General features: G+C 34.1%; 11 protein-coding genes, 2 long non-coding RNA genes and 1 pseudogene across 19 annotated transcripts; 4 read left to right on the forward strand and 10 right to left on the reverse strand.

Moving 5' to 3' along the window:
* The first annotated feature begins 1,075 nt into the window (after positions 1-1,075).
* Positions 1,076-6,126, forward strand: LOC129885979 (cinnamoyl-CoA reductase 1). 2 transcript variants are annotated; one of them, XM_055960478.1, is made up of 4 exons: positions 1,076-1,174; positions 1,337-1,824; positions 3,400-3,749; positions 5,851-6,126. In XM_055960478.1, exons 2-4 carry the CDS (start codon positions 1,339-1,341, stop codon positions 5,993-5,995), a joined length of 981 nt encoding a protein of 326 aa, XP_055816453.1. In that variant the 5' UTR covers positions 1,076-1,174; positions 1,337-1,338; the 3' UTR covers positions 5,996-6,126. The 2 variants fall into 2 exon arrangements, with proteins under 2 accessions (XP_055816453.1, XP_055816454.1); XM_055960479.1 differs by lacking the exon at positions 1,076-1,174 and having other exon boundaries at positions 1,243-1,824.
* Positions 6,127-7,214: 1,088 nt separating this feature from the next.
* On the forward strand, positions 7,215-9,614 carry LOC129884620 (uncharacterized). 2 transcript variants are annotated; one of them, XM_055958901.1, is made up of 5 exons: positions 7,215-7,403; positions 8,144-8,390; positions 8,530-8,688; positions 8,782-8,928; positions 9,197-9,614. In XM_055958901.1, exons 1-5 carry the CDS (start codon positions 7,303-7,305, stop codon positions 9,320-9,322), a joined length of 780 nt encoding a protein of 259 aa, XP_055814876.1. In that variant the 5' UTR covers positions 7,215-7,302; the 3' UTR covers positions 9,323-9,614. The 2 variants fall into 2 exon arrangements, with proteins under 2 accessions (XP_055814876.1, XP_055814877.1); XM_055958902.1 differs by lacking the exon at positions 7,215-7,403 and adding an exon at positions 7,619-7,979.
* A 1,914-nt stretch (positions 9,615-11,528) lies between these two features.
* Positions 11,529-21,910, reverse strand: LOC129885982 (leucine-rich repeat receptor protein kinase HPCA1-like). Its single transcript, XM_055960481.1, has 19 exons — positions 21,647-21,910; positions 21,312-21,432; positions 19,882-19,953; positions 18,873-18,947; positions 18,719-18,790; positions 17,801-17,962; positions 17,645-17,719; positions 16,615-16,686; positions 16,434-16,505; positions 16,269-16,337; positions 16,038-16,112; positions 15,283-15,354; positions 14,981-15,112; positions 14,370-14,845; positions 13,984-14,139; positions 13,768-13,904; positions 12,935-13,154; positions 12,611-12,846; positions 11,529-12,243 (listed from the first exon to the last, which is right to left on the reverse strand). The coding sequence occupies exons 1-19, from the start codon at positions 21,744-21,746 to the stop codon at positions 11,785-11,787; spliced, it is 2,853 nt and encodes a 950-aa protein (XP_055816456.1). The 5' UTR covers positions 21,747-21,910; the 3' UTR covers positions 11,529-11,784.
* A 1,688-nt stretch (positions 21,911-23,598) lies between these two features.
* Positions 23,599-35,598, reverse strand: LOC129885983 (leucine-rich repeat receptor protein kinase HPCA1-like; annotated as a pseudogene).
* A 2,451-nt stretch (positions 35,599-38,049) lies between these two features.
* Positions 38,050-45,710, reverse strand: LOC129885980 (leucine-rich repeat receptor protein kinase HPCA1-like). The gene is made up of 19 exons (XM_055960480.1): positions 45,366-45,710; positions 44,827-44,947; positions 44,671-44,742; positions 44,487-44,561; positions 44,326-44,397; positions 43,622-43,783; positions 43,472-43,546; positions 43,278-43,349; positions 43,100-43,171; positions 42,946-43,014; positions 42,703-42,777; positions 42,434-42,505; positions 42,169-42,303; positions 41,543-42,024; positions 40,802-40,957; positions 40,583-40,719; positions 40,189-40,408; positions 39,051-39,286; positions 38,050-38,761 (listed from the first exon to the last, which is right to left on the reverse strand). Exons 1-19 carry the CDS (start codon positions 45,463-45,465, stop codon positions 38,288-38,290), a joined length of 2,877 nt encoding a protein of 958 aa, XP_055816455.1. The 5' UTR covers positions 45,466-45,710; the 3' UTR covers positions 38,050-38,287.
* A 5,555-nt stretch (positions 45,711-51,265) lies between these two features.
* Positions 51,266-54,823, reverse strand: LOC129885984 (pentatricopeptide repeat-containing protein At3g49710). The gene is made up of 2 exons (XM_055960482.1): positions 51,885-54,823; positions 51,266-51,751 (listed from the first exon to the last, which is right to left on the reverse strand). The coding sequence occupies exon 1, from the start codon at positions 54,651-54,653 to the stop codon at positions 52,491-52,493; it is 2,163 nt and encodes a 720-aa protein (XP_055816457.1). The 5' UTR covers positions 54,654-54,823; the 3' UTR covers positions 51,266-51,751; positions 51,885-52,490.
* Positions 54,824-60,524: 5,701 nt separating this feature from the next.
* On the reverse strand, positions 60,525-71,217 carry LOC129885985 (leucine-rich repeat receptor protein kinase HPCA1-like). Its single transcript, XM_055960484.1, has 20 exons — positions 70,645-71,217; positions 70,435-70,540; positions 69,249-69,369; positions 69,089-69,160; positions 68,559-68,633; positions 68,401-68,472; positions 67,541-67,702; positions 67,376-67,450; positions 66,665-66,736; positions 66,501-66,572; positions 66,321-66,389; positions 66,049-66,123; positions 65,109-65,180; positions 64,836-64,967; positions 64,278-64,750; positions 64,005-64,157; positions 63,765-63,898; positions 62,108-62,327; positions 61,622-61,857; positions 60,525-61,311 (listed from the first exon to the last, which is right to left on the reverse strand). The coding sequence occupies exons 1-20, from the start codon at positions 70,822-70,824 to the stop codon at positions 60,835-60,837; spliced, it is 3,048 nt and encodes a 1,015-aa protein (XP_055816459.1). The 5' UTR covers positions 70,825-71,217; the 3' UTR covers positions 60,525-60,834.
* Positions 71,218-74,628: 3,411 nt separating this feature from the next.
* LOC129885986 (probable 2-oxoglutarate-dependent dioxygenase AOP1) lies at positions 74,629-78,516 on the reverse strand. Its single transcript, XM_055960485.1, has 3 exons — positions 78,067-78,516; positions 76,172-76,505; positions 74,629-75,241 (listed from the first exon to the last, which is right to left on the reverse strand). The coding sequence occupies exons 1-3, from the start codon at positions 78,441-78,443 to the stop codon at positions 74,987-74,989; spliced, it is 966 nt and encodes a 321-aa protein (XP_055816460.1). The 5' UTR covers positions 78,444-78,516; the 3' UTR covers positions 74,629-74,986.
* An 11,128-nt stretch (positions 78,517-89,644) lies between these two features.
* LOC129885987 (uncharacterized) lies at positions 89,645-91,963 on the forward strand. The gene is made up of 5 exons (XM_055960486.1): positions 89,645-90,013; positions 90,114-90,277; positions 90,566-91,283; positions 91,422-91,513; positions 91,604-91,963. Exons 1-5 carry the CDS (start codon positions 89,675-89,677, stop codon positions 91,758-91,760), a joined length of 1,470 nt encoding a protein of 489 aa, XP_055816461.1. The 5' UTR covers positions 89,645-89,674; the 3' UTR covers positions 91,761-91,963.
* A 355-nt stretch (positions 91,964-92,318) lies between these two features.
* On the reverse strand, positions 92,319-97,646 carry LOC129885988 (glutathione S-transferase zeta class-like). Its single transcript, XM_055960487.1, has 10 exons — positions 97,475-97,646; positions 97,314-97,407; positions 97,184-97,240; positions 96,451-96,536; positions 96,297-96,368; positions 95,383-95,436; positions 95,203-95,278; positions 94,107-94,168; positions 93,329-93,388; positions 92,319-92,724 (listed from the first exon to the last, which is right to left on the reverse strand). Exons 1-10 carry the CDS (start codon positions 97,475-97,477, stop codon positions 92,626-92,628), a joined length of 663 nt encoding a protein of 220 aa, XP_055816462.1. The 5' UTR covers positions 97,478-97,646; the 3' UTR covers positions 92,319-92,625.
* A 1,147-nt stretch (positions 97,647-98,793) lies between these two features.
* On the reverse strand, positions 98,794-101,495 carry LOC129888025 (uncharacterized). Its single transcript, XM_055963281.1, has 3 exons — positions 101,279-101,495; positions 99,221-100,888; positions 98,794-99,121 (listed from the first exon to the last, which is right to left on the reverse strand). The coding sequence occupies exons 1-3, from the start codon at positions 101,493-101,495 to the stop codon at positions 98,961-98,963; spliced, it is 2,046 nt and encodes a 681-aa protein (XP_055819256.1). The 3' UTR covers positions 98,794-98,960.
* Positions 101,496-103,962: 2,467 nt separating this feature from the next.
* Positions 103,963-104,435, reverse strand: LOC129885989 (uncharacterized). Its single transcript, XR_008766161.1, has 3 exons — positions 104,258-104,435; positions 104,097-104,190; positions 103,963-104,023 (listed from the first exon to the last, which is right to left on the reverse strand). It is a non-coding gene; the product is annotated as an uncharacterized LOC129885989 (long non-coding RNA).
* Positions 104,436-114,685: 10,250 nt separating this feature from the next.
* On the forward strand, positions 114,686-117,017 carry LOC129884621 (uncharacterized). Its single transcript, XR_008765971.1, has 3 exons — positions 114,686-114,867; positions 115,732-115,773; positions 116,610-117,017. It is a non-coding gene; the product is annotated as an uncharacterized LOC129884621 (long non-coding RNA).
* Positions 117,018-126,480: 9,463 nt separating this feature from the next.
* On the reverse strand, positions 126,481-137,641 carry LOC129885990 (glutathione S-transferase zeta class-like). 5 transcript variants are annotated; one of them, XM_055960489.1, is made up of 10 exons: positions 137,609-137,641; positions 137,378-137,471; positions 137,245-137,301; positions 136,557-136,642; positions 136,403-136,474; positions 135,709-135,762; positions 135,529-135,604; positions 134,407-134,468; positions 131,498-131,557; positions 126,481-126,928 (listed from the first exon to the last, which is right to left on the reverse strand). In XM_055960489.1, the coding sequence occupies exons 1-10, from the start codon at positions 137,624-137,626 to the stop codon at positions 126,830-126,832; spliced, it is 678 nt and encodes a 225-aa protein (XP_055816464.1). In that variant the 5' UTR covers positions 137,627-137,641; the 3' UTR covers positions 126,481-126,829. The 5 variants fall into 5 exon arrangements, with proteins under 5 accessions (XP_055816464.1, XP_055816463.1, XP_055816466.1 ...); XM_055960488.1 differs by having other exon boundaries at positions 137,594-137,641; XM_055960491.1 differs by having other exon boundaries at positions 137,539-137,624.
* Between the last annotated feature and the right edge of the window lie 5,869 nt (positions 137,642-143,510).

A 143,510-nucleotide genomic window follows, 5' to 3' on the forward strand; every position in this document is an offset into this window, starting at 1 on the left:
ATAAATATATTATCCATGAATAAAACTTATATTATATGAGTTTTATAAATTATTATCGCTAATATGTATTAAAATTGTATTATAATTGTATTATAAGTGTTCAGTAAAAAAAATATTATTGCTATAAATGATAAATATTTTCTTAATGTAGTATGTTTATGTAAATTTCCCATATGTTATTGTAGTTGTTATGACTAATGGGCCAGCCCAAGTGCAGACCCGAAGGAAACGACCAATTGAATTTTGTAGCCCTCTTGGATCTCTTCTTCCAGTTTCAACCGATTGTTAGTCTTAAAATGATTTCAATATTGTATCTCATCTATGATTAAAGGTGTTAAATAAGTTAATTGAATTGAATTTTAGCAGTTCAATATATTGAATTAATAAATGAGTGAATTATTGATTAGTTCAAATTTTTTGGGTTGAAATAAGCTAAAATATGCATCTAAACTCAATCAACACAATTATTATTAAGTTTTAATTATTTTATTTGTTCTTTATAAAAATTTTGTACCTAATAAAATATTTTTTTTTTATTATAGTATATAAAACAAATCAAATAAAAAAAAGTCATTATAAAAATAGTTTAACAAGATTTCTCATGAGTCAATTTGAGCTACATATCAACCTCAATTTTTAATGAGTTGAAATGAGTTAGGCTAGCAAACGAGTGCGCCAATAACCCACCCAACTTGAATGGATTTGACTTGATTTTGCCACCCCTAGACTATGATTCTTTGTCATAGTTGTCAAATGTAAATCATACTAGGTATTTACACCATAGGTATTTGCTATTGTGAAAATGATCCTAGCCTTGAAAACTTACATCGTTTGAGCTAAAGAGTGAGTAGGACACAATTTATATGAAATATCATTTGTGAAACTTGTTTTCTTTACTTTTATTAGAAAAAAAAATACTTTTTCTCATTTTTAAAAAAATGATTTTTTCAAAAATAAAATAAAATATTTTCTGCCATATCGAACCAGCCTAAATATAAGCCAATTATGATGTTGCTATCCAAAGATAATAAAGAGTATAGATATTGTTGTTTATCTAAAAGCATATAGTCCTTTCATTCTTGATATAGAAACGATAATTATAATATCGAACCAACGTGTAATGAAAAATCATGACTCTAATGGATTAAATCAAAGTGGGATTAGAAGGATAAAAGTTTGTTATCTTAACTCTTAACACAAACCCAATTCGTATTTAAATTAATTATTCACTAACTAATTTTTATTTCATTTTACTAAGGACATCGCCATCATTATCTTTTTTTTTTTTGGCCTACTGAACAGTTCAACAATTAATTGATTTGTTACGCAATTCCAGCAATGTCTAACGAAAAACCACCGGTTTGCGTCACCGGAGCCAACGGATTCATCGGTTCATGGGTGGTTCAGACGCTCCTCAATCGTGGCTACACCACCATCCACGTCGCTATCTTCCCCGGTTCCGATCCTTCTCACCTCTACTCTCTCGACGGCGCGTCTAACCCTGGCGTGAGAATTTTGGTGCACGAAGTCAACATCCTTGACGCCGATGCGGTCTCCAGAGCAATTGAAGGATGCGGCGGTGGGGGAGTTTTCCACGTGGCGTCTCCGTGTACGCTGGAGGACCCTGTGGACCCGCAGAAGGAGCTGGTGGAGCCGGCCGTACAGGGTACGATCAATGTGCTCACAGCAGCGAAGAAGTTTAATGTTCGGCGCGTGGTGCTCACTTCCTCCATTTCCGCCATGGTTCCTAATCCTGGTTGGCCCAAAAATAAGGTCTTCGATGAGTCGTCGTGGACTGATGTTGACTACTGCAAGTCTCGACAGGTGTCATTCTCTCACCTATACACGTGCACGTCACGTGATATCTAAATTTATTTATTTTTCTAATTTTCTTAAGCCCACTTAAATGAAATGATCTCCCTAACGAACATCTTATGATCACTTAGAAATCAAATAGAATAAAATGATATTTTTAAAATTTGTTAGGTGTAAAAATGAAATTATTATAGATAAGTTGGTATTGTAAATTGTAATTAGTTCTATTAATAACAAATAACACGTTGATGTTGAAGAATCAGCGGATGAGTTGTGGTTAGGGGTGAAATGCCACTCGAATCCAGAGCTAGCTGGTTCTCCCCGAAATGCGTTGAGGCGTGCTTTGGAAGAAGCGATCTGTTACCGAGTCGTCTTATTGGGAATAACAAGAGCATCTCTCAATACTCAAAGTTAGCTTACCCAATGATGTTGATGGGTTAAGTGAAGAGAAAAAATTCCGCATATTTTGACCAATTCAAGGTGAAAAATGGGGTTGCTCCCTCGGTGGGATAAAGTTCCGAAATCCTGGAGATCCAATTTCATCTTGGGTTGACGTATAGTGCGACTTGTCAGATATATTGGGTCATATGGTATTTCCCCGTTCTCTCCCCCGATCGAGATATCCCCCGTTTCGCCCAAGAAAGCCACTGCACTAGATGGGCATGTAGTCGTAGTAGTCGGCCCAGAATGCCTCTCTTCTTTACTAAAATACTATTTCGGATGAATGGGGAATTACGTCGCTCTTTGATCTGCAGAATAAGGGCTGGAAGCTAAGCAAAGTCACGAAGCTGGCTGACTACGCTCGAGCAGAGCCCAGACCCGGAGGTGATGACTTAGTTGGTTTGGATAGAAATTGGTTCCTCTTAAAGCCTTCTGAGTCGAATTTGTGGCATAGGACTTGCCTAGTACGATTTATATTTCTGTGTGGTTTGATTGCTATTATACAGCGGGGTGTGCACAAACTGATCGGCCGCATATTATCCGGTTTTCCTAAAAAAAAACAAAACACAAATAACATCTTTGACTTTAAATTAAGTTGATGTTTTGTTAAACAAACATCAAGAGGAGATTGGGCAAAAGTAATTGACATTTCAATAGAGGACCATCCTTCGGTTTAGGGGGTCAGTACTCCTTTGATTCGTAGAAATGAGAATTTGACTCCACGAGATATTGAACAAAAGACTGTTGAATAAGCCTATTTCTTGCATATACCAATTGAAGCATTTTGGGTAATTGAGAATCAAAACGTTAAAACTTCTTATTGCAGAGCTTTTGGCGTATATATCGATTACTGCTCGCATAAACCACTGCTCTAATAATTTAGTATACTCCAATATTGTTGAGGGTGATCTACTCAATTATTTGCCATGTCCTAATATATGGACGCTTTCTATTTGATTTCCTTAAACTTCTAAGTTTATTTTTATTTTAAACTAAGTTGTAAAGATTCAAAACTTACAGTTCTTGATTCCCCCATTAACATATAGTATGATGTAATTACCTCTCATGCATGCCACTTCAATTTTGTCATCACATGATGAAGAGTTCTTAAACACTATAAATCATAATCGAGTTCAATGACAGAAATGGTACCCAGTCTCAAAGACACTTGCTGAGAAGGCTGCATGGGAATTTGCTGAGAAGAATGGAGTGGATGTGGTAGCAATTAATCCAGCTACATGTCTTGGACAACTTCTCCAACCTGGTCTGAATGCAAGCTGCGCTGTTTTGCAACAACTGCTTCAGGGATATACAGATACCCAAGAGCATCATTGGTTAGGGGCTGTGCACGTCAAAGATGTGGCAGCGGCACAGATTTTGTTATTTGAGAGCCCTCATGCTTCTGGGAGATACCTATGTACCAATGGCATTTACCAGTTTGGTGATTTCGCTGACAGAGTCTCAAAACTTTCCCCTGAATTCCCTGTCCACAGGTTTGCCTCTCTCTCTCTCTCTGTCGTAACTATTTTCCTTTAAGTTCTCTCTATGGTAACTATCCTCAAGTTTAATCTTCTGTTATTGGCAAAACTAGCACATATATCGATTCTGTTTCAGTCCTTTGAAAAGATTCGAGTTAATCAGATGGAAAGGGATGTATTCACATCTGTTAATCCCGTCTTGTCTTCTTCTCAATTAATAACATTTTAAGCTTTATCAACACTGGATTTGACATAGCCAACTAGTTATTTATTCACCACTGTTGCTCAAAAGTGTAGAATTCAACTATGCTTTCTTTAACTGGATGATGATAAACTTAAATTTTGATGTTGTTTTACAATTCAACAGTATGAAATGAGCAGGTTGAGTCGGTGAGACCTGATCTCCACCTGGAGAATCTTCAGGCATAACACATAGGCAATCACTTTTATCACTACCTTAATAGTTTAATACACCCCAATCCCTCATTGGAAAACTCTTACTTTTGTTTTGGTCTTTACCTAGTAAATGTTGACCTTTTCCTTTAAATTGTTAACTTTTTCCGCTCACCAACTCCTCAACTGAAAAATTAATAGTTTTATGTTATTTCAAAAAATGAAACAGCATTTCAACTAATTACTCCTTTATTTTTTAAACATTTAAAGCTAATTCCTCTACATCCCCTCAAACAACCACTTTGGACTCTCCAAATATTAGTAAACTGTTTGAATGGGATTTTATACTGCATATGGTAAAAAAATGTTTACAACATTAAGTTTAATTGTGAACAGATGACGTTTAGGAGGGAGATTAATATTCTATACTCAATAGAAAAATCTAGTGCAAAGTAAGTGATATTATGAAGTGATTGCTATGAATGATGTATGGTTTATAGTAGTGGGGTGGCGGGAGCTGCCATTCTACACTTAGATATGTAGGGTAGCTTAGTGCACAAAGCATCTCGTGTTAGAAGGGTCCAGGGAAGGGCTGCACCCCAAGGGGTGTGATGTAGATAGCCTTCCACTTCTTCGGTATGAAAACTAACATGTGCAGTAGATACCTAACTTGTAGGAGTATAGATACAAATTGCTCTCACCTGACCCCACCTCAAGTATTAGCTTCAAAGGAATTTTAATTGCACAACACACATTCAGAAGTCACAACTGTCAAGAATCAAGACCACCTTTATGTTATCCTGGCCTTTAACAACCCCACTCTAAAACTGTTAGGCTACCCAAAGAAACCCCACTATGAAGTGCTAGCTACATCTATAGCATTCCAAGTCCCACTGATCTCCTTCCATGTTACCCACTCAGCTTATCCTTCCTTTTAGAGATTCTATTCTTGTTATCCTGAATAGTTTTACGACTGAGACATATTGCTGAAGTTCCGACTCATCATCTTTTAGTAATGTAAATCTAGTTAACATGTTGTTTTAAGTAATTTGTAATTCAAGTTCGACGTTTCATAATTTGTATCAGGGTCTCTGCATAATCAGCTTAACTTTATTTGATAACTTCAAATGTATACTGAGGTTGGTACTGTACGAATTTTATTTCAGTACAATCCACTTTGTCTGGTTGTGCTGGAGTTATCAACCATCCGTTTGCTCCTAACTACCATGTGCCTCTATTGAAATGTTTCCTCAGTGCATTTATTTAGCCACGATTATAACCAGGTTGACTCTAGACTTCATTTTTATGAGCATTCAATGTGCTTTTCTACAAGTTCATGTGCAAAATCCGTGTCCTTTTTACTAACAAGTTTCCTATATTCTACTTTTAATCAAATTGGAAGTTCCTCACTTCTGTTATTTCTTTTCGCGAACTGCTTTGATAAATTTGTTTTTGAGCTGGCAATTTGTCAGAAACAACCTCTCTACCTTCCAAAATAGGAAAGTCTGTGTACACACTACCTATCTCCCCAGACTCCACATGTGGGATTACACTGGATATGTTGCATCAGAAAATAATTTTTTTTATTGCCCCTTTGAGAATTTCTCTCATGTCTTAGTTTCAATTGCATAATTTACCATTTTTTTTAATAAGATAAAAGGAGTCTTTTTTGTATGATTGGTCTGGTCTTGTCTCAAATAATAGTGGATAATTTTGAATACAGGTTCACAGGGGAGACCCAGCCAGGCTTGGTGGCTTGCAAAGATGCTGCAAAAAAATTGATTGATTTGGGACTAATTCTCACACCAGTTGAAGATGCTATTAAGGATACAGTGGATAGCCTTGAAGCCAAAGGCTTCCTCAATTAATTATCTTGATCCCACTTGCTTTTGGAAATTCACATGATCCTCTTTTTGCTTACATGGATTCATAATAAACCATTAAATGAATAATTTATTAGTATCTGTCTTTTTGGGTAATTTAATTCATTTATTAGAAACCCTGTGGAGATAATTATTATACCTGCTATCGTGTTACTTTAGATTTCCAATGAGATTAAATGGATCATGACCCTTTTTTGTTTTTAATTCACAATGATGATTAAAACCATAGATTACCCTTGATAACGGACACTTATTTAAAAATTTATGATTTTTTAAAATTTATCTATCTATTAGGGATCCTGAGCTGATTATTATCTATCTCTTTTCCGTTTTACATAGAACAAAAGAAATCATTGTTAATTTTGTTTTTTCATCGATCGGTCAATATTGTTATAATTCTTCAACTTTTTTATTTTATGCTGTTTCTTTTGCTTCAATTATCGTATTATTTATGGTTGTTACTGTTTTTCATTACTGTATTTTTTTTGATACTTGATTTGATATGTTTTACTTAGGTCGAGGATTCATCGAAAACAACCTCTCTATCTTCACAAGTAGACATAAGGCTGTGTACACGCTATCTTCTTCCTAATTAATTTGTTGGATTAGAGCGAGCATGTTTGTTGATGAAATCCAAAATGGTGCATAGTGTTTGCTTTTTCTTTTGAAAAGATTGATTTTTGATGCTTTCTTGAATTCCTTACCACTCCATGCTCTGTCAATGTGTGAGAATCAGAATTCAGAAGAATAGCTCCAAAACTTATTATTTTTTTTCCGATCACCGAAAGATAAGTTATAAAATAACATCAAAGTAATAAGTGAAATTGTCTTACTTAATAAGTACAAAGAACTGATTTGGCTGGTTTTAGCAGGTACTACATGATACTGCAGAATTATTCTACTACTTTGAATGGATTCAGATTTATTACTGTTTTTAAAAGGAGAGGAAAAAAATTGAATAACAAATTCCTACACTAGTAGAAAAAAAGTAATTTAAGTTTTGTCTATTAGGGTATTTTGTTTGTGTTACATTTTTTGTGAGTTAGCTAAGTGGCACGTGATTGAGGGGACCAAAGTTAAAAGATGGAACCTTTGGGGTATGTTGTTGTCACCCATAGCCAAAGCAAGTTTAGGTAGAAAAATAAATGAATTGTGAACAATATTAGTCTGGCTTTAGTTGTTAGTCCTTTTCTTCATCTCTATTCTTTTCTAGACTTTTAACAAACAAAAAAATGATTCTTTAATTTTATTCGAAAAAAGAGGTACAAAGGGCTAAGGGAGTGGGGAAGACGATGCACATGGTATGTTTGGTAGCCTCTTTTATATTAGAACATCAACAACAACATAACAACATAGCTAGAGCACCACGAATTGGTTCCGGTGAGGATAGAAGGTACGCAGATTTTATCATTATCTTGTAAAAGTAGAAAGACTATTTTCAAAAGACTATTGGCTCAAGTGCGATAACTTATGTATAAAGAAGAAGAAAACAATGATGAAAACTAATAAGAGAAGTAGTGTACAACTTAAAAGAAAGAATACAAACAACAACAAAATAGTGTAGTAACCGAAATCGAGTAATTTTTTTTTTAAAAAATATTAGAAGAGAACAAAAAATAGGAGAGAAAAATTGAAAGAAGAGTGGAGATAATGACTAGCAATTTTAATCATGGAGTTTTCTCTGGCATTCCATGTGCAACAATCACCTCTTCCCACTTATTATTTAACATTACACATATATATTATATAACCAATTCCCCTTCTTTTCTTTCAAAACAATCTAACATTGTACTTTGATTTAACAACCCCCCACCCCCTCTCAACCATATATATCCTTAAATTCATCTATCTTTTCCCTGAATTTGAGGAACAAAACTGAAAAACTCCCTTCTAAAACTTTCTCATATATCCTTTTAGTATTCAAGATGAGTAATCTTACTTCTAGTCCTGCACCTTGTAGTAGATCATGGTAAGTTATACTGCTACCTTTTTTGTTTATGTCACGCGTACGTCTATATGTTCAATTAAGTTTTATATATATATATATATATATAGTATAAATTGTCGTTCTATTTTTTAGATTATCATATCAGACTTGCTATAAAAAATTATATGTTTGGAATACTTGTATAGGTCAATTAGTGAGGATTCATTGAGAAGATATGTGTTCTATGCAAGTGAAAATTGCATCCAAGAATTGTTATCAGCTTCAGATTCAAAAAGTTATAACGATGGCTGGAAAATACTAGGCGTAGATAACGGCGTCGAGATATCTAAACGCCGTTCAGGTTCACTTCACACTTTTCGTAGCCGTTGGTTGCTTAAATCTGTCTCTCCTCAACAATTCATCACTGTAGCTAACGCCATCGATGCTGCACGGGTGAGTTTAAAAAAGAAGAAGTAAATTATCGCTTTATTTTCTAAAATGACAAGTATTATAGATGAAATTTTTTGGATCGAAACGAGTTTAATTTTATCTTCTTTTTTTTTTTGATTAATGGACGAAATTAAAATGACAGCAATGGGATGGGGACCTAGTAGAAGCAAGATATATAAAGGATTTGGAAGATAATTTGAGTATTATACGCCTTAGATTTGGGGAAAACTCAAAGCCACTCTTCAGAAACAGAGAATTTATTGTCTATGAACGTCGTGAAACTATGGATGATGGTACCCTGGTACGTATAATTAAATTGCAAGTTGATACCAAATGCACGTATGATTGTATATAATTATTTTTATTTTTAAAATATTGATTATTAATGGTGTAGGTAGTAGCAGTAGCTTCTCTTCCAAAAGAGATAGCAGCAGGTTTGCACCCAAAGCAAAACAATGCAATACGAGGTCTACTGTTGCAATCTGGATGGGTTGTTGAGAAAATTGACCATGATTCTTGCATGGTCACTTACGTTGTTCAGGTAATATTCAAGGTCAACTTACGCATATCTTCTTGACTACTTCAATTTTTGAATATCATGACTTCTCAAAAGCATAAGTATACACCGTGTGATTCTGTTCACCGATATTTGGACAGATAAGGGAAATTATATAATGGAGTATTTTTTTTTGTCCGATGAAATGTCAATTATAGTTTTCAGTGACCGGTAGTGTATGTAAATATATTTTATAATTTCATACACAAATTGAAACTAATTCTTTTTTTTTTTTGGATGAAAATTTTTGCAGTTGGATCCAGCAGGATGGTTACCAAAATGCTTCGTGAATCGTTTGAACACAAAGTTGGTCATGATCATTGACAACCTTAAAAAGCAAGTGCTCTCTAGCCCTACCAATAGTGATGATAGTACTTGATTAATTACTACTTTGTACAAAAACCCCTCCCCCCTCCCCCCCCAAAAAAAAAGAGAAGCATAAAGATGAGAAGAGAAGTGAGTAATTTTTTTATTATATAGTTTTGAATATATAAATATTAACTTCTTTGATCATAAGTAAAAGCCACTACCAAAATATTATTATTTTTGCATTGAAATTTCCCATTGAAAAATATTATGTGGCTATTTTCATAAAGATTTTAATTGTATTAGTGAGGAAAAAAATATTTAGTGACTATTTAGAGTATTTCAATGGAACCTGATTTTCACCATGCGCTTTTTCATTGAGTTAGTTTTAGAAAATTTTGTTTTATATCATAAATTTTCATTAATTTGCAATGAAAAAAAACTTGTGTTTCTAATAGTGATCCCTCGTAATCCCTACCCCATCCTTCAGTACCAAATGATGAAAAGGAAAAGGAAAAGGAAATTATTAACCTTTTGTACCTTTAATTAAATGGGAGGGGAGGACCATGGCATATTCGTTTAGCAATAGGAGATGTTTTGAATTTTGAATCATTACCTTAGTAAATAACCATTGATAGCTATAAAGCAGGAATTAGAGTTTCCAATGTCATAATGAGGATATTGTTAAAAGTTGAAGAGACAATATGATAACAGGAGCATCTTTATAATAGTATGGATCCACTTATTAATTAATTTCGTAAGTGGTTGCTATGATTATAAAGTTCTAGTTTCCAACTAGCATGATTAATTGGGCATTGACATTTTGGTTCAATCAGATTCTTCAAATTTTGATAATTATAGATAATTGTCCATAATTTATGATCAGTAAATTAAAAAATAAATAGATAACCTGTTAAATTGTATTAATAATTTTGTAATTTCATTAACAACTTCAAACATAGATTTAAACTTTATCATTATATACAAGTTAAATTCTTTTTATCATATTTGAAACTGTTAGTGACAAGTGCACCATTCAATTAACCTTTTTTTTAGTTAATTGGTAATATAACTTGGATAACTCAGGTGCACCATTCAATATTTTTAGAGCATACGCAAAAAGACCATAAATTCCCGTGTATTATACTTTGCATAGTAAATATACCCCTGCCTCTGTCCAAATTAATTATCATATTTTGCTTTTCAAGAGTTAAATTGTGCCCACTTTGATCAACATTTGAAAAGTTATACTCCCTCTATTCCAAAATAATTGAATTGTTAAAGTATTTTTTAGTGTTCAAAATAATTGAATTGTTCATTGTTCAAGATATATGTTGAAATTTTTCCCAATTTTACCCTTCATTAATTAAATTTCAAGGTTAAGTTCCAAGAATGAATTAAATGAGTATTGAGAGTTAACATGTAGTTTGAAAATGGCAAAAATGAGAAAACATGACTAATTTATGTCTTTATTTTTTTTCTCTTAAAATGTGTGCATATTTCAATAATTCAATTATTTTGAAATGGAGAGAGTAAGTTTTTCATCAAATTGAACTAAAAAAAAGTTATAACTTGTTGCATAAATTTTAATTATATTGTAAAATATATGGGAACTTTAAAAATTGATCGAATTGACTTAAAGAAGATAGTAGTACGTTTTAGAAAAATATATGTCCCGTCATAATTAAGGTTTTTATGAGATGGGGTCAGTCATTTACCTGTATTCTCTTTAGCAAGTCTAGTGATTAATTAAATTGGTATGACCTATTCTAATTAGACTTTTCAAATGAAAATCAATGAAAAAGATGCCACAATTCTAATTGAAGTGACACGAATTACAATTCTACGCACTTCTCTTTTGCTTTACCAATACATGAAATAAGAGATTTTATCATTTTGATGATAAAAAATAAAATAAAATAAAAATAGAGAGAGAGATCAATACGTATACTCTTGACCTCGTATAAATTTAACTGTATCGTTTTTTGGGTAAACAGATTGGTTAAAGTCGTACAGATTTATATGTTGCACCTTACCTAATTGGAGCAAATCGACTGGCTGTGATCAACACATGGTGACATAAGGGCCTTGCCAGTTGCCAAATTCATCTAAAATTCAAATTTCTCTACGAATTTGAAGGTAGCAGCAAAATTTTAAAGATTAGACAAGTTTCAACAAAACCTACTAACATTTTTCCTGATATGGGGTGTGGTTCTGTGTAGGTTCAATTGAAGCATTACTTTTTGGTTCGTATGCAATGTACGTAGGTAAAAAAAAGATCAAATAAAAATGTATACATACAATAAAATCATTCATTTTGAACCCACCCACTCTAGCTCAGGATTATCATAAGCAAACAGTTGAAACATATAAGGCTATTTATAAACATCCTTAGATGGACTTTTGAATCATTTCTAGTATAAGGCTATTTACGCTGCACACAGAATGTACACAACTAACACAAGGACAACAGTTGTTTGAATCACTTTCCAATTCTGTAACATGTACCTGGCTCCAGTAGAAGAGTTGGTATGTTTAGCGCGAATTGGTGCCCCCAGTGTAATGAATTAGGCTTTCATCACTGTAAGGATGGTCAAAGGTTGCGCTGGTTCCTTCGTGGCTCGCAGAAGTTGATCTTGATTCAGCACAAGTGTTCATTCCATCTATTTCCATGATATTCTCAATCTCTTTCACTACCTCACCCATTGTTGGCCTATTAGCTCCTGCTTCTTCGAGGCACGTGAAAGCTAGATCCACAAACTTCCTGAAGCTTATAGGTGTCATGTTTGAGTGGATAGCGGGATCAACAAACTCATCAATGTTGTACATGTCTTTAGACTTGTCTATCGCTTGCTTCAATTCCTTCACAATGTATTTTCCTCTCACAATAGGACTCCTTGCTGTTATAAGCTCCAGTAGCAGAACTCCGAAGCTATAGACATCACTTTTCTCAGTCAACTGTTGTGTTGTGTAGTATTCTGGATCCATGTAGCCCTAAGCCAATAAATGTACAAAGAAGCTTGTATTAATTAAATGTTCAGTTACTCAACAATGTCGAGATCAAGTGTTCAGGTTTCAAGCTTCCTAAGTTCTCTACCTATGCGAAAGTCACAAATCAACTGTTGTTTGTCTTTTTAAGCAGTTTAACCAATGCACTCCTTTCATTGTATATAAACTTACTTACATAAGTTCAGCACAATGTATAATTGATCAGGACACGACTCCAGTGTTAACTTTTAGGAATTGAACCAAGACAATCACCAGTCTATAACTATTAAAGGACAAGATTTTCCAGTGACTTGAGAAATATAGAAACTGAGAAATGCTACCATATGATAACATTTATAAAGTCTGGACTTACCATTGTTCCTTTAACCTGAGTGCTGACATAACCCTTTTCGGGCTCACACATCGTCTTGGAGAGACCAAAATCAGCAACTTTGGCATTCAAGCGCTCATCCAGTAAGATGTTATTTGATTTGATATCTCTGTGGATGATAGGAGGGTCAACATGATCATGAAGATATTGCAAACCTCTGGCTGCTCCAAGGGCTATCTGAAGTCTCCTCTTCCAATGTAACTTAATCCCGGACTTTCCTGCAGAAGTTGACACAACTTATTAATGCCAAACATTCCAAACTACAGCTGATTTTCAAAAAACAACCATCAATGAGAGTTCAAATACCTGAAAGACTCTCTTTCAAGGATCTATTTGGTATATATTCATAGACCAGCATCTGTTCACCTTGCCTGAAACAAAAGCCTACAAGGCTGACAACATTTTTGTGATGAAACCTAGAAAGAATCTCAATCTCAGTTTTAAACTCGAGGGCGCCCTGCTTAGATGCTTGCTCTGCTCTTTTAATTGCAACAAGTTTTCCATCTGGAAGTGTGCCTTTGTATACCTGTAATTTTGCGAGAAGTTCTAAGTGATCAACTAACTTTAGTTTGCCAAAAGATTGTGCAGATAGTATGGATAGAATATGTTCAAGCTAGTATTCACAATGCTTCTTGCTCTCTACATTAATTCCTCTAACTAATTCAAGTGTCAGGTGGTTATGTTACACATAAAATTGAACTCATCATCGGTGGAAATACTACAGTTCTCAATCTTCAACATTCAACATTAGATTTACTATACAGCGCCAATCCTCAACATAAAAAGCAAAAGGTTTAAGACCTGTTTTATGACAGACCCGGAATGTAGATGCAAGCAGTGATAATTCTATTGGTCCCTAACTCTATTCCCGCTCTCAGTCTAAAAGTAGGCAATACTGAGAGAAAGAGGCAAGATGCTGTTTTAAACCTGGCAACAAACCTATGCCAATATACTACAGAGGTATTAGTCTACGCGTGTCTTATGAATTGAATATTATTGCGCAAAATGGTTATTACTCCCAAGCAAGGAGCAATTATGTGAGTGTTGGCAAGTAGTCTTCACAACTAAACTATAACAATAGATTTTTAATCAGTCATCATGATATAACATAGTATTATCAAAAGTCAATAGAAACCAACCTTCCCATAACCACCAGATCCGATGTAATTGCTTTCTGAAAAATTATTGGTGTATTTTTTCAGCTCTTCAAATGTGTAACATTGTACACCTTTTAACTGTGGAACACCACCGCTATCTTTCATAGATTCCCATGTAGCTGGATAGATAAAAAAGATGGTAACCATCAGCAAAATAAAAAGTTAGAAGCAACAGTAAAGAACAGTAACAGAACTCACCAAAAGGGTCACTCTTTCTAACAGCTTCTTGAGCTCTTTTCTTTTGGCAAACTAAAACTCCTATTATTATTGATAAAATTAGAAGGATAGCACCAGCAGCAGCTGCTCCAATTATAATTTCTTTAGTGATTGACTTGTCAGATGCTCCTGATCCAACTGTAAAGCACAATACCTGTACAGTCAGATCTCTAGTAACAGGTATAAAATAAATTTACTTATCACCCATTAACTGCATTCAGCACCCAAGCATGATCCTCAACAAGCTAATAATAACCAAACTCAAAGGAAAAGAAGCTACAAAAGTAATACCACGACAAATAGTACGGCTAATAGATGAAACTTGTTCATAAGAAATATATTTACATATCAATGAAATGATCTATCACCTTCGAAGTGTTTGTAGCTTTCACCATTGAAAAAGAATGTTCCGAAACTTGGTGGGGGTTTGAAAGTCTGGTTGCTAAGTGCAAAGCCAATTGTGGCAATCCCTGTACGGTTGAAATGATCTTGGCCAAATGGAAAAACTTGCAGGTGTATCACAACGTACGACTCTGAATTCTTTTCCGGATTACTCAAGGAAACAGAATCTACTAGCACCTGATATTGGCTAAAAGAAGATATCATAGACTTTCGAAGTGACTCATAAATGCTTATGTTTGTCAAGTCAGAAAAGGAAGGAGCTCTGAAAAATAGGTCGCCTGTGTACGGATAAGCACATTTGCAGGTAGGGCTAAGAATTTGATCAGAACTGCATTGAGTTTTAAGGCAATTATCTTGTGGAGTTGAATATCCAACGTTCGTTGGGGTAATGCCACAATAGTCTTCTGATCCTTCTTCATAACAAACTGGATTAAGCATAAGCCTGCCAAGTGAACAAGTAGAAAACTGAAATTGTTAAACGATTAAATAGTATTCAGAAGAATCAAATGTCCTAACAGGAATGATCCTATCTCTTTTCTCATTGCTAAAGTGGAGAAAAAGTGTCTCGAGGACTTACATTATTTGAAAAGGATATCTAAGTACTGGATGTGATTCAATGGAATTGTTCTGCAAATCAATCAGTTTTAATTGACTGCTATAGTTGGATGCAATATTCAGGGTTCCATTGATCTTGTTTCCCCTCAACTGGCTGCCATAAATAACCACCTTATTGTCATAAAATTGAAATGCAAAACATAGAATCATATACTAGGTCACTTTGTACTACCTTTCAAACTTTGTTACAAGACTAGCACATAGAGAAAAAAGGAGAATAGTTGCATGACATGCACCGTGACCTAAAAGTAAGAGAATACTCACACAGTCTGCAACTGAAAAAGACTGAAGAGGGTTGGCGGAATTTCACCTTGAAGTTGAGTGTTCTCCATTACCCTGTGAGCAGAATAATTGATGAGGTGCATACCAAATTTTATGAACCACTTCATTAGGATAACATATTCTCTCAGATGCATGTGAGTTCTGCTGAGGCGCGTTAACTCAGAGACACATACAGATATGCATGCTTAAGAGAGAAAGAGAAAGAGTGTTAGAATGTACGCTTCCACAAACCTTATGGGACCAGGTCCCTTATCAAAAATCAGTGCAGAAAACTAAAGAACAGAAATGTACAATCAGACACAAGATTTTACGTGCAAACTCCTTGCTCAAGGGAGAAAAACCACGCCTGTCCCACAGGATTTCAGCTCAAAACTTCACCAAACAACTAAGCCAAGATTTAAATTACAAGCTCTTGCAATCTAGGAATTGCACTCACAATCCCTTCCCTCTCCTTGTAACAACTCTGTTACACGCAGATCTGAAGCAATAACTCTACTGCTTCCTAAATCACTAGACTCCTAGCTGACTTAGACTTCAAGTAGTCTCCATAACTAACTCTGAACAAAAACGAAACAATGAACAAATCTAATTTCCTTTATAGATTAGGAATAGACCTTACAAGATTAAGACCGAGAAATTACAACTCTAAAACAAGAACAACGTGATCTTAAGAGAGAAAAAGACAGATACAGATATGCATGCTTAAGAGAGAAAGAGAGAGAGAGAGAGATGAGTACAGAGTTGTCAATGACTGCAAAGTTGAAAACCACTGCGGAAAATCAGCTGAGCTGAATGTATTATTGCTCATATCTCTGCAAAACATGACCATAGGACACAAAAGCAAATTAAAGTAATCTAAAGACATAGTCTGTAATATCACAACATCAAGATTGTTGCATTTTCTTAGCAGAATAGAGTTCCAATCAGAAAATCAGTATCCCAAAGGCATTGTATGTCAAGGAACTTACAAGTAGTTGAGGGCATTCATGCCAGCGAGATTGGGAAACGGGCCAGTGAATTTATTGTTTGATAAGAAGCTGCAAGTGATATGGAAAATTTATAGATGGTCTGATACACTCGTATAAAAAAGAGATCATACCAAGGTTATATTAACATTATGCTTGTCTACTCACAGTTCACTCATACGTGTGAGATTTTTGAGGGTTGATGGAATCGATCCATCTAATGAATTCCTGTCAAGACGACTACAGTATACATGGGTATCTAGTTAATAAAATTTCAGAGGTAATCAAAGCAAGAAAGATGGAACATTTATTACAATTCTTTAACATGATGGATTTTGGAAATACTTACACCACCTCCAGAGTCTGCACAAGTCCTAATGAAGGGGGTATTTTTCCAGTAAGCTGGTTTTTCTCAAGCAGCCTGTGCAATTACAAGACCCAAACAGAAGAAACCATTAGCCAACTGGAGTAGTTAGAGAAACACTAAGAGGGGAATGAAAAATGAAAATATTTAGAATAAAATGATAAAGTGTGTTCAATAGAGAGGAATGAAAAACAAAACAGAGAAAAATCAATGTCCACAAAAATACACGAAATCAATATGAAAAGACAGATGAGGAGATCAAAGAAAGTACATCTTACAGGCTTGATTGGTGCAAGAATTTCAAGACAAGAATATGTAAGTATTTAAACATTATCACACGTCAGAGCATGCGTGATAAGTTGTGTTTACATTACATTAAGGTTTTTATTGCCTTCAATAATGTTGGATAATAAGTTATTAGATCATACCTAATACTGAGACAGATTTCTACGCCATGAATTTAGAATTGATACAACATTTTCCATCACTAGAATCGACCAAACGATCTCCATCTACAGACCATGTGAAACTCTAACACCCCCTCACTCCAGTGTTTGGACAACTTGAGCATGGATAACATAATATAGGAGCCCAACATAAGGTTATGCAACAACAAAGATGAGTCCAGCTCTGAGACTATGAGAGGAAAATAGACATTGGGCCTAACTCAATTTCTAAGCTAGTTCGAGATATGAGAATTATCCAAGACCGTATAAGGCGACAACAGCACATACACTCGACCAATGTGTAACCTGAAATATATTTGTGTATCTTTACTAATTTCACTGCAGAGAAATCTGTCTCCAGCACCAGGACATATCTATGCTATCTCACCAGATAACCAAAGACATAAATGCATACTCTCTATCCACTTGCCTTCTTCTAAGAAGAAAGAAAATAGGTCAACGAGAAGGTTCAGACATTGTTTCATCAGTCAACACGTGTGTGGCTACACTATTGTTGATCCATCAAATAATTCTCATAATATATACACTTCCAGTTCAGTGGAACTTACAAATGTTTGAGAGTCATATTTGAGCTGAATAGCTGATCTGGAATCTCACCTGAGAACTGATTTCTCCCCAGGTGACTGCAAGGTAAGGGGTATATCAGATGAAAATGAGAGACGAAGATGTTACTCAAGGAACGGACAGTAATCAGTATTACTCACAAATGCTTTGTGTGAACAAGCATGTCTAGACCAGGTGTGCTTCCATGGGAGATTGGAAGGGGTCCACTGAGCATATTATCAGCTAAGTCCAGCCAATGTAGCTTTGATAAATTACCAATAGAAGCTGGTATCGGTCCGATAAAGTTGTTAAGATTCAAAGATCTGCATGATTCACATAGCGTTTCAGAAATGTAGCCCAGAAGAAGAAACAGGAAAAGATTTCAATCTAGTATAACATATCTAGAAGACCTGAAGCTCTAATAGTTCACAGTTTGACAATGCAAAGGGATACAAGAATTACTACAACAACAAAAAGAACTAAGCGTCAGTCCCAAACAAGTTGGGGTCATCTATATGAATCTTCACTGACCAAGTTACTCCATTCAACTCATCAATTTATTTCAAAATGTACAACCAGGGTAACAGAAATGTGGCAGTTCCCAAAAGTACAATGCTCGCTCTTAATACCATCAGAATTTGACCAGTAGAGGAGATAACTATTAAATTGTAAGAATCCAAAACTGCATTAGGTAGCTGATCTGAATCACAAATTGTCCCTTGTACTGAAATGTCGGCATATTCTAACTTTAACAACAAATACTGCTTATTCTCAACATCTTGAATTCACTAAGCATAGTGCTCATTGACCTATGTGATAAGCAAGTTTATGCCATGAAGATCACACAAATGACCAATTTGTGAGAATAAAACAATCCAAACCATGTAATCAACTCTGACATAGTTTTTGAATCCATCTTTATACCAGTAGGAACATGGATGTTAATACACCAGCATTATAATACATTTTTTTTCTCAATTCAAACAAGTCAAATAACCACGGAAATAAGACTTATACACACTGGTAACATGCCACATAGCAGGTAAAAAGTTTCAAATAGAAGAAATTGATATCCTTACAGAAATTCCAGCTGGCTAAGGGATCCGATTGTGTTTGGTATCAGTCCAGAAAACCCACAACCAACAAGGATCCTGCGAGGCAGCTCGGAGCAATGACTCTAAGGAAATCAGCAGGTGAATTAACAACATTTAAGCAATATCATAATTCACTTACAGAATCGATAAACTCTTCAAACTTCCAATTGATTGAGGGAGGGAACCTGTCAAGCCTTTGTTGTATGATAGATCCCTATTAAGGAAACAGATAATCAGAACAGAATTTTAAAACTTTCAACAGTGAAGAATATTTGTGCATGATCACAAGCAAAATGGTGCTTCAAGAACATGATTAATCTCACATATGGTCACTCAACTTTCATTTTATTGCGCCAAATTAAATCATTAACCTATTTCTTGTAATGGATCCTTCGGAAGACATTGCTTAGCACAAAAAAAAAATGTTCATATTAACCCGTGTTGGATTTTAGACTAGACGCAGCAAGTTCGATAGAACCCATTACGTCTGGCTAGAACACATATATGGAAGATTAGCTGAGAGTGAACTCATCGACTATAAATCTTAGAATTAACCATCAATAAGCAAGAGGTACAAAATAAATTGAGACAGAAAGAAGTAACATTTCAAATTTCTCTCATCAAATTACGTGCTTCATTGAAATAATGATAACCAAATAAATCTATTAAGTAAGATATTTAAAACTTAAATTAGTCGAATAAAATTCACATGTGAGAAGGGGGATTTCTTTTTAAATACAATAAAAATTTAAATTTAAATTAATTTTTGCACTCCCTTAGATGACGAAAAGGGTATATTTGAGCTATTTGTGTGACGAAAAGGTATATTTAGCTTATTTGTGTAATAATATAGGTATATGTGAACCATTTTTATAACGAGCGTACATCGGCTCTAAAGAACAAAGTTGACAGTATATCATGCCATTTTCCCTTGATTTAATATTACAAGATTTAAAAGTTTTATTTACTTTGTTAAAGTCTTAACCTTGTGTCAGGTAAAAATCAGACAAGCAAATTGAAATAGAGGGAGTATTAATTCATAGAAAGAAGAAATTGATTTTTACCTATTATCTCATTAATAGCAAGTAAACGTACTTATGATTCTTTTAGATTTTAACACTCTCAATTATAATGAGTAGAAGACATACAGTATCTGCAATTCAGACAAGCCTTCGATATCTCCAGATAGCTCCCCCTTCAGATTCATGCTTGATAATTTTCTGAAATTCACAATAAGCAATGGTATTTAATAAAATAAAGGGAAAACGGGTTCATATGCCCTCGACTTTGTCATTATTCAGAGGTATATAACCCGGTTATAAAAATGGTTCATATATATTTTCATTGTCCTTTTTCTTGGAAGTAAAAAAATTAATTTTAAATTAATTTTTTAAAGTTTTTTATTGAAAAAATAATCCATTTTGGGGTATATTTCATCTTTCTCACACATAATTTTTTTTATGACTTTTCAATTCAATGCCTAATTTAAATTTATTATTTTGATGGTCAAATTTATTTTTTTGCTACTTTTCTTGAAAAAATTATTATACATGCCCCAATTTTTTTTATAGATACAAAAACTAAATTACAATATAGTAACAAAAAATTAGTTTCAAATTATAATAAAGCCGCAAAAAAAAATAGTTTTAAACTTTTTTCTTTTTTTTTCTATTCACACTTCTTTCTTTTATTTCTCTTAATTTTACACCAAAAAATGAAAGAAAAAAGTGAAATAAGAATAAGAAACTAAAACAATGATAATCAAAGAAGTAAAAAAATAATTCATGTGTAAAAAAATTTTCTAAACTTTGCTAGAAAAAAAATCTATGTATGGATATATTTTATTTTATTACTCTCAAAAAAAAAAAAAAAACTCCTACATGAATATTTTTGTAAATCAAAAATCAAAAAAATTAATTTTTTCACTTTCTTAAGATGAAAAGGATATATGCGAGACATTTTTATAATGTTGGAATATATATGAGCGACTTTTGTTACTGTGGAGGTATATGAAACCTATTTATGCAATAATAAAGAAATATATAAGCCACTTTCATGATAAGAGGTATTTCAATTTTAAATGACAAATTTGAAGGGTTTATGAGGACCTTTAGTTTCATTAGATAATAAGCATTTATCTATTACACATGAACTGACCAAAATGGAAGAGCAAATAAAGTGACAGTTACATATTTTATGCTTTTCTTACGAAGTTAATTTTTTTTTTTTGTAAAAAATTATATATTTTGCTGATTTTTTTGGAAATAATTCTGTTATTTATTCTAGTGTAATAAAAAATTGAAGATTTTCTTTTTTATAAAAAATTATATTCGAAAGTTATTATTTAGCTGGCACAAATGAGGTGGGTGGACATTGAATTAAACATGTGACGTTGTCTAGCCAAGGAAAAATGGAATTCTTGACGAGTGCACTAATTTTCATTTCTTAATTTCAACATTTTATTCATAAATTTAGAATAATTTATTATATTGTTTTTATTTTTTATTTAAAAAACTCGATTAATATGATTCTTATTTTAACAATTTTCATTTAATCACAAAAAAAAAAAAAAACTTACATAGAAATAAGACGTGAATTTTTGCAGTCGATGCCTTCCCATGGATCAGTACAAGGATCAGAGCCACCCCAAGTTGGAGGTACGTTTTCCCACTCTTCCTTGAGTGACTCTAGAACAACATCTGCACCAATCATTTTTATACATACACAAGCATGAAACCTCTGTTTTGATTTCATAATTTACGTCATCTAAAAAATAATAATTATAAGTAACTATTTATTTGGAATAAAAGTGATCAATCAAAATATAGCTTACTTCGCGGTGTGTATATAAGTTAAATTCATGATTACAGAGTAGAAAAAACCAACTAAAGAGATGTATTAAGTAGGACTTACAGTCACCAGAATTTGTTGAAGCTTCCAGTTGCACCAAAATTTGCATAGAAATAATTAGCAGATAAAAGATGATCAGTTGGATTGTTCTTGTTTGGGCCATTGTTTAAATTCACCACCATGCAGCCTCAAGCTTCTTATTCCTTTCTAAAAGATCAATTTTTTCCTTTCTTTTAAAAGAAGAGGAAAAAGAGACTAATGGGAAGTTTGAGGACTAAACTCTCTTAAACAGCAAGAGGATAATATCTCTGTAGTCAAGTCTTCTCACACATACTCAAATCATTATAAATACTACTGTAGTAAGTACTGAACATTCCAAGTCCACAAAAACAGACACACCCTGCTAAGGGCTAGAAACACACACACTTCCCTTTATCTAACGTAATGTTTCAACTTATATAGGCGTGGTCAAAATTTTAACTTAATGGATTCTGAATTTTAGAAATATTATTGGATTCTCAATAAATTTGTTACATTACAACAACAACAACAACCCAGTGAAATCCCACAACGTGGGGTCTGAGGAGGGTAGAGTGTACGCAGACCTTACTCCTACCAAGGTAGGACGGCTGTTTCCGAGAGACCCTCGGCTCAAAAAAGGCATAAAAGGGGGTCAGATAAGGTTAAGAAATTCAAAGCGCTATAGAAAAATAAATAACGAAGGCATCACAGATAAAATTGAGTAATCAAAAGTACTGAAAGTAATAAATAGTAACAGAAATAGCAGAAATGAGAGCACAAGGAATTGTAATGTGCTAGTGCGCCTATGAATAGGAAAGAATAACGAGACTATGTACTAGCCTTCTTACATCAATGCTTGAACCCTATTTTTGAAGAATTCAAACAGCATAGGACAGGGCAAATTTAATATCTTAAGGGATATTATATTATGGTACCAAAACTAACTAGAAACTGTTTTAAGGCTTTTCACTCGACTCTAAACCAAATTAAAAACACTCGGCTATAGAATGACAATCCTTCACTCCGGAAGGGTAGGTTCCATACCGACAAGACCTCTTATCCTAGAATCCGTTCATGTGTTTTGATGTTTTATCATTTCAGTTTATCGAACTCAAGGACGACGGTGTGTACGTTGTATCATTTACCCACCTAAACAACCGCACATCAAAATAAGCATATATATATATGCTTATATTGTATATTAATGTATAATACACATTTTTGATGCAAAATACTTCCTCCGCCTACTTTTACTTGTCGATTATATATGTTCATTTTTACTTGTCTGATTTAAAAAATCAAAATAAATGGTACAGAATATATATATTTTTATATATCTGATTTGCGAATGTATTTTTTATTTTTTTTTGTCTGAGCAGCCAAATATGTAACTTGTCTATCATTTATTATGACTTAAATATTGGTTTTTTTATGATCATCCAAAACAAGGGCTGGGGTCCATTCTCTTGACTAACGCAGATTGAGGTGGCTTCACTCACTACTCATTATTGGTTGTCCAAGGAAAGGGCATTTGGCAAGTAGACTTATCTAAGACTAAGAGTATAAATTTTTAATTGATATTTTGAAAAGAAATTATTGAGAAAAAGACATCAACACATTTCTCTTCTTTTATTTTTCACTCTTTTTATATTTATATATAGGTAAAACTGATCGCCGTATAATTAGAAGCTTACAAATTTCAGTCATGAAAACAATCTCGTGCAAAAGCTTACTAAAGGCTTTCCTAACAGTCATCAAAAGTTTAGAGAGGAATAGATTAAACAAGATGAGAACTCTTTATTAGTGAGTTCATAAAGGAAAAACATAGATACGTTATTCCGAGTTTTATTCATATTACTTTATTCAGAAAATGTTTTTCATTGATGTTTATTGGTCAAAAAATTCGGAAAATATTTTCTCTAAAAAAAAAAGTTTTTGAAAATGACTTTCCTAGTAGAAGTAGGAAAAGAAGTGACATTCCACATTGAATATAATTTCGGGTATAGATTCAATAAAATTTACATATTTAAAAACTATACGAAAAGTATTACAAGTCAACATAGCTAATGACTCTAAACATCTTTTTAAAAAAATCAGAAAATTGTTGTAAAATAAAATATTTGACTCCCCAAACAGTAACACATTTACATAAAATGAGACGAACGCATGAAGTTAAATTATGGATCAGGTTATGGCAACAAGACGTCAGGGCACAATCCGAATTAGAGGTTTGCTGCTAGGATGAAGAAAAGGAATGTAACCATTGTAACAGCTTCCATGAATTTGGACTTCATTGCATCCAGGGGATTGATATCAATGCACGTTGGCGTCTCCCAGAGGCTTCCTTTCTTCAAGAATACTCTGGATATCGTGCACTCTATTCATATCCTGAAAATTGGATTCCGGATACCATGCTTGAGTTCACTCTGTATGACATATACAGAGTTCTTAAGCCTGGAGGACTCTTCTGCCTGTGATCACAGTTAAATGCTACTTATGTTCCTATGCTGGAGCTGAGGTTGAATGCTGGAATGAAGCTTGATCGAGGGATCGATAAGAATTAGTGGTAAAGTACTTAGTTACTGAATCTTTGGACTGTTCCTAAAATGATGGCAATTTTACTTCTAATTCAAGTACAAGTGACCAACCCTATACTGACTATTTCCCCTTCTTTTTTTTTTTCTTTTTTTTTTTGTAATGCAATTGAAAGAATACAAGATGAGAGAATTATGCTTCACTATATACAAAGAGACTTTCAGTATAAGGATGGTTCAAGCCTTTGTTTGCTCCTTCATAGGTTGCTGAAGTAGATGCAGAGTCTGCATCGGGGTTCACTCCTTCGATCTCCATAATATTTTCAATCTGTTTCACCACTTCACTCATTTTAGGTCGATTGACTCCTTCTTCTTCAACACACTTGAGTGCTAGATCCACAAACTTCTCTAAGCTTCTAAGAGTTGCACCCGAACAAACTGCAGGATCCAAAATTTCATGAAGGTTATACAAATCTTTTGTCTTGTCCATTGCATCCTTCACTTCCTTGACAATATATCTTCCTTTATCAATAGGATTTTTTCCTGTGACTATCTCAAGCAGCACCACTCCAAAGCTAAAAACGTCACTCTTCTCTGTCAACTGGTTTGTCATGTACTATTCAGGATCCATGTATCCCTAATAAATAAAAGGCAACCATCAAAAGGACATAGATTATGAGGTAAATACTGACACATTTTTCTGCAACATCTCAACTTGTTCCTTTCATACATGGCAAGATCACATTATATGAACGTTAAAAAGCTTCTATCTGCTTGTAGCTTCTATATGGGCGATTACTCATTCTTTTCCTAATTAAGGTAGTATTTCTCCCTGAATTTGGTGTTTTGAAGCATCATTATCTACAAGTCCCGTACCTTAAGAGAATATGAAAAAAAAAAACACGTTTTCGTATTTTCCTGTTCCTACTTATTTATTTACTCATTTTTAGTGGAAGGATGGGTGGTCGATCAGAGAGGAGGAGCTTGAGGGTTCTTATTAGGCAATGAAATAGTGTTTGCAATGGTTATTACTGGACTAGAAATTATTGACATATTAGATTTCTGAACTTTCTGGACATTAGAAATTTGAGGGCATACGAGCATACAGTATTATAAAACCAAACGAGTTCAGGCAGATGTTAATAGAATCTTTTCTCACCATTGTTCCTTTGACTTGAGTGGTAATGTGACCCCTTTCACCTAGAAGCTTGGACAGGCCAAAATCAGCAACTTTTGCGTTTAGGCGATCATCCAGCAAAATATTGTTGGACTTGATGTCCCTGTGTATGATGGGAGGCTTGACAAGGTCATGCAAATACTGCAAACCTCTGGCTGCTCCAATGGCTATCCTCAGTCTCTTCATCCAATCTAACCTGATCCCAGTCTTACCTACAAGTACAAATTTCATTACATTTCCATTTCGGTCAAGTTAAAAGGAGCTAGTTTCAGTGAATCAATAAGAAGGGATCAACATATACCTGAAAGACCATCTTTTAAGGTGCCATTAGGAATATACTCGTACACCAGCATCTGTTCATCTTGATCGAAACAAAAGCCAGCAAGGTCAACGACATTCTTGTGATGAACCCTTGAGAGAAGCTCTATCTCAGTTTTGAACTCATGTGCACCCTGCATAGACCCTTGTAGAGCTCTTTTAATTGCAACCAATTCTCCATTCGGAAGAGTTCCTCTGTAAACCTGTAGAGCCACACTTCTACAGTTTCAAAACTCAACACAGTTCCAATTGTAGTCAAGAAATTTTCTTTTCAGTGGAGAGAAGCTGATACAAAAAAGATAAAAAATTTACATACTGGATCTTATTAATCAAACAGATTAGCTATTGTATTACATCCAAAACCAAAATATGTAATTATCTTGGGTGGAAGAGTCAAGATTTCTCCATCTACATATACAATCAGTTCATTATTGTCTGTAAACAGCCTGACACTTCGACAAAGAGAAGGGGAGTACTAAGACAAAGATGATTAAGATCAGAGCAAAAGAAGGCTGCAATACTGCTAACAAACACATGCTTAATGTATAAGAGCAGCCTCCATGATTGTGGGATGAAACTTCAACAAACTTCTTGATATATTGATATTTTTAGTTATGATGATGGTGGAGGGGAAAGCCGGGGGGAGGGGGGGGGGATAGCACAGGTTCAATAAAAGCTAACCTTTCCATAACCACCACAACCAATATCATTGGTTTCTGAAAAATTATTGGTCCATTTTTTGAGCTCCTCAAATGAGAAAAATCTAGCTCCTGTCAGCTGTGGAACAGCACCACTATGTTTATTTGAGTCCCAGGATGCTGCATTAAGAAGAAAGATAGCAACAATCACCGTAAGATGAAGTAATAGGTAAATGGCCTAATAGATAGTTCCAACTCTTACCAAAAGGATCGCTCCTCTTTGCAGCATCTTCAGCCCTTTTCTTTTGCCGGAAAGCATAAATACCAATGATTAGTGCTAAAATTGCAAGGACAGAACCACCAACTGTGGCTCCAATAATAATGCCTGTACTACTTGATTTTTTTGATCCGGTGGATGCACCTGAAAAACAGCATACACAGACTCAGACTTCAAATATATATTGTTTCTTCAGTCACAAACTTTCTGCAATATGTAAGAGATGAGAAATGAGTGACAAAAAGTAAAGGAAATATTTCTATTACCGTGCAAGTATTTATAGCCTTCACTAATGAAGATATAAGGTCCAAAGGAAGATGGGGGCTTAAAAATCTGATTACTAAGCACAAAACCTATTCCGGAAACTCCAGTTGCATCGAAAGAATCTTGGCTAGAAGGAAAAACTTGCAGGTGTATTACAAGGTAGTCATCTGAATCTTTTGTTGGGTTACGGAGGGAAACTGATTCCACAGGCAGTTGACGTTCTTTGAAGACAAGCATCAAAGACTTTTGGAGAGTCTCATAAGTAGTTCTATTTCCCAAGTTTGAAAAGGAAGGAGCTCTGAAGATTAGGTTGCCTACATATGGAAAAGCACATTTACAGGTAGGACTAGAAACTTGATTAGAGCTGCAATCAGTTGGCAAGCAATTCTCTAGTGGGGTTGAATATGTCTCAGTTTGTTGAGTTTCGATACAGTATGTTTTTGTCCCTTTTCCTCTTTCCTTGCAGAAAGGATTGCCTGCAAGCCTGCATAGGAAAAAGTAAAGAAATGAATTAATAAAAATTATATTAAAGTTTAGCATAGAATAATCATATGTCACAATAAGCTAGGCCAAAGAACTGAAAAACGTATGGTGTTTCTTGTCAACTTGGAGATTTTATGGCTTGAAGAATCATGAAATAGAGCTTACATTATCTGAAAGGGATACCCTGGTCTTTGAGTAAATGATTCGATAAGATTATTTTGCACATCAATGAGCTGCAACTGGTTGCTATATGTGGTTCCGATTTCAAGTGAACTGTTGAGTTTGTTATTCCTCAAGATGCTGTAATCAATGAGCATGTTGTCAACAAATATCAGCATAATACAGAGTTAGGAAATTTCAGTTAAGATAAATTCAACATTCAACTTCAGATAATCTATAGTTTATACAAAAACGACACAAAGTAAAAGGGACACTAACACTGTCTGCAACTGGTGTAGGCTGAAAAGGTTAACTGGAACTGATCCCTGAAGTCCTGTGTCTTCCATTACCCTGACAATACAAGGCCATTCATTAGGTTAAAAAGAACTTCTAGGAATTGAATCCATAAGAATGAGAAAAAAAAAGGAGGAGGAAATCTGTCCACATTCAAATGGATGCAGGCATATACTCTAGCACAGTATACGCATGCACTTGTGCACCTGCTCATGGTCGTGCATACACAAACACATGTACAAACAAAAAAAATGAGAGAGAGAGCATACAATGTTGTTAATGATTGCAGGCTTGGGATCCATGATGGGAAATCTGATGCATTAAATGTATTTCTGCTCATGTCCCTGCAAAAGTAAGTGCCCATGATTGGGGAGAAATATATGTAGTACTATGTTCAGCAATAATGGATTATCAACTCAAAGGGACAAAGGCACAAAAATTAGGATAAGCAACTTACAAATAGTTGAGGACATTCATGCCTGTGAGATTCGGCAAAAGACCATTCAAATTGTTGTCTGATATGTGGCTGTAATACATGGTCAAAATATACTACATCATGAAATCATGAGCACCTACAGTAGGTTCAGACAATTGTTTCATTTTCTACTTACAGTTCATTGACATGTGTGAGATTGTTGAGATTTTGTGGAACAGATCCACTGAATGCATTCCTGTCAAGACGACTGTTGCAATACCAGTAGCTTAGTTCACAAATGATTCATAAGGTATAGAGAGAGCAAGAAACTTTACTAGATTGTAAAGGGAAATCACAAGATAACAATACTTACAGCACTTTCATCGTCTGGACAAGTCCTAATGTATCTGGGATTTTCCCGGTAAACCTGTTGTTCTCAACTAGCCTACAAGTTGGAATATACAAGCATGAGGAAACCGTAATGGAAAGTTGTTTGTGATATAATTAACAAGCTTCTTTCACATGACTACTCTCAGAAGCAAAAATATGCACTAACAAGAATATCAAAAGGCGAGCTCAACTACTAGTGAATTCTCAAATATTTACGGACATAATAATTCATTCACCTCTATTCTCCAATTCAATGGAACTTACAGATGTGTCAGAGTCATATTAGAATGGAAAAGATGAGCTGGAATTTCACCGGATAGCTGATTCTTCCCAAATTGACTGAAGAAATGTAAATAATCTTAGAAAATGCAGTTGAGAGACAAAACAACATCAAGAAAAAGGAGAAGCGTGCAAGCGTTTAGCGTTAACAAGCATATCAAGACCAGGTTTGCTCCCACTAGAGACTGGAATTTTTCCTTCAATCTGATTATCGGATAAATCCAGCCAATAAAGCTCAGTCAGATAGCCAATGGTAGCAGGTATTCCTCCAGTAAATTTATTAGAGTTCAAAGATCTGCATAATACAGAATGGGGCTGTTTTAGAGCGTATACCAGAAAAAGGATTGAAAGAAATCATATACAGATAGATATGATAAAAAACACAACAATTCAGATTTAAAAGATGTATAGAACATAAGAATAGCAGTATGGATTAAACTCCTCATGAACTGATTTCTCTGTTTAGAAGTGCATTGCCTGTCCTAGAGATGGACCAAAATTTGAGTACAACCAGTGTTATCAAAGGTGAAAAGCGCAAAAAAGCTCTAAGGTCCATTGGGGCTTTAAGCGTAGAGCGCAAATAAAGTGTGGGCTTTAATGAAAAACAGCACAGAGGAGAAAAAGATACAAAATATATATGTTTAGTCCAAGACCAATAATTATAAACATGAATGACAAATATATAACCAAAGAATTTGAAAAAAAAGTATGATAAAGTGAAATATCAATTGTTTAGTGTCGCTTCTTCAAAAGAGGCTCATTGGCAAGGAAAAGTCTGCCTCAGATCCTTGATGACCACATTGAAGCGCACATAAAGCGAGGCGAAGCGCTAAACACGTTTTGAGCCTCGCTTCAAGGCTTAAGCGCGCCTTTGACAACACTGAGTACAGCTAGCACCATATGCACGCATTACGCTAGCCATTTTAAGCAGCTCATATATGTTAGAAAATGAGATTTTCTAGATAGTTTTTTAGTCTAATAGTGTTCTCTTTTAAATATTATGTTTGGTTTGTAAAGGAAGGGTAATCCTTGTTTTATGGAATTTGTTTTGTAAGTGGTTGGATAGGTATAGACTCTACTTACTTTTTGAAAAAGCTTATATAGCTATATGTATTCAAGCCTTATGTAAGATGTCATATGAATGTAAAATCTGTTGCTAAACCTTATTTTTTCTTATCTGTTTAAAAATCTAACAGTGGTATCAAGAGCCCTTCTTCTTGAGGGATCTGTGAAGGCAAGAAAGCCAAGGTTTTCTCCAGTTCTTCTAAGGTGAGCTGAGCAGTGAGCAGCAGTAACATGGCATCCAACAGCTTCTTGGGTGCAGGCCCTCCTATGTTTACAGGAGAAAATTATCACATATGGGTGATAAAGATGAAGGCTTATTTCAAAGCTCTTAGTCTATGGGAAACAATTGAAAGAGAAGATGATCCTCCTCCACTTGGACCAAATCCAACAGTTGCACAAATGAAGATTTATGAAGATGCGAAGTCAAGGAAACCAAAGGCTCTCACATGTCTTCATTCAGCACTTTCAGATGTGATTTTCACAAGAATAATGACTTGTGAAACACCTAAAGAAGCATGGGATAAGCTAAAAGAGGAGTTCGATGGAAGTGATAGAGTGAAGGCTGTCAAACTCTTAACTCTCAAAAGAGAATTTGAGATGTTAAGGATGAAAGAAGGAGATACTGTGAAAGAGTATTCTGCCAAACTTGTGGAAGTTGTAAACAAAATAAGGTTGTTTGGTGAAATCTTTCCAGATTCAAAGGTGGTGGAGAAGATGATGATAAGCTTACCAGCAAGGTTCGAGTCCAAGATTTCAGCAATAGAGGAATCTTGTGATTTAAAGACTTTATCAGTTGCAGAACTGATCAGCAAGTTGCAAGCCCAAGAACAAAGATCAAGCATAAGAGATGGAGAAGTAGCAGAAATGGCATTTCAGGCACAACATAAAGGCAAGCAGCTTGTGAAGGACAATAGAAGGATGGAAGGAGATAAAGTAGCAAAGGGAAAACCATGGAAGGAATCTTCAAAGAAAGGGAAGTTTCCACCTTGCAGCCACTGTAAAAGAACCAATCATCAAGAAAAAGACTGCTGGTTCAAAGGAAAGCCATCCATTCAATGTAGATTCTGTAAAAAGATGGGTCATATTGAGAAAAATTGCAGGGTTAAGCAGAATCAGCCACAACAACATCATGCGCAGCAGGCAAATTTTGTTGAAGAGTCGGAAAAGGAAGAAGAAAGCTTGTTTATGGCTTCTCACGAAGAAAACACAAGCAACAAATCCTCATGGTTCATAGACAGTGGATGTACGAGTCATATGTCACACAATGAGCTCTTGTTTCACACACTTGACAAGTCGTTCAAAGCTAAAGTTAGGATGGGAAATGGTGAAACAGTCGATGCACATGGAAAGGGTTCAGTTGCCTTTCAAACTACACAAGGTACAAAGTTTATACATGATGTGTTGTATGTTCCTTGTTTAGCATGTAACTTGTTAAGTGTGGCTCAAATGATGTCGAAAGGTTGTTCCTTAATTTTTAAGGGCAAACATTGTTTGGTTTTTGACTCAAAAGATAGTTTGATTGTTAAAGTAGAAATGGTGGATAAATCTTTTCCTTTAGATGGGAAGTTTGATAATGCAAATTTTGCAAGTATGGATGAGTCATGGTTGTGGCACAAAAGATATGGGCATTTTAACTATGCTACTTTAAAGTCTATGTATGAGAAAGACTTGACTAAAGAGTTACCTGAGATCTCACTGTCTAAAGAAGTCTGTGAGGCATGTCAGATGGGTAAGGTACACAGAAAATCATTTCCTAAAAGTGCTACCTGGAGGGCAACTGAAAAACTTGAATTAGTTCATACTGATGTGTGTGGACCTATGCAGACATCATCTTTAGGACAAAATAAATATTTTGTTCTCTTTATTGATGACTTAACAAGGATGACTTGGGTGTATTTTTTGAGTAACAAGTCCCAAGTATTTTCAGTTTTTAAGAAATTTAAAGCTTTTGTTGAAAGACAAAGTGGTTGTAAGCTGAAGTCTTTGAGATCGGACAATGGTGGTGAATACACTTCAAATGAGTTCAATAAGTATTGTGAAGATATGGGGATTGATCACAAGTTGACAGTAAGTTATTCACCCGAACAAAATGGAGTCTCGGAGAGGAAAAACAGGACTGTTGTTGAAATGGCTAGATGTTTGTTGCTTGAAAAGAAACTACCGCAAAGCTTTTGGGCAGAAGCTGTTTATACTTCAGTATATCTTTTAAATAGGTTGGCAACTAAAGCTGTGGATAAGAAAACTCCTATTGAGGCTTGGAGTGGAATAAAACCATCTGCCAAGCACTTAAAAATCTTTGGTTCGATTTGCTATTCTCATGTTCCTTCAGTCAAAAGAAGCAAACTTGAACTGAAAGGTGAATTGGGGATCTTTATTGGTTATTCATCGCAATCCAAAGGTTATAGAGTTTTCAGCTTGCAAACAAAAAGTATTTCCATCAGAAGAGATGTTGTAGTAGATGAGCATGCTTTTTGGAACTGGATAAGGAGCAAATTGAGAAAGATAATGCAGATTTTCAGAACTTGCGTCCGCTGCCTGAAATCCAATCATTTGGCTCTGAAAATTTGGAAAAAGATGAAGAATCAGATGGGGAATCCTCACTTGATTCGCCCATTTTGAAAACAAAGTCCCTTTCTGAGATATATGAAAGATGTAATGTTGCAATCTCAGAGCCAAATAGCTATCAAGAAGCATCAAGACATGAAGTTTGGATTGAAGCTATGAAGGAGGAGATTGGTATGATAGAGAAGAATGATACTTGGAAGCTGGTTGATAAACCAAAAGACAGAAATGTAATAGGGGTGAAATGGGTTTATCGAACCAAACTTAATCCAGATGGTTCAGTTTATAAATACAAGGCAAGGCTTGTTGTGAAAGGTTATGCGCAAGTTGCAGGTCTGGATTATGGAGACACATTTGCACCAGTTGCACGACATGATACAATAAGGCTTCTATTTGCTTTGGCAGCTCAATCAAATTGGAAATTGTATCATTTGGATGTGAAATCAGCATTCTTAAATGGACAGCTGCAGGAGGAGATTTATATCGACCAACCAGAAGGATTTCAAGTTGCAGGAATGGAGGATAAAATCTACAAGCTACATAAGGCATTGTATGGATTAAAGCAGGCTCCTCGAGCCTGGTACAGTAAGATTGATTCTCATCTTATTTATTGTGGCTTCAAGAGAAGTGAAAATGAAGCCACTTTATATGTGAAGAAGGCTAAAAGAGGAGATGTGCTTTTGGTGTCACTCTATGTTGATGATCTTCTGTTAACAGGAAGCAATGAAGCTATGATAAATCAATTCAAGCAAGAAATGGAGACCAAGTTTGAAATGTCTGATTTGGGTGAAATGAATTACTTTCTGGGAATGGAGATTCGTCAAGCTACAAATGGAATCTTCATTTCACAGAGAAAATATGCATGGGATATTCTTAAAAGATTCAAGATGGAGAGATGCAAGCCTGTATCGACCCCACTAGTTCGCAATGAAAAGATTTCGAAGTTTGAAGGAGGTGATAGGGCTGATCCTGCAGTTTATAGAAGTTTAATAGGTAGTTTGCTGTATTTGACAGCAACAAGACCTGATCTCATGTTCGCAGCAAGTCTTCTGTCGAGATTTATGCATGCTCCGAGTCAAGTTCATCTTGGCGTCGCTAAGCGAACGTTGAGGTATATCAAGGGAACTGCTGATTTTGGTATTTGGTTTAAAAAGGAAGAGCAAGGGAAATTGATGGGTTATTCAGATAGTGATTGGGCAGGAAGCATTGATGATATGAAAAGTACTTCTGGATATGCTTTTACACTTGGTTCAGGCATGTTCTCATGGAATTCAAAGAAGCAAGAGGTGGTAGCTCAATCTTCTGCAGAAGCTGAATACATCGCCGCTGCTGGTGCAACTAATCAAGCTCTATGGTTAAGAAAGATTCTATGTGATCTGGAGCAAAATGACATTGAAGCTACTGTCATTAAGGTTGACAACAAGTCAGCAATATCTATGGCCAAAAATCCAGTGCAACATGGTCGTAGCAAGCATATAAATGTGAAGTTTCACGCTATCAGACAAGCAGAGAAGGATGGCGAAGTTAAACTTGTTCATTGCAGCTCAGATCAGCAGATTGCAGACATCATGACCAAGGCTCTTCCTAAGGGGAAATTTGAAGTTCTAAGGGCTAAGCTGGGAGTATCCAAGAAAAATCTCAAGGAGGAGTGTTAGAAAATGAGATTTTCTAGATAGTTTTTTAGTCTAATAGTGTTCTCTTTTAAATATTATGTTTGGTTTGTAAAGGAAGGGTAATCCTTGTTTTATGGAATTTGTTTTGTAAGTGGTTGGATAGGTATAGACTCTACTTACTTTTTGAAAAAGCTTATATAGCTATATGTATTCAAGCCTTATGTAAGATGTCATATGAATGTAAAATCTGTTGCTAAACCTTATTTTTTCTTATCTGTTTAAAAATCTAACAATATATGACCTCCACGTTCTGGTAAAATATGTCACATACTGGTCGCGCGTTCAAAGTATAAAGAGTGCCACAGAATGCTTACAGAAAAACCAGCTGCGTCAGAGATCCTATGGTGTCTGGTATTGGTCCAGAAAATGCACAACCAACAAGGATCCTGTCATGAAATTAATAAAAGATCATTAGTATAGTATCATGAGATTAGCTGGTAAATGAATGCGTGATGTTTATTCACATTCACTTACAAATTTGATAGCTTTGTCAATTTTCTAATAGACTGAGGAAGACCTCCTGTCAAATCTTTGTTATATGATAGATCCCTATAAGACAGTCAATAACTAGAATTGACAAATTATCCCAACGTATTGCTCAGTCATAAGAAAAAAGGGCGTCCAGGAGAAAACATGAAATGTAAAAGGAAAACCTACAAAGTCTCCAATTCAGATAAACCTTGGATGTCTCCAGATAGCTGACCATTCAAACTCATACTTGACAATCTTCTGAAATTGAGAAAGATGGCAACAACCATATGACTTCTGTAATTTTAAGCAGTTGACAAAGGGATACACGTCGAATTCTTACATAAAAATCACTCGTGAATTTCTGCATCCAACTCCTTCCCAAGTACTCCCGCAGGGATCTGCTCCAGTCCAATTGGAAGGACCATACCAATAATCCCTGAGAGACTTTAAAGCAGCAGCTGTATAAAATATTGAATCAGTTCTTCTCTACTAGAACACTTAACTGACCATATCTAGAAGAGAGCAGGAAATATATAATGTTCCCTCAAGATTATTGAATATTTTCCATAATCTCTGGATTATTTATTACTTGTGTAATTAAGAGACAAGTTCTTCATATAATTACAAAAAGGAAAACTAAGATTTGAACACTAGTATTCACAGACAATCAAATATCTCTGTACACTGGTTAAGAAACATTTGATAGAGAAGAACAGAACAAAATCAACTTACTATCAACAGGATTAGTCCATGCTGCTATTGCAAGAACATGGATCAAAACAACCAGAAAACAGACGAGAATTCGAGGTGTCATTGCCGGAGAAACTACCATGTGATCAACTTCACAAGTTAAAATCAAGAAGAAAACTTTAATCACTTTTCAAGTTCTGCCTATCAATGACAGGCACAGCTATCTGATACATTTACTAGGAGTTGAATAAGAGATTGTTCCATTTAGCCAAGTAACTCTCTAAATTTTCAAAATAGAGATAGAGAAATCTTATTAGTAGGAATGACAATTGGGGCACGACAATGCTTAAATGAGGTAGGGTAGGGCAGGTCAAAGTACATTTTAGAAAAATAAATGGGTTTGTCCTTCAGATCATAAATTGTGTCACAGTGATACAACAGTATGTACTCCTAGCATAGTAGCATGCACATTATAGTTTCTTTCTAAATTTTTTCATTGTCATGTTCACATCTAACATTACCTTATTTTCCTCTGGTAACTTTTGAGCATATCAACCTGTTAATTTTTTGTATACATAATAGATCCTTTACTAAAGAGATAACTGAAGCTACAGATATAAAACATAAAACTCGTAAGCTCCTGACAGAGAGAACATATAAAAAGTTCCTAGTGGTTTATAGAAAATTCCTAAAATAAGCATGACTTGTTTTTTTTTAGAGACGACATTGCTAATTATAACATGGATAAATCACAGTCACAAACTTTTTCTAAAAAAGAGCTAAACAGGGAGGGGGTGGTGTGGGGCGGGGCTAAATATGGCGGGTCAGGGAAAAGAAAAACTGTTAAAGCGGGGTAGGGCAGGTTGAATCTGTGACAGCCTGGCAGGGCAAGGATTCACCTGCTCCGGCCCACACTATTGTTATCCCTACTTACTTGAACTTTCGAGTTTGATTTCCACCTTGTAATTTCTTTTTTATGCCTAATCCAAAAAAAATAAGAAATATCATCGCAGGGTATGATATGTATATCAACATATGAAGTGTAATTCCGTAGATGGTATTCAGAGGGGTGGTGTGTAACTAAATCTTACTCTTATCTCTTGAAGATTGGAGAAGTTGTTTCCAATAAATGTTCAAGTAAAATATTTTAAATGAGGTATGAAAATTTTATTGAAAAGCTTTGGACCAATGAAAAAAATAGAATCACTTCTTATGGACTATGTTGAGAACGAATTGATTTAGTTTTTCTTGAAGGGAATTGCTTTTGCTTTCCTCGTGTAATTAAATTTTATTTTATATGAATTTTTCACAAATATTCAATTGAACCCCATCCCTCTATACTAGTGGGAGAATTAGATTTTTAGGCTACTTACAATATTTTTTTAGTTTTGTGTCCTTTGATTGATATATTCATTTTTACTTCTATTCAATTTGTAAGTGACAAAAATATCTCATTTTCTCCTTACTAGCTCCGTGCCTACTTAGTAGAATGGACCAATTACGGAGGGGGGAAATTGAAACCGATCGGTGGCCTCTTAAAGTTGGCACTAACTTTCACTTAGACACCTCAACTAGGTTTTGTTCATTTTAGACACCTCAAGTAAGATTTTGATGTGTCTTTTTGAACATCACCCAACTCACCGATGACGTATCAAAGTGACAAATTAAACGAAGACACGTGACATATATATATCAAAAACAATTCTCAAATAATTACTTTTTAGTAAAAAAAAAAATGGCCAATAACTTGATGACATGTGACATTTTTATTCAAATAATATTTTTTTAAAAAAAGAAAAATAAACAATTTCTGTTAAACCCCCCCCCCCCCTCCACACACACACCCCCCCCCCTCCATTCGTCTCTCCAGCCCCACTCACCTCTCCCGTCACCTTCTCCAACCCCTCCCCCACCCCACCGATCTTCATCTACACCCCCACCCACCCCAACCCTACCCATATCATCCTCAAAAACACTTTAAAAAGAATTTAATTATATTTAAAAATTTTATTTTATAAAAGCACAATTTTTTCTTCTACGTGAAGAATGATTTGTGGATCTATAAGTTACTGAATCTACTAAAAAAATTGATTATATGAAGATAACTTTAAAATGATTTGGAGAATTTAAAAAAAAATTGTCGATGTTTTTCAAATTATTTCGAGGAGGAAGAAGGCAACAAAACAAGAAAAGGTGTTTAAGCTTGAGGAAATCTCGTGGCATTCGAATTCACTTTATATTTGGCATCATCAAATCTATTTCACCATGGATGAAAAATGGTAGCTAGAAAATGGAGAACAAGAAAAAAAAATCAAAAAAAAACCGCTCTTCACACGCTCAAAATGGGTGCAGCACACGCAATGTGTCAAGTCAGCACAAAGTGTCAAAATGACATATCGGGACCTTACTTGAGATGTCTAAAATGAACAAAGCCTAGTTGAGGTGTCTAAGTGAAAGTTGGTGCCAATTTTAGGATGCCGATGGGTTCTACCATTTTTTTTCTTATCTGTTATGTGTAAAAGTAAATACTTCTTATGTATTTAAATAAAGATTTCTAGGACATAAAACTAAATAAAAAAGATTGTAAAGAGTTTAGAAACATTTCTCCCGCAATTAGGTGAAAGGCTGTTATAAAAAGATAACAATGTAAAATTGATCTCAGGTCAACTTTTCACAAGTAGTTGCAGAAACTTTGGCATTGCTGCAAACATGGAATGCACAATTTTTATTAGGATGAAAATATGTGAATTCTCATATAGAAATGATCATCCTAATTGATATCAGAAAAAAGTTAAACACTTTTTACAGAAGGAAAAAATAAATGTTTCCAAAAAAATTACAGTATCTTCTCTGTTGTACAATAATTTACTCCAAAAGACAAAATTAGTTGAATCATTCTGCATTCTCTCAAATTTGTACACACATAACAGGCCAAAGCATAGTATGTGTCATCTTAATTCCACAAGTTTGGGAAAATCCACAAAAACATTGATCTTACTTGGGCTCTACCTTTGAAGCAGGATATGCTCCACTATAGACGAAAAGACTTTCATCGGTATAAGGATGGTTCATGCCTTTGTTTGGTCCTTCATAAGTTGCTGAAGATGATGCAGAGTCTGCATTTGGGTTCAGTCCCGTGATCTCCATAATATTTTCTATCTCTTTCACCACTTCACTCATAGAAGGTCGATTGGCTCCTTCCTCTTCGACACATTTGAGTGCTAGATCCACAAACTTCTCTAAGCTTCTAGGAGTTGCACCGGAGCGAACTGCAGGATCCAAAATTTCTTGAAGGTTATACATGTCTTTTGATCTGTCCATTGCATTCTTCACTTCCCTGACAATATATCTTCCTTTCTCAATAGGAACTTTTCCTGTAATTATCTCAAGCAGCACCACTCCAAAGCTATAAACATCACTCTTCTCAGTCAGCTGGTTTGTCATGTAATATTCAGGATCCATGTATCCCTGATAAATAAAAGGCATCCATCAAAAGGACATAGATTATGAGGTAAATACTGTACCTGTTTATTTATTTACTCATTGCTTAGTAGAGGGACGGGTGGTCGATGAGAAAGGAGGAGTTTCAGTGTTCTTATTAGACAATGAAATTGTGTTTGTAATGGTTATTACTGGACTAGAAATTATTGACATTAAATTTCTGAACTTTCTGGACATCAGAAATTTGAGGGATACAATCATACAATGTTCTAAAATGAAACAAGTTCAGGCAGGCGTTAATAGAATCAGTACTCACCATTGTTCCTTTGACTTGAGTGGTAATGTGACCCCTATCAGAGTCACCTAGAAGCTTGGACAGGCCAAAATCAGCAACTCTTGCGTTTAGGCGATCATCCAGCAAAATATTGTTGGATTTGATATCCCTGTGTATGATGGGAGGATTGACGAGGTCATGCAAATACTGCAAACCTCTGGCTGCTCCAACGGCTATCCTCAGTCTCCTCATCCAATCTAACCTGATCCCAGTCTTACCTGCAAGTACAAATTTCATTACATTTCCATTTTGGTCAAGTTAAAAGGAGCTAGTTGCAATCATATCATCATCATCATATATTATTAAAAGCGGGAAGCTCCAAAGTGCAAAGTTGGATTATCATTTTGCCCTTCCTTTTGATTAAAATGATTAAATATATAATTAAATACTAATATTTTAATTATATAATAAAATAATTTGAATTCCAAGAGTTGCACTTTTATTCTTTAGTTATGACATTACTAATTTCTTTTGTTATTAATATATGTTAGTAAACTCACTAACAAAAACAAAAGGGCTAAATGCTTTGTTTACCATATTAACTACAAGAAGGCAAATACATTGTATAGCTTCCATCGATTTGTCCCCTTTTTTTAATTAATGTTATTTTCTACTTCTTTTTAGCTTCCATCAGTTAAAAGAACTTTTCATATTCTTTTATCTTCTATCAGATCAATAGCTTTAGCCGTTAGTCCATTGTCAAAATATTATATACTTTCTTCTTCAAAATAGTCAATATTTTAGTGTATTCTTAGCACTTTCTGCAACAAAGGTATATTTTTTTTATATTAGTTTTTTCAATTAATTTCCCTTTAAATTAAGTACATATAACCAACTTTGTTTAAGTTGTGTAGACCTTTGTTTTGCTCTTGATAATTTTTGTTCTCTTTTGCTCTTTGTTATTTATTGCTTACGTTTTCAATCTTCAGACTTTTTTTAATATTAAAATTAAATCTTCGGACTTATTTTGTTTGATCATCTTTTTAAATTCTCGCATCTGCTCAATCTTTTCATTTTTTTTTTCTATTATTTTACGAAATTTGTACTAATTAGCATAGGATACACGTGCAACGCATGTGTTCGAGAACTAGTGAATCAATAAGAAGGGATCAACATATACCTGAAAGACCGTCTTTTAAAGTACCATTAGGAATATACTCGTACACCAGCATCTGTTCAGCTTGATCGAAACAAAAGCCAGCAAGGCCAACGACATTCTTGTGATGAACCCTTGAGAGAAGCTCTATCTCAGTTTTGAACTCATGTGCACCTTGCATAGACCCTTGCAGAGCTCTTTTAATTGCAACCAGTTCTCCATTCGGAAGAGTTCCTCTGTAAACCTGTAGAGCCACACTTATACAGTTTAAAAACTTAATACAGTTCCAATTGTAGCCAAGAAATTTTCTTTTCAGTGGAGAGAGGAGCCAGTACAAACAAACTTCTTCATGTATTGATATTTTCAGTTATGATGATGGTGGAGGGGAGAGGGTTGCGCATGTTTAATAAAAGCTAACCTTTCCATAACCACCACAACCAATATCATTGGTTTCTGAAAAATTATTGGTCCACTTTTTGAGCTCCTCAAATGAGAAAAATCTAGCTCCAGTCAAATGTGGAACAGCACCACTATGTTTATTTGAGTCCCAGGATGCTGCATTAAGAAGATAGATAGAAACAACCGTTATAAGATGAAGTAATAGGCAAATGGCCTAATAGATAGTTCCAAATCTTACCAAAAGGATCGCTCCTCTTTGCAGCATCTTCAGCTCTTTTCTTTTGCCGGAAAGCATAAACTCCAATGATAAGTGCTATAATTGCTATGACAGAACCACCAACTGCTGCTCCAATAATAATGCCTGTACTAGATTTTTTTGATTCGGTGGATGCCCCTGGAGAACAGCATGCACATAGACTCAGACTTCTTAACTATCAACTTCACTAAGATGTAGTTCCATAATGTTCCAAAGAATAATTTGAATTTTCAGCAGTCAATTACTGAATAAGATTTTCTAAGAAAACCGATCAAAATAACCTGCATCTATACTATGAAGTTACTAATAAATTCATTGAAGTTTACACAAACTCTAACAGAAAAATCACTAAGAACAATGAACGAAAGTTGATCCATCACATGTAAGTAACCAATTTTTTTAATTTTTTACCATATTTTTGTCTCAAAAGACTAGATGCATTTTTTTGGATCTTTTACTTCTAAGTTGAATAATTAAGAAAGAATTGATAAAGTTATCAAACCACTAGACCTGTAATAATTGCTCTTCATGTTCAAAGTCTTAAAAATAGAGTATATTCTCCTATGAACAGAAGTACATGAAAACTTTATCATCAATACTTCAACATTCAAATATAAATTGGTTTTTTCAGCCACCAACATACTATTATTATAGATTAGGCTGAACATTTATGTAAGAGATGAGAAATGAGTGAAAAAAAGTAAAAGGAAATAATTCTATTACCATCGAAGTATTTATAGCCTTCACCAATGAAGAAGAAAGGTCCAAATGACGATGGGGGCTTGAAAGTCTGATTACTAAGCACAAAACCTATTCCAGAAACTCCAGTTCGATTGAAAAAATCTTGGCTAGATGGAAAAACTTGCAGGTGTATTACAAGATAGTCATCCAAATTTTTTGTTGGGTTACTGAGGGAAACTGATTCCACAGGCAGTTGACGATTTTGGAAGGATTGCATCAAAGACTTTTGGAGAATCTCATAAGTAGTTCTATTTCCCAAGTTTGAAAAGGAAGGAGCTCTGAAGACTAGGTTGCCTGAGTATGGAAAAGCACATTTACAGGTAGGACTAGAAACTTGATTAGAGCTGCACTCAGTTGGCAAGCAATTCTCTGGTGGGGTTGAATATGTCTCAGTTTGTTGAGATTTGATACAGTAATCTTGTGTCCCGTCTCCTCCTTCGTTGCAGAAAGGATTACCTGCAAGCCTGCAGAGGGAAAACGTAAAGAAATGAGCTAATAAAATGATATGTAAATCATACGTCACAATAAGCTAGGCCAAAAACTGTTCAACATGTGTTTCTCAACAACTTGGAGGTTTATGGCTCGAAGAATCAAGGAATAGAGCTTACATTATCTGAAAGGGGTACCCTGGTCTTTGAGTAAATGACTCAATAAGATTTCTTTGCACATCAATGAGCTGCAACTGGTTGCTATATGTGGTATCAATTTCAAGTGAGCCGTTGAGTTTGTTATTCCTCAAGATGCTGTAAAAAATGAGCACATCAAATATCAGCATAATACAGAGTTGGGTCATTTCAATTAAGAGTAAATTTAATCTCAGATACACAATCTATAGTTTATCCAAAGACGACACTAAGTAAAAGGGACACTTACACTGTCTGCAACTGGTAAAGACTGAAAACGCTAGCTGGAACTTTTCCCTGAAGTCCTGTGTTTTCCATAACCCTGCCAATACAAGGTCATTCATTAGGTTAAAACGAACTTCTAGGAATTGAATCCATATGAGTGAGAAGAAAAAAAAACAGGAAACCTGTCCATATTCAAATGGATGCAGGCATACACTTGTGCACCTGCTCATGGTCTTGCATACACAGACACACACGCACACATAAAAGAGGGAGAGAGAGAGAGAGAGAGCATACAATGATGTTAAAGATTGCAGGCTTGGGATCCATGATGGAAAATCTGATGCATTAAATGAATTATTGCTCATGTCCCTGCAAAATAAGTTCCCATGATGGTGAGATTAGCAAATTTTCTTCTTTAGTTTTGGTCTGGAAAAAGTAACAAATAGATTGGGGAGAATATTTACAGTATGACGTTGAGCAGTAATGGATTATCAACTCAAAGGGATAAAGGCAAAAACCTCAGGATAAGCAACTTACAAATAGTTGAGGACATTCATGCCAGTGAGATTCGGCAAAAGACCATTCAAATTATTGTTCGACATGTGTCTGTAATACATGGTCAAATTATACTACATCAGGAAATTTTAAGGAATGCAGTTAAGTTCAGAAAATTGTTTCAGTTTCTACTTACAGTTCATTGACATGTGTGAGATTGTTGAGATTTTGTGGCACAGATCCACTTAATAAATTCCTGTCAAGACGACTGTTGACAGGACCAGTAGCTTAGTTCACAAATAATTCATAAGGTATACAGAGAGCAAGCAACGTTACTAGATTATAAAAGGAAATCACAAGCTAACAGTACTTACAGCACTTCCATCGTCTGGACAAGTCCTAATGTATCCGGTATTTTTCCAGTAAACTTGTTGTTCTCAACTAGCCTAGATGTTAGAATATACAAGCATCAGGAAACTGGAAATCATAGTCAAAAGGAAAGTTATTTGTGATATAATTATCAAGCTTCTTCCACATGACTACTTTCAGAAGCAAGAATGGAACTTACAGATGTATCAGAGACAGATTGGAATGGAAAAGACGAGCTGGAAGTTCACCGGATAGCTGATTCTTCCCAAAGTGACTGAGAAGAAACGTAGATAGTCTTAGAAAATGCAGTTTAGAGACAAAACAATATCAAGAAAAAGGAGAAGCGTACAAGTGTTTAGTGTGAACAAGCATATCAAGACCAGGTTTGCTCCCACTAGAGACTGGAATTGTTCCTGTAAGCTTATTGTCAGCTAGATCCAGCCAATAAAGCTCTGTCAGATAGCCAATGGTAGCAGGTATTCCTCCAATAAAGTTGTTAGAGTTCAAAGATCTGCATAATGCAGAATGGGGCTGTTTTAGAGCGTATACCAGAAAAAGGATTGCAAGAAATCATATGCAGATAGATAAGGTTAAAACACATCTATTCAGATTTGATAAACGTATAAGCACAAGAATAGCAGTATGGATTAAACTCCTGAACTGATTTCTCTGTTTAGAATTGTATTGCCTGTCCTAGAGATGGACCAAAGTTTGGGTACAGCTAACACCAAAGCACGCATTACATTAGCCATTTTAAGCAGCTCAAAGATGACTATTTTCTTTTTCTGTCATGAAACCATTCATTCAAGATGCCTATCACTTAATTCATTCAGACAAAAAATGAAAAAAGATCAGGTCTTATGTATAATAAAAAAAGCTAAGAAATCATAATTTAAGCTGAAATAAATATGAAATCCCTGAGCCATCATCTTATGATCTGTTCAGTGCAAACAGCTTAAACCAAATAAATGAGTAAACTTCTTTGCATTCTGGTAAGATATTTCATGTACTGGTAGTGCGTTCAAAGTACTAAGGGTACCACAGAATGCTTACAGAAAAACCAGCCGGGTCAGAGATCCTATGGTGTCTGGTATTGGTCCAGAAAATCCACAACCAACAAGGATCCTGTCATGAATTTAAGAAAAGATCATTAGTATATTATCACGAGATTAGCTGGTAAATGAATGCATAATGTTTTATCCATGTTCACTTACAAATTTGATAGCTTTGTCAATTTTCCAATAGACTGAGGAAGAGGTCCTTTCAATTCCTTGTTGTATGATAGATCCCTATAAGACACAGTACATAATTAGAATAGACAAATTATCCCAAAGTATTGCTCAGTAATAAGAAAAAAGGGCGTGAAGGAGAAACATGAAATGTGAGAGGAAAACCTACAAAGTCTCCAATTCAGCTAATCCTTGGATGTCCCCAGATAGCTGACCTTCCAAACTCATACTTGACAATGTTCTGAAATTGAGAAAGATGACATCAACCTTATGAATTTTGTAATTTTAAGAAGATTGACAAAAGGGATATACGTCGAATTCTTACATAGAAACCACTCGTAAATTTCTGCATCCAACTCCATCCCAACTACTCTCGCAAGGATCTGCTCCAGCCCAATTGGGCGGAACATTCTGCAAAGAATCCTTGAGAGCCTGTAAAGCAGCAACTGTATAAAATATTAAATCAGTTCTTCTTTGCTAGAAACTTAATGACCATATCTAGAAAAGAACAGGAAATATCTGATGTTTCCTCAAAATTATTGAATATTTTCCAAATTAACTATACAACACGAAAATACAACATTAAAATGCCCAAGTTCATAATGACCTATCTCATAAGAGAAAATCAAAACCATGTAATTAAGACACAAGTTCTTCATGGTTCATATGATGTGTTGAGTCGCTCAACAACAGATAGTTATCATCTCAGAAACTCACTCTTGTTCTTGATTCCAATTTTTTTCAATAAAGAAAATAACTTTCTGAAATAATAATTATTAGTCGACTGAACATATATTGTTACGAGAAGGAAACCTAAGATTTAATTAATCAAATATTTTGTACATAAGAGCAAAAGAAACTTACAATCATCAGGATTAGTACGTGCTGCTATTGCCAGAACATGGATCCAAACAACCAGAAAACAGAGAATAATTCGCGGAATCATTGCTAGAGAAACTACCATATATGTGATCAACTTGTCAACAAAATCAACAAGAGAACTTTAACTTTAAATCCTTTTTCAACTTGTGCTCCCCACGACAATACTATCTATCAATGGCAAGGCACAACCTATCTGATGCATCTACTAGTAAAGAAGTTGAATAACGAATTGTTCCATTTAGCCAACTCACTCTCTACGTGAAAATGTTATTTTATTTTGTTTCACACAATGATTGACCTCCAACTTCAATTTTTTCTCCTATAAAATTCACACACCACGTTTAGTTTACTAGGTCTTTACATGCCACAAAAGTCAACAAATTACATGTATTATGTAAGGTTAACCCTTCATTACAGGCATCAATTAAATATTGAATATTTCTCTTGAAAATAATTGACCGTTTATTGGGTGTTAATCCTAATTACAATATTAACACCTTGATTAGGTTTCAGATTATTAGACAAAGTCTAGTTGTTCTGGAAATTAAAAGGCAATTTTTCCTTTTTTGGTTGGGAAATTAATGTTAAGGGTCATTGTCAACTAAGTCATTCAAAAGAAGTTGCCAAGAGGGGCAGTTGAATAATCCTCCCACACGCTTTAGGAAAATTAGAGTGGATAAACCTCATTTAAGTTTTTAAAAAATTGAGACGACGAACCCAGCATGCGGTCGACAAAAAATATTAGATAATTTCTTAGATTAAAGTCTCTATGGAAGAGTTACCTCGTAATATTTTGACATATTTAAAATTATACATTTCAAAAGTATTAATTTTCTCCGTCAACTCAAACTATGAAAAATAAAGTGAAATGGAGGGGTATAATTTTTTTTAAGTAGATTCAATCGAATCCCTCTCCTCCTACTAGCTTATCCCCAACCAAAGAGAATAAGGTCCTATTATATTGCGTGTGAAAACAATTATAAAATAAAATTTAAATAGAGACGCCAATAGGTACTTGCTAATGTGCTTGGATTTATCATATGTCAATGTCAACGCATTTTTATATAGTAGTATATAAAAATAAAAAAATAGTATATGCTCTATTCGTTTTATTTTGTTTGTTTTATCTTTCTTTTTAATTCGTTTTAAAAAGAAATATTTTTCACTTTTGACATTTTTTTAATTCTAAATTTACATGACATATTTTAAATCTCAAGATTAAAAAGATATTTTTAATATATTCTATACATCTTTAATTAAAAAATTTCGTGTCAAGTCAATTCTTAATTCAAGAATTTTTCAAAAATAATCTCTCTAGTAATGATAAAATCATCATACATTCTAATCTTTTTAAGACACTCATAGAATCTCAGGGGTAATATTGTTATTGTCATTGTAAAGGGTGAATTTGAACGTGTTGTCTACTTGTGAGACCCACCATTAATGATAGCTCACAAGTTGACTTAGTCTTGTTTGGCATTGAATTTCTTATGAACCCAATTCACCATTAGTACATACTGACTATGTCTATCTGGAACCATTAATGAATGCAGTGTTTTGTAGATTATTGTTCTATTTGTTAGGTTTTTATATGGGGCTTGATTATTTAGAATGTAAATACTCTCTGGTTTCTATTTATTTATTAAATATTTTCTAATTTAATTTTTTTTTAATTGTCATTTTGACAAATTAAGAAAGGAGGAATAATTTTTTTTACTAGTATATTCTCAATTTATTAATATTGAATTAATATTTTTAAAAAATATAATGAGTAGATATATTTAAGACTCTATCAATTAATAAAAATAAAATTATTATTTTTTTAATAAATGTATCATGTCAAAATTTGATTAGAAAAAAAAAGACGAGAGAATATGATTAAACAATCAGTACACGTCATGGCCGGGCCTGATGGAAAGGAGAAAAGCCAAAAGGAAGATTTTATGGTTTGACATAAAATAAAAAGTGTCCTTTTTGTCTTCTATGGATTATATATGTTGCTTCTCGATCTATCCCAATTTAAATACATCAAATCTTGCTTTATTTTCTGCTAAATAAATAAATGATACTTTATTTAATTGTTTAAATTTTTAGATGAGATAATTATACGTTTCAACATAACATCGAAGCAAACATAAGTCTTCGATTCCAATTTCACAGTTACTCATTATCAAAAAAAAAAAAATATGTGTTTGATCCATGACAAAAAGAAAATCAGACTAACACATGATCATGAGTATGTTGAAGATATAATTATATAAATTAAAATATATTTTTTCTAAATTTTTAGATGAGATAATCATAAACTTTAATGTCAAGCATGAAGGCACCGCAACAGGGTTCCTTCTTTGCCACTAAACCAACTATTCCTTTTAGTAATGGATTCCCAACTTATCAATTTCTTTTATAATTAATAGATTTTCAATTTATATAAGGTTCGGACAAAAGTTATTCATGAGTTCCCTAGAATCTCAATCTCGAAATCCTAAATCCGCCTACGTATATACTCATAATACTAAAGTTTTTTATTTGATGTTGGCATATCAACTGAATATCAACATTTTGCTTACCATAGGATTCCAACCTGTGATATACCCCTAACCTACTCATCAAGTGCTGCTCTTATTACTATCACGTGTTGTGCTCCTATCACTAGACCAACGCTTTGAGACAGCTCTACCGAGCATTACTTATCACGCATAAACTAAAATTAAGCGTTGTAACTTCTGTAATTAAGCAACAAAAAAACATTTCAAGCAGCTAGCAGGCTACAGAACAACTTGGAAAAGCTAAGAACAAGAAAACCCAACGCTTACAAATAGATGAAAGCAAGACTTGAAAGAAAATGAGAAACCAAATAATTACCTAAAGGCTTCAATGATATTATGACTTGCAACTGTACAATGGATGTCAGGTGTAAATTATAAACCCAAAATCCATATGATACACAAAACTGTTGTATAATTATAGTACAACTTAGCCACTTGTTGATGTATTGGTCTCAATTTTCCTACATTTTGTGAAATATCTTACGAGCATTAATCTTAGTGATTTCAATATGTCCATATCCAAATCATTAATATCCCTACTACAATTAATTTCTTTCAAAACAATAATTGATGAAATATTTTCATATGATTAGCTATACCACGAAAAATGTAAGAATGATATGAAATGAAAATTTTAATAGTTAAAAGTAAGGAGAGTTTCATTCTTGAAATTACAAGTTGCAAAAAGAAGATCAATATCTATATTCAAAATTCAAAAAGAAGAAATAAATGAGAAAAAAAAAGTTGTATATATAATTCCAATAGTGACTTGAATGTATTTAGTGGGATAAGATGTAGTAGTCAATGACAACTCAGGTGGCCAATTGATCTAGTTGTCATAAATTATGTTTTAAAAAAAGGGCCTTAGCAAAAACCAAGTCAATTAACAAATCAATAAATATAGGGGAAACTTACATAAATATACAATATTAAGAAAATATTTATCATTTATAGCAATAAAAAAAAATCATTGAACATTTATAATACAGTTTTAATATATATTGCAGAGAACTATTTATAAAACATATATAATACAAGTTTTATAGATGGATAATACATTTATCACATACTTTAATAGACTTATAATATCTTATGTCAGTTTCTTACTACATAAACATAATATATATTTTAAAACACTTATAATACATTTATATTGTATGCATAATTCACTTTTAATACAAGTGTAGATTTATCATAGTATTGCTATGTATTGCTATAAATGGTAATAAAAAAAAATCGCTAAAATCAGTAATTAATTTTTTAAAAGCACTCAATCAAGTAATTTTTCCTAAATATAATGTAGTGTACTATTTATATCACTCATATTTAATAAATGTCCGTTGAAAATTGAACACTATTAAGAAGATGAAGTATAAAGGTATAATTGGAAAACATATTCCCTCTATCCAACAATAGTTGTCCATTATTAACCTGACACAAGAGTTAAGAAGCAATAAATGATAAGAGTAATTTTACCAAATCACCCTTATTAAATACAAGTCATCTAAACATTGAAAAATGAACAGTATTTAATAACAAGGATAAAATAGACGCATCATGATAAATTATTCATTAGTTTTGTAAACTGGACAAGTATTATTGGACATTTCAAAATAGTATAGTGGACAACTAAAGATGGATGGAAAGGGTACAATTTATTGTCTTGAATTCACTTAATTTGGGATTAAAAAAAATTTAAGGTAACACTTATTTTGAGACAGAGAAAGTATCACTTAATTATGAGGTTAAGTATCATGCATTTTTATCTTAATTTATTCCGTAGCTATTCCCTCCGTTCCCTTTTATTTGTCAATTTTTTATTTGGTACACCTATTAAGAAATCAATTATTGATATGGTGAGTTTACTATTTTACCCTTATTAACCACTTAAGTCATAATCCAAATTTCAAAACATTTTGATACCAAAGATATTAACTCTCTCAATAAATTGAGAGTATAATAGATAAAAAAAAATATTGTACTTTCTTGATTTGAGAACTGAGGGAGTATTTTCTAATCCATGTATATTTTTATTCTTGTCCTAAAAAATGAAATGAATGATCCCTAACCCCAGAACGTGCATGGTTTTTAGGATTTCTATCAAAAGCAAATAAGAGCAATAAATAACTTTTAAGGAGACGGCACCAAGGGGGGCCAATTTTATAAAAATGAACATACCTACTTCACCTACCCTGAATTAATTTATAACTTAAGGCGTGCAACTTGTTTAGTTATTGCACCTCATAAGTTTTTTCCAATTTTCGGAGGATTGGTTGGTCAATTTTTTTGAAAAAAATTCAAGAAAAGAATAAATTTCTTTAAAAATAAGGAAAAGTGGCATTCCACATTGATTCCATCATCTAATACATCCCATCTTACATCGTCATTCCACATTCTTGACTTTCATAGAATTTTTCTAGATTATATATAAATATTTTAAATTTAGTATTATATTTTTTTATTATATACCGAACACAAGAAAATAAATATTAAAAAAAATATTTCTCCCCACACCCTAAGATATTTTGAAATTCCAACCATCTTATTTAGAGTCATTTCGAGAAAAACTTTTTTTTTCCTCAATGAAAAGTGGGTAAGAATTTAAAGTATAATAGAAGAATGATCAAAGTAATATAGTATAGTGATCTGTGATGCCAATTGGAATTGAAATGAATATAAGACGCGTACAAGTCTTACATATAGCATTTAGCACTTTATTAATCGTGATTAAATGATATATGTTTTTAAATTTATTTTATTATTTGATTCAATGTAAATACAACGACTAGTAGGATAAAAACCTAATGTTTTTGGATGGCAGAACAATATGGTTAAGCATAGAACCCAGACCATTCTCATATTATTTTAAAACACAACAGCAAAGGAGAATAACATAACTTCTTAAAAGGTGAATTTGACTTGTAAAAATAGGTTAGATTTCTGACCAACTTGAAATATTAGGTCTTACATATCTAAGTTAAAATTTTGAATTGTCCTACTAATGTTATATTAATCATGGAGAAGCCTTTTGCACGAGTTAGGGTTTTGGTGTGGATAATATTTAAAGCATTTCTTCCATCCTAAATTATTAATCACAATTATTTTTATGATTGTTACAAAAATTCAAACTAGGGATGTTTTGCCTAATATCAAAACTAATTATGCAATGATTGAAAACAATCTCCAAAGTCCAAGACCAAAAGCTTTCTTTCCAACAAATATCAATACAAAGATCACTTAATCTCAAGAAGCCATATGTAATTCTGACTTCAGACATAGCTAGTATTAGAACAGAAGAATTACTAGAACCAAAGATCACTTATACTCAATATAACAAGCAAATTTAAATCACAGTTATACTCCTTATAAGTAACATCAGTTAGTGGTGTTCATGCCACCAGAAGGAAATTTACCACTATAATCAAAAGCCTTTTCATTATAAAAATCATCAAGACTGACTTGAGTTGTGTCCTCATAGCTAGTTGAAGTGAGCTCTTCTTCAGTATACTTACTCATGCTGCCCAGTTCAAGGGTACCCTCAATTTCTTTCACAGCCTCACCCATGGAAGGCCTCTCGGACCCGGATTCATTAACACATCTCATTGCCAATGTAAATAGTTTATCAACACTTGGATCTATAATTGGTAGTCTGGTGCTATCTCTTGAATCATATATAGTCTTTGCAACCAGTCTCGCAATGTGTTTTCCTCGCTCTATCGAAGCTCTTGCAGTTATCAGCTCGAGCAATGCCACTCCAAAGCTATATACATCTTTTCTTGGTCAACTGTTGGCTCGTGTAATATTCAGGATCCAAGTACCCTACATAGAAAGATTCTTAGAAACGGTATTTCGAAGCAGTATGGATGGTGCACTATGGAATTACAAATGTTTTATGATATCAAAATTTGCATTTTATCATCACGTAAAAAATAAATTAAATGCAGTGACTAACCTTTAATTGGATCAAAATGATCTTTCTTCAAGTTGTTCAACCATTCATGCTCAAGAATATTACCCTTGTTGCTATCCAACCGCCTTCAAGCTTTATGATTTCTTTTACGATTTCTTTTTTTTCATATGACCTGTCATATGCTTGCTGGGATTGTGTTGCACACACTAAAACTTCTTTCTGCTTCGTTTGTTTCCCCAGCTTTTGTAGGGTTCTTTTGTTGTTTCATACATGCACCATTTAACCTCGTTAAGATGTAACATCACATTCCATAGTTTCCTTGTAATTAACCTTGCAGTGATTGAACAAGAGGTTGTCATCTTCATACCCCTACTCACATAATGCACATATGTTGCAAATGATTAGCATTTCTGGCCGATCTAAGATCATGTAGAGCATTAAACGTATAAGATTAAAATGGATTAAGACTCAATAATCCGATTCAAAAACCAGAAAGCTGCATGCTGTGAACTCCTTAGTACAAAATTGTCCATTTACTAACTCAAAGTACACTGTATAACATTCACAACTTCACTCTCCATAGCCCATGGAAATCACATGAATTGACTGGAATCAGATTAGCATTCTGATTGCTAAACTTATCTGCTATCACCAGTAATCCCCACAAGAACATGTCCCACCCTTGAAGCAATGAAACCTGTGGCAATCCCTTACTGTAATCTCTCTTCCTGTCATACCAGATAAAAGCTTAATTGCATTATGGCAGTCGCCACATATTCTCAAATTTTTTATGATAAGAATAGGTTCACCATCTTTGGTCGATAAAATCCCAAAAGCAACAGCCAGCTTTTCGCTGTGATGCCATAAGCTTCTCTCTTTCTCCTCCTGCCTTGTTCCATCATCTCTCATCAGAGCCCACCTCAAATCCGGAGAATAACCTGCTTGCTTCATCTTCTTTGACATCTCTTCCCAGAATTTATACACCAACTTTATCATTGGATGAGAGCTATCTTCTGCCACAAAGACATGAACCCTCTTGGCCACCTCAATCCAACTACAACCCACTTGCTTTCTCACTCCCTTGTCTCGCATTTCTTTTCTAATCGATGCTACCTCTTCCCATCTGCCAAGACAAGCATTCATGTGCACAAGCATGACATACGGTGCCGCATTTGATGGATCCAGCTGAACACAGTGGTTAGCTGCCTTTGTTGCTAGCTCTATATTACCATGTGTTCGACATGCTCTAAGCAACGAGCCCCAGCCAATTGTACCAGGATTATATGGCATTGTTTCGATTAGTGTCTCTGCTTCCTCGAGCTTTCCTGCTCGACCCAAAAGGTCAATCATGCATAAATAGTGCTCAGCCTCTGGTTTTATCCCAAATTCGTCAGTCATTAAACCAAAATATTTCCTCCCTTCGTCGACTTTTCCAGTGTGTGCACATGATGATAGGATAGAGATGAATGTTATATTTGTAGGTGTAATATTTCTTTCAAGCATCCAGGCAAATAGTAACAGCGACTCTGCTCCATGCCCATGCTGAGCATAGCCTGCTATCATAGAATTAAAAGTGACAGCATTATGCTCAGACATTCTATCAAAAAGTAGTCTAGCATCTTGCAGATTTCCACATTTAGAATACATTGCAATGAGAGCATTGTTCACTGAGATACGATTGGAGGGAATGCTGGATTTGATTGCTAAAGAGTGAATCTGTTTCCCTTGTGATGGCGATGACAAGTTAGAAGATGCACTAATCACACAAACAAAGCTGCAATCATCAGGTTGATGGCCCGCAAGCTGCATTTGTCTAAAACAAGCAACAGCTTCTTCACACGATTCAGACTGCGAATATCCAGAAATCATTGTGTTCCAAAGAACCAAGTCAGGATAAGGTATTTCCTGAAACACTTTTTTGCAATCTGATATACCAGCACTACATTTTGAGTACAAATCTATCAGCCCACTTCCAACATGTGGATTTTCGTGAAAACCCATTCGGATTAACCGAGCGTGAAATTGAAGCCCACCACGCAAGTCTTCCATGGACGTAAGAGCTGTCAATACACTTGCCAAAGTAAACATGTCTAAATATAAGTCCCTAAGTTCCATTTCTTTATACAAAGCCAAGGCGTTTGTACCTTCCCTATGCTGCCCATAAGCAACAATCATCGAGTTCCAAGAAACTTCATTTTTTATCTCACCCATTGACGCGAAAACCACTCGCGCATGATCAAGAAGCCCATTTTTGCTATAATACGTGATGAGAGTATTGTTAACAGAAGCATAAGAGTCAAACCCAGCAGATATAGACAAAGAATGAAGCTGAGTAATGAAATCAACATTGTCATTAGCAGCAGTGATAGCAGCGGAAAGAGTAAACCCATCCATAGCAAGACCCGTGTCCTTCAAGTCAAGAAATAGTCGAATAGCAGGCAGGGTGTGACCAAGATCAGCATAAGCAGAGATAAGGGTGTTGTAAGAAACAACATCTGGTTGGGGAATTTTATCAAACAGCTGATGGGCAAGGTGTGGCTGAGCTTCTTTCGCATAGGCATTGAGGATAGCATTGAAAGAGAATATATTGGGTTCAGAGGTGGCTTCAAAAGCCGTGCGAGCAGTGTTAAGAAGGCCACACTTGGAGTAGAGAAGAATGAAATGGTTGGAGAAGTAAGTAGACGGTGGAATGAGTGATTTGATGTAAAGGGTATGCAGAGATTTGCCAGTTAAAAGGTCTCTTTGGGCTATGCATATTCTCAAAATGTGACGGAATTGTTGGAGGCTCTCCACCAATCTTTGTTGGTTCATCTAAGGGACAGCCACTGCACTTTTTGCTCTCAAATTAACTTGCCACCAAATTGGGAGGAAAGGAACCATCAATTTATATCCTCAATAGTTTAAATTTTTCGAGATGTATGATTATTTTATAAGTTAGAAGAGTCTCAACTAACACAATACAGATCAAGATAGTGTATCTATTTATGTATTATTAAAGGGGTAGCCTAGCAGTAATGAAGTTGTAATGGACTATGGAATACTAGGGTTTTAACTCCGAGCATAGACACAATAAAAAAGTGTTAGCTCTTCAAAAAAGTAGATAAAGTGAATGTCCATGAGGATCTATTTTTACTGTAATAAATAATATTTTCACTGTAGATGACCAGTAAAATTACTGTAGAATCACGCGTTTTTTTTTTCATCTTTGCCTATAAAAGGCGCTCTTTTATGCAATGAAAAAATACACTGAATTCTATTTAAATCTCTCTTTTTCTCTTACTATTTCGTTCTCCTTTATTCTTAATTTACTAAATTTATTTTATAACACGTTATCAGCACGAAACTCTAATTTTCTCCAGAAAAATTAACTTTCATATCAGGTATATCCACTAAAGAAATTTAATTTTAGTTGTTTTTGTTATTTCTAAATTAATTTCTATCTCAATCTTTATCATATTAAATTTATCAAAACTTGAGTTTGTAGCACTTGACATTACCGAAAAAAATTATTTGTCATGGATCTTTGATGCTGAAATTCACCTTGACACTAAAGGTCTTGGTGATACTATTAAACAAGAAAATAAAGCATCTACCCAAGATAAAGCAAAGGCCATGATTTTTCTCTGTCATCATATTCATGAAGGATTAAAAATTGAATATTTAACTGTGAAAGACCCTCTTGAATTATGGACTAATTTGAAGGATCGATATCACCACCTAAAACTTACGGTGTTATCAAAAGCTCGATATGACTGGACACACCTTCGATTTCAAGATTTTAAAATTGTGACAGAGTATAATTCTGCTATCCACAAGGTAAGTTCTATGTTAAAATTATGTGGAGATATTATCACTGATGATGACTTACTTGAGAAAACTCTTTTCATTTTTCACGCTTCAAATGTGTTGCTACAACAACAATATCGTGAAAAGGGATTTAAGAAATATTCTGAATTAATTATATGCCTACTTGTGGTCGAGCAGAATAATACTCTGCTAATGAAAACTCATGAAGCTCGTCCCACTGGGTCTGCTCCATTCCCTGAAGTCAATGTTGTAGCAGCACATAATCAATCTGAATCAAGACAAAATAATTATCGCGGCCGCGGCCGTGGTCGTGGGTGAGGACGTGGTAGAGGAAAAAATAATTATTGTCATCATGATGAAAATAAACATGAGAACAATAAAGCTCCTCAAAATAATTCTTCTAGAGGTAAATTCAATATTTGCCACCGGTATGGTATTTGGAAGTTGAATATTTTATGAATATTGACTGAAGAATTGATCATCTAACTAGGATAAATATTATAAAAGTAGTTATTATTTTCTTATTATGTTTGATAGTATGTTATCCTTCGTAAAAATATTTCTTAAGGCAGTGCAATTTCTTAAAGTTTCTTATGTTATTAGTTTTTCACGTTCTTATAATGTATCTTTTTGTTTATGAAGAATATGAAAAAATTTCAGTCATCAGTTGGATTCAAAATCAATTATGATGATATATGTCTTATTGATAGTGCCACAACACACACTATTTTAAGAGATAAAAAATATTTATCTTATTTGATTATTAAAGAAGCTAATGTTAATACAATATATGGTAGCACAAGATTAATTGAAGGATCCAAAAAAGCTAAAGTTGTACTTGTCGAGGAACAAATTTAACAATTAATGACGCATTAAATTGTAGTAAGTCTCAAAGAAATCTATTAAGTTTCAAAGACATTCGTCACAATGGTTATCATATCGAGACTACAAATGATGAAAAGAATGAATATCTTTACATTACTACAATGATGTCGGGCAAAAAGTTTATACTTGAAAAGTTACCTGCTCTTTCATCCAGCTTATACTTCACAAGTATTAGCATGGTTGAAACACATGTCATAGTAAACCAAAGGTTTACTAACTCAAATGATTTTATTATTTGGCATGACCGGTTGGGCCATTTCGGTTCTAATATGATGCGCAAAATAATTGAGAGTTCACATGGACACTCTTTGAAGAACCAAAAGATTCTTAAATTTAAAAAATTCTCTTGTGCTGCATGTTCTCAGGGAAAATTGATTACTAGACCATCAGTAATCAAAGTGGGAATTGAATCTCCAGCATTTCTGAAGCGTATATAGGGTGATATATGTGGTTCATTCACCCATCATGTGAACCATTTAAATATTATATGGTTTTAATAGATGCATCTACAAGATGGTCACATGTGTGCTTATTATCAAGTCGTAATATGACATTTGCGAGATTGTTTGCTCAAATAATTAAGTTAAGAGCACAATTTCCAAATTATGCAATAAAGATAATTCGTTTTGATAATGCTGGTGAGTTCACATCTCAGGCATTTAATGATTATTGTTTGTCCACTAGGATAACAGTTGAGCATCCGGTTGCTCATGTTCATACTCAAAATGATCTAGCGGAATCATTGATTAAATGTCTTCAATTAATTGGTAGACCAATGCTTATGAGGACAAAACTTCTCATTTCATTATGGGATCGTGCTATTTTGCATGCAGCAAGTCTTGTGCGGATCAGTCCCACGAGTTATCATGAAGTCTCCTCATTACCATTGACTTTTGGTCAAGAGTCGAATATTTCCCATCTTAGAATATTTGGATGTGCAATATATGTTCCAATTGCTCCACCACAACGTGCAAAGATGGGACCCCAAAGAAAATTGGGGATATATGTTGGGTATGAATCTCCTACTATCATAAAATATTTGAAACCTATGACTGGAGATTTATTTACTGTAAGATTTGTTGATTGTCATTTTGATGAATCAGTATACCCAACATTAGGGGTAGAAAATAAGCAGCTGAAAAGGAAAATAGATTGGAATGCATTATCGCTATCTCATTTAGATCTTCGTACAAATAAATGTGAACTGAAAATTCAAAAGATAATTCATTTGCAAAAAATTGCAAATCAACTATCAGATGCATTCACTGACCTATTAAAAATTACTAAATCTCATATTCTAGCTATTAATACTCCAATTCGAGTTGATATCCCAGTAGGACAATTAATTAATGCAAATGAGTCTAAACCACATTTAAAATATGACAGACCGATCGGTTTCAAAGATAAAAATCCTCAAAAAAAAGGAGCAAACAATCAAGATGGTCATGATATGAAAAAACCCGCTCAAGAAGAGCGATGAGACATACCAATTAATAAAACCTTGGAAGAGGTTAAGGCGCATAAAAATGCTGAAGAAATTTTCATAAATTATGTCTTATCAGGAAAAATATGGAACCGAAATAATGTAATTGTCGATAATAGTTTTGCTTATAATGTTGCTATTGAAATAATGTAACAAAATAGGGATTTTGAACCAAAATCTGTCGATGAATGTAGACAGGAATGATGGCCAAAATGAAAAGATGCAATTCAAGTTGAATTACCTTCTCTTGGAAAACGCAAATTTTTTTGACCAATAGTCCGAACACCTGAAGGTATAAAATCAGTGGGGTACAAATGGTCTTTGTGCGCAAGCAAAATGAGAAAAATAAAGTCTTAAGATATAAAGCACGACTTGTGGCACAAAAATTTTCGCAAAGACCTGACATTGATTATATGGAAACATATTCTTCTACGGTGGATGCAATCACTTTCAGGTATCTTATAAATCTGACAGTTCATGAAAAACTTGGCATACATCTGATGGATGTCATTACAGCCTATTTATATGGTTCTCTAGATAACGATATTTTTATAAAAATCCTGAAGGATTTAAAATGTCTGAAATATATAAAGAATACCGGGAAACTTGTTCAATAAAACTTCAAAAATCTTTATACGGGCTGAAACAATCAGGGTGAATGTGGTACAATCGTCTCAGCGAATATTTGCTAAAAGAAGGATCTAAAAATGATCCAATTTGCCCTTGTGTCTTTATGACAAGGTCTGAATCTAAATTTGTCATAATAGCCGTATATGTTGATAATTTGAATATTATCGAAATTCCTGAAGAACTTTCAAAGGCAGTAAAATATCTGAAAAGGAAATTTGAAATGAAAGACCTCGGAAAGACAAAATTTTATCTTGATCTACAAATTGAACATTTTGCAAATGAGATATTTATCCATCAATCAACATATACAGAAAAATATTTTAAAGAGATTTTACATGGATAAAGCACATCCACTGAGTACCCCAATGGTTGTGAGATCTCTTGATATTAATAAAGATCTATTTCGACCTTATGAAAATGATGAAGAGCTTGTTGGTGCTGAAATACCATACCTTAGTGCAATTGGTGTATTAATACATCTTGCTAACAATTCTAAATTAGATATAGCTTTCTCAGTAAACTTGTTAGCAAGATTTAGTTCTTCTCCAACACGAAGACACTGAAATGGAATTAAGCATATATTCAGATACCTCCGAGGGACCACAGATATGAGATTATTTTACTCAAATGAATCCACGTAAGAATTAATTGGTTATGCAGATACAGGATATTTGTCTGATCCCCATAAAGGTCGATCGCAGATATGCTACTTATTTACATGTGGTGGTACAGCTATATCATGGCATTTAACAAAGCAAACTATAGTTGTCACTTCTTCAAATCATGCAGATGCAGAGATAATAGTCATTCATGAAGCAAGTCGAGAATGTTTTTGGTTAAGATCAATAACTCAACACATTCAAGAAACATGTGGCCTTTCTTTGACAAGAGACGCTGCAACAATATTGAATGAAGACAATGTTGCATGTATAACTCAATTAAAGGGAGGATACATCAAAGGAGATAGAACAAAACATATTTCACCAAAATTCTCCTTTACCCATAATCTTCAAAAGAAAGATGAAATAGATGTTCAACAAGTTCGTTCAAGTTGTAATTTAGCAGATATGTTCACCAAGGCATTGTCAACTTCAACCTTTGAAAAATTGAGCTACAAGATTGAAATGCGTCATCTTCGAGATATTAAATGATGTCTTCATCAGGGGAATATAATATGAGCTGCACTATTTTTTTCTTATCTAGATTTTGTCCCACTAGGTTTTTATAGTAAGGTTTTTAATGAGGCAGCACTCAAGGCGTATTATCAGATGTGTGTACTTTTTTTCTTCATTAGGCTTTTTCCCACTAGGTTTTTTTCTAATAAGGTTTTAACGAGGCACAACATCTATGGGTGATCGGAATATTTATTCTTTCACTAGAATTTTTCTTTTGTACATGAATATCCAAGGGGGAGTATTGGAAAAAGTAGATAAAGTGGATGTCCATGAGACCCATTTTTACTGTAGTAAATAGTATTTTCACTGTAGGTGAGCAGTAAAATCACTATAGAATCACGCGTTTTGCACTGTAATTGCACTATAGCACGCTTTTTTTTTCTTCAGCTTTGCCTATAAAAGGCACTCTTTTTTGCAATGAAAAAATACACTGAATTCTCTTAAAATCTCTCTTTTTCTCTTACTATTTCTTTCTCCTTTATTCTTAATTTACTAAATTTATTTTATAACATTAAGGTAATTTCTTGTATGTGAGCTTTAATGAAATATATTATTTTGTACTCGAGCTAAGTACATGTAATTTCTTCAATTCTGTTTAAAATTTTGAAGGACATAGTACAACGCATTAAAAGATACAACTTATAATGTTAAAATTTCACACGAAGGATGTTTGCCTAATATCAAAACCATTTATCAGAGGTGTGAGACAAGTCAAAACTTCATGCGCATTCACTTGATAAAATTGAGTACTGTAAATTACTTGTTACAGTTTTGAGTTTTGAGCTATAAAATTCATCTGTAGTCCTGTACAGTATGATCCAACTTTATTTCGATCAAATATCAATACGAAGATCACTTAATCTCAAGAACCCGTCTGTAGTTCTGACTTCACATATAGTTAGTATTAGAACAGAAGAATCACTAGTAACAAACAATCAAACAAAATGTAATTCATAGCTATATGCTCAATATAACAAACTAATGTAAATCACAGTTATAGACCTTAGTAGCTTCAAGAAGTGGTTTTCATGCCACCAGAAGGAAAGTTACCACTGTAATCAAAAGCCTTGTCATTATAAAAATCGTCAAGATGGACTTGGGTTGTGTCCTCATAGCTAGACGAAGTGAGGTCATCTTCAGTATACTTGCTCAAGCTGGCCAGTTCAAGGATACTCTCAATTTCTTTCACAGCCTCTCCCATGGAAGGTCTCTCAGCCCCGGATTCATTAACACATCTCATTCCCAATGTGAACAGTCTATCAACGCCTTCGAGTTTTGAACCTGGACCTATTCTTGGATCTATTAATTGGTAGAGCTTGCTGTTATCTTTTGAATCATATATGGTCTCCGCAACCAGTCTCACGATGTGTTTTCCTCGTTCTATTGGAGCTCTTGCAGTTATCAGCTCAAGAAGCACCACCCCAAAGCTATATACATCACTTTTCTCAGTCAACTGTTGGCTCATGTAATATTCAGGATCCAAGTATCCCTACATAGGAACATTCTTAGAAAATGGGATTTTGAAGCAGGATGGATGGTGCATTATGGAATTACAAATGTTCTTTGAAATCAAAATTTGCATATATCACCATGTTAAACAATGAATAACATGTGGTGACTAGTCTTTAAATGGATTCAAAATGATCTTTCTTCATGTTGTTCAGTCATTCATGATCAAGAAAATTAGCCTTGATACTATACCAATCGCCTTCAAGTTTTAGAGTTTGATAAACGCAAATCCATAAGAATTATAACACAGCTCAAATTGATCCATCAAGGTTTGAGGTTGTAATACTCACCAATGTACCTTTGACTTGAGTGGTGACATGGCCCTTGTCTTCGTCTCTCAAAAGTTTTGATAGGCCAAAATCAGCAACTTTTGCAGTTAAATGGTCATCCAGCAAAATGTTATTTGACTTAACATCCCTGTGTATTATGGGAGGATCTGCAAGCTCATGCAAGTACGCTAAACCTCTAGCAGCATCAAGGGCTATCCTAAGTCTCCTTGTCCACTCCAATTGGAATTTTGGCTTGACTGCAACAGCCATATGCAGATTAAGAATAACCAAATTAAATTTGTAAAGGAGCTGAAGCAATATAATGAATTCAATTTTACACAAAGGTAAATAAAACATTTTCCACTGTATGAACAGGACAGTTCAGTGGACAGATCGATATTGTTTTAGTGAAGAAATATCATTCTTATTTGCCAGATTGGACTGGACTTAGCATGTGCTTCCTCTGAAGCAAACAAATGGAATGATGAATGCAGAAAAATATTTTACCTGAGAGACTTTCCCTTAGAGTACCCTTTGGAATGTACTCATAAACCAGCATTTGTTCGCCTTGCTCATAACAAAATCCAACCAGGCTTACAACATTCTTGTGATGTATCCTTGACAATAGCTCAATCTCTGTTTTGAACTCAAAAGCCCCCTGCATTGATCCATGTTGTGCTCTTTTAATTGCAACTACCTCCCCAGCAGTAATAATTCCTTTGTAGACCTGTTGATGCTACATGTATCAGTCTGGAAAATTTGACATGCTACGAATAAATTAGCAAAAGTGTGAAAGATGCAGTATTATAGTACCATGCAATGCATATGTCAGTCATGCAGAAAAATCAAGATATGGTCCTAGATAACTGAACATCAGCTATTAGTGAATAATAACAATGTAGTTCACTTAGAAATGCCTCAGCAATTTCTTTTAGCTCCTAAGTTGCTGGGAAATAACACAAATGAGGCAGGGGTAAAACATAGAGGTGGGTGAAACGACTATTTCAGCAGCTGAACCTAATAAAAGAAGTAAATCAATGAACCATGAGACTTATTTCCTTGTTGCCTTTGGCTTTTCACACCAAGAAATACTACCTCGCAGTAATATTTCATTTTGAGTTTGCGACATCCTCAGCAACTGAATAAATCCTACACTAGTTTAGTTCATAATCGTTCCTAGAGGTGGAAAATGGGGAAATGTTTTTAAATTGATAAGATACAAAGAGTTAGTTGTGTAGATTGCTTTGTTCACTTAAATATCACCATATAGGCAAGGCGTACTTCTCTTTAAAATATGTGAATCTGTAGAAGTTTGTGATCCCATGTGCACGATGCTAATGCCATATCGACATATAACTACTGCAATCAAAAAATTTCCTCATCACTTGCTCATTGATGTGTACCAGATGTCTAAATGTCCTAACTTAGTGTCTAAAAAATCTACAGGTTTAGTGTGATAGTTGGAGCAAGGGGTGGGCATGGTACTATATTGAAAACTTTGGTTCGGTAATTTCAGTTTTTGAAAATACTATACCATTACCATACCAAATTAATTCGGTATGGTTCGGTATTTTTAAGTACGGTAAATTGGTAATCATAGTTTGTTCGACTTCAACTTACGTATACTCATAATTATGACTTCGGCTTTTCAAAACCTTCTCAATTATATTATACTAACACTTTACACATGTAGAAATATTGAAAAGAAAGTACAAACATGCAATTCCATTCGTTAATCAATTATACAAAAAGGACATTTCATTCAGGATAGAGTAGTCGAAGTTCCAACGTCTGAATAATTAGTTTTGTACTAATACTATTTTATATATTTGCTAGTATTATATAAGATATATATATTGTATATGTAACAATGTACTTCGGTATCCGGTATTTCGGTATTCTTCTTATAAATACAGAATACCAAAAATTTTAAAAACACATAACATGCCCACCCCTAGTTGGAGCAAAGATCAAACAAGTCAAGAGCTTGTGACCATCATTGCATTTTAAAATGGTAGTTAAAGCGACTTATGCCACTATACATAAGATGGACAATATGTTGTTCATCCATTGGTATGGGGAAAAGGAAATTTAAGACCTTATGTACACTAAAAATGTGCTGAACTTTATAGCAGGAACAGAAAGAAAGAGAGAAATCGTAAACCTTCCCATAGCCCCCAGATCCAATGCAGTTAGACTCTGAAAAATTGTTTGTGCTCTTCCTAATCTCTTCAAATGAGAACCATCTTGCTCCTTTAAGTTGTGGCACAGCACCACTTGTATCACGGTCCCAAGATTCTATATTCACATGAAGACATCATTGGGAGGGAAAAATAACACCACTAAAAGCTAAAAAACAATAATGTCGATAAAAGGGTGCCGTTCTAAGAAAAACTGATCTTACCAAAAGGGTTACTGCTATGACCAGCTCTTTTTGCCATCTTTCTCTGGTGAAAAGTATAAAGGCCAGCACAAAGTGTTAAGAGAACAAGCACTGCACAACCAACCGATACTCCAATGATGATACCAGTATGTGATGATGACTTCTTCTTTCCATCTAAATTACGAAAATAAGCAAATGTGTTAAGCTAGATAAGAATTGCAAATCTATCCAGAAAAAGAATTTGAGAACAAGAAGAGAAAAGATTGTTTTTGTGCTTAAACCATGTTTAGTTACCTGCAAAGCAACAATAGCTTTCTGAAGTAAAGAAAAAGGGTCCAAAATATTGGAGTTGGAAAGGATTCCGGTTGAGCAGGTAACCAATGGAAGGAATTGATGTATGATTGAACCTGTCCTGTGTTGAAGGAAAGATTTGTGCTTCAATTTGAAGATATGAATAAACATCAACTGTTGGATCACTTAAAGAAACTGAATCCACAGGAAGCCCATTGGATAGAAATGCAGACATCATGGAGCCAGCAAGGGTTGAAAAGTAGCTTGAGTTCTCTAAATTTGAGAAGGACAGGGAAAAGAAATGTAGTGTCCCAGTGTATGGATATGAACACTTGCATGTAGGACTTAATGTTTTGTCTGAATTGCAGGACATTGCTGGACACTTCAGAGGTGATGAGAAGGAATCATTGGAAATTTGAATTGCACAGTATTTGGCTGTTGCTCCTGTTCTATCACAAATCGGGTTGCCAGCAAGCCTGCAAAATATAATATAACATTATTCTCCAAGACAGAAGAATGTGCATAATAAGAGCGTGAATTACAGAGAAGTAATTTTCTCACGATATATTCATGTTGTATCCTATTTTCTGAGTGAAGTCCTTGATAGAATTATTTCTTAAATCAAGTGTTAAATTGTTTCCATATCTGGTCCCAATATCCAATATCCCATTGAGCTTGTTGTTGGCTAATCCTCTGCAAATATATAACCAATTGGTGATCAAATAAAATGTCTCTTGTAAGAGATGCTGTAGATCCTAAATCCAAGTCGTTATTTTAGTGAGCGAACATCCCCTGCCTAAATCCGGTTTTATGAGAGAACAAGTGTGAACTTACATAGTCTCCAAGTTAGGAAGGCTGAACAAGTCAACAGGGATTTGTCCTTGCAGTGTTGTGTTCTCCATATATCTGTTACAGTGTCCATCAAAGATTACTAAAGCAGCAAATAACCCCAGGATTAAGGCAACTCAAGTAGTTATCTTCCTTGAACTATCCTTAAATTTTGATATATACCGCTTAAAAGCAAGCTCCTCCTCTACAGGATTTTCAGACCAGTTTTGTTTAGATTCACATTTATAATATAGATTTCCTCAGTAGATGCAAAGTGTGCTACCAAAATAATCTAAAACAGTAGCACATATAATCGGGGAAAAATTTCATTTTCTCCATAAGATTCTGTTCCCCAAGTCCAATAAATGGCTTGTAGAGGAAAAGTAGTATCTGGAATAGAGTTGTTTCCTTTCACCAACAAAGACAAGGAAAAAAGAGAAGGGTTACATGGGCCCTCTGACTTCCAGTTGTGTGTTGTGTGGCTCCCGTGAAGCGAATGAAGAGCTTACGCTTTCTCTAAGCCTCTTTGATTGATAGGCTGTAGTGCTAAGACCCCTACTTAAGATTCAATTCATCAGGCTAAATTTATGTTGTCTTGAGGCTTTGGTTAGGCCAACTATATAGACTAATCACTTCAACTTCTACACTGGCCCTTCCACTAAGACTTGACTTCAGAGCAGGAAATCTTCCTACAATTCAGTTACAAGTCAACTGTATTCAACTGAAGCACAGCAGAGTAAGACCTGAACACAATATTCCATTGATTTCCTAAGTGCTCTATGCCAAATTAATGGAAGTCAAGCATGTTTGTGGTATTCAAGAAAACAGGAGTAGGTTCTTTGGAAGGCGCATTAGAGAATTTGTATGTTATTCCACCTCAGGGTTTTATACTGGATACAACTAATTTTGTGTGTGTGCACATGAGAGAGAAGTGAGAGAGAAGTACATTGTTTTCAATAAAGGGAGGTTTGTAAACCATTGTGGAACATCTGATGCATTGAAACTGTTATTGCTCATGCCCCTGCAAACAATAGGAATAAAATAAGAAAGTAAATACATCAACCAGGTATATCTCACATTCTTCACATCCTTGACGAAAGGAGTCTCTAATAAATAGAATGAAGCAATTCTTCGACGAGAACTTACAAATCTGTCATAAGAGAAGTCTACAAGCATTAGTACATATTTCATAGTTATAAAACCTAAACACTGACTTACACATAGGTTAACAACTTCATCTCTGCAAGGTCCGGAATTGATCCATTGAGATTATTATTGGATAAGTACCTAAAACAAAAAAGCAAGAATTATTTTCGAAATAAGATACCAATAGCATGCTACTTTTACATGAAAGGATCAACAGAAATTGATTAGGTACATCCTCTACTGAGTGCATACAGCTCACTGAGACTTGTAACATTGCTGAGCTTGGAAGGTACAGGTCCACTGAGAGAGTTCCAGTCCAGTCGCCTGTAGCCATGACAAGAAATATAATGAAAATGAACACAACTTCAGGGTAGAAAGTACTTGTGGGAATATTTCTGACAACACTGGGAACTCACAAAATTTCCAAATTCTGCAGACTTCCCAGAGACTCTGGAATTTCTCCCGTCAGTTGGTTGTGATCTAAAATCCTGATCAATAGGAAGCCAAGTATCATCAAAATCAGGAGAAAAATGACTTGCAGCATGGCGCTGTTTCTTATGAATCAACGTCATTTCTTCAGCATCAGTCTCCATTCTTAAGGTCTTTTAGTCAAAAAATCACTTCTTGAATATTCCATCAACAATGAATATAAAGATATTGTTCTCTCCTAAGGATATTATAGTATTACAACCTGACAACATACTTTGAAAGTGACGCATATAGTTGGCTGGCATAGAGCCCAATGCAGAAGAGCACATATTCTACCAAAGCAACAATGTTAGTTAATCCATTTTGTGTTAAGGAAGTCAAACACAAAGTATACCATGATAAATACAATATATTTCAACGAGTAATTGCAAATGACAATTGATAACTAAACAAGGTGAGACAAAAGTAAGATGCTACACAAAGAAAATGTAAAATACTTGCATAGCTCCCCGCAACAAAGCACACAATAAAAAAAGCAAAAACATACATTCTTAAAACTTTCTATTCAGCTTCGGAAGTAATAGAAGGTCATTATGTATTTATTCCTCAAAAGGTTTAACAAAACCTAAGCAAATTAAGTTAACCAGATATATGGGTTTTAAAATGAAAATATACACTTAACTTGCCTACATACTCACACATGTATCAGCTTCATTTTTGGACTGAAGAGTTGAGGCTGGATTAGGCCAGAGAGCTGATTTTTTGACAAGTGACTGCAAGAAATGGATAAAAAAAATTACAACTACTAAGGAAGAGAAAAAGACTAGAATGAAAAAGTTACATTTTATAGAGAGGCAACATACAGGTGTCTGGTATTGACTAGCGAATCCAAACCAACTGCTGAATTGTGTGAAATTGGGATAGTCCCATTAATTTTATTGTCACTCAGATCAAGCCATGACAATTTAGATAAATTGCCAATTGATGGTGGAATTGACCCAGTGAAGCTGTTAGAAGTTAGAGATCTGTCGAAACATGGTAAAAGAAGACAAGAAATTATGTCAAGAATAAGCTGACTCTGACAAGAACATATATCATAGACCCTTAAACAAAGATGGCGAATGTATTGAAACTTAATAAGAAATAGAGAAGACCTCCCTTTCGTCTGCTTCTGTTTATACGGCCATAAGATGATCCTCGACAAAAAATAAAGATGCTTGTGTTTTTTCATTAGAAACTACAAAATGAATCCATGCCACACCTTGTCTAATTTACTTCACGTGTTAGGGATGAATTTGCAGTAACTAGACCACTAAGTTCCAATAAATCAATTTCAATTTATTGAATCCGAATACGGCACATGTCCAAAATCTAGTATTGGTTAGAGAATCTTTGTTTTATATACCCATCACTTGTGGGCAACTTCCGTTTTCGAACAAAATCCAATCTTAATAATGTTGAATACACCTTTCCCATTAACTGAACCTAATTTAATTGGAGCATTGATAAGAAAAGCAAAAAAAAAAATTGGTAACCAAACTTGCTTTTAACTGTAAGAATAATAACTTAGTTGCCAAAGTCCGACATAGAAGAAATGCACAATTTTACTCCAGGTAAACAAAAAGGAAGCAATTATGATTAAACTTCAGAGAAAGAAAATGGAAGCAATTAATAATTAAACTTCAGGTAAGCAAATGGATAAACTGGAAAAATAAATTCTTACATAAAAACCAGCTGCCGCAGAGAACCAATTGATTCTGGAATTGGACCAAAGAAGCTGCAACCAACTAAGATTCTGCATAAAAGGACCAGCTTCTGAAATCAGGATCTAGACTACATAGTTATATAGAACATACTGGATTGTCCATTTGAATTTCTTACAAGGTTGTCAAATTCTTCAAATTTCCAATTGATGGTGGAAGAGTTCCTTTCAAACCAACATTATTCGAGAGGTCCCTACAACAAAAAAGTTCATAATGAGTGCCTCAAAAAACAAATTTGGTATAATAAAACAAAGCAAAGAGATAAACTATTTGAATAGGTTAATTTGGGGTAAGAAAAAGGTTAGAAACTAGTTGAAGCAGTGGATATCCTCTTATCCGAATGGCAGAAATTATTCCTTTTAGTTGAGAAATTATGATATGTGCACTCCTTACAAATACTTGCAAGAATTAGTTTGGGATGAAGAAGAGATGAGGCCAGAATTATATATGTAGCAAAGAAAGACATGGATATTGCATTCACTTACTTTGAGAACAAGTTGCAGCATTCTTAATGATTTTTACATGAAACTACAGTTGTTCTTCAGATAAGAGTTGGAGAAAGAAATATAGGTAAACCGAAGATGATCATGGAATCTTATCATCGATATCTTAACAGTCAAGACAGAAAAACAAAAATAAAAAACATACAAAATTTGCAATGCAATTAATGATGAAAGATCTCCAAACTGATTGCCTTCCAAGCCCATGCCTGATAACTTTCTGCAAAAGGAAAGTTAAAGAAAACAATGATGAAGGGAAGGTAGGCAAGCTACAGAACAATCAGAAATTTCAATTGTCGAGGATATACATTGAGGTTACACGTGAGTTGTCACAGATAATTCCTGCCCAGCTGCTACCACAAGGATCTGACCCCTCCCAATTTGGTGGCAAGTTATTCCAACTAGATTTGAGAGCAAATAGAGCAGTGGCTGCACAATAAAAGGAATTATAAATGGCCACTGTGCTGTACTATCTAAAAGGTAGATGTTTCACTAACTACTAATGTACTCTTAAAGCTCAAGTTATAAAAAAACGCAAAACTTTATAAGCATTGAAATTTGACAAGTACTCCAACAACTTTTTTTCAACTGACAATAAATTAAGATAGTATAGCAGCTTCTTCGAAAGTTTGTTGCTAATCTAAACTCTATATCTGCATTGCGACCTTTGGACATCTTTTCGGTTGATCAGTAATTTGGTCAACTGAACTACAAGAAGAGTATATTTCAACATTTTTTCCAATGTCCTAAATTGGGAGTAAAAGCAGAAAAAGATCCTGATAAAGGAAAGAGCACCTCTGAAATGTGCTTAATTTTGAATGGAATCTGTTGCCTAACATTTTTCCCAACAACTGCACAAGGAACTCTGATGTGAAATCATCATTCAGTCGTCAATAACGCTAAAGAAACATCTAGATCATATAGTTCTCTCATTCATTGTTTACAATGGCTTAGTTTTATTTATCCCTTCCTGTTGCTTAACTTTGGTATTTCCTTATACTAGCTTCTTCAAGCATGCATATAGCAATCAATCACAACACAGTGCCAGCAGTCCACTGACAATCAGCAAGAACTATAAGGCTGGGACCGTAGGCACCTCAAACTTTTCAGATGAATTAGTCATTCCAACTCAAAAGTTCAAAGAAGAACTAGTCAAATCAAAATCCAGCCCACACAAATGTGACATTGAAGAAAGTAAAACAACATGCTTTGTTTAAATTCCATAAATAGAATAAACCATGAGGCAGGATGTAATACCATAGTTATTACTTTCTATTCCATGAACCCCAGAAACAATTCAGTTGTTTGTAGTTTTGAACAGTTAAGAATCTAGAATACACTCAAGTCTAGCTATCGAAGTTCTATGTTATAGACTCAGTAGCAATCAAATCTGAAACAGTTCAAGTGGGAATTTAACCATGAAAAAGAACAAAGTGCATATCTAGTAGTCTTAAATGGATAATCGGAAAAAACGGAAAAAAAAAAAAACATTACCATCATTGCTATTTGTTTGTCCCAGTATAGCCAGAATTTGGGATACAAAAGTCAGCAGGAAGACATAACTTGTTGAACCCATTTCCAGTATAGCAAAACCTTTTTCCTGAACATCCAAAATCCCAATGGTTTTGTTGGAAAAGAAAAACTATATTTCAGTGCAAGTCTTGTAAATAACGCCTTCCTAATATCCAGCAAGTTATCATTGACCTTCACGCTGCATGGACAAAAGAATGAGTCCAAGAAAATCTGTTGAAAACAAATAAAATAATGGCGTTTGCATTCCTCGAGCCAATAATAAGAACAAGCCAACAAGAAGAAGGCTTCTTGACAAAAATCAACAACTTTGACCAAGCATCCGAGCCCCATGTCATTTTCTGATTTCATCATCCTAAAAAACTAATCATAAAGAAGGAAGAATTTAAAGGGTGCAGGTAAGAAATATTGCTTTTAAACATAAACAAGAAAGCAAATCTTTTCTTTACAAGAAGATGACATATTCTTTGTATCTAGGAATCAAGAAGATTTCTTCCTAGATAAAGATTGAAACTTTTGGATAATTGAATATTCAAATACTCCATCCAAACTCTAAATCGACCGCCCTGGGCCTTAAAATAATGGAGTAAGAACTAAGAAGAACAAGTAGAAGCAGAACAAGAATTGGCGCCACGCCCAAAAGTCAAAAATTATTTCTGAAAATTAGGTTTCTTAATTTTGCAGTCATCCTTAGATACAAATTCAAGAATGACATAAGGGGTCGGGGATTTGGGGAATTGTTTTATTTTTTCGTCGCAACGACCAAAAATAATTTGGGAAAAGAACATTTATACGGGAAAAAAGGGAAAGTATTTATGCTTAGCTGTCCTATTATTTTCATATTTCTTTTTATTTAAAAATGACATAAATTTATTTTATAATTCGCACGCTTATGTTATCCTATATCAATGGAGTATTACAGAGAATTAAGTTTAATCATATATGATACTGATAAGTATTAATATACATATGGAGTATTACAAAGATTTGGCTTTCTCAAAAGAACTACTTGAAGAAAATCTTGAGACTCTTCAAGATGCAAGATTGTAAGTCAATTTCTACCCCGCTTCCTATTAATTTCAAGTTATCCTCAAATATGAGTCCTAGCAATGAAGCAGAGAGAATGGAGATGTCTCGAGTACCGTATGCATCAGCAGTGGGAAGTTTAATGTTCGTCATGATATGTACAAAACCTGACATTGCACAAGCAGTGGAAGTGATCAGTCGATACATGGCTAATCCTGGTAAAGAGCATTAGAATACTGTTAAGAGGATCCTGAGATATATCAAGGGTACCTCAGATGTTACAATGTGTTATGGAGGATCAGACTTTACTGTTAAAGGTTATGTTGATTCAGATTATGCAGGTGGTCTTAATAAAAGTAAGTCCACCACAGATTATGTGTTTACTCTTGCTGGAGGAGCTGTAAGCTGGATTAAAACTGCAATCTATCGTGACTATATCTACGACTGAAGCAGAATATGTAGTAGCTACACAAGCGAGCAAAAAGGCAATATGGATGCAGATGTTAGTGGAGGAGCTCGGACACAAACAAGAGAAAGTTGCTCTGTTTTGTGACAGTCAGAGCGCTTTGCATCTTGCAAAGAATCCATCATTTCATTCAAGGACAAAGCATATACGAGTTCAGTATCACTTTGTTTGTGAGAAGCTGGAAGAGGGCAGTGTGGACTTTCAGAAAATTCACACCAATGACAACCTAGCAGATATATTTACGAAACCGATCAACAGTAACAAGTTTAAATGGTGTCGATCTTCTATTGGCCTAGCAGAAACGTAACATTGCAGTAATTGGGTAGAAAGGATGGTGTGAAGACTTAATTGATTCTCAATTAAATCTTCAAGTGGGAGAATGAAAGAAAGTCACAAAAGGTTGCTTCCTTTTTAACAAAGGCTGCCTCCTTTTTGACAAATGCACCGCGTGAAGAAAGAAAAATGGTTGGCAGAAAAGAGGAAATTGCAACGCGTAAAATTTTTACGCGTTTTTGGTTCCTATAAATAGAGGGCCTCTTGCCCTCATTTAAACCATTCAGAAAAAGTGAGTGTAAAAATAGAAAGAGAGTTATACACCAAAAAAAATATTGTAGTCTTGAGTGTCCTCTTTAGTGGTTGTTTCTTTTACAAGAGAGAAGTGTTAATTGTTGTTTTTTCCTTGTATTTGAGAGCAGTGTACTCCATATTTTAATAGTAAGATCCTTCTATCCCGTGATTTTTCCCTTCTATCTGTTAGAGGGGTTTCCACGTAAAATTCTCGTGTCTAATTTATTTTCATCATTTATTATCATATTAAAAATTAGTTATGGTGCTTCCTCCTCTCAACAATTTAACATTGAACAAGTAGTTCCAACTTATGTTGGTTGGAAGACTCTTTAAAATTACTTTTTGGTGTTGTGTTGAATTCTTCAAAAACTATGGATTTTTTTTATAATTCAACACGTGTGCAATAAAAATTTTAGAAATCCTAAAAACATATGTAGGTAAATTAAACATATAGTTCCAATTGATATTACTTGGATTTTTTATTAATACCATTCAGTATACGTCGAATTCATTAAAAGTTGTGCATTTATGGATCTAATAGGGTGATGCAATATTATTTTTGAATGATTCAAGCAAAAATTCAAACAAATATCAAGATTTACTAATTTTTGCTTCCCCTTTCTACAACAAATTGAAGTAATATAACACTAACTCTGAAAGAATCACCAGACAAAACAGCATATGAATTTGGTGAAATATGGACATCAATCCATTCTCCATTTTTGTTGATTTGCAATCCATTGACTTGATTTTGTGATATAAAAGTCAAGAAATTATCATCTGTGTGGCCATCCAATCCAGCCGATTTATTATTTTCATCTCCACTAATATTAGGATAAATTTGGTGTCCAACAATTTATCAATGTGTTGTTTTAATCCCAAATTCTCCAAAATCATTTTTTACAATATTTCATCCAATCCACAAGTGAATTTGAGTAAGATTTTATCAAATTGCTGCAAAAATAAATGCACATATAATATTAGTAAGTATAAACGTTTTAAAAAGGTTGAACATATTTAGTTGATATGACTTTTTCACTTTGGATCTTTAACACAGTCTTGTGTCTTTTTTATTTATTTCTTAAATTGGGGTAGTAAAAAGAAAAATGGGAAGGAGAATTAAACTCTCAGTTATTAGATCTTTAGACATGTTACTTCTCTCGCACTTAATTTATGTGACGCCATTGAAATTTAAAGAATTATTAAAAAAAATTATAATTTTTAAATATTTCAAGTTATTAATTATTGTAATTTGTAATATTTTTTTTTATAATTTTTAAATAATATTATATTATTCCCTATGTATTAATTTACATGGCATATATAGAAGTTTAAGAGTCAACCAGTTTTTTATATGTTTTTCAAATATTTCAATTATTAATTATTGTGATTTATAGAATTTTTAAATTATATATATCACTACTTTTGTCCCAATTTCGAGCGTTAATCAAATTTTTTGCTTTTTAAAATTTAAATATTTTAAGTTGTTAATTATTTTAATTTTTAATATTTTTTACATTATTTTTAAATTACATATGTTACTTCTTTTATCCCAAATTATATGGCACCTATAGAATTTCGAGAGTTAAATTGAATTTTTCTGTCTTCTAAATCTTAAATATTATAATTTGTCAATTATCATGATTTATAAAAAAAATTATTTAATTTTTAAATATTCAAAAAAAAAATGAAAAAATAAATTATAATGAAAAATTTATAGAAATTATATAAATGCTCTCCGCTGCTTCTAGACTTCGCTGTAGAGTACTAAAGTAAAGTAATTACTTATCAAAATATAAAAAATATCTGAAGTAAATAATGATTATACGTGTCAAATTTTAACCATATACAAATGTAAAGAGACCCAAATTTTCTGACAAAATTATAGGACGTGTCAATTAATTAAAAGGTGAATGATAGCCAGGTTAAAATTTTATAAAATACTGTAGCTACTTATGTACGACAGGAAGCTGCGCATGTAAGTGTCGCGACTTCATGTACTAAATATATCCATTATAACAATACTCCATTGCCTAACAAAAATTATTTAACCAATGGCTAATTAGTTATTTTCCCAAAAAACACAAAGAAAGCATGAATTCCCCAGGAAACACATATATAAAACATAGAACGTAAAATACACACTACTAAAAAATACGAATTCCCAACAACTCTCGTTAAAGACATTTTCGATGAATATTTTGTCAATAATCCCAAATATACTAACAGGATTATGACAGGAACATTCATCAAAAATTCACGAGAATGCTAAAGCTAAGGAACGACAACAATTCAGACATACAATACACACTACTAAAAAAACACAAATTTTCAATAAAACTCATTGGAAATTGTGGCTCGTTGAAGGCATTTTCGGCGAATGTTCTCGTTAGAAGTCCCATATATACTATAGGGTGTTCTGACCAAAACGTTCATCGAAAATTCATATTTAGCATATCAAACACCACAATAAGCCTTGAAAATATCACTGGGAGCTCGAGAGACATTTTTTGATGAAGTAACATACTCAAATAATCCAAGCATTTCATATGGCTTGAAGAGTAAAGGGTGTTCTTCATCCACAAGTTCTTTTGGGGCCTCTATGAAGTGACCTGGTTTTGATAATGAAAATAATTGAATGGAGAATCTATCACTCTCTCCGGCCATTGCTACCCTATGGACGGGAGAATGCAATCGACCATTCGTCCATGCCTGCATAAATTTACTCACGTCGTCAGTGCATAAAACTCAAATTCTATTCGCCATTAAAAATAACTATTTTTTCGACAAATATCATAAAATTAGAGCAAGCTAGAAATACAAACCACAATTAAACCTACATTTTATGCAAATTTTGATTCATTTTTAATTTTGCATCAACATATTAAACATGTGGTTCCAAAAAAATATTGTGTGTTTCAAACTTTTGGAGGATCTCATATAGATGTACGAGATAATATTTTTGAAAAGTCGAACAACATAGGTTCCATTCAAATATCAAGATTTATTTTCATTTTTAATTTTGCACGAAGAAATTAAACATGTAGCTAATTCCAATCCATGTTTACCTGAATTCTATCTACTAAAATATTGTTGAATGTGTACCAGCTCCTTTCAAAGCTATATTTTAATTAGAAGGATTCAACATAAACATAAATGTTATAACATATTTGGACAACTTGAGTAACATAGGAAAGCTCGATGATTCATTTTCAGTTTTGCATGAAATTTAACATTAAACAAGTAGTTCCAACGTATGTTTGTTGGAAGACTCTTCAAAATTACATTTTTGATGTTGTGCTGAATTCTTCAAAAGCTATACATTTCTTACAGTTCAACACGTGTGCAATAAAATTTTTAGAGATTTAAAAAATATATGTAGGTAAATCAAACACGTGTGCAATAAAATTTTTAGAGATTTAAAAAATATATGTAGGTAAATCAAACACGTAGTTCCAATCGATATTACTTAGATTCTTTATAAATACTGTCCAGTATATGGCGAATCCTTTAAAGCAATGCATTTATAGGGTGAGGCAATATTATTTTTGAAGGATCCAAACAAAAATTCGTACCAAGTATCAAGATTTCTTTATTTTTGCTTCCCCTTTCTAAAACAAATTGAAGTGATATAACACTTACTCTGAAGGAATCACCAGACAAAACAGCATATGAGTTTGGTGAAATGTTGACATCAATCCACTCTCCATTTTTGTTGATTTGCAATCCATTGACTTGATTTTGTGATATAAAAGTCAAAAAATTACCATCTGTGTGGCCACCCAATCCAGTAGATTTATTATTTTCATCTCCACTAATATTTGATGATCCCTTATAATGGGTAAATCTAAATAGGATAAAATTGGGATCCAACAATTCATCAATTTGATGTTTTAATCCCAAATTCTCCAAAATCATCCTTTTCAACATTTCATCCAATTCCACAAGTGGATTTGAATAAGATTTTATCAAATTGCTGCAAAAATTAATGCACATATAATATTAGTATAAACATTTAAAGAAGGTTGAACATATTTAGTTGATATGCCTTTTTCACTTTGGATCTTTAACAAAGTCTTGTATATGTTTTTTTTAACAAAATTGGGGTAGTGAAAAGAAAATTGGGAAGGGGAATTAAACTCACTAATTAGATCACTAGATATGTATGAGGATCTACGTCAGTATGAACCCAATACATGATATTGTTTCAATTTCAATTTATGTGACAAAATTTGAAAAATCATTCAAATTTCTTATGATTTTTAAATATTTCAAATTGATAATTATTGTGATTTGTAATAATTTTTTACATCCTTTTTACATTATATATGTCACTTTTTGTGCAAGTTTTGAGTGTTAATCAATTTTTTTGTCTTTTAAAATTTAAATATTTGAAGTAGTTAATTATAGTGATTTTTAATAATTTATATAATTTTTTATGTAATTTTCAAATATTCAAAAAACTAAAAAAATAAATTAAAATAAAAATTTTATTGAAATTATATAAATGACCTCCGCTCAGCGGGTACGTCGGCCAAAAGGTGTCAGCTTCTAGAGTCTAGACTAGTACTCCCTCTGTTTTTTTTTTAACTTACCAAAAATTTTCTAATTTGATTCTTTCTTTTTACTTGACAAATTTGACCATGACAAATCAAAAAAGTACAATTTATTTTTATTTACTATATTCTCAATTTATTAAAAAGTTAATATCTTTGAAATTTGTAAAAAAATTTAAAATTTTAAATGATCAATCCATCTATAAATCTAGAGTATCAAAATATTTTAAAATTTAAATTATGACTTTAATGATTAATAAAAATAAAATAATAAACTCACTATATCAATCATTAATTTCTTAATAAAATTTAATTTCTTAATAAAATTTGATAAAGTGAAAAAAAAGGGAGGTAGTGCTAAAGTAAAGTAACTATTTATCAAAATGTGAAAAGATATCTGAAGTTAATAATTAATGATTACACGTGTCCTATAACCCATATACAAATGTAAAGAGACTCAAATTTTCATCTACGTGTCAAAGCTTAGTGACAAAGTTATAGCACTTGTCCATTTATTTTTGATCCCCACAATTAATTTTCAATGCATAGTCAAGTTAAAATTTTATAAAACTGTGGCGACTTGATGTACTAAATATTTTTTTTAATGTCGTCGTCGGTTCTTCAATTTGTTTCAAAACTGTGATGAAGAATAAATTCGACAAAGAGACTTCAACTGACCTAACTAAAAATTTCAGTAATCAACTTCGTACCTTTTGAATACTTCCGCAACTTAAAATTTGTATTTTTTTAAAACATGTTTTATCAAATATATTTATAAAATAATGGCAAATTATATTAACAAATGCTAATACTAAAAAAATAAAATTAAGAATTTTTAAAAACTATTTAGAGCCAAACAAAGTGTAAGTAAATACACTTGTGAATGACGTGATGTGGTATGTAGACGAAAAATTTTAAAATCATAAACTTTATCGTTGAAATTAAATTAATAATAATGATTAAAAAAAAGAGTAGACATACCAGAAATCATGATTACCATGAGGCCAAAAGATATTAGCAAAATTTTCAACACTTTGAGGATTAAGCAAATCAGGAATACACAAACTCTCATACGATGGCAAGTGTGGAATCATCCCCATGTAGCCATGTAATGGTTTTTCTGAGAAATTTTTCAATTTGGTCTCCAAAGGAAATTCAAATATTTCTTTTGAAATACCAAACATGCCTTCTCTAATTTCATTTGAAGCTTTATCATATATTGCTTCAAAACAACCATATTCTTGTAAAGCTTCAAAAACTTGATTTTTTGTGGATTCCCAAAGTGGAGTATTTGGTTTTAGCTCTTGATGATTGGAAAAATCTATGGTGGGAACTTTAACTGATTTGGTAGATGCCATTGATGTACTTTTTAGAATATGAACAAAGAGACAGAGAAAGGAGAAAACCTTAAAAGTTTGGTCTAGTAAAGAGGAAATAGATGATACCTATATATATAGCTAAATCTGTCAAAAAAAACGCGTATAGTACACCGCTTTATTTATATTTTAGTCAATAAAGTAAATGTGAATATGATTCATTGAAAGCGTGCGTAACTTTGCTTAAGGGTTAAGTTCACAAATGGCATGATAGCATATGAATAAGTGTCAAAACACCCTTGCACTATTTCGTTTTTTCTAGTTTCCTCCTTAAATTATTAAAAGCGTGAGTTTCATATATAAATTATCATTTATTAATTTGAAAACATATTTCAGTAGTATATGTAATATAATCTTTCTATTTTTTGAAAAAAAATCTTGCCATATGGCAATCCACATAGATAAAATATTTTTATCTTAATAAAAATTAAATGAACTATTAATATTAGTTAAAAATTAAAGAATAAAGTATTTTTATTCTAAAAAATAAATTATTTTTTTATAAAACAAATTACTTTTTTAAAAGAAGAAACTATTCTTTTTTAAAATAAAATTTAAAATATTTTGCTCACTCACTCCACGCCCGCCCACACAATCCCCGTCCTTTTATTTTTTAAAAAAATATTAAAAAAAAATTATAATTTTTTTTAAAAAATTCATACTTCACCTCTCATTTTGTATTAGATATGTACACAATAGATATATTTTTAAGAAAATATTTTTTTCTACTTGTGTACCGAATATAACAAACATAAATTTTTATTTTATTTAAAGATAAAAATACTTTTCTAAAATCATATGTATATATATAATACAAAATGAGAAAAAAAATTAAAGCTGAGGGTTAGGTGGGACGGGGTAGGATTTTTTTTCTTAAAAAAAATAAAAATATCTAAATTATTATTTGAAGGGAGATAGATGAAGTAAGAATTTTTTTAAAAACTTTTATAATAAAAATTTATAAATAAAAATAAAAATTGGGGTTTGGGAGGGGGGTTGGTTGGTAAGAGAAAGTGGCCGAGTGAGGTAGAATAAGTATTTTATATTTTATTTTATAATTATTTTGGGTGGGAGATAATAATACTTTAATCTTTAATTTTAACTAATTCTAATAATTTATTTAATTTTTGTTAAGTTAAAATATTTTGTCAATATGGAGTGTAATGTGATAATTTTTTTAAATAAAAGAGAGAGTGTAGTACACACCATGATGAGAGTGGAATAAAATAGTGAGGTGTGTTTCTCAAATTAATAAGTGATAGTTTAGGTATGAAATTCACACTCCCAATAGTTTAGGTAGAAAACTCAAAAAAAAAAGATAGTTCAGATGTATTTTTGATACTTATCTCTAAAAATAAATATCTTAAATTTTGGCATTTGAATTTAGGAATAAATTTTAGGTTACCTAAATATATCATATTTAGAAAATAATTACTATTCATAGTTATGTAATTTTTATACATGTATAATTCACTTTTAATACATAATATTTTTTTTTAAAACAAAAATAAGCCTAAAACATTTTAACACTTAAAATACATCATATTACATGTAAAACTTACTTTTATACATAGTGTAATACAAGTATATTACATACATAACTTGTTTTTAATACATAGTGCACTTTTTTAATCAAAACAAATATAATACATTTTGTTCATTTATAATACATGTAGTTAAAAGACAGACAAAAAGGAAAAAAAAAAAGAGAAAATGAAAAAAAGAATATATTTTTTTTTAGTTTCATGTAGTTATTAAAATACAAGCTTTTGTTTTTGCTAGATTTAAAGGACAAATATGTCCAAGAATTTTTTATTGAATGAATAAAGACTATTTTTGTAAGTTTTTCTTATGGGAGACCAAAAAAATTGGCAAAATCGAGTGCCGAACTTGTAACCCAATAACTATACTACATTAAATTGAGTCTCGACCTGTTAAATCAATAACTCAAATTATTGACCTGATAATCAATTTAACGATTTGATCTAAAATTTTCAATGCTCTACTTATTAGTTGGGGTGTGCATCAATCGGTTCGATTTAGTTTTATGTATTATCGGTTTGGTTTATCAATTTTTAATATTTAAATACGTTTAACCAATAATCAAATCAATGAGATATTTTTTGTCGATTTTCGATTTATTTATTTTTAGTCCATAACGGTTTGTTTTCATCTTAACCAATAAAAAGATGTTAATAAAATAGAATTATATGACTTCTTCAATAATTTGGTGCTACAAGATAATAATGTAATTTTATGGAGTGCCCGTAAAATAAAAACGGTAATAACTAATACAAAAAGAATTATATAAATTTAACATAAATAAAAAAATTAAAATAATAATGTAAATTGAAGGTTTAAGTATAAGCCAAAAGAAGAAAAAGAGAGTAAGAGCCCGTTTGGTTTGGCTTTAAGTTGGTCAAAACCAACTTAAAGTCCCTTTTCAGCTTTTGGACGTGTTTGCCTAATACTAATTTTAAGCCAGAAAGTTCTTAAAGTCAGACAAAAATGAAAAGTTAGGATTTCTAACTTTTTTTTTCTAAGTGCTTAAAGTCATTTTCTTTGACCATGAAATTACTTTTATATCTCTTATATTTTAACTAAATTCCCAAACTACCCTTTTTATTCTTTTAACCCTAAAATTCACATAATTTTCCTTATTTAAGCACTTTTACCCAAACACTCAACTGCTTATTTATAAAAATAATTTTCAGTACTTTAAAGTTCTAAAAGCACTTCATACATAAAAGTTATTTTTTTAAGCACATCCAAACGGGCTCTAAGTATAAACAAAAGAAGAAAAAGACAAAAAGAAAGAAAGAAAAAAAAGAAGGAAAAGAAAAAAAAAATGATAAAAAGGACATAAATGACGAAAAAAAAGAGTAAAGGAAAAAAGAATATAACTTTTTTAGTTCCATGTAATTATTAAAATACATTTTTTTTTAATTTTGTTGTGTTTGAAGGGCAATTTTATTTAAGAATTTTTTATTAAAGAAATGGAGACTATTTTTGTAAGTTTTTCTTATGTGAAATAAAAAAAATTTGACATAATCGAGTCCCAACATGGTAACCTAAAAAGTATACTATATTAAATTGAGTCCCGACTCGTAAATCAATAACCCAATTATTAACTCGATAATCAATTTATAGGTTTGAGTTATTGATTTGACCTGAAATTTTCACAGTGCTAGTTACGAGTAGGGGTGTGCATCAATTGATTCGATTTAATTTTATATATTATCAGTTTAATTTATTAATTTTTAATTTTTAAATACGCTTAACCAATAATCAAATCAATGAGATATTTTTATCGATTTTTGATTTATTGATTTTTGGTCCTTAACAGTTTATTTTCAGTTTAACTAATAAGATGCTCATAAAATACAATTATATGACTTCTCTATTAATTTGGCGCTACAAACAATAATGAAACTTTATAGAATGCTCATAAAATAGAAACAATAGTAATTAACATGAAATGAACTATACAAGTTCAACACATATAGAAGAACCACGATAATAATGTGAATAGAAGACCTAATGACAAAAGTAGTAACCAATAAAGTACATGTATTAATATTTAATATTTACGTAGGAGTAAAGTAGTAAATTACTACTGTCTTGATGGGTTATTGATTTACGTAATAACCTAATATTAACAAATCAATATCAAAATAATAATTCGACAATTTTTTTATAAAATAATTAAAAATACGTTAACATAATAATCTAATAACAATAACCGAATAGCATTTTTTTCAATTTGATTTATTCGTCGATTCGATTTTTGCACACCCCTACTTATGAGGATCATTTGTGAACTTAATTCAATACTTGGTGATATAGAATTAGCTAGGGGTGAGTATCAGTCATTTCGGTTTGATTTTAAGTATTATCAGTTCGATTTATCAGTTTTCGATTTTTAAATACGCTAAATTAAAATCAAACCAATACGATATTTATTATTGATTTTTGGTTTATCGGTTTTTGATCTTTAACGGCTCAATTTTCGGTTTAACCAATAAAAAGTTTTTTTAGAACAAATATACGAATTCTCGAGCCGCTATCATAGCAACTTGCAAACCCTTGCCGCTGAACCTAAAATGGTAAAGCCTAAAGGGTAAATACTAAAATACTAAGTACTAAATAGTATTATATAGTGATTAACTGATTATATATTTATATTAATATTTTTTTTGTTTGATATTTGAGTATGAGTAAAAAACTAAAAATTAAATTTGTAAACTATTATAGTCTTAAAGAGTTATCGATTTACCCAATAACCAATATTATAAAATCAATACCAAATCAATAACCTAATAATTATTTTTTATAAATCATTAAATAGTCGTTAACCCAATAACCCAATAACAATAAATCAATAACACTTTTTTCGATTCAATTTATCGATCGATTCTATTTTTTCACACGCCTAATATGAGCTATGTAGAGTTGTAGGGGACTATGTCTCTGCAATTTTGGTATCAGAGTACTAATGTGCTCCAAAAAAAAGTTTTTTAGGCAAAAATGAACATTTACCAAAAGGTAAGGGGCTATAATGCTCTTCAGATTTATTATTATTTTTCGGAAAAGGGCCAAAATTACCCCTGAACTTCGAAAAATAGTTCATCCATGTCCTTCATTATACTTTAGGGCCAATTATACCCTTACCGTTATAATTTGGGCCAAATATGCCCTTGAGTATAATAGAGTGTCACGTGTCGGTTTCTTAGTGGCCAACTTATTTCCCCTCTTATTTTTTCATCCGGATCAAATAATATTAGATTCGACCCAATCAATTTAGTATCCGACCCATCAATAATATATCATACCCAAATAAACCTAAACCTAACCCATCAACAACGCTACTCTCTCTCTGTTCTCTCTCTAAAAAAATGCATACCACCTCTCTCTATCGTCTTCAACCTCCATTCTCGCAAATGATGAAAACTCGTTGTTCTTAGCCTTACTAGTCCAATCAATTGATAAAACATTTTCTTTATCACAAAGATTGAATTTTTCAGGTGCAATATTTTCTTTATTATCAGAAATAACTAGTTGGTTCTGAAGCAAATGGACACTCAATGCTTCTCCACCATTGTTGTTGCTACAATTTTGTCCGAGCTTATTTAAGGAATTACCATAAAGGAAATTATATGAATTTGAAGAACGAAGTGGGTTTGTAGTTTTCTTGAAGTCAGACATTTTTGAACACCCAATTTGAGGGAAAAAGCAGAACAACAGGTTATGAAGTATAGTAAATTGAGATGTGCAGAAACTGCAGACACTGTGTTAGCCGGTGTTTGATGGACACAGAGTTGAGTTTTATGTGTTGAAGAAACCATTTATGGATGAATTCTTGGAATTTTTGAGCTACAAGTTTGATACATGATAATATGATACATAAACTTTAAGCAGTAAAGTTTGATACATGAGAATATGATACATAAACTTTCATCTTATATTCGAGTTTGATACATGAGAATAGCTGATACTAAGTTGTAGATGTATTAGAAGCAGTAAGTTGATACATAAGTTGACTTGATACATAAGTTGTAGCTGATACATATGTATCAAGTCAACTTATGTATCAGCTGCAACTTATGTATCAGCTGCAGCTTATGTATCAGCTACAGCTTATGTATCAACTGCAACTTATGTATCAAGTCAACTTATGTATCAGCTACAACTTATGTATCAACTTACTGCTTCTGATACATTTACAACTTATGTATCAGCTGCAACTTATGTATCAAGTCAACTTATGTATCAAGTCAACTTATGTATCAGCTGCAACTTATGTATCAGCTGCAACTTATGTATCAGCTGCAACTTATGTATCAAGCGCAACTTATGTATCAAGCTGCAACTTATGTATCAGCTGCAACTTGTGTATCAGCTTAACTTATGTATCAGCTACAACTTATGTATCAGCTACAACTTATGTATCAACTTACTGCTTCTGATACATCTATAACTTATGTATCAACTGCAACTTATATATAAGCTACAACTTATGTATCATCTGAAACTTATGTATCAAGTCAACTTATGTATCAGCTACAACTTATGTATAAGCTACAACTTATGTATCATCTGAAACTTATGTATCATCTGAAACTTATGTATCAGCTACAACTTATGTATAAGCTACAACTTATGTATCATCTACAACTTATGTATCAAGTCAACTTATGTATCAGCTACAACTTATGTATCAAGCCAACTTATGTATCAGCTACAACTTATGTATCAACTTACTACTTCTAATATATCTACAAATTATGTATCAACTGCAACTTATATATCAGCTACACCTTATGTATCAGCTACAACTTATGTATCAGCTACAACTTATGTATTAAGTCAACTTATGTATCAGCTACAACTTATGTATCAACTTACTGCTTCTGATACATCTACAACTTATGTATCAACTTACTGCTTCTGATACATCTACAACTTATGTATCAACTTACTACTTCTAATATATCTACAACTTATGTATCAACTGCAACTTATATATCAGCTACACCTTATGTATCAACTACAACTTATGTATCAACTACAACTTATGTATTAAGTCAACTTATGTATCAACTACAACTTATGAATCAAGTCAACTTATGTATCAGCTGCAACTTATGTATCAACTACAGCTTATGTATCAGCTGCATCTTATGTATCAAGTCAACTTATGTATCAGCTACAACTTATGTATCAACTTACTACTTCTGATACATCTACAACTTATGTATCAACTGCAACTTATGTATAAGCTACAACTTATATATCATCTGCAACTTATGTATCAAGTCAACTTATGTATCAGCTGCAACTTATGTATAAGCTACAACTTATGTATCAAGTCAACTTATGTATCAGCTACAACTTATGTATCAAGCCAACTTATGTAACAACTACAACTTATGTATCAAGTCAACTTATGTATCAACTATAACTTATGTATCATATTCTCATGTATCAAGTCAGTTTATGTATCATATTCTCATGTATCAAACTTTACTGCTTCTGATAGATCTCAATTTACTACACTCCATACACATTTCAACTACACAACTGCAGTTTTTGCACATTACAACTGCATATTTCAACTGAACAACACAACTATACATTCATCAATATTTCAGTAAAACTAAACATAATTGAATTCGATAAATAACTGGACATTTCAAAAACTAATACACCACAAGTCTTAAGCAGTAAATACATCACCATAATTCACAAAAAACAATAACATTTCATAAAGCTAAATCAATTGTTAGGTCCCCTTCTTGGATTTAATTTTCCAATCCTCTCTTGAGCTTTAGCCTCCAACTTGCTGGTAGTAATTGCATCATTCCCTTGCCAAGTTAATCTTGTTAATGAGACTGGAAGATTGGTTGCCTCACTAACACCATTGTCGTCACCTCTAAAGCTTATTGCCCTTCTACCTGTTGGTTCTTGCGCTTTCTGCCTCCTTTGAAGTCTTGTGGAAAATTCAGAAATCACTATTGGCCTTAGAAAAGGGTCTTCATCATCTTCCTCAACTGAGGGATATTCAAAGTTAGGAAATGGAGTGCTGCTACTAGGCATGGGCTGACTATCTTGGGTTGGTTGAGGGGCTGTTAAGTTGATCTCTTCTTCAACTTGGGAATTTTCATCTTCATCAACTAAGCCCCGAGTCTGTCTCTTTTTGCCTCTAGTAGAATGTTTTTTCTTAGCTTTTTGCTTGCTTTTCTTTGGCTACAAAAAGGTGAAAAAATTATTAGAAAATAGTTAATTATACTAATATTAGATACACAACAGTTAATAGATGTGTTGATTTACCTTACCACAGCCCCTAACATTATGATTTGGCTCTCCACAGTTGTTGTAAGTTATCACTCTACCTTTCCTTGAAAGCTTCCATTCACCTTGCCTCTTAAGGGTCTCATCTTTTCCTCTATCCCTCTTAATCCTGGGTCTGCCGGCAAGTTTGACCAAAGCTGGTGGTTCCATGGCCTGAGAAGGGTCAATATTCCAAAACTGTATGCCCCTAACCGGTTGCAACTTGTGTTTATATGCTAGCTTGAATGCCTCCTTGCTATGATACCAATGTATCTCAGAAATAGGGTCAATTTTCTTGTAAATCATGGCCTTGATTGCATGTGGGCATGGAATTCCAGTAAGGTCCCATGTCCTACAAGTACACCGCTTTTGCCGCAAATTCACCACATGTCTATCATTTCCTTCTGTTACCTCATATCCACTGTCTCCATTACCATTGACCTTGCACACTTGGGCTATTTTCAAATATTCATTATACAACTTCATTGTATTAGGACTGACCAAACCATACCACTTACTCACAAATTCATCATTTTCTCTTAACTTATTCATCACCTTAATTCTTATGTCATCCAACATTCCAATGATGGGCTTATACCTTGCTTCAAGTATCCAAGAGTTGAATGACTCAGTAAAATTACTGTCCACTCTTTGATTCTTACAGACTGTATCAAGATAAGCTCTACACCATAATTCTGGAGGATACCTGCTGATTAAGTCCTTTGCAGCAAGTTCATCCAACTGCTTCATCTGTTCAAGGTGGTCTCCAAACTCCTTAGCATAGGAGGACCATGCACCCCACCATAGAAGCTTCTTCAACTCACCTTTTCTCCATCTTTTGCACCAATTTGCCTCAATGTGCTTTACACAAAATCTCTGATGTGCTTCAGGCAGTACATTCTTTACTGCATCAACTAGTCCCTACATATAAGAAACAAACAATGCTAAATATTTACACAGATTTAAAAAAAATAGATAAAAAATAGATTTAAAAGCAAATAAAAAATTAGATTTAAAAAATAGATAAAAAATAGTGTAGTTTACCTTCTGCATGTCTGATATGAAGGTTATTCCTTTGCCATTATGGAGTTCAAGTGAGTTTTGCAACTGTTGTAAGAACCAAATCCAAGTCCTCTTAGTCTCTTTATCAACCACTGCTCATGCTAGAGGGTAAAATTGATTCATACTATCTTGACCAACATCAACCAATACTTGACCCTTGGCTTTTCCTTTAAGGAATGTACCATCTAACCCAATAAATGGTCTTAAACCTTCCTTAAAACCCATTTTCAATGCATTGAAACAAATATACATTCTTAGAAATTTTCTTTTACCTTGAGCTAGTGCCTCCTTGGACAAATTAATGACAACATCACTTCCTGGATTTGATTCTCTCAATTCATTTGCATAGGCCTCCAGTTTTTTATAATTATCTATAAAACTACCTTCCAGAGTTTCCAGGACCTCTCTTTTGGCTCTTTTACATTTTCCTTCACTTACATTTAAATCAAAAACTCTATGTAAGTCAGCCCTCATATCTTTTATCTTGTATTTTGGGTCATCTTGTAACTTTCTCTTGAAATATTGAGCTATGATACTAGAGTTGATCAGTGGGTTATCATACACTACACCACAATCACTATGAGGAATTAAAGTCTTAACAGTCACCCCAACAGTAGTGTCATCATCAGATATGTGGCATATAAATGGGCATCCTACAACATCACATGAATATCTCACCCTATGCGTATCACTTTTTTCAACAACTAACTTTTTCTTATTTGTCAGTGCATAAAGTCTACAAAAATTCTTTGCTTCTGGTATGTCCTTGAAGGTCATACCCTTAACTAACTCCCTAAAATCATTCAAATTTTCAGTGATATCCCTTCTCTTGTGGGTAGCAAGTCTCTCTAATTCCTCATTATCATATTCTGGACAATCAAATGCCATACCATATCATCCTCAGTGTCACTACAATCTGTCCCAACTTCAGTAACAAAATTAGGTACTAAAGAAAGTGATTCATCATTTTGTAGAACATTTGAAACATGCACATCTGTCCCAACTTCATTAACAAAATTAGGTACTAAGAAAAATGATTCATCACTTTGTAGAATATTGGGAACATGCACAGCTATTTCGCATTCATCAGTAGCAAAGAAATGAATGACATGGTATTCTTCGGAGACAAATGATAATAATTTCCTAATACCTTCATCACCTTCTAATTCAAAGTACTTTCCAGATGGTCCAGCAACAATTAATTGTTGGACACCTATAAATCCTAAATGGAAAGTGTACTCATTTACAATGTCAATATAAGATAAGAGATCAGGATCATACTCTCTCCAATAGTGAACCCATTTCTTTTCATACAATACATGTGGTTCTCGAATCCAATCACCACCATGATGGAAGAATAAGTTGACTTTTATCATCTTAACAAGCTGCAATTAATTAGTAAGTAAAAGTTAATGTAAATGAGTAGACAAAATAAGACTCTGGACAAAATTTATTTTCTAACTCCAAAAATGATCTAAAGCCTAAACAGCAAATGAAGTTCTCATTATTGTCTATCACCGAAAAATAAAAAGAAATTATTTTTTAAAATTGATTAAGTCAAGCATAGGGTAACAACAAATGAAATTTGCATTGTTGTCTATCCCCTTCGTAACCATATCATAACCATAAAGAAAAGGGGGAAAACAAACAACTGATAATAAACTAGGAATATAAAACTGTTGGGCAAAACCCCAAATTTCAAAAAAAAAAAATCACCAGATTTTTTAAAAAAATCATCAGATTTCAAAAAAAATAAAAATCAACCTCCATTAATGTTCAGACTTAACAATCCGCAACAAGCCTTTAAAAAACTGAAAACACAACAATAGCTGTAGCAGATAAACGAAGATTATGAAATTTATGAAGAACCTTTTTCCAATAAGAACCTTATGAATAACAACAGCAGTAGATAAATGCCTATATTTACAATATTTGATGATGAAATGGAGGTTGAAGACGATAGAGAGAGGTGGTATGCATTTTTTTAGAGAGAGAACAGAGAGAGAGTAGCGTTGTTGATGGGTTAGGTTTAGGTTTATTTGGGTATGATATATTATTGATGGGTCGGATACTAAATTGATTGGGTCGAATCTAATATTATTTGATCCGGATGAAAAAATAAGAGGGGAAATAAATTGGCCACTAAGAAACCGACACGTGGCACTCTATTATACTCAAAGGCATATTTGGCCCAAATTATAACGGTAAGAGTATAATTGGCCCTAAAGTATAACGAAGGCATGGATGAACTATTTTTCAAAGTTCAGGTTAATTTTGGCCCTTTTCCGATTATTTTTTCTTCTTTTTCCTCTCCCATTCCAATGTCTCTCACCAGTAAAATGCAGCACCGGCGAGAGATCGATCGCCGCCGCAGCGTGGTGGTGGAGCTACCACTCGAGGACGGAGACGGAGACTGCGCCACATTCGATTTGGAAAAAGCAGTATGTAGCCACGGCCTCTTCATGATGGCCCCAAACCGCTGGGACACTCTCTCCAAAACCCTAGAACGCCCACTGCGCCTCTCCGAAAATATTAACGACGATGATCACGAACAATCAGTTCTCGTCCGAATTACTCAACCCTCGGATTCTCCTCATTCACTCCTTCTTCGTGTTTTTGGCACCGATTCTCTTTCCACTTTACACCAACGTTCTTTGCTGGTACACTTTTTTTCCTCAAGTATTTGTTTAAATTTGTACGTTTTGCATTTCCTTGTGTAGTTTCGTTTATGGGCTGGGGTTTACTTTTACTGTTATATAGGGTCAAGTGAAGCGAATGGTGAGATTATCAGTGGAAGAGAATAAACGAGTAAAACAATTTCAGGAGATTTGTGGCGAAGCAAAGGAGAGGGGATTTGGGAGAGTGTTTAGATCACCGACATTGTTTGAGGACATGGTGAAGTGTGTGCTGCTCTGCAATTGCCAGTGAGTATTAAACTAGTTACATTCATTAGTCAAAAAGAGAAAATATAGTATAACGCTATGCGAAGATTTTTGCTAGTCGACCTAGTTATAGTATGCAATCCGTGTAAGGAAATCAAGATTTTGAATAATTTGAAGAAAATAAGAGAATGCATCAATTGTTTAATGAGAAGTGAAATTGTGGACAAATTGGCCTGGTAGCAGCTTGATATGGTGTTTGGATAAAATCGAAAGAAAGAAATGTGCATAAATGTGTGGCCTTTTCTGATTATCTTTGCTTCCTTTGTGTAGGTGGTCAAGGACGTTGAGCATGGCTGAAGCATTATGTGAGCTTCAGTTGGAGCTAAACTGTCCCCTTTCAGCTGTATCTTTTTCTGGTCCTGATAATCAAAATCAGTTGAAGGGTGTAACTTCTAAGTCTGAGCATTTCTCTCCAAGAACACCAGCAGGAAAAGAATCACGGAAAAGAGCTGGAGCTTATGTATGTTCCAGAAACTTGTTAGAGGGGCTTGCAGAAGTAGAAGAAATCGTGAATATAGGGAAGCCGGGTGCAAGTGTGGCACCTGCATTTTCGGATGGTAAAGAGGTTCTCCAAAAAAGTGATCTTTGTCCGGCAACTACTGAGGTTTGTGAAGTTAGTACATGTGCACCATTCAATCCTGATCCTTCAGAAGATAGAAAGCTAAGCTCTTTTAATCAGCTTGGAAATTTCCCTAGCCCAAAAGAATTGGCAAGCCTTGATGAAAGTTTTCTAGCAAAGCATTGCGGTCTTGGTTATAGAGCTGGCCGCATTATAAAGCTTGCTAAGGGCATTGTTGAAGGCAGTATTCAGCTGAAAGAACTTGAAGAATCTTGTAGCAACCCAAGCTTGTCCAACTATGATAAAATGGCTGAGCAGCTGAGAGGAATAGATGGATTTGGCCCATTTACTTGTGCTAATATACTGATGTGCTTGGGTTATTACCATGTGATTCCTACTGATTCAGAAACAATTAGGCATCTAAAACAGGTATTAACTTTCACTTCAAACTTGACTTTAAAGGAGGTCTATTATTTTTGCCAATGTACACCTGTGCTCCCCTGAAATTATCATGGATTCATATTTTATTAGGAATCTTAGACAGGTTCACTGTTGCGAAAATTTCAGGTTCACGCTAGAACCTCCTCCTTACAGAAAGTTCAAAAGGATGTTGAAAAAATTTATGGGAAATATGCACCGTTTCAGTTCTTGGCATATTGGTAGGGTGCTGCACCTATTTCCTGTTCCAACTTGTTTCTCTATGTGAACTTCCTTGCTAAAGTTCTGTTATTGGTTTTTCTCTTGAGCAGGTCAGAGATGTGGCACTTTTATGAGGAACGGTTTGGTAAGCTTAGCGAGATGCCCCACTCGGAATATAAACTCATTACTGCCGCAAATATGAGACAGAAAAGAAATGGCAAATGCAAGAAGTTGAAGATAACCTCAGCAGAAAAGCTTGAGGCTTAACTTAGAATTCAGGCATGAATGATTGATTAAGGGATAATTACAGTCCAATGCCTTGGATATATATAATTAGTGTATTGGTTTTGTATATTTCGGCCATATTGGTACGTTCCCATGATGATCAATGCTGAATTTGCCTTTTCTATTTGTTCATGTAATTTCCTTTTTCTAAAGGTAATTCATTGAGATTCATTTTTAGTTCTGTACATGAATTAGTCTTTCAATCTTGTATAGGAGACGGAGGGAAGCCGCTAAAACATAACATAGGATTGTACGTTCCAACAATTTGTGCAACTTTAGCAAAGGGATGTTTAAGGTTAATGCATTTGCACGAAGTTGACTGTACGTTTTTTACTCTTTCACCAGATACAACTCAACATTTGAATTTGCTCATTGTTCATTTCTGTTCCATGAGGGTACATGCAACATATCTGTTTCATGTAGAAACCTTTTTCCCTCCCATAAATCCCAACACTGCAACAAGCTACAGAGTTGGTGATCAATGATATGTCTACCAAGCACTCAGTTCAACCAAACCAAAAAAACAATAGAAACATCCTCTCTTTTCAACATGCAGACAACTTTATAATATGAGGAATGTTCATCCTAGGCTCCTTAACATAGGTACAACACCATTTTCACTATCTGTACTTCAGTGCTCATGACTGTGCCATAACTGAAGTGCTACAAAGCTCTACATTTATTCATCGTAAATTTACAAAAGGCAAGTGCCTTCAGAAATAGAATGTGCAGCAAGTCCAGTAGTTATGTCAATGGTTTGACAAGGGAACTTTAAAGGAGATGGATGGCCTGTTTATTGAAATACTAATTAGTATGTGATACACAAATGGAACCTCAGATTCTTGCCTCAGCCTGTGGCATCAGGCTGCTTTTCTGGCATAGCATCCTGGAAAGCGGGCAGCTCTTGGTAAGCCTCAAATACCCTCAACAGAGTAGGGAATTGATTCTGCACATTGCATTGACAACTTTTAGGAAGAAGATATTTGTTAAAGAGGAGATGTATGCATATAACTTCACCTAAGAAATATGAAATTACCACCATTGACTCTGGTAAATCAAGTGAAGTGGATATACCATCCAGTTTATTTGATAGGAAAAAATTACTTCTTGAAAGCGACAATTGATTAAAAGAAGAAATAACCCCCCCCCCCCAAAAAAAGAAAAAAAGAAGAAACATTGGATTGGTAAGACGCAAATTCACAGTAAGGTAAACTGTCAGGGAAAAATCAAAACAATCGATCAATCCTAACAAGACAAATGAAATGATACAGCAATGAATACCCCTTTATCTGATCAAGAAATGCAGTACTGCACTGCCTTGTCTCTACTCCAAGATGAGAAAACATAGGTAACTTTTAGGTACTCATTATGTATGCCATTAAGAAACAATTCACAAGATCAGATACAAATTAACTGAGGTTTGTAAGACATTAATTTCCCTTTAGGTTTACAAAATCTTTATTGTACCATGTTCTTTTTATACCAGAAAGCGAGTAGAGATGAAAATGAATCTCCTGTATACGGTGGGATGTCTATTATAAAGGCATTACCATGTCAACTTCAAAACGCTTGATTACCGCATGGATCTGAGGTGCCAGAAACAAGTCGGCCTGCAAGTTGCAAAACAAGTTGAGCATCTGAATTGGATTCGATATGGCATAGAAGTGTCCATGGTTTTGGTCTGTTAGAGGTAATACTGAGTGAACTGAATCGGGATTTTCTCTTCTGCCATTGAAGTCATCACTATTTCATCATGCAGGTATAATTGTATATTTTTAAAATCAAGTTCTAGTGAGCTTACTTATTAAGTGAGTATTGAATGCTCTTTACCTTCTTTGACCAAAGTAAGAAGGCATATGAGATCTAACAAATTGTTAGTGAGCTTGCTTATTAAGTGAGTATTGAATGCTCTTTACCTTCTTTGACCAAAGTAAGAAGGCATATGAGATCTAACAAATTGTTAGTGATCAAGGTTCCTGATTTATATAGCATTGTACTTGACAAAAATGGTATAATAGCTGATTATCGGGATGGAAGCTCATGAATGTTTCAATTTAGAAGGAATTTTAATGTTTGGGAGATAGAAAGAGTGGAGATTTTACTTAATATTGCTAAATAGCATTTCCCTGAGTGTTACTAATAAAATTTTCCTTTACTTGTCAAAGAAAAAAGAAAGATATGATAGTTGAGACCTATGGGGTAAAAGACTTGGAAGTGCACAGTGAGTTGCTAATGTCAACACATGTATGAAACATATCAAGACATCAATTAGCATTGTGTGTTCAGTGCATATCTAGGCAGCAATATATGAACTGAAAAGAAACAAACCATGTAAACTTCATCTCCTGTTGCATACTTTCCAGCATAATCTTTAAGTAGCTTTTCAAGTGCTGCAAAAGCAAATCTCTGTTAAGAAAACCTCTATATCAACTGAGATAAATCCTTCTTCTAACAACTCTTTACTGTTACTACTAAAATCAGTTTATTCTGGTGAAGTGCAATCAACTGCAGTACATCAAACAATCAATCCTACCATGTTGTGGCCACAGGAACCTTCTTTTGGGAAGTGTGTCTTCAGGAACTTTAATTACAAATGCCAAGGACCTAAGCATCTAAAACACATGCTACAGAGCTACAAGGAAACAACTTTTTGGATATTAATTTGATTTATTTCCTAAAGACATCAGCTTGATCCAAAATTCAAGAAGAGCAAAAGCACGTGGCTGTTACAAAGACGAGTTGGTCTTAAAACAAGATTCAGAGAACGAAAAAAACAAGCAAGCAGGACCAGTGAAAGAAAAAGAGATGCAATTTCAGCAACCAGCAGCAAAAGTTATCATTTTGCAAGAACAAACCAACCAATCAATAGCTAATGCAGATTTGGCCGGGATATTGATAATGGCAAATAGTTGTCCCTGCTTGATAGGCTGGGTTACTACTAACAGAAAAGAAAATCTCTGTTATAAGCATCTGAATAGAAGTTTCATCAAATACCCAGTGCCTAAGAGTGAAACAGTAATTTAGCTTGAAGTTACTACAACAACCTTTACTGAGTCTAGGATTAACTTATACCAGCGACTTCTAAGTTAGGTACTCGACAACTGCAAAAATACGTAGCAAGAAAATGACCATTCTAGTGTCTTCATCTAAGAATCTTAGGCTCTTCTTAGGGCACATTTGTAAAATTCCGAGTGTCTTCATCCAAGAATCTTAGGCTCTTCTTAAGGCACTTTTGTAAAATTCCGAAAATTAAATGTATGCCATTCAATTTATGCAAAGGTAAGGCAAGCAGAGGTACTGTCCAAATCTAGTCCTATGAGCTGCATATGGGACCAAAATACTTATCAAAAACAAATTTATGGGACAGGAAGTAAGTTAGCATTGATTCACGCTATGTCTGCAAAGGCACTAAGAGCAATGTTACCTTCAAAGCCTTTTCTTATATGACTTTGAACCCAAGGAATTGTCTCATTAGGGCCAACTTTTTCGTGGATGTACTTCTGTGAATGGGAAGGCCAAAAAAAAGAGAGTAAATCTTATGAATCTTTAAACATGTGAAAATAACCTCATATGACCAGTGAACAGAACAATAATTTTAACTCACAAGTACAGCAAGATTCTGTAGAGGCTGAATGTTTGCCGAAACAATGTTTGCAGCCTGCAGAAATGGAAATACACAGAAGATTTGCTAAATCAGTTATAATTCCAATAACTTGGGCAAAAAGAATATTTCAGAAAGAAAAAAAATGCAAACAGAAAGACATAGGAGACCAGGGATTAAGGTTGAGAAAGAGCTATAGGAATTCACAGGAATTAACATTTCTCTCTTTCTGGCAGCTTATTTCATGAGAGGTATCAGTGCAGTACTGAAGTGGAGGCAAAGAAGGCCATATTCTGAGATAGAAGAGACCCACAGTTTTTGTTAGCCACATGGTATTTTCATCTGTTTCAGTGGATTATCCTACTTTGCTCATGGACTTGGAAATACCAAAAAGTTAAGGTCACAGACATCTGAGACGAGGAAAACATGTAATTTTAGTCACTTAAGGCACATCTAAGTGCTGAAACAATGAAATACTAAGTCATGAGAAGATAATACTTAAAATGCACACGGTTCTTTGAATTCCTCAACAGGAAATAGATTGAAAACAAGTAGAATTGAATGATGTGCTAAATATTTCAACATTATACGATTTTTTTTTTTTACAAGTACTGATCAAGTATCTCAAGTTCTTTTTATTTTCAAATAAGCAACATTGGGTTTAAAAGCAATTGGTTCATTCCCAACATGGAGGGAAGTGTTTTAGCAGAGCTTCCAGGTAATAACCAAGTCATTTTCATTCCACTGCATGGAATCGCTAAAATTCAGAATTTCGGTCTAGCTGCTTAAGTGATATCAAATAATCAGACCCCAGAGCACGGTACTAAAAACTTCAGTTCCTATTTTTTTTAATCAATAATAAAGAACTTTAGCTCATTTATGGCCATAAAATAACATCGCCCACTTTTCCTTTGTACCTGATAGTTGATTGCTCTTTTCTGAAGATCCTGGGGCAACAATGCTCGCTGGGGATACTTCTCTTCCAGATACTGCCCAAGAAATCTTCTCATCACCAACATAGCAATGATAAAAAATTACATACTCAAATGGCACAGCACAAGAAAAACGCACCATTATGATAGCAAAAGAGTCGGCAATTATTGCATCTCCATCCACCAACGTGGGCACATATCCAAGGGGATTCAACTTCAAGTATTCTATTCCACACATTACAAAGGTCAAAAAGAAGAAAAAAAGTTCAGAAGAATTCTACAATGATTTGTTAACACCCTGAAAACCCAATTTCTCACTTTAATCCTAATTAATAACAACCAGCAGCTCCATGTAACATTCTAACTAACAAATACCACACACTCTCTATTGATCAATAAGGGTGTGTTTGGTATGGTTTTTCCATTTTTCCCATGTTTGGTTGGTCAAAATCTTTGGAAAACATTTTCGGTAGGAAAACAAATTCCTTAAAAAAGAGGAGAATGACTTCCCTAGTGGAATCAGGAAACAGAAGCTCCGCAAGTATCATTCCATATTGATTGTCTCTTCCCCACCCTCCAATACATCCCACCTCATAGACCCCCACCATACACAACTCCCATAGTGTTTGTGTAGATTATATACACATATAGTTGAGACAACATTTTCTACTTACATACCAAACACAAGAGAATAAGTAAAAAATTACTTGTTTTCCAAGAAAGAACTTTCCATCATACCAAACACAGCCTAAGTATAAACATTCACTAACTGATTTTTATCACCAGCAGCTCCTTATAACTACCTGAAACCAACTATCTTTCAACCGTTCAAAAACTTAAACACCCAAAAAAGAAAAAAGTTACAGACTAACCAGGGTCCCTTTGTTCTCCTTTAAGCAAGTTAACAGCTTTATACTCATAATCCAATCCTAACAAGGAAAAAAAAAGGGTTAGCAAAGAATCCTCCTATTTTTCGAAAGAGAAAGTAATCAGAAAGTTAACCTTTCAAATTGAGAGCTATTCGGACACGAAATGCACATGAACTCCTCCAATATGAGTAGAGCTGCAACTTCTTTGATTTCTCCCCACTCCCTGCCTGAAAATTCATGAAATAAGCAAATAAAAACCCTATTCAATTAATGTAGTACGAGATTAGTACTCACCATATCAATGCAAGTAAACGGTACTTTCAGAAATGATCAACAAAGAGAGAATATCTGATACTATCCCCTCTTATATACTGATACAGTTGGTACCAAAATTGAAATTTTCCTATTCGTCGGCGGGACCGACCCGAATACGTCTACGCCGGCCGGCCCCATTCGACTACTTTGTAGTGTCCTAACATTTTGTTTTTTTGTTCCGTTTTCTTTATGGCTTTCTCTTCTTTTTTTTTTTTTTTAAAAAAACTTCTTTTATTTTTGACACTTGTAATTTGATTGACCAAAAGATGAAAAAAAAAACACTTAATTTTATTCGATTTGAACAGTAAATTAAAAGAATTAAAAATATTTGATTAATATGGTATTAATCAAGAAAAAAATTGAAGTGAATAAAATCAAACCAAAGACAATATCCAAACATATATTTCATACTAGTAAATTGGTCCGTACTTTGTGTGATTATTAAAATCTTATTAAATTTATGAATTTAAATATAAATAAAATTGTTTTTTACAAAAATTTGACTGACGTTCTTCACAAATATATAGTTTTAAAGTAATCAAGTATTTTCAACAATTTCTTGAGACTTTTAATTGTAAATATACTACGAAAAAACTACAAAACATTATTTCGTTTGGATTCAATCTTCTACATAATTTTTTTTTTTTTATGGGAACAGACCCTACACGAGGCTCCCACCTCTCGTGCACAGTCAGGGGTTAAGCAACACCCCCAAGCCTTAACATAAATAATCAAAATAAAAATACAAGGAGGGGGACATAAACCTTACCTCCGATCTTATGGTGGTTCATAAGTCGGCTAACCTATTAAGGTCGGCTAACTCATCCCCGATACAAAAAGAGACTAACTATAACTAGAAAGCAGTAAACCTGTGAGAGGACTCCTCCCGGTACAATTCAACTATGAAAGCATAAATGAGGGAGACTCTCCCCTTCCATGAGAAAAAAGAAAAGTAACCTACACTAGTCCTATTCCAACTATGCTACGTACCAGACATAGCTACATTGAAGAAGAACAAGTATACGAAACTTCTATCTCGCATGGGATGGGAAATTCTTTTCATCTTTGCTCTTTTTAGTCTTGTCGTACCAAGAAAATCCAGGTGAAATATGCCTTTGTATCAGTATCATGATTACCAGCTAAGGAGGCTGAAAGGATAGGAAATATATGGAACTATAGTAGCCAACAGCCTTTGATTTGTTGTGGAAGAAAGTGTAGCTGTGCACCTGCACAGACAGACAAAACCAGAAACATGCACAAGCAACCAAGTCTGGAGGTTGCTGTACGTGGATGTGTTGGTTTTGGCCTCTGTTGTTGCTGATGCTGTTGAACTTCATCTTTCAATTCTGCACTTTCAGCTTCAGCTCTGTGGTTGAGTTGTTGTTTGGTGTGTGGCTGAGTAGTTGTTTGGTGTTGTGTTTCCACAGTATGTATATGGAGTTGATGGAGGTGTATCATTCTACAGCTACTCATGATATTGTTGTTGGTTCTTGGATGTTGTCTCTGAGGGTGTTGGAGTTCCTTCTGGGTTCCACTGTTGCCTGTATCTCCAACAACCATTAGCTTGTATTTGTTCCTTGTCTGCTTCAAGTTGGTGTAGCTGTTGCAGCTGTTGATGGAATGCATCTGATATGTATGGAGAGGTGATCCATGCTTTAGTATCCAGTTGTTTACAATTATGAGGATCTGCACCTGCACAGACAAACAACAACAAAAACAACAAACCCAAGGCTGCCAATCTGCAGGTTCTGATGGCTGCAGTCTCCCTAGGCTGCTTGTTGGTCTTTGTTATGAGGTGGTTAGACTTCTTGGAGTACCTGTACAGAAAAACAAAACAAACAAACTTGTATATGTTTCTTGTCTGCTGCAGGTGGATGGAGTTGTTGCTGGGGTGACTGCTCTTGGGGCTCAATGCAGCTTCAAGGAGGAAGCTGCAGCTGGGGTACCTGCATAAATCAAAACGACTGCACCTCACAACCAAGGGGATCTGCAGGCTGCTGTACCCATGTTCCTTGTGTGCTGCCAGTTGGTAGAGTGTTTGCTGTGGTGTGTTGATGTTAGAGAGTGTGGATGTCCCTAAGAAAAAACAATCAGCCAAAGACAAACAGCCAAACAAACACAAAAACCAGAAGGAAGTTGCATTTCTGCATAGTCCTTGTGGAGGCCTCTTAGTAATTGTTTTGGTATTTGTTTTGGTGGTTGTAGCTGTGATGTGTTCTATGTAGGTGTTGGGAAGACATGTTGATGAGTCCATCCTGACATCTGCATCTACACAACAAACAAGAACCAGCAAGAAAGGAGCTGAGGTTAATAGAAAAGATCTCAAACAAGTGTGCATCTTCTTGTTGCTTCCTTTGTGATTAGGTTGCTTGTTGGTGTCAGTTACACAAGAATGGATGTCCTTTGTTGTGATCAGGTTCAAATTCTTGGAGTACCTGCACAGACAATCAAAACCAACAAACCACACAACCCAAGAAATCTGCATGCTGCTGTAACCAATAGTAGTACTATTAGGTTGTATTTGTTCCTTGTCTGCTGCAGGTTGGTGGAGTTGTTGCTGGGGTGTGTTGATAATAGAGAGTGTGGTTGACCAGCTGAGTGTGTTGCTCCATAGAAGCCCCAGGACATTGCATCCCTCATAGCAGTTCCAAAGAGAGCCTGCATAAGTGGACAAAGGCCATGTCCAAAAAGATGGAGAAGAACAAGGCCAAATACTGGATTGGATGTTATGGGATTGTGTCTGTGAATTCCTGGTGATCAACTCCAATTTCTGATGGAATAGCTCCCCAGTTTTTGATGTCCCTAAGCAAAAACTAACAGCCAAATACAAACAACCAAACAACCACAAAATCCAGAAGGAAGTTGCTGCTCTGCACAGTCCTTGTGTAGGACTCTTAGTGATGGCTGCAGGTTCCCTAGGCTGCTTGTTGGTCTTTGTTTTGAGGTGGTTAGACTTCTTGGAATAGCTCTCCAATTTCTGATGGAATAGCTCTCCAGTTGTTGATGTACCTGCAGCTACACAACAACCAGGAGCCAGCAGGACAGGGGTTGCACAATGGGCTGCTGCAAGTGTTGAGCTTTTAGAGAGTTCATGGATGGAGTGGAGAAACTGCTGAAGGTTTGTGTGCAGCTCCAATTTTGTGTTGGAGCATGCTTCACAGAACAGAGGATCCTCTCTTGTGATCTGGTTCAAGTTGCTTGTGTGTGGCTCCCCATTAGTTATTGCACCTAAACAAAAACAAACAAAGGAATACATACAACCAAACAAGTACCAAAAACAATAGGGGGCTCCATTTCTGCACACTCCTTTTGTTTCAGTCATGGAGAGTCCTGTAGCAGTGTTGTCCTCCATATATTTGTTGTTAGAGCATGCTGGTGTATATCTCCAACAACCTGCAATTACACAGCAAATAACCAAAGACAAGCAAGGACCTGTACAGGTTAATAGAAGAGAAAGGATCTCAAAGAGAGTTTTGGAGCCTGTTAGCATTTTCCATGTCGCTCGACTAACGTCTCCTCTTATCCGTTTGAGCTGGAACTTTCTGAAGTTTGCATATATATTCTCTCCTTTATCCATGCAAAGTTTGAAGGCTTGTTTCCCAAGATGGAGCTTCAATTTAGCAAAATTCTTCCTTTTTAATTTTAAGACAGCTGATTGTTTCAAGCTCGCTCGCCTAACGTTTCTAATTGTCCGTTTCGGCTGAAATTTCTTAGGCCTTGTCAAAAAAACATAAGCTACAATCCTGCAAATTTTGGGAGCCTTTGGACAGGCCCACATGATACCCCTCACCCTGCACCTGCTGCCCTGCTGAGGCTTAGAGGCTGCAGGGGGTTTGGAGGATGTATTTGTGCTCTTCTCTATGTATTTGTTGTTGAAGAGTGCTGCTATATCACTCCAAACACCTGCAGTAATACAGCAAACAAACCCAAACAAGACATAATATACACAGACTAGCAATAGAGAAAGGACCTCATTAAGAGCCTTGGAGACTGTTATCATTTTCCAAGTCGCTCGACTAACGTTTCCAATTCTCCGTTTGAGCTGAAACTTTATGAAGGTAGTATATATATCCTCTCCTTTAGTCCTGCAAAATGTGAAGGCTTGTTTCCCAAGTTGGAGGATCCAAATTACTAAAGACCCTCTCTTTATGCTTAAGGCAGCTGAATGTTTCCATGTCGCTCGCCTAACGCCTCCGATTATTCGTTTGGGCTGAAACTTTTTGGGACTTGTCAAAATATTATATTCTACCATCCTGCAAAGATTGGGGGCCATTGGACAGGTCCACATGTTACTCCTCACCCTGCACCTGCTGCCCTGCTGAAGCTTAGAGGTTGCAGGGTGTTTGGAAGTTGTTTTTGTGCTCTTGTCTATGTATTTGTTGTTGAGGAATGCTAATATATTACTCCAGACACCTGCAATAATACAGCAAACAAGCCCAAACAAAACATAATATACACAGACTAGCAATAAAGAAGGGACCTCAGTAAGAGCTTTGGAGAGTGTTATCATTTTCCAAGTCGCTCGACTAACGTCTCCAATTATCCATTTGAGTTGAAACTTTATGGAGTTAGCATATATATCCTCTCCTTCAGTCCTGCAAAGTTTGAAGACTTTTTTCCCAAGTTGGAGGGTCCAAATTACTAAAGACCCTCTCTTTAGGCTTAAGGCAGCTGAATGTTTCCATGTCGCTCGCCTAACGCCTTCAATTATCCGTTTGGGCTGAAACTTCTTGGGACTTGTCAAAATAATATATTCTAACATCCTGCAAAGTTTGGGGGGCATTGGACAAGTCCACATGCTACTCCACACCCTGCACCTGCTGCCTTGTACCATCCTGCTAAATCCTAAATCTATTGGTAAGGAGATTATCCTATAAGAGCAGTAAATTAGGGAGACTCTCCCTTTTTCAATGGACCTAATTATCATTATTAATATCAGTTAATAACTCAATGTATGAAGAAGTTCCTTCAATGTGGTTGATTGATCTTCTTCATCTTGGTTCTCCTGAAGCTAGCCATGCCAGCTTTGTCCATTTTGTAATGTCCCTTGGTCTCTCTTGGAAGCTGCTGAAAGCTGTAGTAGTGTTGTGTATAGCTTTTCATGTGGCTTTCCTTTGAGAGTGAATCTGCAGTGTAATTAGCTTCCCTAAAGATATGACTGAACTGGAAATTCTCCAGTTTGCTAACCAATACCTGCAATTCAGTAGTATAAGCAACAATGTTCCATGGAGGTTTAGCCTCTTGTTTGAGCCACTTGATTAGAAGTTCAGAATCCACTTCAAGGGCTACCCTGCTGTATCCATGTTGTAGGCACCACTGAATACCAATAATTGCTGCCTGCACTTCAGCTTGGTTATTAGAACCACAACCTAGTGGAGATGCAAAAGCATATATTAACACTCCATTATGGTCCCTTAGAATGCCCCCTGCCCCTATCTTCCCTGGATTGTTAAGGGCACTCCCATCTGTGTTTAGCTTGATCATTGTAGGCTGTGGTTTAGTCCAGCATACTTTGGTTATTCTCAATTCATGTTGGCTTTTTTCAACCATGGTAACCAAATCTGCCCAATTACTTGGCAAATCAATATATGGATACACAGTGGAGATAAGCATATATAGATCTTTGGATATTGAGAATATTACTCTAGTTGCATTAGACTTCTTGCCCCCATACTTGCAGGCACATCTATTCTTCCATAGATTCCAACACACAAAAATGGGGGTGGCCTGCATTACTAACTTATGTAGCTCATTGTTAGTTTTGATTAGCCACCACCTCATCAATAGGTTTTTTAGATGAATGTTGCTGTGTTGCAGACCCCAGTACCCTGAGAAGTGCTTCCATATGTGTTGTGCAAAGTAACCTGATACAAAGATATGCTCTATATCATCAAGACCTGCTCTATAACAACAGGAGCATGCTGCAGGAGCATGTCCAAATGCTACTATTCTGTCATTTGTGGGGAGTTTAAGTTTGAAAGCTCTCCAAAGCAGAAAAGAGGCCTTGAAAGGAATACTATTGTGCCATATGTTGCTGTTAGTGGTTGATCTTGTCTTTTTCTTCCTTACCAACTCCCAGGCTGATGAACAAGTGAAATTACCATGAGAGTTAGGCTTCCAGTAAGCTTGATCCTGCATATTTGGATTGTAGCTGATGGGAGTGCTGAGAATTCTGTGCACCAGCTGAGGGGGTGCATGTTTTCTTACTTTCTCTTCATTCCATCCTCCATTTTCCATGAATTCTGATACAATAGAGTTATTCAATCTGGGGAGACTTTCATTGTGGTAAGCTAAGGGACCTACCCCTAGCCAATCATCCCACCAAAAGCTGCTTGTTCCAGACTTAATCCACCACTGTATATGAGGTTCTATATCCTTTTTGTTGCTCATCATATGCTTCCACATTAGGGACTGTCCTGTGTTCCACTTTTTAATGACTGGATGAGCCCTTTGGCAGTATTTTGCTTTAACCAGGGTCCCTTTGTTCTCCTTTAAGCAAGTTAACAGCTTTATACTCATAATCCAATCCTAACAAGGAAAAAAAAAGGGTTAGCAAAGAATCCTCCTATTTTTCGAAAGAGAAAGTAATCAGAAAGTTAACCTTTCAAATTGAGAGCTATTCGGACACGAAATGCACATGAACTCCTCCAATATGAGTAGAGCTGCAACTTCTTTGATTTCTCCCCACTCCCTGCCTGAAAATTCATGAAATAAGCAAATAAAAACCCTATTCAATTAATGTAGTACGAGATTAGTACTCACCATATCAATGCAAGTAAACGGTACTTTCAGAAATGATCAACAAAGAGAGAATATCTGATACTATCCCCTCTTATATACTGATACAGTTGGTACCAAAATTGAAATTTTCCTATTCGTCGGCGGGACCGACCCGAATACGTCTACGCCGGCCGGCCCCATTCGACTACTTTGTAGTGTCCTAACATTTTGTTTTTTTGTTCCGTTTTCTTTATGGCTTTCTCTTCTCTTTTTTTTTTTTTAAAAAAACTTCTTTTATTTTTGACACTTGTAATTTGATTGACCAAAAGATGAAAAAAAAACACTTAATTTTATTCGATTTGAACAGTAAATTAAAAGAATTAAAAATATTTGATTAATATGGTATTAATCAAGAAAAAAATTGAAGTGAATAAAATCAAACCAAAGACAATATCCAAACATATATTTCATACTAGTAAATTGGTCCGTACTTTGTGTGATTATTAAAATCTTATTAAATTTATGAATTTAAATATAAATAAAATTGTTTTTTACAAAAATTTGACTGACGTTCTTCACAAATATATAGTTTTAAAGTAATCAAGTATTTTCAACAATTTCTTGAAACTTTTAATTGTAAATATACTACGAAAAAACTACAAAACATTATTTCGTTTGGATTCAATCTTCTACATAATTTTGAAATTTAATCCTTATGTTATAAATATTATATTTTAATTACTCATATAATTAATACTTTAATTTTTTTTGTGGTATATAGTATTTGTACGTAGTTATTAAACATGTAAATTTTCTTTTTTAAAATTCCACATTTGAATGCAAATAAATGAGAAATCATTTTTTAAAATCCTAGATTTTGAGATGTGTCACCTCACCTTCTTTCTCTCTTTTAATTGAGCAATGAATGTGGATAATAATAAATTTATTGATAGAGTTATTTTAAATTTTCAGAAAATATTTGGAGGAATATATAAGAGAAAAAGATTAGAAAAAAATCTTCAAAAAAAATAACAATAATGGCCTTAGAGGAGGTGTTACATCATCAGATTAATATATATTTTTTATAAAAAAAAAACAATTATAGGAGAAGTGAAAAAGTTTGAAATGATAGGTATGTGTTAAAGTATCCAATAAATAAAAAATAATGAGGGAAGACAACAATTTAGTTAATTAACCTTTAACTAAAAAAAATGGCAAAGAAGATAAATATAATAATGAAGTTATTAGCATATTCTAAACATTTTTCTCTCATAAGTGCTATAAAGAGAGTTAAATGTAGCACATTTAACATAATAAAGAGATAGTTAAGAGATAATTAAGAGAGTTAAAGAAGTAATTTTTAATATCCACATAAATGAGAAAAAAAGAGAATAAAAGGCAAAAATAGAAGGGAAAAAAAAGATAATGGTATTTCTTGGTCATAAAGAAGTGTCACATCTTTCATTTTTTTGGTTGATCGATTTATTTTTTATTGATTGATACATTTTTCTCATGTTAGTTATAAAAAGATTCATTCTTTTTGATTTTTTTAGTTAGTTTTCTTCTTTTCATTCAATTCACTCGAATTCTCTTGATTTTTATTCTCTTATCAAAAAAATTAATTTCTACAATTAAAAGCTCCAATAAAGTAGTTTTTTTTTAAAGAGTAATAAATAAAAAATAAATTTGGCAAAGTGTGAGACTTTTGTTAATTCATTTAGGCAGTAGATTATTTCTAAAAATAATTTATTTATTTTTGATATAGGAAAAAATATAAGTTTAATTTCTGACCACGTTTTTTTTAAATGGTTGTCATTTTTTAATGTTAGGTTATGAGATATTGGATTTATTTATTCTAATACTTGAAGAAAATATTAGTCAAAATTGGGGCATTTAATTGTAAAAACTCAGTTCTTAATAAGAAAATAAAAGAAAAAACCAAGAGAATTGTATTAAAAAAACCAAGAGAATTGCATTAAAAGGAAGAACAATTATGGGTCTTAATGATATACCATATCATTCAAATTAGAGTGAATTGAACAAAAAGAAGAAAAGTAGTGAAAAGAGTTATAAAAAAAATATGATAAATTTTTTATCAAAGAACTATGTCACATCATCATGCTATGGACTATTAGCCCGTTTGGATTGGCTTTAAGTTGGTCAAAACCAACTTAAAGCCCCTTTTCAGCTTTTGGACGTGTTTGCCTAATGCTAACTTTAAGCCAGAAAGTTCTTAAAGTCAGTCAAAAATGAAAAGTTAGGATTCCTAACTTTTTTTTTCTAAGTGCTTAAAGTCATTTTCTTTGACCATGGAAATTACTTTTATATCCCTTATATTTTAACTAAATTCTCAAACTACCCTTTTTATTCTTTTAACCCTAAAATTCACGTAATTTTCCTCATTTAAGCACTTTTATCCAAACACTCAACTGCTTATTTATAAAAATAACTTTCAGCACTTTAAAGTTCTAAAAACACTTCATACATAAAAGTTACTTTTTTTAAGCTCATCCAAACGGGCTCTATAACTAATATGCATAAATAGATAAAGTGTATATTTAAAAGGTAAATATTTATATGATGAAACACTAATAAATTTTATGCTAGCAACAAAATAATCATTTGAACACCATTTTTTGTTGTCTTTATAAACAAAATGTAAAATTTTGTAATAGAGTCTTGTCTTTTGGAGGGTACATATCTTGTATTTGGAATAATTAATTGAAAATACTAAAATAAACAACAAAAGATGCAAATATATATATATCTATAAATCATTCAAACTTCTACTTCACCAAACTAATCTAACAATCTCTCTTGATGAATCTTCCAAGACCATTAAACTTTATTTTTCATCTTGATGGATTTGTACCAAACTAATGTGACCACCTCTTTTTGATGACTCTTACACCGTCATCAAACTTTGTTTTTAATCTTGATGCACTTGTATTTATCTATTGTGATACAAAAAGAAATCTCGAAGAATATCTTTTATCTTCATCAAGGTAATAACCATATTTTCACATCACCTTTTCTATGACCTCTGTCACGACCCCAACCCGCTGTAACTGGCACCCATTCTAACTCTCCGATGGGAAAACCATTCTAACAGCCCAATAATAAAATCGAAATATGTACACAAGCTTAAATATGAAGTGTGGAAACACCCTAAGAAACTGAAAGTCGTCCGTACCAAGACTCTAACAATGTTTGAAAAAAAGAGAGGAAAACACTCCTACAAGAAAATATAATAATAAAACAATGTCTAAAGTCTTAGTCCCAAAAAGAGAACTAGAACATGGAAGAGTCTATGACAGCTTGAAACAAACAACTCATCCTTAAACTCGAACAAGCGTAATCTTCTAACCGAGGTCTCTCCGCAGTCGATTGAATATGCCCTGTACTCAACAAAAAGGCAGAGTAAGAGTAGTATCAATACACAAAAACAATGTTATACTGATAGAATCACGCGGTTAGCCAGTAAGCGGATTATAGACAAGTAAATTCAACACAGTAGGCATAAACATATACAAAATAAGTCAGCAACACCTCAATATCATAACTCAATGTCTTCCACATGCTATAATTTCACGCAAGGGTCCTCTCAAGGGACCTACAAATAATCAACTTTATGTCGGAACGTGACACCCGATCCAACTATGTATTGAAACGTGACACCCGATCCAAATACCTGTTGAAACGTGACATCCGATCCAAATTATGTGTCGAAAGTGACACCCGATCCCAAGATATCACAATCACAGGAACATTCAATGTTTACAATATTTATACTACCAAGAACAGTTTAATCATAATAACAGGCCAGCAAGTGATCATTTCACACATAATTTAGCATGTTTTCCTATTCATATACACACATGCATATCATAAAGCAATTTAACAAGTATATAAAACACATACGGGAAACTAGACCATCACCTACCTCAAATTCAATCTTCAACAACCTTACAATGCAAGAGTTTTCCCTTTTTCGGGTTCGTTCTTCGTATTCTTGGTCTAGAAAACAGTAAATACATATAAAGGATCAACACAATGGCCCAACTATCAGGAAATATAATATAATTTCAAACCCTAGGCCAACCCTTGATCCTAACCTTACCGTAGGACTAATTCTCACCATAGATTTTTAGTTCAAACCCTCCCTCAATGATTATCACCCATACTTCTAGTTTTAAGAAATCAAAGTATGAATCTAGGGAGTAAAAACCTTACCTTAAGCGTGGAAATACGTGGAAAATCAATGAAAATCGCCTAAGGTCGCCTCTTGAGTTTAAGAAACTGATTATTGCAGAAAAGACCATTTCTAGTCTTTTTCACGACTTAAGTCTCAATTGTCTCGCTCTGGAGGGAAAGATGTCGTTCTGGCGGCCCCATTCACGGGACAGATCCCGCTCTGGCGGGATATACGAAAATAGTGAGCTCGGAGTTTGTGATCCAAGCCCCCATTTCTGAACACATCTCTTCCAAAGATGTATTAAAATTATACCCTTCACTCCAAATTCGATTATGAGAGTTTTACTCGCCCGAATGCCATTCCGCGAAGACGTAAATGCTCCGTATCGTCTTGGCTATGATCATGTTCAATCAAATTATAGATTTGACCTCCCATCGTTCATGTGATCACCCTATATTTTACCTAACTCAGAATTCATCCAAGGCTTGCCTAGGCTCAAATTTTCCGAAGTTACTATCCGAAGTTTTCTGGCCCAAAATCCTTTCCTATTGGCCTATTGCTAACGATGGGGACAGGTTGAACAATTGAGGATACTTGTCTTGCATGTATTTCTTGGTGCACCAAGTAGCTTCCTCTACCAAATGATATTTCCATTGCACTTTAACCATGTTGTTCTCCTTAGTCCTCAATTTTCGGACGTCACGATCAAGAATGGCAACTGGCTCTTCTTCATACTGAAGTTCCTTGTCTAATACGATGAGTCCTATTTAATGATGTAGTCCCCATCTCCATGGTACTTTTTCAGCATAAACACATAAAACACCGGGTGTACTCCAGATAACCTAGGTGGTAAGGCCAACCTATACGCCACTAGCCCTACACAATCAAAAATTTTAAAAGGGCCAATGTAACGAGGAATGAGTTTTCCCTTCTTGCCAAATCTCCTCACCATTTTAATGGATGATACTTTTAGAAGTACTTGTTCACTAGCCTCGAATGTCATATCCCTTACTTTTCGGTCAGCATACTCCTTCTGACGACTTTGAGCCGCTAGAAGCTTAGCATGTATGCTTCTTACCTTATCTTGAGCATTCCTTACTAAATCCACCCCCAATGGCTCTACTTTCCCAGCTTTAAACCACCCTATGAGAGACCTGCATCCCCTCCCATGCAGGCCCTCGAATGGTGCCATATAAATATTGGAGTGGTAGCTATTATTGTAGGAGAACTCACACAAGGACAAACACTTATCCAATTTTCCCCCATAAGTCTATAACACATGCGCTCAACATATCTTTCAGCACCTGGATAGTCATTTTCGACTGCCCGTCTGTCTATGGGTGAAAATTTATGCTGAAAGTGAGTTGAGTACCTAAATCTACCTGCAACTTATCCCAAAATTTGGAAGTGAACTGCGTACCATTGTCTAAATTAATAGAAAGGGGAACCCCGTGCAGTCTTACTATCTTCTTCATATAAATTCTTGCAAGCTATTGTGCATTGTAATCCACTCTAATCGGAATGAAGTGTGCTGACTTCGTTAACTTATCAACCATCACCCAAATAGAGTCATGATTTTCTAAAGTCTTAGGAAGTCCCACCATGAAATTCATGACTATTCTCTCTCACTTTCATTTAGGAATGAACATTCTTTGCAACAAATCTACAGGTCTTTGGTGCTAATACTTCACTTGTTGACAGTTTTGACATTTGGCTACATATTCAGTTATGTCTTTCTTCATACACGGCCATCAATATAGTTGTTTCAAGTCTTGATACATATTAGTCACTCCATGGTGAATAGAGTATCGTGAACCATGAGATTCAAACAGGATCTTTTGAATTAGTCCATCTATCCGGGAAATACAAATCCTTCCCCTAAAATAAAGCACCCCATCTGCATCCAGTGTTGAGTCTGAAGCCTTGTCCATCAACACATTCCCTCTAATTTCATTTAAGTATACATCCTGAAACTGCTTGATCTTGATCTCTTCTATGAAAGTGGGTCTTAGATCAACTTCGGCTATTATCCCACTTTTCTCTGAGATGCCTAGCCTCATGAACCTGGCCTCCAAGGCCTGAATTTCTCTAGCCAAGGGCCGCTTAAGAGCCCCCAAACAAGCTAAACTTCCCATGCTCACCGACTTCCGGCTCAATATACCTGCTACCACATTAGCCTTGCCTAGATGGTACTGGATAGTGACATTATAGTCCTTAAGCAACTCCATCCACCTTCGTTGTCTCAAATTCAATTCTTTCTGGGTGAACACGTGTTGTAAGCTGCGGTGATCAGTAAAAACCTCACACTTGTCACCGTACAAATAATGTCTCTAGATTTTTAGTGCAAACACTACTGCTGCCAACTCCAAGTCATGAGTCAGATAGTTCCTCTCATGCACCTTCAATTGTCGTGAAGCATATGCTACAACATTCTTATCCAGTATTAATACAATACCCAAACCGAAATATGAAGCATCATAATAAATAATGAAATTTTTACTTTTGACCAACAAGGTCAAAATTGGTGTTGTGGTCAGGAGAGTTTTGAGCTTTTGGAAGCTCTCTTCACACTAGTCAGCCCACTCGAATGGTACTTTCTTTTTAGTCAACCTGATCAAGTGTGTAGTAATAGAAGCAAAGTTTTTCACGAACCGATGATAGTAACTGAACATCCCCACAAAACTTTTAACCTCGTCACAGAGATGGGCCTAGCCCAATTCTTAACTGCCTCAATCTTCTGTAAGTTCACCATTACCCCTTCCTTTGAAACAACATAGCCCAAAAAGGCAACTAAAGGCAACCAAAATTCACACTTAGACAATTTCGTATAAAGTTTTTGTCTTTTCAAAATACCTAAAACAATTCGAAGATGATCTGCATGTTCTTGTTCACTCTTTGAATACACTAATATATCATTTATAAACACTATGACAAACTAATCGAGGAACGGTTTGAACACCCTATTCAACAAACTCATGAAAATTGTAGGTGCATTGGTTATCCCAAAAGACATTACTAAAAATTCATAGTGCCCATACCTGATCCTAAAAGCTGTTTTAGGCACATCCTCAGGCCTAATTTTAAACTGATGATACCTAGACCTGAGATCAATCTTTGAAAAGACTGAAGCACCTTGTAACTGGTCAAACAGTTCATCAATACGAGACAAAGGGTATTCATTTCTGATGGTAACCTTATTCAGCTTACGATAGTCAATGCACATTCTCATACTATCATCCTTTTTCTTGACAAATAACACCGGAGAACCCAAGGGGAAGCACTAGGACGAATGAACCCCTTGTCAAGAAGCTCATGAATCTGAGCCTTAAGCTCCTTTTTCCATTATTCACATGATCGCCCTACACTTCACCTGACTCAAAATTCGTCCAAGTTTGGCCTAGGCTCAAATTTTCCGAAGTTACTACCCGTAGTTTTCTGGCCCGAAATCCTTCTCCATTGGCCTATTCCTAACGACGGAGACATGTAGTTACATTTATATAACTAAAAATATATTATTATTATTATTATTATTATTATTATTATATCTTATTTACAAAAGTGATTTTTTACTATAATAAAAATAACAAGTACTACTTAATTAAGTGTAGCAAATATTCACGATGTCTTAAATTTAAATTTTTGGTTTACTTGTCCAAAATTCTATCATATTTTATTGTTATTAACTAAGTAATATGGTTAATTATTTTGTTTCTCGATCTTTCTATCTATAAATTACCTTTTATTTCTAATGTTAACGTTAAATCGCTAATATTATTAGTAGAAAAGAAATCAAATATCATTGAATTTAAAAAATTATAAGTACCAAAAATAAACATTATAAATTTCAAATAAGGATGGTTGGGCCCGTGCAAAGCACGTGCTTCCCCTTTTCTAATATATATATATATAAAAGAAAAAAAGCACGAATATATGCCATAAAAATAACTATGATACAACTACTGTATATATATAAAAGGAAAAATGAGCAAATATATGCCACAAAGATTTAGAGAGAATGTACCCTCATTTAAAAAATGGTGCAAATATATTCTTGCCGTATAACAAATAATACATATTTACTCTTTTTGTTAACAAAATTTTAAAAAAATAATCTAAAATTAGTTTTTAAATTTAAAAATGCCACATAGTTTTAAAAGATTATCCCGCCGATTTTTGTTATCCTCCAAACCTGACCCAACTTTAAAATACAATTCTTCTTATATTTAGATAAAATCCAAATTTATTTTATGACTAAGTAAAAGATGAGTAAAAGAAAGATTAATTTTTTTTCATTTCGATTGGGTTTGGATGGAGGATAAAAAATTGGGTGAGTTACAAAATTTTTTCAACAATTTTGGAACTAAGTATTCAGTTTTAAGTGTTTTTTTAATTCAGTTAACATAGACCTATTAATGAAAAGAGTAAATATGCATCATTTGTAGCAGAGATATATATACAGAACTTTTTAACGAAGGATATATTCATTCTAATCGCAAGGTTAAGAGGTATAATAACAATACTTCATTGCCTAACAAAACATGAATTCCCAACGAAACACATATATAAAACATAGAACACTAAAGCTAAAGAACATGAACAATTAAGACATAAAATACACACTACTAAAAAATACGAATTTCCAACGAAATCCATTGGAAAAGGTGTCTCGTTAAAGACATTTCAGACGAATATTTTGTCAAAAATCCCAAATATAGTAATAATATTATGACAGGAACATTCATCAGAAATTCACGAGAACGCCAAAGCTAAAAAACGACAACAATTAAGACATACAATACACACTACTAAAAAAATACGAATTTCCAACGAAACTCATTGCAAATTGTGGATCGTTGAAGACATTTTCGACGAATGTTCTTGTCAGAAATCCCATATATAGTAAAAGTATTTTGACCAAAACGTTGTCAAAAATTCATATTTAGCATATCAAACACCACAATAAGTCTTGAAAGCATCATTAGGAGCTGGAGACAGGTTTTAGTGAAGCAACATACTCAAACAATCCAAGCATTTCATACAGCTTGAAAAGTAAAGGGTGTTCTTTATCCACAAATTCTTTTGGAATCTCTATGAAGTGACCTGGGTTTGATAATGAAAATAATTAAATGGAGAATCTATCACTCGCTCCAGCCATTGCTATCTTGTGGACGGGAGAATGCAATCGACCATTTGTCCATGTTTGTAAAAATTCACTCACATTATCAATGATAAAACTCAAACTCTATCCAGTACTAAAAATACATGTTTTTTCAACAGATATAGTAAGAAGAGAGCAAGCTAGAAATATAAACCATAATTAATCCTCCATTTCATGCAATTTTTTGATTCATCTTCAATTTTGAATTAAAATATTAAGTATGCGCTTCCAAAAAATATCAGCAAGTGTATGTCAAACTTTTGAAGGATCTCATACAGATGTATGAGAACATTTTTGAAAAATCGATCAACATAGGTTCCAACCAAATATCATGATTTATTTTCAGTTTTGCATGAAGAAATTAAACATGTAGCTAGTTCCAATCCATGTTTGCCTGAATTCTACTGAAATAATGTTGAGTGTGTACAACGCCTTTCAAAATTATATTTTTTTGAAAGATCTAACAGTGATAACATATTTGAACAACATAGGCAGCTCGAATAAATATCAAAGATTCATTTTCAATTTTGCATGAAATTTAACATTAAATGTGTAGTTCCAATCTATATTGGTTCGGAGATTCTTAAAATTACTTGTTTTTTTTAGAAATACCGTTCAGTATATATCTGTTACATTCCGTATTTTTGCATTTTGGATTATTCGTAAGCTAACGATTATAAATTCAAGGACTTTTAATTTTGAATTTTAAAATGACATGATTCGTTGTAGATGCCAAGTTATATGAATAATTTATGTATAGTAAAATACATCTCAAGAAGGACCCTTAAGCCAAATCAAAATAGAAGCCATCAAATATGTTTTTCTTAAAGTCACGTTTCGGGTAAGCTGACTTCGGGAGGCCATAACCTCTTTATAATTTGAGAATTTGGGAAAACTCTCAACATGAAAGTTGTAGATAATTGAAATATCTTTCCAACCATAGGTTGTGGGACGAAATGTGATATCGGAGTAATAAGATATAGACGTTTTAAGTCTGACAGGCCAAACTAAATAGTGAATTCGGCCCAACCCAATTCTAATTCGGGTCAGGCCCAATACCTACGAAATTAGATCTGTTTTTTTGTAACTATTCCTTCAAACTTTAGACCAACATAATTCTGGAAATTTCCAGAGAGAGAGAGAAAGGGAGTTCTTGAGAGAAATCCCAAATTCGACCAAAATTCAAGTCCCGAAATCCGAAGCTCATGAAGAGAAAATTGTTGTACGTCGCATTGGCTTCAATTTGAGCTAGAAATCAGCCAATAAGGAGAAGATTTTATGTGGTGCTGCAAATTTAAGGTAATATTAAAGTCTCCTTTTCATTGTTAACAAGTTTAGTTAGAGTTTTAACGGATTAGAACGGAGAAAATAGTGTTATAAACTAGTTTGGTGATTTGTTGAGAGTTATGGGTTAAAGGGTTGTTTTAGGTAGATTAAATAGATGGAATTATCTTAGTGATGATGTATAATAATGGTTGATATTGTTTTGATGTTGTTGATGAGTTGTTGTTCTTGAATTTGGAGGAAAAAGGTGTATGAAGATTGTGAATGTTCAAACCCGTTTTTGGAATTGAGTAGCTGGTAGTAATTCTGGAATATCTCATTGTGTAGACCTTCGATTTTAGATATTAAACATGTTTTGGAAAGCTAATACACGTACCTACAACTCTTATGTTTATGTCTTAGTCTATATCTGCTGTTATTATGTCGAAAACTGAGCATGAATCATAAGACAAATTCTGTCCAGATTCTGGATTGAAAATTCCTTCATGTATAGCTGTTCGTATTTTGATGATATCTCTTTGTAGAAAATGAATTTTGAGTTGATTTCTTTTGCATTGGAAACTTAAGACAGAGATATAAATGTTTCATGAAGGTTATAAAGTCCAGTTTTGCCGTTTTCATTTTCAAAATTTAGATACAACGTGAGGTACTTGACTTTCCGAATTTACTGCTTTGGTAACATGAATAATAAATCTTATTTTGTGTCAATATTTTGGATTGTTGATGTTGGTTGATGATTATATGGCTGGTTTGAAAGTGGGAAAAGTGAGCGGTATAGGGGAGGTGCTGTCCAATTTTTGTTAGAAATAACCTACTAACGATAGACTACGTTTTATTCTTGTCCATAGCTTAATCATAGTGCTTAACGTTTTAATATAGGTTGAGACAATATTGGACAACATATACGTATAAACGCTAAAGGTATGTAAAGTTAACATCTTCTTCTTTTGGCATGATCCATATGAAACGAACGAATGACGTATGCTTAAATTCCAAAGAAACTCGTATTCGTAGATATACTCGGATGGCTACCGTTCTTGATTTTCAAAATTTATATTGTTATGTCTTGACTCATGTGTATGATTCCAGCCATCCTAGTTGGTATAACTCATGTTGTGGTATAATTCATATTTTAGTATAATCCATAATTGATGTGATTCATAATGACTATTGTCTTGGTTTTCAAATGATGGACTATTTTGCTTATTCTATTAAGTCTCCGATAATGATCAAATTTCGCAAGGTTGCTAATGATACCTTATTCGTGCATATTGTTATGGTATTATTCACCGAGTCCTACGATAGGCCGGGTATGTTATCATGTATGGATTCCACTACATTATTCACCGAGTCCCTTCCTAGAGGGTCGGGTACGTGATATGATAATATGATATTATGATGATATGACGATATGATTATGGCACCGAGTCCCATAATGGGCCGGGTACGGTATCAGTGTACACTACTCTATTCACCGAGTCCCTTGCTAGAGGGCCGGGTATGGTATATATATACATATGACGATATATTGATATAATTGTGACACCGAGTCCCATAACGGACTAGGTACGATATATGATGATATGCATGTCTTCATTTTATAAGACACAGGTACAGTGATTTATTGATTATGATACTTGACTCCTGAATCTTTATTTCAGATGTGATCTCCTTTACGGTATTTTATGCTTTATATACTCAGTACATAGTTCGTACTGACCCCCTTTTGTTCGGGGGGCTGCATTTCATGCCTGCAGGTACAAATACTCATTTTGGAGAGCCGCCAACTTAGGATTCTACTCAACGAGTTTGAAGTGCTCCATTGTCTCGGAGCCCAAACTTTGGGTACTAATCCTTATAATGTATATATTTGTGTATTTAGGGGTACGACGGGGCCCTGTCCCGTCATATGCTATTGTTAATTCTCTTAGAGGTCTGTAGACATATGAGTGGGTTGTATATAGATGTTGTCCGGTGTACTAGTATGACTTATGTTTTTGGACGTTTACATTCAGAATGGAAGCCTTGTCGGCTTACATATTATGTTATCTTATTTTTGACAATTAAGACTCCCCAAGAAATAGGTGATTTTAGTATATATATAAGTAACAGTTTGAGACAACGTGCTACCCATATAAATCCTTTATCATGCTTAATTGCCGATTGACTATAGAAAATATGTGTGTATACGAGGGTCCAATTTGGACACTAGTCACGGGGCTAGGTCGTGACAATATCGAATTCTTTAAAAGCTATGCATTTATGGATCTAATAGGGTGAAACAATATCATTTTTGAAGAATCCAGGCAACACACATATTCAAACAAATATCAAGATTTACTTATTCTTGCTTCCCTTTTCAACATATGAATTTGGTGAAATGTTGACATCAATCCACTCTCCATTTTTGTTGATTTGTAATCCACTGAATTAGTTTTGTGATATAAAAGTCAAGAAGTTACCATCTATGTGACAACCCAATCCAGTAGATTTATTATATTCATTTCCACTAATATTTGATGATCCCTCGTAATGTGTAAATCTAAATAGGATAAAATTGGGATCCAATAATTCATTAATGTGATGTTTTAATCTCAAATTCTCCAAAATCATCCTTTTCAACATTTCATCCAATTCCACAAGTGAATTTGAGTAAGATTTTACCAAATTGCTGCAAAAATTAATGCACATATAATATTAGTATAAACATTTAAAGAAGGTTGAACATATTTAGTTGATATGACTTTTTCACTTTGGATCTTTATCAAAGTCTTGTATCTTTTTTATTTATTTTTTAAATTGTGGTAGTGAAAAGAAAAATGGGAAGGAAAATTAAACTCACTTATTAGATCACCAGACATGAGAATTTCGCGTAACCACGAGCTCAATACATCTTATTCTCTTCGATTCAATTTATGTGATATAATTAAAATTTAAAGAATCATTCAAAAAAATTATAATTTTTAAATATTTTAAGTCATTAATTATTGTGATTTGTAATTATTTTTTATATAATTTTCAAATAATATATATTACTTTCTATGTCTTAATTTACATGACATAGGGTAAATTTTTAAAGTCAATCAAATTTTTATATGTTTTTCAAATATTTTAAATTATTAATTACTGTGATTTATAGTACTTTTTACATCATTTTTATATTATATACATTATATATGCCACTTCTTTGCGTTAATCAAAAATAAATTAAAATGAGATTATATAAATGCCCTCCGCGTGGGGACGTCAACGAAATGGTGTGTGCTTCTAGACTTCGCTGTATAGTACTAAACTAAACTAATTATTTATCAAAATATAAAAAATACCTGAAGTAAATAATGATCATACGTGTCAAATTTTAACCATATACAAATGTAAAGAGACCCAAGTTTTCTTCTACGTGTCCATTTATTTTTGATCCCTACGATTAAATTTTCAACTTTATTTTTATTTTGTTTCAACAATGTAACGAAGGATAAATTCTAGAAAAATAAATTTGAAAGAGACTTCCATTTCCAATCTTTTAATTTTTTTCTATTGAATTTTTGTTTCTATTATCTCTTCTCCTAATAGATAAAAAAAATATAAAAATATGAAATTGTTCAAAGTTGTTAATCAATTGGTCAAACCTCTAACTACCTGTTGAATAATTCCACAACTCAAAAGTCTTGTAAATATATATATATATATATATATATATATATATATATATATATATATATATATACTTGTGAATGACGTGATACAATGACTAAATAAAAGAGGACATATTGTAGGTAGATGTAAAATAATAAATTTAATTTCATAAACTTTATCGGTGCTCACTCTAATCAGTGCACAAATTAAATTATGTTATAAAATAAACTAATTTCACATAAGGAGAAAAATAAAATAAGAGGAAGAGAGAGATCAGAGAGAGTTTGTATCAGTATATCCATATTATTGTGCTAACACGGTTATTTATAGCAATATAGAAGGTAGAAAGCAAATTGAAATTTGCTAATAGTTGGGCAAGTTGGGTGGGCCCCACATAGAAAAATGACATCCATAATTACTTTTTAATACTCCCCCTTGGATGTTCATGTACGAAAAAAAAATTTAGTGAAAGAACAAATATCATGAACACCCATAAATGTTGTGATTCGTTAAAATCTTACTAGGAAAAACCTAGTGAGAAAAAAGCCTAGTGAAGGAAAAATAGTACACACATCTGATAATACGCCTTGAGTACTGCCTCATTAAAAACTATACCAGGAAAATTCAGTGGGACAAAACCATGATTAAGAAAAAAAGAGTACAACGCGTATTTTACTCCCCCTAATAAAAACTACATTTGATATTTTGGAGACAACGCATTCCAATCTTATATCTTAGTTTCTCAAAAGTTGATGTTGGTAATGCTTTTGTGAATAAATCTTCAAGATAATCACTTGAACGAACTTGTTGTACATCAATATCACCATTCTTTTGAAGATCATGTGTGAAGAATAATTTTGGTGAAATATGTTTTGTTATGTCTCCTTTTATGAAGCCACCTTTCAATTGAGCTATACACGCAGCATTGTCTTCGAATATAACTGTGGGTATTTTGACATCATTTTTCAGGCCACATCTTTCTTTCATGAACTGTGTCATCGATCTCAAACACACACATTCTCTACTTGCTTCATGAATTGCTATTATTTCAGCATGATTTGAAGAATTAGTAACAATAGACTGCTTTGTAAATAGTCATGATACCGTTTCAATGCCTTCTCGTTGGGGATGAACTATACACAGAAAATGTTATATCAGGTCTGGTTACGTTAGCAAGGTACATAAGTGCACCAATAGCACTGAGATATGATACTTCAGTACTAAGAAGTTCTCCATGCTCCTCTGGAGGTCGAAATGAATCTTTTTCCACTTCAAGTGATCGAACAACCACTAAAGTACTTAATGAATGTGCTTTGTCCATGTAAAATCGTTTTAAGATTTTCTCAGTGTAGGAAGATTGGTGGACAAAGACCTCGTCTGCTAAATGTTCAATTTGCAGACCTAGACAAAGTTTTGTCTTTCCAATGTCTTTCATCTCAAGTTCTTTCTTTAGATATTCAATCGCCTTTTGAACCTTTTCAGAGTTCCAATGAGATTTATGTTTTCAACATAAACGGCGAGTATAACAAACTTTGATTCCGTTTTCTTAATAAAAAAACACATGGACAAATGACATTATTTATATAACCTTCATTTATCAAGTACTCACTAAGGCGATTATACTACATATACCCTGATTGTTTCAGACCATATAATGATCTTTGTAGTTTCATTGAGTACATCTCCCGAGACTTAGTACATAGTTCAGGCAATTTTAATCATTTTTGTGATTTTGATGTAAATTTCATTATCAAATAAACCATAAAGATAAGTTGTAACTACATCCATTTGATGTATTTCAAGATTTTTATGTACAGCTAAACTAATGAGATATCGAAAAGTTATTTCATCCATAACAGGTGAATATGTTTCTTCATAGTTGACCTCGGGTCTTTGAGAGAATCCTTGTGCAACAAGGCGTGCCTTGTATTTTACAATTTCATTTCTCTCATTTCGTTTTCGCACAAAAACCCATTTATAGCCAACTGGTTTTAAACCTTCAGGGGTTTGGATTATAGGTCCAAAACCTCACGTTTAGCAAATGAATCTAATTCTAATTGAATTGCCTTTTGCCATTCTAACCAATCATATCTACGTTGACATTCTTCGACAGAATTAGGCTTATTACTTTCACTATCTTGTATGAGGTTAATTGCAATATTATATGCAAAAGTATTATCCACCATAATTTTTGATCGATCTAAATTTATCTCATCACCGGTAGAACTTGTTTAAAGTTCTTCATTAACTTGAGTCTCAAGTTCACTGATTTCTTCAGAAATATTAAGATTACTTAAATCTTGACCTTCTTCAGGAGGTTCTTGTGTAGTATCATCTTTATTATTCCTCACGCTTCTCTTTCGAGGATTTTTATCCTTTGAACCTAGTGATCTACCACGCTTCAGGCGTGTTTAGGATTCAGAAGTTATGATACTAGTAGATGTTCCTTTTGGGATATCAATTTCGGATAGGCACATTCACTGCAGAGATATGTGACTTAGTTATCCGTTTCAAATCAATAAATGCATCTCGCATTTGATTTGCTATTTTCTGTAAGTGGATGATCTTCTAGACCTCCTGCTCACATATGCGGGTACGTGGATCAAAATGAGATAGTGATGAAACTTTCCACTTAATTTCTCTTTTGGGTTCCTTTTTCTCTCCCCCCATTAGCGGGAAAGTTGTTTCATCAAACCTACAATCTGCAAATCAAGCAGTGAATAAGTCTCCAACCAGCAGTTCAAGGTATCGAATTATAAAGGGTGAGTCAAACCCAACATAGATGCCCAACCTTCGTTGATGGCTCATTTTTGTACTTTGTGGTGGTGCGACAAGCACGTATACCGCACAACTAAAAATTCGTAGATGGGCTATATTTGGTTCATGACCAAATACTAATTGTGACGGAGAGTATTTATTCTAATGTGTCGGTCTGAGACGTACAAGTGTTGCTACATGTAAGATAACATGACCCCAAACAGTAATTGGCAATTTTATTTTTATTAGTAGAGATCTGGCTATCAATTGTAGGGGCTTAATAAATGACTCTGCAAGGACATTTTTTTAATTAAAATTTTCATTATTATATATAAAAGTAATAGTACAACTACAGGGAGGGGGACATGAAACCTTACCTCCGAACCTAAGATGGATGATAACTTAAGAGAGGACTCCTCTCGATACAATGCGATTAAGAAAAAATATAAATGAGGAAAACCCTCCCCTTTCATGTAAATACGAGGAAGAAACCTACACTAGTCCTATTCAACTAAGCTACATTCAGATAGCTAAACTGAAGAAGAACAGGTATATGAAACTTCCTATTTGCATGGATCGAGATCGTTCATGTCATCTTTGTCCTTCTTAATCTTTTCATACTGAGTTTGTCCATAAGTCGTGTGATCATTATGCAAAGGTAGTGCATGGTGCTACTGATTTGGATATGTAGAAAGTATACCTCATTGATGAAACTTAAGTCGGCTAACTTTTTAGGGTCGCTCGACTAACGTTTTGAAGTATCCGTTCGAGTTGCAACTTCTTGGGATCTGCTGGTATTGGTTCAAGAAATCCAAGATCAGCTGTAAATCTAATACAAGGCTCAAGGTAACAGGACACCTGTACCAAAAGATACAGAACAGTGAACAAAAAGGGAAAACTAATTTTATTTTTGATGGTTATTGTGTGTGGCTCCAAGTATTGGATGTTGTGTTGTTGGTCTGGATTCTTGTTGTTGGTAGATGGTCCATCAACCTGTATTCAAGAGAAGGCCCAAGAGTTGTTGTGAGTGATGTGCATCCCAGTTGCACCAAGAGTCGAGCAAGAAGCCTTTTTTTGAACTTCTTAATTCCAAAGGTGTTGTGATTTGCTTGTTGTTGCTGAGAGATCCAGTTCTGTATACATTCTATAGAGAAACAATCAACCAAAAATCAAACCAGATCAGGTAACTAGGAGGGACTTCCAAATTTGATAGTTGTTGAGTGATTGTTGTTGGTTGTTGTGTAGAGTGCTGGAAGTTGTTGTTGTTGTTGTGTGTTGTTCCTTGTCCTATCTACCTCCTCCAATTTGCATATGGAACTATACAAATAAAATAAAACAAACACACAAACAAGAGTCCAAGAGTGTAGCTGTAGTAATGTCATCTGAACAGGGTGTTGGGACTGCTTTGTTTATCTTGTTGATGTTGTTAATAGTTCCTGATTCCTGAGTATTGTTAGAATCTGGAACTTCTTTGGTGTAGCTTCTGTAAATCCATATATAGCCCTGAAGTTCTTGTGATTGTCTTCTGTATGTTCTGTAATTCCATAACCAATTGCTGGTTTAATTCCTTAATGCACCTCCAGCAACCTGCAGATGAACATAGGAATGGTCCATCTTGTTGTTGCCTAGGTATAGTGAGTGCACATTGGATGTCTTCATTGTTGCAATCTGGAGTTGTTGGTTGTTGTAGCTTGCTGGTAGTATGGTGTTTCAGTTGAGAAACTGAAACAGGAGAGCAAACAAACTCAAGTAACCAGGTGGGGTTTTGCATCTTCAATGGATTGAGCCAAATGTGATAGTTGTGGATTGTTGTTGATGTATTATCTCTTGTTATTGTTGTTTCTGGATGTAGTAGCTCCACAATGCAGTAACTTTGGTGGTGTTGCATCTCTGAATTGTGCTGTTCCTTGAAGGAAATGTGTTGGTTGTTTCCTCCCAGCAAACTACCTCCTCCAGGTTGCAACTTCATTTTGGTTGTTGCAGGTTCATGATAATTGTTGGTGTTGTTGTGTGATGTCCTTGGTGAGTGTTTTTGCACCTTTGCATTAGCTGCAGTCTGCACAGAAACACTTAAACAAGAAACAAAAAACAACCAACCAAACAAGGACCATTAACCAGTGCTACAAAGCATTAAAGTTTCTGCACAAAAAATCAAACAAGAAGCTGCAAGGACATTTTGAGTATAAACATGAGCAACAAGATGTTCAATTTTTATTCCAATTGATAAGCAATAATCATCAAAAGCTTGGGATCTAAATTCTCCAGCATTATCAACGTGAATAGCCTTAACTGGATAATTTGAGAATTGCGCCCTTAATCTTATTATTTGTGCTAACAATTGCTAGATGATAAGAGGCACACATAAGTCTATCTAGATGATGCATCTATTAGGACCATAAAATATCTAAACAATCCACTAAGTGGATGAATAGGTCCACATATATCTTCATGTAAACGCTTTAAAAAGCAGTAGGAGATTCGATGCCAATCTTCAGGATCGATGGTATGGCAATTAATTTGCCTTGATAACAAGCAGCACATGAAAATTCATCATTCGTAAGAATCTTCTGGATTTTTAACGGATGTCCAGTTGAATTTTCAAAGATTCGTCTCATCATTATTGATCCAGGATGACCTATTCGATCATGTCATAGCACAAATGTATTTAGATCAGTAAACTTCTGGTTTACGATCATATGTTCTTCAATTGCATAAATTTTTGCATAATATAGACCAGACGACAAAGTTGATAATTTTTCCAAAATATATTTCTGGCCTGAGACACTCTTAGTTATACCAATATATTCAGTATTCATTTCATTTAGTGTCTCAACATGATATCTATTTCTGCGGATATCTTTAAAACTTAACAAGTTTCTTGGGGATTTAGAAGAGAATAGTGCATCATCTATAACAATCTTTGTCCCCTTAGACAAAAATATAGTTAGCTCTTCCGGAGCTTTCAATCATTTTCGAATTACCAGAAATTGTAGTAACATTTGCTTTTCTTCTAAGCAAGTTAGAAAAATATTTCTCGTCTTTAAAAATGGCATGAGTTGTTCCACTATCAATTACACAAATATCTTCGTGATTGATCATTGATCCAAACAAAATTTGAGGTATATCCATATTTTTTTTCAAAAAAAATAAAGTAAATATTATAATTAAAACATGGTTTATTACACAAATTTTATTTATTTACATTAATTAGAAAAATACAAACATATTATTTAGTACATACAAAAAAAAATTATTTAAATATTATCAAGGTTATCGATATTCATATTTCCTTCAGGGAAATTAAAAAAATCAGCTATATCCAGATGCATAGGTACAATATTATCTTCAGAGATAAAATTTGTCTCTGAATTATTTTCTGCCCTGTTCAAGGATGCCTGATATAGCTGAACTAGACATTTTGATGACCGGCAAGTCCGTGATCAGTGCCACATACCTCCACATCTATAACATATATTTTCTGAATTTTTCTTTGGTAAAGCTTCTGGCTTTTCACTCTTCTTTTTATACTGCTGATCATTTTTTGGTGCCAGCCGAGCATCATGATTATAATTTTTTCTTCGACCATAACCACAACCACGACTGGAATCATGACCTCTTTCTCGTTGGCCATTATGCTACTTGTCTACTTCAGCTCCCTGAACTTGTGCTTCGCCTCATAGATGACGTTGTTGGGTAACAAAGCTTTCTTGAACTCGGCTCGAAACTGATCCTAAGTAGTGATAGTGCATAGCCCCTTCCCTATCTCTGAATCCTTTCGCTTCCACCATAATATGGCCATCTTCGAAAGGTATAGCACAGATGTGTTGATCCTCGTCTCATCACTCTTCACTTTGTTGCACTTGAAATAATTCCCCAAGTGCCAAAGAAACCTTTCTACCTCTTGCGCATCACGGGCGCCTTTGAACATAGATTGCTTAGGAGCCTCAATCTTGGCCTTCATGTCCACACCGGACGTCACACATCTCCCTTGAGCGCTTCCATCTCGGCCTTCATAGTATCTATTGTGCTTAGTGCATCCATGAGATGACACTCCAAGAAAGTGATCGTCTCCTTCATCTCATACTCGACAGCCTTACGCGCATCCAACTCCTTCCGGATGTTGTTATTCTCCTCAAGGGTGAAGTCCTTTAGAGTCTTCAACTTGCCATCGAACTTATTCAAGCACTTGGCCAATATCTCTACGACCTGCCGGGCAGCATCCACCCTTGCAATCCACTCCATACCGGGCGTGACATCTGCGGGTTGCTCACCTCGCTCGTCGTTACTCACCTCTGTGGCCGAGGATGAGTAGGATGTTAGGGCCTCGCTTGATGTAGGCTCGAGCGGCATTACCTCATTCCTCTTAGAGTTTTTCCTTCCCTTGCGGGACTTCTTTCCAACATCTTGCCTGACGTTGGTGGCGGTGGTGGCGTTGATGTCTCACTCATTTGCCATTTCTCTTAGTAGCAACCTTACTCTGATACCATGTTGTCACGGACTTAGACTTCAACTAAGACCTTTGTGCGGCGCTTGATAACTTACTCACGAATCTTTCACGATCTTGCATGCTCAAGTAAGCCTTTTAGACTAGATCGCTAAGAGAACGCTAGATTGTAAGAAAGACAAGAGAGCTTTTATGAAGAAGGCTTTGTATATTGCTTTGGAAGATTGCTTGTTGCTTGATGTCTTGATGGTTGCTACAAATGAATGGCCCTCCTCTATTTATACTACTCCTAAGGGGCTTAAGTGTAAATAAAATTTACTATATAAGTCTTTCCATATTTATAAAGAAGTCCTTACTCTAGAATTCTCTAGACACTATAGAGAATTTTAAGTCTTTCAAGACTTCTCCACAAGGTACTATAAGAATCTAGAGTCTTCCATTAACCTCTCCAAGACTCTAGATTCTTCCCCCTTTTCGATTATCAAGTAGCGGGTCATGACAATAGGTTTGTACGTTCTAACAATCTGTGTAACTGTAGCAAAGGGATGTTAAGGTTAATGCATTTGCGCGACGTAGATTGTACGTTTTTAACTCTTTCACCAGATACAACTCAACATTAGAATTTGCTCATTGTTCATTTCAAAATCATCTCTTCCATGAGGGTGCATGCAACATATCTGTTTCATGTAGAAATCTTTTTCCCTCCAATAATTCCTAACACCGCAACAAGCTACAGAGTTGATGATGAATGATATGTCTACCAAGTACTCGGTTCAACCGAACAAAAAAAATAACAGAAACATCCTCTCTTTTCAACATGGAGACATGAGACAACTTTCTAATATCTTACAAATCACAACATAGAGGAATGTTCATCTTCGGCTCCTTATCATAGGTACAACACCATTTTCACTATCTGTACTTCAGTAGCTCATGACTGTGCCATAACTGAAGTGCTACAAAGCTCTACATTTATTCATCGTAAATTTACTAAAGGCAAATGCCTTCAGAAATAGAATGTGCAGCAAGTCCAGTAGTTATGTCAATGGTTTGAGAAGGGAACTTTAAAGGAGATGGATGGCCTATTTATTGAAATACTAATTAGTATGTGATACACAAGTGGAACCTCAGATTCTTGCCTCAGCCTGTGGCATCAGGCTGCTTTTCTGGCATAGCATCCTGGAAAGCGGGCAGCTCTTGGTAAGCCTCAAATACCCTCAACAGAGTAGGGAATTGATTCTGCACATTGCATTGACAACTTTTTAGGAAGAATATATTTGTTAAAGAGGAGATGTATGCATATAACTTCACCTAAGAAATATGAAATTACCACCATTACAACAACAACAACAACAACAACAACAACGAACCCAGTGTGATCCCACCATGTGGGGTATGGGGAGGGTAGAGTGTACGCAGACCTAACCCCCACCTTAAAAGGTCGGGCGGCTGTTTCCGAAAGACCCTCGGCTTAAGAGAGAAGAAACAAGGGAGGAGAAACAAGGAAAAACAAGACATAGGTCAGTAAAGCCAGGCATATAACAGACAATATAAAGATATGAATAATGAGAGCGATAAAGCGATAAAGTCAGGGTAGGAAAGATCGGGGATAAAGGAGCATTAACTACTATAGATAAAATAGGATACCCAAAGTAGACTGGGCCAACTAATATAAGCAGTAATCCCATGCAAAATCATATGTTAAGACAGATGAGCGCGACTACGACAACTATGGAGAACCGATCGGCCACCTAGCCCACTATCTTAGTCCGAGTCCTCCATAGCCTCCTATCTAAGGTCATGTCCTCGGAGAGCTGCAACTGTGCCATATCATGTCTAATGACCTCTTCCCAATATTTCTTCGGCCTCCCTTTGCCCCTCCTGAAACCGTCCATAGCCAACCTCTCGCACCTCCGCACTGGAGCATCTGTGTCTCTCCTCTTCACATGCCCAAACCATCTCAGTCTCGCTTCCCGCATCTTGTCCTCCACCGATGCCACTCCCACCTTGTCTCGGATATCTTCATTCCTAATTCTATCCATCCTAGTGTGCCCACACATCCACCGCAGCATTCGCATTTCCGCGACTCTCATCTTCTGGACATGAAGTTTCTTGATTGGCCAACACTCCACCCCGTACAATAGGGTCGGTCTAACCACCACTTTGTAGAACTTGCCTTTGAGTTTTGGTGGCACTTTCTTGTCACACAGCACTCCGGAGGCGAGCCTCCATTTCATCCACCCTGCACTGATGCGGTGTGAAACATCGTCGTCGATATCCCCATCTTCCTGTATAATAGACCCAAGGTATTTGAAGCTTCTTTTCTTTTGATTGGCCTGGGTACCAAGCCTCACTTCCCCGTCAGCCTCACGCGGCAGGCCACTGAAACTGCACTCCAAGTATTCTGTCTTGGTCCTACTCAATTTAAATCCTTTAGACTCCAACGTCTGTCTCCAGCCCTCCAGCTTGTCGTTAACTCCGTTGTGAGTCTCGTCAATCAGGACTATGTCATCCGCGAACAACATACACCAAGGCACCTCACCTTGTATTTGTCTAGTCAATTGATCCATCACCAGGGCGAATAGAAACGGGCTAAGAGTCGATCCTTGGTGCAACCCCATCGTAACAGGAAAGTGCTCCGAGTCCCCCCCTACCGTCCTTACCCTGGTCTTAGCTCCATCATACATGTCTTTAATCGCTCTAATGTATGCCACAGGTAAACATTTCGCCTCCAAGCATCTCCATAGGACCTCCCTTGGAACTTTGTCATAGGCCTTTTCTAGGTCAATAAATATCATGTGTAAGTCCCTTTTCCGCTCCCTATACTGCTCTACCAATCTCCTTAAGATATGAATGGCTTCTGTAGTCGAGCGCCCCGGCATAAATCCAAACTGGTTCTCTGAAATAGACACACTACTCCTCACTCTCATTTCTATCACCCTTTCCCACACTTTCATAGTGTGACTTAGCAGCTTGATACCTCTATAGTTGTTGCAGCTTTGAATGTCTCCCTTGTTCTTGTACACGGGAATGATTGTACTCCACCTCCATTCTTCCGGCATCTTCGATGTCCTGAAAATGACATTAAACAGCGCAGTCAGCCACTCCAATCCTACCCTACCTGCATTCTTCCAAAATTCCCCAGGGATCTCGTCAGGTCCGGTCGCTTTTCCCCTGCTTATCCTACGAACAGCTCCCTTAACCTCCTCAACCTTTATTCTCCTACAATACCCAAAGTCGCGACGCCTATCCAAGTGCTCCAAGTCTCCCAACACAAAGTCTATGTCCCCTCCTTCGTTCAAGAGTTCGTGAAAGTATGACTGCCATCTCTGTCTAATGCGGGATTCCTGTACCAGTACTTGACCATTCTCGTCCTTGAAGTACTTCACTTGATCCAAGTCGCGTGACTTCCTCTCTCTCGCCTTGGCAAGCTTAAATAGCTTCTTATCCCCGCCTTTTTCCTCTAGTTCTGCATAAAGGCGTTCAAAGGCTGCCGTTTTGGCCGTCGAAACTGCCATCTTCGCCTCCTTATTCGCTAACTTATACTTTTTCCTGTTCGTTCGCTTCTCTTCATCATCCTTGCTATATACCAACTTTGCATATGCCTGCTTCTTTGCTTCTACCTTTTCCTGGACTTCTCCATTCCACCACCAATCCCCTCGGTGCCCGCCATGGCGGCCTCGTGAGACCCCCAGCACCTCTCTAGCTGTTTCCCTAATGCAGCTGGCCGTCCTATCCCACATATTGCTCGCCTCCCCCCTACTATCCCACGCCCCCATAGCCATCAGCTTCTCCCCCATCTCTAGGGCACTAGACGGAGTCAAACGACCCCACCTAATCCTCGGTCGGTCATCCACGACCCTCTTCTTCTTCTTCCTTCTTATCTCCAAGTTCATGACCAATAGTTTATGTTGGGTCGTAAGGTACTCACTTGGTATGACCTTGCAGTCCTTACAGAGGCTTTTATCCTCTTTTCTAAGGAGCCAGAAGTCTATTTGCGTCGCCGCCCTCGAGCTACGAAAGGTTACCAATTGTTCCTCCTTCTTTGGGAAACTCGAGTTGGCCACCCTTAAACCAAAAGCCTTTGCGAAATCCAAGAGTGAGGCTCCTCCACTATTCCTGCACCCGAAGCCAAATCCTCCATGCACCTCGTCATAGCCCGTCGAAACAGATCCAATGTGCCCATTGAAATCTCCTCCTATGAATAGCTTCTCAGTAGGCGGTATACTGACCACCACTTCGTCCAAGTCCTCCCAAAAGCGCCTTTTTGTCTCCTCGTCCAACCCCACTTGCGGCGCATAGGCACTAATAATGTTCAGGGTGATCCCTTCAACGACTAACTTAATCGTCATCATCCTATCATTTGTCCTCTTAACCTCTACCACCTGATCTCTAAGCTCGCTATCTACTAATATCCCTACTCCATTCTTAAACCTCGACTTGCCCGAGAACCAAAGTTTGAACCCATCCACCTCCTTAGCTTTAGGTCCTACCCATTTAGTCTCTTGGACGCAAGCTATATTAATCTTCCTCTTCTTAAGAATCTTAACTAACTCTATGGACTTTCCCGATAAGGTCCCAATATTCCAAGACCCTACTCTCAATCTAGAAGCTCCCTCCGCCCCCTTAGCCCTCCCAACCCTGGCCCTTGATCCCAACCGAGGACATGACCCTATTCTACCATCGCACACTAAAGCCAGAAAAGCAGAAATACGCTACTGAAAGGTTATTCTCAGATAAACGGACGATCAATAGTATAGCACGAGTTAGCAATTGTTTAAGAACAGTGAGACAGGTACTTAATTTGGCACTGCAATAAATATTTATAGGCTAAAATATCGGAAATGGACTATTTGAGGTACCAACTCCAAGTTAGTAAAACCTGATCACTGTCGAAACACTGTTCACTGCCGGAAAGTACTGTTCACTGCCGGAAAGTACTGTTCACCCGCCGGAGCACTGTTCACTCGCCGGAAAACAGGATACAAATATATGGTCAGCCTCGGAATGCAGAGGCGACCACCCTGGGAGAAAAAACGAAGCCGAAAAATGGCCGGAAACTGCCACACGCGCCGGAGCGTGTAGCGCGTGGCGTCGCAGATCTGGGGCTGCTGGCGGCGCGTGACGGCGCGTGGCTGAGCAGATCTCAGAGGAGCTACCTGGTGTTTGCTCGCCTGAGTGTTCCGCTCCTCGTGGTGTTGTTGGTTTTGGCAGCAGACGCATAAAAATTGAGGAGAGGGAGAGAGAGAGAGAGAGACAAATCTTCGAACACAATATGAAATTACCACCATTGACTCTGGTAAATCAAGTGAAGTGGATATACCATCCAGTTTATTTGATAGGAAAAAATTACTTCTTGAAAGCGACAATTGATTAAAAGAAGAAATACCCCCCCCCCCCCCCCAAAAAAAAAAAAAAAAAGAAGAAAGCATTGGATTGGTAAGACGCAAATTCACAGTAAGGTAAACTGTCAGGGAAAAATCAAAACAATCGATTAATCCTAACAAGACAAATGAAATGATACAGCAATGAATACCCCTTTATCTGATCAAGAAATGTAGTACTGCACTGCCTTGTCTCTACTCCAAGATGAGAAAACATAGGTAACTTTTAGGTACTCATTATGTATGCCATTAAGAAACAATTCACAAGATCAGATACAAATTAACTGAGGTTTGTAAGACATTAATTTCCCTTCTTTAGGTTTACAAAATCTTTATTGTACCATGTTCTTTTTATACCAGAAAGCGAGTAGAAATGAAAATGACTCCCCTGTATACGGTGGGATGTCTATTATAAAGGCATTACCATGTCAACTTCAAAACGCTTGATTGCCGCATGGATCTGAGGTGCCAGAAACAAGTCGGCCTGCAAGTTGCAAAACAAGTTGAGCATCTGAATTGGATTCGATATGGCATAGAAGTGTCCATGGTTTTGGTCTGTTAGGTAATACTGAGTGAACTGAATCGGGATTTTCTGTTCTGCCATTAAAGTCATCACTGTTTCATCATGCAGGTATAATTGTATATTTTTAAAATCAAGTTCTAGAGTGAGCTTAATTATTAAGTGAGAATTGTATGGACTTTACCTTCTTTGACCAAAGTAAGAAGGCATATGAGATCTAACAAATTGTTAGTGATCAAGGTTCCTGATTTATATAGCATTGTACTTGACAAAAATGGTACAATAGCTGATTATCGGGATGGAAGCTCATGAACGCTTCAATTTAGAAGGAATTTTAATGTTTGGGAGATAGAAAGAGTGGAGATTTTACTTAATCTATCTATCTATATTATATTAAAAGCATAAAGATCCTTAAAATGTTGATTGAACTTCCCTTTTAGACAAAATCGTCTTTTTACAATTTTCCTCAAATGATTAGTTTAATTAAAATAAAATTTGATGTGATGAAAAAGGGGGAAAATAACAAGTTTTTTACTATAATTTAAAACCTTACAACATCATCCTATTAATAAGTATTTGTTATTGTACAGAACTACACATTTGTAGTATTTTGTCGCAAAAATGGAAAATTTAATAAAAATAGATAAACATACGGCATTTGGATTCTAACACAAACAACATGGAACTTATTTTTAAATATCGTATATAAATTTTTAACTCATGATCAAAAAAGATTTAGTTTGAGAATAAGTAGGAAATTTATTAGTACTAACTCCTAATATTTAGAAATTATTATTTTTGGTTTAATTTATTTGGAACCAATTTATAAACATATATTGATTACTGTATTATTCTCTACATATTTTGTCAATATACGTAATCTCACTAATTAAAGATTGTCAATGTTATCAAAGGAATTAGAATATTTTTAAAGTACACTTTTTATCTTAAAATTTAACGTTATATTTTTAAAGTATTGAACCTAATAATGTAACATACACACAATAATTTGTTCTTTTTATATACAATTATTATTAATTGATGTGATACACACATGCAAAACATGTAGCATGAGGGTCCGTAGAAATATTGATTGAATTTTTTGTCCTTCATTAAAAGACTCTACAATAGAAAAAATTGTCATTACTATTTTTCTCAAATTATTGTCATTTAATAATTATCCTAATATTTAACACTTTAAAATTAGCATAATATTTGAAACTTTAAAATTAATTAAAGGTATAACTATTAAATCTTGACTTATTTGAAATAGGTAAGAACTCTTACTATGTAATATTTTAAAATTGACTAAAATTTTACTAAATGCTTCATTATTTGAATTGTATTAAAAGTCCTAACATTTAAGAATTTAAAATTAATATTTAAAGACATTTTATCTTTGTACTTACACAAAGGGAAAAAAAGATATTGTTGTTTACTAATAATAATGATTTACTAAATCCTTCATTATTTAAATTGTATTAAAAGTCCTAACATTTAAAATTTTAAAATTAATATTTAAAGACATTTTATCTTTGCACTTACAAAGGAAAAAAAGATATTATTGTTTACTATAATAATGAGACGGAATTTGATTTTATTATTAACGTTGACTTGGTACAGACGGAAAAAAGGGGGGGGAGGGGGGGAGGGGAACAAATTCCTCTAAATTGCAACAGTTGATTATTTAAAAAATATTATGATTGAATAATTAAAAAAAAACATATTTCGGTAAACTAATCGTCTGGGTTTAGTTTATTTGGAATTAAATCTTATTTAAGTTATGGTGAACAAAATAAATAAATTACTTAATTAATTAAAAATATTAAAGAAAGATGTTCATTTTTTAAAAAATAACTTTTTTTAATTTTTCTATATGAAATTCTTACAATTTAGATAGATATATCATTTATTTTAACATTAATTACTAAAAAAAAAAAGGGTAGTCCCGCTATGCGCAGGATCCGGGGAAGGGCCCGACCACAAGGGTCTATTGTACGCAGCCTTACCTTGCATTTCTGCCAGAGGCTGTTTCCAAGGCTTGAACCCGTGACCTCCTGGTCACATGGCAGCAACTTTATCAGTTACTCCAAGTCCCCTTCTTTAACATTAATTACTATTTTTTTAATAATTTTATTCTTATATACTCCCTTTGTTGTCTTCCTTACTAAAAATAGATGGTCTTTAATATTTGTCATTTCACAAAATCAATGCATAAATGACATTATTTTTCCTATTTTACCCTTGTGAGTTATTAGCCTTGAAAATATACATTTGATCAACATAGAAAAATTAAGTAAATAATTCATGTTCATTGATCAAATAAATTAATTCATATTCATTGATTGAAAACTTGACTTCAAAAAAAATATTAAATAAGAATAAAATAGTAAACTTACTTCATTTCTTAATGCACGTGAAAACTAAAATGGTGACTCGCTGCGGGTCAGCACCTCCGAAAGAAACAGAGGACTTCATTTAGTGACCCCGCGATCGCCCTATAAATAGGAACCCGGGGGGGCGGGGGGGAGTAATAACAGTGTTACTAATTGACGTGAGACACAGGTGCAAAGCACGTATTTTACACTAGTATTGCTAATAGCATTTCCCTGAGTGTTACTAATAAAATTTTCCTTTACTTATCAAAGAAAAAAGAAAGATATGACAGTTGAGACCTATGGGGTACAAGACTTGGAAGTGCACAGTGAGTTGCTAAGGTCAACACATGTATGAAACATATCAAGACATCTACTAGCATTGTGTGTTGTCAGTGCATATGTAGGCAGCAATATATGTACTGAAGAGAAACAAACCATGTAAACTTCATCTCCTGTTGCATATTTTCCAGCATAATCTTTAAGTAGCTTTTCAAGAGCTGCAAAAGCAAATCTCTGTCAAGAAAACCTCTAGATCAACTGAGATAAATCCTTCTAACAACTCTTACTGTTACTACTAAAATCAGTTTATTCTGGTGAAGTGCAATCAACTGCAGTACATCAAACACTCAATCCTTGCACGTTGTGGCCACAGGAACCTTCTTTTGGGAAGTGTGTCTTCAGGAACTTTAATTACAAATGCCAAGGACCTAAGCATCTAAAACACATGCTACAGAGCTACAAGGAAACAACTTTTTGGATATTAATTTGGTTTATTTCCTAAAGACATCAGCTTGATCCAAAATTCAATAAGAGCAAAAGCACGTGGCTGTTACAAAGACAAGTTGGTCTTAAAACAAGATTCAGAGAACAAAAAAAACAAGCAAGCAGGACCAGTAGAGAACGAAAAAAAAAAGGAAGCAGGACCAGTGAAAGAAAAGGAGATGCAATTTCAGCAACCAGAAGCAAAAGTTATCATTTTGCAAGAACAAACCAACCAATCAATAGCTAATGCAGATTTGGCCGGGATATTGATAATGGCAAATAGTTGCCCCTGCTTGATAGGCTGGGTTACTACTAACAGAAGAAAATCTCTGTTATAAGCATCTGAATAGAAGTTTCATCACATACCCAGTGCCTAAGAGTGAAACAGTAATTTAGCTTGAAGTTACTCCAACAACTTTTACTGAGTCTAGGATTAACTTATACCAGCGAGTTCTAAGTTAGGTACTCAACAACTGCAAAACTACGTAGCAAGAAAATGACCATTCTAGTGTCTTCATCCAAGAATCTTAGGCTCTTCTTAAGGCACATTTGTAAAATTCTGAGTGTCTTCATCCAAGAATCTTAGGCTCTTCTTAAGGCACATTTGTAAAATTCCGAAAATTAAAAGTAAGCCATTCAATTTCTGCAAGGTGAGGCACGCAGAGATATTGTCCAAATCTAGTCCTATGAGCTGTATATGGGACCAAAATACTTATCAAAAACAAATTTATGGGACAGGAAGTAAGTTAGCATTGATTCATGCTATGTCTACAAAGGCACTAAGAGCAATGTTACCTTCAAAGCCTTTTCTTATATGACTTTGACCCCAAGGAGTTGCCTCATTAGGGCCAACTTTTTCGTGGATGTACTTCTGTGAATAGGAAGGCCAAAAAAAGAAAAGTAAATCTTATGAATCTTTAAACACATGAAAATGACCTCATATGACCAGTGAACAGAAAAATAATTTTAACTCACAAGTACAGCAAGATTCTGTAGAGGCTGAATGTTTGCCGAAACAATGTTTGCAGCCTGCAGAAATGGAAAACAAGGGAGATTAGCCACATGGTATTGTCATCTGTTTAAGTGGATTATCCTACTTTGCTCATGGACTCAACAAAAGATGGACTTAGAAATACCAAAAAGTTAAGGTCACAGATATCTGAGACGAGGAAACCATGTAATTTTAGTCACTTAAGGCACATCTAATTGCTGAAACAATGAAATACTAAGCCGTGAGAAGATAATACTTAAAAAAGCACACGGTTCTTTGAATTCCTCAACAGGAAATAGATTGAAAACAAGTAGAATTGAATGATGTGCTAAATAATTCAACATTATACGATTGTTTTTTATAAGTACTGATCAGGTATGTCAAGTTCTTTTTATTTTCAAATAAGTAACATTTGGTTTAAAAGCAATTGGTTCATTCCCAATATGGAGGGAAGTGTTTGAGCAGAGCTTCCAGGTAATAACCAAGTCATTTTCATTCCACAGCATGAAATCGCTAAAATTCAGAATTTCGGACCAGCTACATATGCACAGTGATATCAAATAATCAGACCCCAGAGCACGGTACTAAAAACTTCAGTTCCTATTTTTTTTAATCAATAATAAAGAACTTTAGCTCATTTATGGCCATAAAATAACATCGCCCACTTTTCCTTTGTACCTGATAGTTGATTGCTCTTTTCTGAAGATCCTGGGGCAACAATGCTCGCTGGGGATACTTCTCTTCCAGATACTGCCCAAGAAATCTTCTCATCACCAACATAGCAATGATAAAAAATTACATACTCAAATGGCACAGCACAAGAAAAACGCACCATTATGATAGCAAAAGAGTCGGCAATTATTGCATCTCCATCCACCAACGTGGGCACATATCCAAGGGGATTCAACTTCAAGTATTCTATTCCACACATTACAAAGGCCAAAAAGAAGAAAAAAAGTTCAAAAGAATTCTACAATGATTTGTTAACACCACGAAAACCCAATTTCTCATCTTTAATCCTAATTAATAACAACCAGCAGCTCCATGTAACATTCTAACTAACAAATACCACACATTCTCTATTGATCAATAAGGGTGTGTTTGGTTTGGTTTTTCCATTTTTCCCATTTTTGGTTGGTCAAAATTTTTGAAAAATATTTTCACTAGGAAAACAAATTCCGTAAAAATGAAGAGAATGACTTACCTAGTGGGATCACGAAACAGAAGCTCCACAAGTATCATTCCATATTGATTGGTTCTTTCCCACCCTCCAATACATCCCAGTGTTTGTGTAGATTATATACACATATAGTTGATATAACATTTTCTACTTACATACCAAACACAAGAAAATAAGTTTAAAAACTACTTATTTTCCAAGAAAACACTTTCCATCGTACCAAACACAACACAAGTATAAACATTCACTAACTGATTTTTATCACCAGCAGCTCCCAATAATTTCCTAAAACCAACAATCTTTCAACCGTTCAAAAACTAAAAAGTTACAGACTAACTACCAGGGTCCCTTTCTTCTCCTTTAAGCAAGTTAACAGCTTTATACTCGTATTCCAATCCTAACAAGGAAAAACAAAAAGGGTTAACAAAGAACACTCCTATTTTTCGAAAGAGAAAGTAATCGGAAAAAATAACCTTTCAAATTGAGAGCTATTCGGACACGAAATGCACATGAACTCGTCCAATATGAGTAGAGCTGCAACTTCTTTGATTTCTCCCCACTCCCTGCCTGAAAATTCATGATATAAACAATTAAAAACCCTATTCAATTAATGTAGTACGAGATTTGCACTCACCATATCAATGCAAATAAATGGTACTTTCAGAAATGATCAACAAGGACTAACATACTGATAAAGTTGGTACCAAAATTGAAATTTTCATCTTCGTCGGCGGGCCCACTCCGACTAACATTTTATTTTTTTGTTCCTTTTTCTTTATGGCTCTCTCTTATTTTTCTTTTTATTTCTGTCTTTTTAAAAAGAAAAATATTTTTGACACTTGTAATTTGATTGACCAAAAGATGAAAAAAAAACACGTAATTTGATTCGATTTGAGCAGTTAATTAAAAGAATTAACAATATTTGATTAATATGGTATTAATCAAGAAAAAAATGAATTGAATAAAATCAAACCACTGTATATGTAATTATGTATATCCAAAATATTACATATTTGAGTTAATGGTCAACAATATACTCACATTTTTGTGATTTTCATTTCCCAACTGTTTATTGCTCTATTTATCCACCTTAATTGCCACTTCATTTGTATTAAAATGAGTTCGATGTTACATGTTATCGAATTCCAACAAAATATTTAGCGTATTTCAATGAACGTAATAAAACAAAGTAACCCTTTAGTCATTGTTTTAACCAAAAAATGGCCTAACTATTGTTTTATTACTAGATGATAAGGCCATGTACCCTTTTGTTTTTTCCATGGTTTTCCTATGTTCTCTCTCTTTCTCTGATGTTTCTCCATTATCGAGCTTTTGATTGTGTCAATCAAATTGATTTTGAGTTGTTTAGAAGAATATTTAAGTTGATGTTTATTGAAATTCGTTATTAAAGAGATTCGAAATTCAAATTTTAAAATTCGATCTATCGCAATTGTAAATCGTTTCAAATTAATAATATATCCAAAAAAAATTGAGATATCAATAGGAGCTTATATTTAAAATTTGAATTGCTTAGAAGAAGATTTGAGCTTATGTCAATTGAAATCTGTCATAGAGTTTCGAAGTTTAAATTTTAAAATTCGACCCATCGCTAACGTGAATCATTTCGAGTGAATAATATATCAAAAAAATTGAGACATCGATAGGAGTTCATATCTTAAATTTGAGTTGTTTAGAGGAATATTTGAGTCGATGTCTATTGAAATCCGACAATGAAAAGCTTTTGAAGCTCACATTTTAAAATTTGACATGTCGCAAACGTAATTTGTTCTGAGTGAATAATAAATCAAAAGACTTGAAACATCAAGAGGTGCTTACATCTCAAATTTGAGACTGCTTCAAGGAGATTTGAATTGGTCAAAATTTAAAAAAGATATCTCGTTGAGAAAGATGAATTGCTACAATGTATAAATTTTACATAACACTGTACATAAATATATATACATCTCATATACATGGTTATACATCATATATACATGTTAATACATTATTTATATAAGGAAAAAGGCTCAAATATGCCATCGAACTTTGAGAAAAGACTCATCTATGTCATCCGTTAAAAATTTGGCTCATTTATGCCATTTTCGTTTGAGAAAAGGCTCATCCATGCCATTATTTGTTAACTGAAATGACATAGATGAGCCAAACTTTTAACGTATGACATAGATGAGCCTTTTCTCAAAGTTTGATGGCATATTTGAACCTTTTTCATTTTAAATAATAATTTATTTAATGACGTAGCCGAATCATAATTGACCACATGTACAAAATAGTTTTGCAAAATAGAAAATATTTTTAGTTTATAAATAATGTCATGGATGAGCCTTTTCTCAAACGGAAATGGTATAAATGAGCCAAATTTTTAAGGAATGACCTAGATAAGCCTTTTTTCAAAGTTCGATGGCATATTTGATCATTTTCCCTTTATATAATATATATACATTACATATAAATGTGATTCCTGGATATTCCAACTTATATCATCCAACTAATACTCCTCTGTTCACTTTTACTTGTTTACTGTTTCAAAAATAGATTTTCACTTCTTACTTGTTATATTTAACATATAAAAAAAAGACAAATTTTTCCATGTTTTAAAACCCTTAATATTAATTATTCAATCTCCAAAATATTTTTTCAAGAGTTAATACTAAACAACAGTTGATATGAAAAATTATGATAAATTTCTTCCTTTTTAGATGGTAAAATTCTCATCTAAAAAGTGTAAAGAGCGCCATTACCATTTAAAAATAAATACATTTTTTAGAGGAAGAAAGTGTAAAGCGCATCTTTACCGCTTAAAAAAGTGATTCGGGGAATTCTATACAAGTAGATGGGGGAAATTCTTGTAAACTTTGGATGATTTTCAAGTTACTAGTGACAAACTTATATTTATTTATTTAAAATTAATACTAACGTAACACATGAGGATTTCTTCATTTGTTTCGAGGTTTTGTGTTTTTCCCCCCTTTGTTCCTAGTAGATATAATCAATTTAAAAGGTTTAATTGTCCCTAGACTACTGTCGGTATCCCTTTTAACATGATATCAGTGCATTCAAACTCACAAATTTCCCAAGTATTGTTCTTGATGTTTATGAAAATACTATGTTTTAGTTAATTAGGGCTGCATTTTAGTTTGTTAATTATCTTATGTTTCTAAAAGCAGTCTCATTAAGTAAAAGCTGCTAGGATGAACTTAAAGGAATATATCCCCTTATAATTAGAAATATCAATGGTTGATATATACTGTTAAACTAACAGTCAAGAAGAAAACAATTGTAGGATGAACATGTTGTCCATCTGTACTAGAAAATTACTTAGATTTTTTTTTTTATAGAATAAAGGCTTTTGCACAAATAATTAATAACAAAGTTTCTAACAAATTTCTAAAATCGGAAATTAAAACTAGAAATGAAAACATAATCTGTAAGAAAAAACAAAAATAATATCGAAAAGAAGAAAATAGAGCCCACGGAATGCACATTGTGTCATTAATAAAATTATTCCCTCAAGTACTCGAGGTTATAGAATATATTCTATCAGAATAGAATACCCGGAATTAATGAAATATATCCTCCTAAGATAGAACGATCTTATTTGACGGTGTATCAGTACCTAAAATTACGGTGTCAGCAAACCACTAAACAACAATAAAGTACACTAGAATTTGTTTGTGTAGAATATGAAGAAGTTGAAAAAATTTATTGTTGAAAAATGAGAGAAAAATTATATATTTATAAACAACAAAGGGTAGTGTGAATAGGTGTTTACTGTGTCTTATCAGAAAGGCCACGACCTTATCACAATTTTTTATAAGAATCACAACTCTTTATTTTTCATTCACACTTTTTAAAACACAAACGGACAAACATCTATTACGGACTTCAAAGCCCACTACTCTTTACGGACTTCAAAAGCAAACTTGACATAAATAGCCCACGATAAACTTGATGAATAAATCATAATTGCCGTTTAGTATGTAACAATAATAATTTCATCCAAAGTTAAGTCATTTTGAAGTGCTTACATCATCTCCTACATTTTAAATTGTTTAGTGAAAATTACTTTGGAGCAGCCTATTACACGGTAAACTTGATGAATAAATCATAATTGCCGTTTTCTAATTTTACAATTAAAACCCTCTTTTGAATTATTCAAGAGTACGTAGCAAAATTAATCTTATTTGCTCTGTATACCCAAATTCAAAAATTTAGTCAAAGTAGTTGGCAATTGAAGTCATGATCCATGTGTAAAAGATCATATTTGCCCCATTATCTCAACAACAAAAAAATACTTTATATTTATTCCTTATTATACTTTTATTGATATATTTGCCTTTGTCATTTAATTATGAACACATATTTGTTAAGTTTCATGTCCCCATTTTTATTATCTTATGCAAGCGACTCAATAGGTATATTTTTAATCTCACTTAAAATTTTGCTCTTTAATCAAATATTCTTTCCGACCCAATAAACTCAACTCCCATAATTTCCCCCCCTCGTCACTTTAACCGTCAGGAAACATAGGATAATAAAATTGAGGACGTGAAATTTAACAATTCAAGGGCAATATGTGCTCAAGTTGGATGGCAAGGATAAATATATCAAAAAAGTATGACATAGTAAAAAAGCAAATATGATCCTTTTCCGCAATACATATTATGTTATTATAATTAATTGATAAATAGGTATATCAAAAATATATCTTACATTTGTTAATTTGATGTAAAAGTCAAGTATTTAGAGTTTTTTACCCTTTCTTGGAACTTTTTAGTTAGAACTTCTTAGGTAAATACTTATGTATTGGGTGTTTTTCACTAAATTGATGTACTTATTGTGTTAAACACTTTAATGAGTGAACATATATTTTTTTAGGAAAAATTACATGAATAGACAACTTATTTTATCATATTTTCTAAATTTTTTTACTATTTAAAAAATTATAAAAATTTATACTCTATCCTATTCTCTGATACATCATTGTACGTTATGTATCAGTTGGATACATTACTTTACGTGATGTATGTGAAAATCGGATACATCACTTACGTGATATATTAGAAAGTCGGATATATCACTTTACGTGATATATTAAGACGTACGTGATGTATCCGAAAGTGACCAAATAGTAAAGATTTCAGATAATTTTTTAAAAAATATAGATAAAATATAGTTGAAAAAAATCACTGTGAAATTTATATAAAATTTATCATCTTTTTACTCCTCTTTAATTAGGAACTCTTTCCTTCTTTTGGTGACTTGATGGTTAATGAGGGTTAAGTAATGTTATTGTATATTCTCAGTTCGTGGATAGGTTCTTACCCTACCAATTACTAAAAATTACGAAGAAAAACATTTTTTAATAAATAATTATTGATTTTAATGATATTTTTTATTTTTTATTATTTATAGCAATACATAGCAATATTATGATATATATGTCATGTATTAAAAGTGAGTTATGCATGCAATATAAATGCATTATGAGTGCTTTAAAATATATATACTTGTTTGATAAGAAATTGACACAATGTATTATAAGTATATTAAAGCGTGTGATAAATATATTATCCATGAATAAAACTTGTATTATATGAGTTTTATAAATTATTCAGGCTAATATGTATTAAAATTGTATTAAAACTGTATTATAAGTGTCCAGTGAAAAAAAATAGTATTGATATAAATGATAAATATTTTCTTAATATAGTAAATATATGTAAGTTTCCTTTTTTTCTCATTTTCGGTTGGCTGAGTATGAGTCCGTTTGGATTGACTTATAAGTTACTTATAAGCAGTTTCAGTGTTTACACTTTCAAAAATAAATAATTTGAAAATTGAAAAAATTCTATCTTGATTTTATAAATTAATACTCCCTCCATTCCTTTTACATGTATAATTTTGATTTATCACACCTATTAAAAAAATAATGATTGGTATAGTGAGTTTACCATTTTATCCTTATTAATTGATAGAGTTTTAAACATATTTACTCATTATATTTTTCAAAAACATTAACTTAATGTTAATAAATTGAAGGTATAATAAGAAGAAAAAAATTATCCTTTTTTGATTTATCAAAATTAATAAGTAACAAAAAAATTAAATTAAAAAATATTTGATAAGTAAATAAAAACGAAATGAAGTATATTTTATAATTTTAATAATGTGAACCAGAAATATTAGACGAAAAGAAGTAGGAAAAGGACACTGAAAAAGAAAATACACCAAAAGATTCCTCAAATAGATGTTTGAAGTCTGTACAAGTGGACTTTTCTGTTATTGATATTGAATTTGGGTGAGGAATGAGTGACTCTTGTTTAATCTTTGAGAAAAATGTCACATCATATTAATTTGAGTAGCCTTACGTTAATAAATACTGATTTCGCCTGCGCCATTTTCTTCCTCCCATCATTTTCTGTATAGTTATTTGCACACTTCCAAGAAATTAAGGATCATAAAAAATTGTGTTTTTTAGCAACTAATTGTAGGATATCTTCAGGTCATGGTATGTATGGCCACGCCATTTTTTTTTTTTTTTTTTTTTTGGTTTTAAGATAAAAAAGTAATTATAAACATTTATTT

Source organism: Solanum dulcamara, chromosome 4 (genome assembly GCF_947179165.1).
Source record: "Solanum dulcamara chromosome 4, daSolDulc1.2, whole genome shotgun sequence".
Lineage (NCBI taxonomy): Eukaryota > Viridiplantae > Streptophyta > Magnoliopsida > Solanales > Solanaceae > Solanum > Solanum dulcamara.

What these genes read in the sequence shown, in the direction of transcription:
- LOC129885979 (XM_055960478.1), top strand. Translation starts at nt 1,339, where the DNA reads ATGTCTAACGAAAAACCACCGGTTTGCGTCACCGGAGCCAACGGATTC. An exon ending in ACTACTGCAAGTCTCGACAG is followed by an intron (nt 1,825 to 3,399) that starts GTGTCATTCTCT and finishes GTTCAATGACAG; the next exon opens with AAATGGTACCCAGTCTCAAA. An exon ending in CCTGAATTCCCTGTCCACAG is followed by an intron (nt 3,750 to 5,850) that starts GTTTGCCTCTCT and finishes TTTTGAATACAG; the next exon opens with GTTCACAGGGGAGACCCAGC.
- LOC129884620 (XM_055958901.1), top strand. Translation starts at nt 7,303, where the DNA reads ATGCACATGGTATGTTTGGTAGCCTCTTTTATATTAGAACATCAACAA. An exon ending in GGTTCCGGTGAGGATAGAAG is followed by an intron (nt 7,404 to 8,143) that starts GTACGCAGATTT and finishes ATACTTGTATAG; the next exon opens with GTCAATTAGTGAGGATTCAT. An exon ending in TGGTCACTTACGTTGTTCAG is followed by an intron (nt 8,929 to 9,196) that starts GTAATATTCAAG and finishes AAATTTTTGCAG; the next exon opens with TTGGATCCAGCAGGATGGTT.
- LOC129885982 (XM_055960481.1), bottom strand. Translation starts at nt 21,746, where the DNA reads ATGGCCCAAACAAGAACAATCCAACTGATCATCTTTTATCTGCTAATT. An exon ending in ATGAATGCCCTCAACTACTT is followed by an intron (nt 16,113 to 16,268) that starts GTAAGTTCCTTG and finishes CATGTTTTGCAG; the next exon opens with AGATATGAGCAATAATACAT. An exon ending in CTCAGGTTAAAGGAACAATG is followed by an intron (nt 12,244 to 12,610) that starts GTAAGTCCAGAC and finishes TTATTGGCTTAG; the next exon opens with GGCTACATGGATCCAGAATA.
- LOC129885980 (XM_055960480.1), bottom strand. Translation starts at nt 45,465, where the DNA reads ATGGTAGTTTCTCTAGCAATGATTCCGCGAATTATTCTCTGTTTTCTG. An exon ending in ATGAATGTCCTCAACTATTT is followed by an intron (nt 42,778 to 42,945) that starts GTAAGTTGCTTA and finishes CTTATTTTGCAG; the next exon opens with GGACATGAGCAATAATTCAT. An exon ending in CTTTACCAGTTGCAGACAGT is followed by an intron (nt 42,304 to 42,433) that starts GTAAGTGTCCCT and finishes CATTTTTTACAG; the next exon opens with CATCTTGAGGAATAACAAAC.
- LOC129885984 (XM_055960482.1), bottom strand. Translation starts at nt 54,653, where the DNA reads ATGAACCAACAAAGATTGGTGGAGAGCCTCCAACAATTCCGTCACATT.
- LOC129885985 (XM_055960484.1), bottom strand. Translation starts at nt 70,824, where the DNA reads ATGATGAAATCAGAAAATGACATGGGGCTCGGATGCTTGGTCAAAGTT. An exon ending in TTTGTCCATGCAGCGTGAAG is followed by an intron (nt 70,541 to 70,644) that starts GTCAATGATAAC and finishes TTGGATGTTCAG; the next exon opens with GAAAAAGGTTTTGCTATACT. An exon ending in CTGCGGCAGCTGGTTTTTAT is followed by an intron (nt 67,703 to 68,400) that starts GTAAGAATTTAT and finishes ATGTTTCGACAG; the next exon opens with ATCTCTAACTTCTAACAGCT.
- LOC129885986 (XM_055960485.1), bottom strand. Translation starts at nt 78,443, where the DNA reads ATGGCATCTACCAAATCAGTTAAAGTTCCCACCATAGATTTTTCCAAT. An exon ending in CATGGTAATCATGATTTCTG is followed by an intron (nt 76,506 to 78,066) that starts GTATGTCTACTC and finishes TAATTTTTGCAG; the next exon opens with CAATTTGATAAAATCTTATT. An exon ending in TGTCTGGTGATTCCTTCAGA is followed by an intron (nt 75,242 to 76,171) that starts GTAAGTGTTATA and finishes AAATTTATGCAG; the next exon opens with GCATGGACGAATGGTCGATT.
- LOC129885987 (XM_055960486.1), top strand. Translation starts at nt 89,675, where the DNA reads ATGTCTCTCACCAGTAAAATGCAGCACCGGCGAGAGATCGATCGCCGC. An exon ending in TACACCAACGTTCTTTGCTG is followed by an intron (nt 90,014 to 90,113) that starts GTACACTTTTTT and finishes ACTGTTATATAG; the next exon opens with GGTCAAGTGAAGCGAATGGT. An exon ending in TTTCAGTTCTTGGCATATTG is followed by an intron (nt 91,514 to 91,603) that starts GTAGGGTGCTGC and finishes TCTCTTGAGCAG; the next exon opens with GTCAGAGATGTGGCACTTTT.
- LOC129885988 (XM_055960487.1), bottom strand. An exon ending in AATAGCTCTCAATTTGAAAG is followed by an intron (nt 97,241 to 97,313) that starts GTTAACTTTCTG and finishes TTTCCTTGTTAG; the next exon opens with GATTGGATTATGAGTATAAA. An exon ending in AGCGTTTTGAAGTTGACATG is followed by an intron (nt 92,725 to 93,328) that starts GTAATGCCTTTA and finishes TGCAATGTGCAG; the next exon opens with AATCAATTCCCTACTCTGTT.
- LOC129888025 (XM_055963281.1), bottom strand. Translation starts at nt 101,495, where the DNA reads ATGATAACAGTCTCCAAGGCTCTTAATGAGGTCCTTTCTCTATTGCTA. An exon ending in CAGCAGGTGCAGGGTGAGGG is followed by an intron (nt 100,889 to 101,278) that starts GTATCATGTGGG and finishes GTGTAATTGCAG; the next exon opens with GTTGTTGGAGATATACACCA. An exon ending in CTGCAGATTGGCAGCCTTGG is followed by an intron (nt 99,122 to 99,220) that starts GTTTGTTGTTTT and finishes CATACATATCAG; the next exon opens with ATGCATTCCATCAACAGCTG.
- LOC129885990 (XM_055960488.1), bottom strand. Translation starts at nt 137,626, where the DNA reads ATGAAAATTTCAATTTTGGTACCAACTTTATCA. An exon ending in TTTTGGTACCAACTTTATCA is followed by an intron (nt 137,472 to 137,593) that starts GTATGTTAGTCC and finishes ATGAATTTTCAG; the next exon opens with GCAGGGAGTGGGGAGAAATC. An exon ending in AGGAGAAGAAAGGGACCCTG is followed by an intron (nt 136,643 to 137,244) that starts GTAGTTAGTCTG and finishes TGTGTGGAATAG; the next exon opens with AATACTTGAAGTTGAATCCC.